This window comes from Petromyzon marinus, chromosome 33, assembly GCF_048934315.1.
Source record: "Petromyzon marinus isolate PM22_M1 ecotype Great Lakes invasive population chromosome 33, UKy_Petmar_22M1.pri1.0, whole genome shotgun sequence".
NCBI lineage: Eukaryota > Metazoa > Chordata > Hyperoartia > Petromyzontiformes > Petromyzontidae > Petromyzon > Petromyzon marinus.
In genome coordinates, this window is record NC_133699.1 from 1,741,702 (window position 1) to 1,876,924 (window position 135,223).

Below are 135,223 nucleotides of genomic sequence, written 5' to 3' on the forward strand. Positions count from 1 at the left end.
AGAGCCATGCCACAGATATCAGACTCAGAGAGCTATGCCACAGATCTCAGACTCAGAGAGCCATGCCACAGATCTCAGACTCAGAGAGCTATGCCACAGATCTCAGACTCAGAGAGCCATGCCACAGATCTCAGACTCAGAGAGCCATGGCACAGATCTCAGACTCAGAGGACCATGCCACAGATCTCAGACTCAGAGGGCCATGCCACAGATCTCAGACTCAGAGGGCCATGCCACAGATCTCAGACTCAGAGAGCCATGTCACAGATCTCAGACTCAGAGGGCCATGCCACCGATCTCAGACTCAGAGGGCCATGCCACAGATCTCAGACTCAGAGAGCCATGCGACAGATCTCAGACTCAGAGAGGCATGCCACAGATCTCAGACTCAGAGGGCCATGGCACAGATCTCAGACTCAGAGGGCCATGCCACAGATCTCAGACTCAGAGAGCCATGCCACAGATCTCAGACTCATAGAGCCATGGCACAGATATCAGACTCAGAGGGCCATGTCACAGATCTCAGACTCAGAGGGCCATGCCACAGATATCAGACTCAGAGAGCCATGCCACAAATCTCAGACTCAGAGAGCCATGTCACAGATCTCAGACTCAGAGAGCCATGCCACAGATCTCAGACTCAGACAGCCATGCCACAGATCTCAGACTCAGAGAGCCATGGCACAGATCTCAGACTCAGAGGACCATGCCACAGATCTCAGACTCATAGAGCCATGCCACAGATCTCAGACTCAGAGAGCCATGCCACAGATGTCAGATTCAGAGAGCTATGCCACAGATCTCAGACTCAGAGAGCCATGACACAGATCTCAGACTCAGAGGGCCATGCCGGAGATCTCAGACTCAGAGGGCCATGCCACAGATCTCAGACTCAGAGAGCCATGCCACAGATCTAAGACTCAGAGAGCCATGCCACAGATCTCAGACTCAGAGAGCCCTGCCACAGATCTCAGACTCAGACAGCCATGCCACAGATCTCAGATTCAGAGGGCCCTGCCACAGATCTCAGACTCAGAGAGCCATGTCACAGATCTCAGACTCAGAGGGCCATGCCACAGATCTCAGACTCAAAGGGCCATGCCACAGATATCAGACTCAGAGAGCCATGTCACAGATCTCAGACTCAGAGGGCCATGGCACAGATCTCAGACTCAGAGGGCCATGCCAGAGATATCAGACTCAAAGAGCCATGTCACAGATCTCAGACTCAGAGGGCCATGGCACAGATCTCAGACTCAGAGGGCCATGCCACAGATCTCAGACTCAGAGGGCCATGCCACAGATCTCAGACTCAGAGAGCCATGCCACAGAACTCAGTTTCAGAGAGCCATGGCACAGATATCAGACTCAGAGGGCCATGCCACAGATCTCAGACTCAGAGGGCCATGCCAGAGATATCAGACTCAAAGAGCCATGCACAGATCTCAGACTCAGAGGGCCATGGCACAGATCTCAGACTCAGAGGGCCATGCCAGAGATCTCAGACTCAGAGGGCCATGCCACAGATCTCAGACTCAGAGAGCCATGCCACAGAACTCAGTTTCAGAGAGCCATGGCACAGATATCAGACTCAGAGGGCCATGTCACAGATCTCGACTCAGAGGGCCATGCCACAGATATCAGAATCAGAGAGCCATGACACAGATCTCAGACTCAGAGAGCCATGTCACAGATCTCAGACTCAGAGAGCCATGCCACAGATCTCAGACTCAGAGAGCCATGCCACAGATCTCAGACTCAGAGAGCCATGCCACAGATCTCAGACTCAGAGAGCCATGCCACAGATCTCAGACTCAGAGGGCCATGCAACCGATCTCAGACTCATAGGGCCATGTCACAGATCTCAGACTCAGAGGGCCATGGCACAGATATCAGACTCAGAGAGCCATGTCACAGATCTCAGACTCAGAGGGCCATGGCACAGATCTCAGACTCAGAGGGCCATGCCACAGATCTCAGACTCAGAGGGCCATGCCACAGATCTCAGACTCAGAGAGCAATGCGACAGATCTCAGACTCAGAGAGCCATTCCACAGATCTCAGACTCAGAGGGCCATGCCACAGATCTCAGACTCAGAGGGCCATGCCACAGATCTCAGACTCAGAGTGCCATGCCACAGATCTCAGACTCAGAGAGCCATGCCACAGATCTCAGACTCAGAGAGCCATGCCACAGATGTCAGATTCAGAGAGCTATGCCACAGATCTCAGACTCAGAGAGCCATGACACAGATCTCAGACTCAGAGGGCCATGCCACAGATATCAGACTCAGAGAGCCATGCCACAGATCTCAGACTCAGAAAGCCATGCCACATATCTCAGACTCAGAGGGCCATGCCGGAGATCTCAGACTCAGAGGGCCATGCCACAGATCTCAGACTCAGAGAGCCATGCCACAGATCTAAGACTCAGAGAGCCATGCCACAGATCTCAGACTCAGAGAGCCATGCCACAGATCTCAGACTCAGACAGCCATGCCACAGATCTCAGACTCAGAGAGCCATGGCACAGATCTCAGACTCAGAGGACCATGCCACAGATCTCAGACAGAGAGGGCCATGCCACAGATCTCAGATTCAGAGAGCCCTGCCACAGATCTCAGACTCAGAGAGGCATGCCACAGATCTCAGACTCAGAGGGCCATGGCACAGATCTCAGACTCAGAGGGCCATGCCACAGATCTCAGACTCAGAGAGCCATGCCACAGATCTCAGACTCATAGAGCCATGGCACAGATATCAGACTCAGAGGGCCATGTCACAGATCTCAGACTCAGAGGGCCATGCCACAGATATCAGACTCAGAGAGCCATGCCACAAATCTCAGACTCAGAGAGCCATGTCACAGATCTCAGACTCAGAGAGCCATGCCACAGATCTCAGACTCAGACAGCCATGCCACAGATCTCAGACTCAGAGAGCCATGGCACAGATCTCAGACTCAGAGGACCATGCCACAGATCTCAGGCTCATAGAGCCATGCCACAGATCTCAGACTCAGAGAGCCATGCCACAGATGTCAGATTCAGAGAGCTATGCCACAGATCTCAGACTCAGAGAGCCATGACACAGATCTCAGACTCAGAGGGCCATGCCGGAGATCTCAGACTCAGAGGGCCATGCCACAGATCTCAGACTCAGAGAGCCATGCCACAGATCTAAGACTCAGAGAGCCATGCCACAGATCTCAGACTCAGAGAGCCCTGCCACAGATCTCAGACTCAGACAGCCATGCCACAGATCTCAGATTCAGAGGGCCCTGCCACAGATCTCAGACTCAGAGAGCCATGTCACAGATCTCAGACTCAGAGGGCCATGCCACAGATCTCAGACTCAAAGGGCCATGCCACAGATATCAGACTCAGAGAGCCATGTCACAGATCTCAGACTCAGAGGGCCATGGCACAGATCTCAGACTCAGAGGGCCATGCCAGAGATATCAGACTCAAAGAGCCATGTCACAGATCTCAGACTCAGAGGGCCATGGCACAGATCTCAGACTCAGAGGGCCATGCCACAGATCTCAGACTCAGAGGGCCATGCCACAGATCTCAGACTCAGAGAGCCATGCCACAGAACTCAGTTTCAGAGAGCCATGGCACAGATATCAGACTCAGAGGGCCATGCCACAGATCTCAGACTCAGAGGGCCATGCCAGAGATATCAGACTCAAAGAGCCATGCACAGATCTCAGACTCAGAGGGCCATGCCACAGATCTCAGACTCAGAGAGCCATGCCACAGAACTCAGTTTCAGAGAGCCATGGCACAGATATCAGACTCAGAGGGCCATGTCACAGATCTCGACTCAGAGGGCCATGCCACAGATATCAGAATCAGAGAGCCATGACACAGATCTCAGACTCAGAGAGCCATGTCACAGATCTCAGACTCAGAGAGCCATGCCACAGATCTCAGACTCAGAGAGCCATGCCACAGATCTCAGACTCAGAGAGCCATGCCACAGATCTCAGACTCAGAGAGCCATGCCACAGATCTCAGACTCAGAGGGCCATGCAACCGATCTCAGACTCATAGGGCCATGTCACAGATCTCAGACTCAGAGGGCCATGCCACAGATATCAGACTCAGAGAGCCATGCCACAGATCTCAGACTCAGAAAGCCATGCCACATATCTCAGACTCAGAGGGCCATGCCGGAGATCTCAGACTCAGAGGGCCATGCCACAGATCTCAGACTCAGAGAGCCATGCCACAGATCTAAGACTCAGAGAGCCATGCCACAGATCTCAGACTCAGAGAGCCATGCCACAGATCTCAGACTCAGACAGCCATGCCACAGATCTCAGACTCAGAGAGCCATGGCACAGATCTCAGACTCAGAGGACCATGCCACAGATCTCAGACAGAGAGGGCCATGCCACAGATCTCAGATTCAGAGAGCCCTGCCACAGATCTCAGACTCAGAGAGCCAAGTCACAGATCTCAGACTCAGAGGGCCATGCCACAGATCTCAGACTCAGAGGGCCATGCCACAGATATCAGACTCAGAGGGCCATGCCACAGATCTCAGACTCAGAGGGCCATGCCAGAGATATCAGACTCAAAGAGCCATGTCACAGATCTCAGACTCAGAGGGCCATGGCACAGATCTCAGACTCAGAGGGCCATGCCACAGATCTCAGACACAGAGGGCCATGCCACAGATCTCAGACTCAGAGAGCCATGCCACAGAACTCAGTTTCAGAGAGCCATGGCACAGATATCAGACTCAGAGGGCAATGTCACAGATCTCAGACTCAGAGGGCCATGCCACAGATATCAGACTCAGAGAGCCATGACACAGATCTCAGACTCAGAGAGCCATGTCACAGATCTCAGACTCAGAGAGCCATGCCACAGATCTCAGACTCAGAGAGCCATGCCACAGATCTCAGACTCAGAGAGCCATGCCACAGATCTCAGACTCAGAGAGCCATGCCACAGATCTCAGACTCAGAGGGCCATGCCACCGATCTCAGACTCATAGGGCCATGTCACAGATCTCAGACTCAGAGGGCCATGGCATAGATATCAGACTCAGAGAGCCATGTCACAGATCTCAGACTCAGAGGGCCATGCCACAGATCTCAGACTCAGAGGGCCATGCCATAGATCTCAGACTCAGAGAGCCATGCCACAGAACTCAGTTTCAGAGAGCCATGGCACAGATATCAGACTCAGAGGGCCATGCCACAGATATCAGACTCAGAGGGCCATGTCACAGATCTCAGACTCAGAGGGCCATGCCACAGATCTCAGACTCAGAGAGCCATGCCACAGATCTAAGAATCAGAGAGCCATGCCACAGATCTCAGACTCAGAGATCCATGCTACAGATCTCAGATTCAGAGAGCTATGGCACAGATCTCAGACTCAGACGACCATGCCACAGATCTCAGACTCAGAGGGCCATGCCACAGATCTCAGACTCAGAGGGCCATGCCACAGATCTCAGACTCAGAGAGCCATGTCACAGATCTCAGACTCTAAGGGCCATGCCACAGATCTCAGACTCAGAGGGCCATGCCACAGACATCAGACTAAGAGAGCCATGCCACAGAACTCAGTTTCAGAGAGCCATGGCACAGATATCAGACTCAGAGGGCCATGTCACAGATCTCAGACTCAGAGGGCAATGCCACAGATATCAGACTCAGAGAGCCATGCCACAGATCTCAGACTCAGAGAGCCATGTCACAGATCTCAGACTCAGAGAGCCATGCCACAGATCTCAGACTCAGAGAGCCATGCCACAGATCTCAGACTCAGAGAGCCATGCCACAGATCTCAGACTCAGAGGGCCATGCCACCGATCTCAGACTCAGAGGGCCATGTCACAGATCTCAGACTCAGAGGGCCATGGCACAGATATCAGACTGAGAGAGCCATGTCACAGATCTCAGACTCAGAGAGCCATGCCACAGATCTCAGACTCAGAGGGCCATGCCGGAGATCTCAGACTCAGAGGGCCATGCCACAGATCTCAGACTCAGAGAGCCATGCCACAGATCTAAGACTCAGAGAGCCATGCCACAGATCTCAGACTCAGAGAGCCATGCCATAGATCTCAGACTCAGACAGCCATGCCACAGATCTCAGACTCAGAGAGCCATGGCACAGATCTCAGACTCAGAGGACCATGCCACAGATCTCAGACTCAGAGGGCCATGCCACAGATCTCAGATTCAGAGGGCCATGCCACAGATCTCAGACTCAGAGAGCCATGTCACAGATCTCAGACTCAGAGAGCCATGTCACAGATCTCAGACTCAGAGAGCCATGCCACAGATCTCAGACTCAGAGAGCCATGCCACAGATGTCAGATTCAGAGAGCTATGCCACAGATCTCAGACTCAGAGAGCCATGACACAGATCTCAGACTCAGAGGGCCATGCCACAGATATCAGACTCAGAGAGCCATGCCACAGATCTCAGACTCAGAAAGCCATGCCACAGATCTCAGACTCAGAGGGCCATGCCGGAGACCTCAGACTCAGAGGGCCATGCCACAGATCTCAGACTCAGAGAGCCATGCCACAGATCTAAGACTCAGAGAGCCATGCCACAGATCTCAGAATCAGAGAGCCATGCCACAGATCTCAGACTCAGACAGCCATGCCACAGATCTCAGACTCAGAGAGCCATGGCACAGATCTCAGACTCAGAGGACCATGCCACAGATCTCAGACACAGAGGGCCATGCCACAGATATCAGACTCAGAGAGCCATGTCACAGATCTCAGACTCAGAGGGCCATGGCACAGATCTTAGACTCAGAGGGCCATGCCACAGATCTCAGACTCAGAGGGCCATGACACAGATCTCAGACTCAGAGGGCCATGCCACAGATATCAGACTCAGAGAGCCATGCCACAGATCTCAGACTCAGAAAGCCATGCCACATATCTCAGACTCAGAGGGCCATGCCGGAGATCTCAGACTCAGAGGGCCATGCCACAGATCTCAGACTCAGAGAGCCATGCCACAGATCTAAGACTCAGAGAGCCATGCCACAGATCTCAGACTCAGAGAGCCATGCCACAGATCTCAGACTCAGACAGCCATGCCACAGATCTCAGACTCAGAGAGCCATGGCACAGATCTCAGACTCAGAGGACCATGCCACAGATCTCAGACAGAGAGGGCCATGCCACAGATCTCAGATTCAGAGAGCCCTGCCACAGATCTCAGACTCAGAGAGCCAAGTCACAGATCTCAGACTCAGAGGGCCATGCCACAGATCTCAGACTCAGAGGGCCATGCCACAGATATCAGACTCAGAGGGCCATGCCACAGATCTCAGACTCAGAGGGCCATGCCAGAGATATCAGACTCAAAGAGCCATGTCACAGATCTCAGACTCAGAGGGCCATGGCACAGATCTCAGACTCAGAGGGCCATGCCACAGATCTCAGACTCAGAGGGCCATGCCACAGATCTCAGACTCAGAGAGCCATGCCACAGAACTCAGTTTCAGAGAGCCATGGCACAGATATCAGACTCAGAGGGCAATGTCACAGATCTCAGACTCAGAGGGCCATGCCACAGATATCAGACTCAGAGAGCCATGACACAGATCTCAGACTCAGAGAGCCATGTCACAGATCTCAGACTCAGAGAGCCATGCCACAGATCTCAGACTCAGAGAGCCATGCCACAGATCTCAGACTCAGAGAGCCATGCCACAGATCTCAGACTCAGAGAGCCATGCCACAGATCTCAGACTCAGAGGGCCATGCCACCGATCTCAGACTCATAGGGCCATGTCACAGATCTCAGACTCAGAGGGCCATGGCATAGATATCAGACTCAGAGAGCCATGTCACAGATCTCAGACTCAGAGGGCCATGCCACAGATCTCAGACTCAGAGGGCCATGCCATAGATCTCAGACTCAGAGAGCCATGCCACAGAACTCAGTTTCAGAGAGCCATGGCACAGATATCAGACTCAGAGGGCCATGCCACAGATATCAGACTCAGAGGGCCATGTCACAGATCTCAGACTCAGAGGGCCATGCCACAGATCTCAGACTCAGAGAGCCATGCCACAGATCTAAGAATCAGAGAGCCATGCCACAGATCTCAGACTCAGAGATCCATGCTACAGATCTCAGATTCAGAGAGCCATGGCACAGATCTCAGACTCAGACGACCATGCCACAGATCTCAGACTCAGAGGGCCATGCCACAGATCTCAGACTCAGAGGGCCATGCCACAGATCTCAGACTCAGAGAGCCATGTCACAGATCTCAGACTCTAAGGGCCATGCCACAGATCTCAGACTCAGAGGGCCATGCCACAGATATCAGACTAAGAGAGCCATGCCACAGAACTCAGTTTCAGAGAGCCATGGCACAGATATCAGACTCAGAGGGCCATGTCACAGATCTCAGACTCAGAGGGCAATGCCACAGATATCAGACTCAGAGAGCCATGCCACAGATCTCAGACTCAGAGAGCCATGTCACAGATCTCAGACTCAGAGAGCCATGCCACAGATCTCAGACTCAGAGAGCCATGCCACAGATCTCAGACTCAGAGAGCCATGCCACAGATCTCAGACTCAGAGGGCCATGCCACCGATCTCAGACTCAGAGGGCCATGTCACAGATCTCAGACTCAGAGGGCCATGGCACAGATATCAGACTGAGAGAGCCATGTCACAGATCTCAGACTCAGAGAGCCATGCCACAGATCTCAGACTCAGAGGGCCATGCCGGAGATCTCAGACTCAGAGGGCCATGCCACAGATCTCAGACTCAGAGAGCCATGCACAGATCTCAGACTCAGAGGGCCATGGCACAGATCTCAGACTCAGAGGGCCATGCCACAGATCTCAGACTCAGAGGGCCATGCCACAGATCTCAGACTCAGAGAGCCATGCCACAGAACTCAGTTTCAGAGAGCCATGGCACAGATATCAGACTCAGAGGGCCATGTCACAGATCTCGACTCAGAGGGCCATGCCACAGATATCAGAATCAGAGAGCCATGACACAGATCTCAGACTCAGAGAGCCATGTCACAGATCTCAGACTCAGAGAGCCATGCCACAGATCTCAGACTCAGAGAGCCATGCCACAGATCTCAGACTCAGAGAGCCATGCCACAGATCTCAGACTCAGAGAGCCATGCCACAGATCTCAGACTCAGAGGGCCATGCAACCGATCTCAGACTCATAGGGCCATGTCACAGATCTCAGACTCAGAGGGCCATGGCACAGATATCAGACTCAGAGAGCCATGTCACAGATCTCAGACTCAGAGGGCCATGGCACAGATCTCAGACTCAGAGGGCCATGCCACAGATCTCAGACTCAGAGGGCCATGCCACAGATCTCAGACTCAGAGAGCAATGCGACAGATCTCAGACTCAGAGAGCCATTCCACAGATCTCAGACTCAGAGGGCCATGCCACAGATCTCAGACTCAGAGGGCCATGCCACAGATCTCAGACTCAGAGTGCCATGCCACAGATCTCAGACTCAGAGAGCCATGCCACAGATCTCAGACTCAGAGAGCCATGCCACAGATGTCAGATTCAGAGAGCTATGCCACAGATCTCAGACTCAGAGAGCCATGACACAGATCTCAGACTCAGAGGGCCATGCCACAGATATCAGACTCAGAGAGCCATGCCACAGATCTCAGACTCAGAAAGCCATGCCACATATCTCAGACTCAGAGGGCCATGCCGGAGATCTCAGACTCAGAGGGCCATGCCACAGATCTCAGACTCAGAGAGCCATGCCACAGATCTAAGACTCAGAGAGCCATGCCACAGATCTCAGACTCAGAGAGCCATGCCACAGATCTCAGACTCAGACAGCCATGCCACAGATCTCAGACTCAGAGAGCCATGGCACAGATCTCAGACTCAGAGGACCATGCCACAGATCTCAGACAGAGAGGGCCATGCCACAGATCTCAGATTCAGAGAGCCCTGCCACAGATCTCAGACTCAGAGAGGCATGCCACAGATCTCAGACTCAGAGGGCCATGGCACAGATCTCAGACTCAGAGGGCCATGCCACAGATCTCAGACTCAGAGAGCCATGCCACAGATCTCAGACTCATAGAGCCATGGCACAGATATCAGACTCAGAGGGCCATGTCACAGATCTCAGACTCAGAGGGCCATGCCACAGATATCAGACTCAGAGAGCCATGCCACAAATCTCAGACTCAGAGAGCCATGTCACAGATCTCAGACTCAGAGAGCCATGCCACAGATCTCAGACTCAGACAGCCATGCCACAGATCTCAGACTCAGAGAGCCATGGCACAGATCTCAGACTCAGAGGACCATGCCACAGATCTCAGACTCATAGAGCCATGCCACAGATCTCAGACTCAGAGAGCCATGCCACAGATGTCAGATTCAGAGAGCTATGCCACAGATCTCAGACTCAGAGAGCCATGACACAGATCTCAGACTCAGAGGGCCATGCCGGAGATCTCAGACTCAGAGGGCCATGCCACAGATCTCAGACTCAGAGAGCCATGCCACAGATCTAAGACTCAGAGAGCCATGCCACAGATCTCAGACTCAGAGAGCCCTGCCACAGATCTCAGACTCAGACAGCCATGCCACAGATCTCAGATTCAGAGGGCCCTGCCACAGATCTCAGACTCAGAGAGCCATGTCACAGATCTCAGACTCAGAGGGCCATGCCACAGATCTCAGACTCAAAGGGCCATGCCACAGATATCAGACTCAGAGAGCCATGTCACAGATCTCAGACTCAGAGGGCCATGGCACAGATCTCAGACTCAGAGGGCCATGCCAGAGATATCAGACTCAAAGAGCCATGTCACAGATCTCAGACTCAGAGGGCCATGGCACAGATCTCAGACTCAGAGGGCCATGCCACAGATCTCAGACTCAGAGGGCATGCCACAGATCTCAGACTCAGAGAGCCATGCCACAGAACTCAGTTTCAGAGAGCCATGGCACAGATATCAGACTCAGAGGGCCATGCCACAGATCTCAGACTCAGAGGGCCATGCCAGAGATATCAGACTCAAAGAGCCATGCACAGATCTCAGACTCAGAGGGCCATGCCACAGATCTCAGACTCAGAGAGCCATGCCACAGAACTCAGTTTCAGAGAGCCATGGCACAGATATCAGACTCAGAGGGCCATGTCACAGATCTCGACTCAGAGGGCCATGCCACAGATATCAGAATCAGAGAGCCATGACACAGATCTCAGACTCAGAGAGCCATGTCACAGATCTCAGACTCAGAGAGCCATGCCACAGATCTCAGACTCAGAGAGCCATGCCACAGATCTCAGACTCAGAGAGCCATGCCACAGATCTCAGACTCAGAGAGCCATGCCACAGATCTCAGACTCAGAGGGCCATGCAACCGATCTCAGACTCATAGGGCCATGTCACAGATCTCAGACTCAGAGGGCCATGCCACAGATATCAGACTCAGAGAGCCATGCCACAGATCTCAGACTCAGAAAGCCATGCCACATATCTCAGACTCAGAGGGCCATGCCGGAGATCTCAGACTCAGAGGGCCATGCCACAGATCTCAGACTCAGAGAGCCATGCCACAGATCTAAGACTCAGAGAGCCATGCCACAGATCTCAGACTCAGAGAGCCATGCCACAGATCTCAGACTCAGACAGCCATGCCACAGATCTCAGACTCAGAGAGCCATGGCACAGATCTCAGACTCAGAGGACCATGCCACAGATCTCAGACAGAGAGGGCCATGCCACAGATCTCAGATTCAGAGAGCCCTGCCACAGATCTCAGACTCAGAGAGCCAAGTCACAGATCTCAGACTCAGAGGGCCATGCCACAGATCTCAGACTCAGAGGGCCATGCCACAGATATCAGACTCAGAGGGCCATGCCACAGATCTCAGACTCAGAGGGCCATGCCAGAGATATCAGACTCAAAGAGCCATGTCACAGATCTCAGACTCAGAGGGCCATGGCACAGATCTCAGACTCAGAGGGCCATGCCACAGATCTCAGACACAGAGGGCCATGCCACAGATCTCAGACTCAGAGAGCCATGCCACAGAACTCAGTTTCAGAGAGCCATGGCACAGATATCAGACTCAGAGGGCAATGTCACAGATCTCAGACTCAGAGGGCCATGCCACAGATATCAGACTCAGAGAGCCATGACACAGATCTCAGACTCAGAGAGCCATGTCACAGATCTCAGACTCAGAGAGCCATGCCACAGATCTCAGACTCAGAGAGCCATGCCACAGATCTCAGACTCAGAGAGCCATGCCACAGATCTCAGACTCAGAGAGCCATGCCACAGATCTCAGACTCAGAGGGCCATGCCACCGATCTCAGACTCATAGGGCCATGTCACAGATCTCAGACTCAGAGGGCCATGGCATAGATATCAGACTCAGAGAGCCATGTCACAGATCTCAGACTCAGAGGGCCATGCCACAGATCTCAGACTCAGAGGGCCATGCCATAGATCTCAGACTCAGAGAGCCATGCCACAGAACTCAGTTTCAGAGAGCCATGGCACAGATATCAGACTCAGAGGGCCATGCCACAGATATCAGACTCAGAGGGCCATGTCACAGATCTCAGACTCAGAGGGCCATGCCACAGATCTCAGACTCAGAGAGCCATGCCACAGATCTAAGAATCAGAGAGCCATGCCACAGATCTCAGACTCAGAGATCCATGCTACAGATCTCAGATTCAGAGAGCTATGGCACAGATCTCAGACTCAGACGACCATGCCACAGATCTCAGACTCAGAGGGCCATGCCACAGATCTCAGACTCAGAGGGCCATGCCACAGATCTCAGACTCAGAGAGCCATGTCACAGATCTCAGACTCTAAGGGCCATGCCACAGATCTCAGACTCAGAGGGCCATGCCACAGATATCAGACTAAGAGAGCCATGCCACAGAACTCAGTTTCAGAGAGCCATGGCACAGATATCAGACTCAGAGGGCCATGTCACAGATCTCAGACTCAGAGGGCAATGCCACAGATATCAGACTCAGAGAGCCATGCCACAGATCTCAGACTCAGAGAGCCATGTCACAGATCTCAGACTCAGAGAGCCATGCCACAGATCTCAGACTCAGAGAGCCATGCCACAGATCTCAGACTCAGAGAGCCATGCCACAGATCTCAGACTCAGAGGGCCATGCCACCGATCTCAGACTCAGAGGGCCATGTCACAGATCTCAGACTCAGAGGGCCATGGCACAGATATCAGACTGAGAGAGCCATGTCACAGATCTCAGACTCAGAGAGCCATGCCACAGATCTCAGACTCAGAGGGCCATGCCGGAGATCTCAGACTCAGAGGGCCATGCCACAGATCTCAGACTCAGAGAGCCATGCCACAGATCTAAGACTCAGAGAGCCATGCCACAGATCTCAGACTCAGAGAGCCATGCCATAGATCTCAGACTCAGACAGCCATGCCACAGATCTCAGACTCAGAGAGCCATGGCACAGATCTCAGACTCAGAGGACCATGCCACAGATCTCAGACTCAGAGGGCCATGCCACAGATCTCAGATTCAGAGGGCCATGCCACAGATCTCAGACTCAGAGAGCCATGTCACAGATCTCAGACTCAGAGAGCCATGTCACAGATCTCAGACTCAGAGAGCCATGCCACAGATCTCAGACTCAGAGAGCCATGCCACAGATGTCAGATTCAGAGAGCTATGCCACAGATCTCAGACTCAGAGAGCCATGACACAGATCTCAGACTCAGAGGGCCATGCCACAGATATCAGACTCAGAGAGCCATGCCACAGATCTCAGACTCAGAAAGCCATGCCACAGATCTCAGACTCAGAGGGCCATGCCGGAGACCTCAGACTCAGAGGGCCATGCCACAGATCTCAGACTCAGAGAGCCATGCCACAGATCTAAGACTCAGAGAGCCATGCCACAGATCTCAGAATCAGAGAGCCATGCCACAGATCTCAGACTCAGACAGCCATGCCACAGATCTCAGACTCAGAGAGCCATGGCACAGATCTCAGACTCAGAGGACCATGCCACAGATCTCAGACACAGAGGGCCATGCCACAGATATCAGACTCAGAGAGCCATGTCACAGATCTCAGACTCAGAGGGCCATGGCACAGATCTTAGACTCAGAGGGCCATGCCACAGATCTCAGACTCAGAGGGCCATGACACAGATCTCAGACTCAGAGGGCCATGCCACAGATATCAGACTCAGAGAGCCATGCCACAGATCTCAGACTCAGAAAGCCATGCCACATATCTCAGACTCAGAGGGCCATGCCGGAGATCTCAGACTCAGAGGGCCATGCCACAGATCTCAGACTCAGAGAGCCATGCCACAGATCTAAGACTCAGAGAGCCATGCCACAGATCTCAGACTCAGAGAGCCATGCCACAGATCTCAGACTCAGACAGCCATGCCACAGATCTCAGACTCAGAGAGCCATGGCACAGATCTCAGACTCAGAGGACCATGCCACAGATCTCAGACAGAGAGGGCCATGCCACAGATCTCAGATTCAGAGAGCCCTGCCACAGATCTCAGACTCAGAGAGCCAAGTCACAGATCTCAGACTCAGAGGGCCATGCCACAGATCTCAGACTCAGAGGGCCATGCCACAGATATCAGACTCAGAGGGCCATGCCACAGATCTCAGACTCAGAGGGCCATGCCAGAGATATCAGACTCAAAGAGCCATGTCACAGATCTCAGACTCAGAGGGCAATGCCACAGATATCAGACTCAGAGAGCCATGCCACAGATCTCAGACTCAGAGAGCCATGTCACAGATCTCAGACTCAGAGAGCCATGCCACAGATCTCAGACTCAGAGAGCCATGCCACAGATCTCAGACTCAGAGAGCCATGCCACAGATCTCAGACTCAGAGGGCCATGCCACCGATCTCAGACTCAGAGGGCCATGTCACAGATCTCAGACTCAGAGGGCCATGGCACAGATATCAGACTGAGAGAGCCATGTCACAGATCTCAGACTCAGAGAGCCATGCCACAGATCTCAGACTCAGAGGGCCATGCCGGAGATCTCAGACTCAGAGGGCCATGCCACAGATCTCAGACTCAGAGAGCCATGCCACAGATCTAAGACTCAGAGAGCCATGCCACAGATCTCAGACTCAGAGAGCCATGCCATAGATCTCAGACTCAGACAGCCATGCCACAGATCTCAGACTCAGAGAGCCATGGCACAGATCTCAGACTCAGAGGACCATGCCACAGATCTCAGACTCAGAGGGCCATGCCACAGATCTCAGATTCAGAGGGCCATGCCACAGATCTCAGACTCAGAGAGCCATGTCACAGATCTCAGACTCAGAGAGCCATGTCACAGATCTCAGACTCAGAGAGCCATGCCACAGATCTCAGACTCAGAGAGCCATGCCACAGATGTCAGATTCAGAGAGCTATGCCACAGATCTCAGACTCAGAGAGCCATGACACAGATCTCAGACTCAGAGGGCCATGCCACAGATATCAGACTCAGAGAGCCATGCCACAGATCTCAGACTCAGAAAGCCATGCCACAGATCTCAGACTCAGAGGGCCATGCCGGAGACCTCAGACTCAGAGGGCCATGCCACAGATCTCAGACTCAGAGAGCCATGCCACAGATCTAAGACTCAGAGAGCCATGCCACAGATCTCAGAATCAGAGAGCCATGCCACAGATCTCAGACTCAGACAGCCATGCCACAGATCTCAGACTCAGAGAGCCATGGCACAGATCTCAGACTCAGAGGACCATGCCACAGATCTCAGACACAGAGGGCCATGCCACAGATATCAGACTCAGAGAGCCATGTCACAGATCTCAGACTCAGAGGGCCATGGCACAGATCTTAGACTCAGAGGGCCATGCCACAGATCTCAGACTCAGAGGGCCATGACACAGATCTCAGACTCAGAGGGCCATGCCACAGATATCAGACTCAGAGAGCCATGCCACAGATCTCAGACTCAGAAAGCCATGCCACATATCTCAGACTCAGAGGGCCATGCCGGAGATCTCAGACTCAGAGGGCCATGCCACAGATCTCAGACTCAGAGAGCCATGCCACAGATCTAAGACTCAGAGAGCCATGCCACAGATCTCAGACTCAGAGAGCCATGCCACAGATCTCAGACTCAGACAGCCATGCCACAGATCTCAGACTCAGAGAGCCATGGCACAGATCTCAGACTCAGAGGACCATGCCACAGATCTCAGACAGAGAGGGCCATGCCACAGATCTCAGATTCAGAGAGCCCTGCCACAGATCTCAGACTCAGAGAGCCAAGTCACAGATCTCAGACTCAGAGGGCCATGCCACAGATCTCAGACTCAGAGGGCCATGCCACAGATATCAGACTCAGAGGGCCATGCCACAGATCTCAGACTCAGAGGGCCATGCCAGAGATATCAGACTCAAAGAGCCATGTCACAGATCTCAGACTCAGAGGGCCATGGCACAGATCTCAGACTCAGAGGGCCATGCCACAGATCTCAGACTCAGAGGGCCATGCCACAGATCTCAGACTCAGAGAGCCATGCCACAGAACTCAGTTTCAGAGAGCCATGGCACAGATATCAGACTCAGAGGGCAATGTCACAGATCTCAGACTCAGAGGGCCATGCCACAGATATCAGACTCAGAGAGCCATGACACAGATCTCAGACTCAGAGAGCCATGTCACAGATCTCAGACTCAGAGAGCCATGCCACAGATCTCAGACTCAGAGAGCCATGCCACAGATCTCAGACTCAGAGAGCCATGCCACAGATCTCAGACTCAGAGAGCCATGCCACAGATCTCAGACTCAGAGGGCCATGCCACCGATCTCAGACTCATAGGGCCATGTCACAGATCTCAGACTCAGAGGGCCATGGCATAGATATCAGACTCAGAGAGCCATGTCACAGATCTCAGACTCAGAGGGCCATGCCACAGATCTCAGACTCAGAGGGCCATGCCATAGATCTCAGACTCAGAGAGCCATGCCACAGAACTCAGTTTCAGAGAGCCATGGCACAGATATCAGACTCAGAGGGCCATGCCACAGATATCAGACTCAGAGGGCCATGTCACAGATCTCAGACTCAGAGGGCCATGCCACAGATCTCAGACTCAGAGAGCCATGCCACAGATCTAAGAATCAGAGAGCCATGCCACAGATCTCAGACTCAGAGATCCATGCTACAGATCTCAGATTCAGAGAGCCATGGCACAGATCTCAGACTCAGACGACCATGCCACAGATCTCAGACTCAGAGGGCCATGCCACAGATCTCAGACTCAGAGGGCCATGCCACAGATCTCAGACTCAGAGAGCCATGTCACAGATCTCAGACTCTAAGGGCCATGCCACAGATCTCAGACTCAGAGGGCCATGCCACAGATATCAGACTAAGAGAGCCATGCCACAGAACTCAGTTTCAGAGAGCCATGGCACAGATATCAGACTCAGAGGGCCATGTCACAGATCTCAGACTCAGAGGGCAATGCCACAGATATCAGACTCAGAGAGCCATGCCACAGATCTCAGACTCAGAGAGCCATGTCACAGATCTCAGACTCAGAGAGCCATGCCACAGATCTCAGACTCAGAGAGCCATGCCACAGATCTCAGACTCAGAGAGCCATGCCACAGATCTCAGACTCAGAGGGCCATGCCACCGATCTCAGACTCAGAGGGCCATGTCACAGATCTCAGACTCAGAGGGCCATGGCACAGATATCAGACTGAGAGAGCCATGTCACAGATCTCAGACTCAGAGAGCCATGCCACAGATCTCAGACTCAGAGGGCCATGCCGGAGATCTCAGACTCAGAGGGCCATGCCACAGATCTCAGACTCAGAGAGCCATGCCACAGATCTAAGACTCAGAGAGCCATGCCACAGATCTCAGACTCAGAGAGCCATGCCATAGATCTCAGACTCAGACAGCCATGCCACAGATCTCAGACTCAGAGAGCCATGGCACAGATCTCAGACTCAGAGGACCATGCCACAGATCTCAGACTCAGAGGGCCATGCCACAGATCTCAGATTCAGAGGGCCATGCCACAGATCTCAGACTCAGAGAGCCATGTCACAGATCTCAGACTCAGAGAGCCATGTCACAGATCTCAGACTCAGAGAGCCATGCCACAGATCTCAGACTCAGAGAGCCATGCCACAGATGTCAGATTCAGAGAGCTATGCCACAGATCTCAGACTCAGAGAGCCATGACACAGATCTCAGACTCAGAGGGCCATGCCACAGATATCAGACTCAGAGAGCCATGCCACAGATCTCAGACTCAGAAAGCCATGCCACAGATCTCAGACTCAGAGGGCCATGCCGGAGACCTCAGACTCAGAGGGCCATGCCACAGATCTCAGACTCAGAGAGCCATGCCACAGATCTAAGACTCAGAGAGCCATGCCACAGATCTCAGAATCAGAGAGCCATGCCACAGATCTCAGACTCAGACAGCCATGCCACAGATCTCAGACTCAGAGAGCCATGGCACAGATCTCAGACTCAGAGGACCATGCCACAGATCTCAGACACAGAGGGCCATGCCACAGATCTCAGATTCAGAGGGCCCTGCCACAGATCTCAGACTCAGAGAGCCATGTCACAGATCTCAGACTCAGAGGGCCATGCCACAGATCTCAGACTCAGAGGGCCATGCCACAGATATCAGACTCAGAGAGCCATGTCACAGATCTCAGACTCAGAGGGCCATGGCACAGATCTTAGACTCAGAGGGCCATGCCACAGATCTCAGACTCAGAGGGCCATGCCAGAGATATCAGACTCAAAGAGCCATGTCACAGATCTCAGACTCAGAGGGCCATGGCACAGATCTCAGACTCAGAGGGCCATGCCACAGATATCAGACTCAGAGGGCCATTCCACAGATCTCAGACTCAGAGAGCCATGCCACAGAACTCAGTTTCAGAGAGCCATGGCACAGATATCAGACTCAGAGGGCCATGTCACAGATCTCAGACTCAGAGGGCCATGCCACAGATATCAGACTCAGAGAGCCATGACACAGATCTCAGACTCAGAGAGCCATGTCACAGATCTCAGACTCAGAGAGCCATGCCACAGATCTCAGACTCAGAGAGCCATGCCACAGATCTCAGACTCAGAGAGCCATGCCACAGATCTCAGACTCAGAGAGCCATGCCACAGATCTCAGACTCAGAGGGCCATGCCAGCGATCTCAGACTCATAGGGCCATGTCACAGATCTCAGACTCAGAGGGCCATGGCACAGATATCAGACTCAGAGAGCCATGGCACAGATATCAGACTCAGAGGGCCATGTCACAGATCTCAGACTCAGAGGGCCATGCCACAGATATCAGACTCAGAGAGCCATGCCACAAATCTCAGACTCAGAGAGCCATGTCACAGATCTCAGACTCAGAGAGCCATGCCACAGATCTCAGACTCAGAGAGCTATGCCACAGATATCAGATTCAGAGAGCTATGCCACAGATCTCAGACTCAGAGAGCCATGACACAGATCTCAGACTCAGAGGGCCATGCCACAGATATCAGACTCAGAGGGCCATGTCACGGATCTCAGACTCAGAGGGCCATGCCACAGATCTCAGACTCAGAGAGCCATGCCACAGATCTAAGAATCAGAGAGCCATGCCACAGATCTCAGACTCAGAGATCCATGCTACAGATCTCAGATTCAGAGAGCCATGGCACAGATCTCAGACTCAGAGGACCATGCCACAGATCTCAGACTCACAGGGCCATGCCACAGATCTCAGACTCAGAGGGCCATGCCACAGATCTCAGACTCAGAGAGCCATGTCACAGATCTCAGACTCAGAGGGCCATGCCACAGATCTCAGACTCAGAGGGCCATGCCACAGATATCAGACTCAGAGAGCCATGCCACAGAACTCAGTTTCAGAGAGCCATGGCACAGATATCAGACTCAGAGGGCCATGTCACAGATCTCAGACTCAGAGGGCCATGCCACAGATATCAGACTCAGAGAGCCATGCCGCAGATCTCAGACTCAGAGAGCCATGTCACAGATCTCAGACTCAGAGAGCCATGCCACAGATCTCAGACTCAGAGAGCCATGCCACAGATCTCAGACTCAGAGAGCCATGCCACAGATCTCAGACTCAGAGAGCCATGCCACAGATCTCAGACTCAGAGGGCCATGCCACCGATCTCAGACTCAGAGGGCCATGTCACAGATCTCAGACTCAGAGGGCCATGGCACAGATATCAGACTGAGAGAGCCATGTCACAGATCTCAGACTCAGAGGGCCATGGCACAGATCTCAGACTCAGAGGGCCATGCCACAGATCTCAGACTCAGAGGGCCATGCCACAGATCTCAGACTCAGAGAGCCATGCCACAGATCTCAGACTCAGAGAGCCATGGCACAGATCTCAGACTCAGAGAGCCATGGCACAGATATCAGACTCAGAGGGCCATGTCACAGATCTCAGACTCAGAGGGCCATGCCACAGATATCAGACTCAGAGAGCCATGCCACAAATCTCAGACTCAGAGAGCCATGTCACAGATCTCAGACTCAGAGAGCCATGCCACAGATCTCAGACTCAGAGAGCTATGCCACAGATGTCAGATTCAGAGAGCTATGCCACAGATCTCAGACTCAGAGAGCCATGACACAGATCTCAGACTCAGATGGCCATGCCGGAGATCTCAGACTCAGAGGGCCATGCCACAAATCTCAGACTCAGAGAGCCATGCCACAGATCTCAGACTCAGAGGGCCATGCCAGCGATCTCAGACTCATAGGGCCATGTCACAGATCTCAGACTCAGAGGGCCATGGCACAGATATCAGACTCAGAGAGCCATGGCACAGATATCAGACTCAGAGGGCCATGTCACAGATCTCAGACTCAGAGGGCCATGCCACAGATATCAGACTCAGAGAGCCATGCCACAAATCTCAGACTCAGAGAGCCATGTCACAGATCTCAGACTCAGAGAGCCATGCCACAGATCTCAGACTCAGAGAGCTATGCCACAGATATCAGATTCAGAGAGCTATGCCACAGATCTCAGACTCAGAGAGCCATGACACAGATCTCAGACTCAGAGGGCCATGCCACAGATATCAGACTCAGAGGGCCATGTCACGGATCTCAGACTCAGAGGGCCATGCCACAGATCTCAGACTCAGAGAGCCATGCCACAGATCTAAGAATCAGAGAGCCATGCCACAGATCTCAGACTCAGAGATCCATGCTACAGATCTCAGATTCAGAGAGCCATGGCACAGATCTCAGACTCAGAGGACCATGCCACAGATCTCAGACTCACAGGGCCATGCCACAGATCTCAGACTCAGAGGGCCATGCCACAGATCTCAGACTCAGAGAGCCATGTCACAGATCTCAGACTCAGAGGGCCATGCCACAGATCTCAGACTCAGAGGGCCATGCCACAGATATCAGACTCAGAGAGCCATGCCACAGAACTCAGTTTCAGAGAGCCATGGCACAGATATCAGACTCAGAGGGCCATGTCACAGATCTCAGACTCAGAGGGCCATGCCACAGATATCAGACTCAGAGAGCCATGCCGCAGATCTCAGACTCAGAGAGCCATGTCACAGATCTCAGACTCAGAGAGCCATGCCACAGATCTCAGACTCAGAGAGCCATGCCACAGATCTCAGACTCAGAGAGCCATGCCACAGATCTCAGACTCAGAGAGCCATGCCACAGATCTCAGACTCAGAGGGCCATGCCACCGATCTCAGACTCAGAGGGCCATGTCACAGATCTCAGACTCAGAGGGCCATGGCACAGATATCAGACTGAGAGAGCCATGTCACAGATCTCAGACTCAGAGGGCCATGGCACAGATCTCAGACTCAGAGGGCCATGCCACAGATCTCAGACTCAGAGGGCCATGCCACAGATCTCAGACTCAGAGAGCCATGCCACAGATCTCAGACTCAGAGAGCCATGGCACAGATCTCAGACTCAGAGAGCCATGGCACAGATATCAGACTCAGAGGGCCATGTCACAGATCTCAGACTCAGAGGGCCATGCCACAGATATCAGACTCAGAGAGCCATGCCACAAATCTCAGACTCAGAGAGCCATGTCACAGATCTCAGACTCAGAGAGCCATGCCACAGATCTCAGACTCAGAGAGCTATGCCACAGATGTCAGATTCAGAGAGCTATGCCACAGATCTCAGACTCAGAGAGCCATGACACAGATCTCAGACTCAGATGGCCATGCCGGAGATCTCAGACTCAGAGGGCCATGCCACAAATCTCAGACTCAGAGAGCCATGCCACAGATCTAAGAATCAGAGAGCCATGCCACAGATCTCAGACTCAGAGATCCATGCTACAGATCTCAGATTCAGAGAGCCATGGCACAGATCTCAGACTCAGAGGACCATGCCACAGATCTCAGACTCACAGGGCCATGCCACAGATCTCAGACTCAGAGGGCCATGCCACAGATCTCAGACTCAGAGAGCCATGTCACAGATCTCAGACTCAGAGGGCCATGCCACAGATCTCAGACTCAGAGGGCCATGCCACAGATATCAGACTCAGAGAGCCATGCCACAGAACTCAGTTTCAGAGAGCCATGGCACAGATATCAGACTCAGAGGGCCATGTCACAGATCTCAGACTCAGAGGGCCATGCCACAGATATCAGACTCAGAGAGCCATGCCACAGATCTCAGACTCAGAGAGCCATGTCACAGATCTCAGACTCAGAGAGCCATGCCACAGATCTCAGACTCAGAGAGCCATGCCACAGATCTCAGACTCAGAGAGCCATGCCACAGATCTCAGACTCAGAGAGCCATGGCACAGATATCAGACTCAGAGGGCCATGTCACAGATCTCAGACTCAGAGGGCCATGCCACAGATATCAGACTCAGAGAGCCATGCCACAAATCTCAGACTCAGAGAGCCATGTCACAGATCTCAGACTCAGAGAGCCATGCCACAGATCTCAGACTCAGAGAGCTATGCCACAGATGTCAGATTCAGAGAGCTATGCCACAGATCTCAGACTCAGAGAGCCATGACACAGATCTCAGACTCAGATGGCCATGCCGGAGATCTCAGACTCAGAGGGCCATGCCACAAATCTCAGACTCAGAGAGCCATGCCACAGATCTAAGAATCAGAGAGCCATGCCACAGATCTCAGACTCAGAGATCCATGCTACAGATCTCAGATTCAGAGAGCCATGGCACAGATCTCAGACTCAGAGGACCATGCCACAGATCTCAGACTCACAGGGCCATGCCACAGATCTCAGACTCAGAGGGCCATGCCACAGATCTCAGACTCAGAGAGCCATGTCACAGATCTCAGACTCAGAGGGCCATGCCACAGATCTCAGACTCAGAGGGCCATGCCACAGATATCAGACTCAGAGAGCCATGCCACAGAACTCAGTTTCAGAGAGCCATGGCACAGATATCAGACTCAGAGGGCCATGTCACAGATCTCAGACTCAGAGGGCCATGCCACAGATATCAGACTCAGAGAGCCATGCCACAGATCTCAGACTCAGAGAGCCATGTCACAGATCTCAGACTCAGAGAGCCATGCCACAGATCTCAGACTCAGAGAGCCATGCCACAGATCTCAGACTCAGAGAGCCATGCCACAGATCTCAGACTCAGAGAGCCATGCCACAGATCTCAGACTCAGAGGGCCATGCCACCGATCTCAGACTCAGAGGGCCATGTCACAGATCTCAGACTCAGAGGGCCATGGCACAGATATCAGACTGAGAGAGCCATGTCACAGATCTCAGACTCAGAGAGCCATGCCACAGATCTCAGACTCAGAGAGCTATGCCACAGATGTCAGATTCAGAGAGCTATGCCACAGATCTCAGACTCAGAGAGCTATGACACAGATCTCAGACTCAGATGGCCATGCCGGAGATCTCAGACTCAGAGGGCCATGCCACAAATCTCAGACTCAGAGAGCCATGCCACAGATCTAAGAATCAGAGAACCATGCCACAGATCTCAGACTCAGAGATCCATGCTACAGATCTCAGATTCAGAGAGCCATGGCACAGATCTCAGACTCAGAGGACCATGCCACAGATCTCAGACTCACAGGGCCATGCCACAGATCTCAGACTCAGAGGGCCATGCCACAGATCTCAGACTCAGAGAGCCATGTCACAGATCTCAGACTCAGAGGGCCATGCCACAGATCTCAGACTCAGAGGGCCGTGCCACAGATATCAGACTCAGAGAGCCATGCCACAGAACTCAGTTTCAGAGAGCCATGGCACAGATATCAGACTCAGAGGGCCACGTCACAGATCTCAGACTCAGAGGGCCATGCCACAGATATCAGACTCAGAGAGCCATGCCACAGATCTCAGACTCAGAGAGCCATGTCACAGATCTCAGACTCAGAGAGCCATGCCACAGATCTCAGACTCAGAGAGCCATGCCACAGATCTCAGACTCAGAGAGCCATGCCACAGATCTCAGACTCAGAGAGCCATGCCACAGATCTCAGACTCAGAGGGCCATGCCACCGATCTCAGACTCAGAGGGCCATGTCACAGATCTCAGACTCAGAGGGCCATGGCACAGATATCAGACTGAGAGAGCCATGTCACAGATCTCAGACTCAGAGGGCCATGGCACAGATCTCAGACTCAGAGGGCCATGCCACAGATCTCAGACTCAGAGGGCCATGCCACAGATCTCAGACTCAGAGAGCCATGCCACAGATCTCAGGCTCAGAGAGCCATGGCACAGATATCAGACTCAGAGGGCCATGTCACAGATCTCAGACTCAGAGGGCCATGCCACAGATATCAGACTCAGAGAGCCATGCCACAAATCTCAGACTCAGAGAGCCATGTCACAGATCTCAGACTCAGAGAGCCATGCCACAGATCTCAGACTCAGAGAGCTATGCCACAGATGTCAGATTCAGAGAGCTATGCCACAGATCTCAGACTCAGAGAGCCATGACACAGATCTCAGACTCAGATGGCCATGCTGGAGATCTCAGACTCAGAGGGCCATGCCACAAATCTCAGACTCAGAGAGCCATGCCACAGATCTAAGAATCAGAGAGCCATGCCACAGATCTCAGACTCAGAGATCCATGCCACAGATCTCAGACTCAGAGAGCCTTGCCACAGATCTCAGACTCAGAGAGCCATGCCACAGATATCAGACTCAGAGAGCCATGTCACAGACCTCAGACTCAGAGAGCCATGGCACAGATCTCAGACTCAGAGAGCCATGCCACAGACCTCAGACTCAGAGGGCCATGCCACAGATCTCAGACTCAGAGGGCCATGCCACAGATCTCAGACTCAGAGGGCCATGCCACAGATCTCAGACTCAGAGGGCCATGCAACAGATCTCAGACTCAGAGAGCCATGGCACAGATCTCAGACTCAGAGGGCCATGCCACAGACCTCAGACTCAGAGGGCCATGCCACAGATCTCAGACTCAGAGGGCCATGCCACAGATTTCAGACTCAGAGGGTCCCGCTTGGGTTTAGGCGTGACCGGGTGAGTCTCACTCTGTCGAGAGAAAGATGGCTCTCTGGCAACAAGAAAGCTCTTCATGCCATTGTACATTTTGTGTTACAATTGTAAAAGGTAAAGGTGCAGCCTTGCATTTGTTTTTTCATGCCACTGTTCGCGAAAGGGCCTCTATTAGGGGGGCAAGCTCTAGAGAGGGTTTTGGCCTACTTCATTGGACCTCCTTTGCCAGTACCAAAATATAATAATAGAGTTTTTCATCTTTTTTCTAGCAACAAAACTGAAACTTTTTTTTACAAGGATGCATGTCTGCATTAACCACAATACTTGGAGTCAAAATGCAAACAAAAAACACACTCTGATAATATATGCATTGTCCTTGAAACTGATTGGTCTACACCAGAGACAGCTTTTGGCGTCATCTGATCTAGCACCAATTGAGACTAGGCTCTAAAGAAAGCTGTCTCTGGTGTGGACCAATCAGTCTCAAGGACAATGCATATATTATCAGTGTGTTTTTTGTATTTTGACTGCAAGTATTGTGGTTAATTCAGACATGAATCCTTGTAAAAAAAAGGTTTCAATTCTGTTGCCAGAAAAAAGGGAAAAAAACCCTATTATTACATTTTGGCCTACTCTTCCACGCTGGCTAAACAGCTTGGAAGAGTTGGGAATATTTACACTTTACGTCACCACATAAGACCTGCTGATTGATTAACTGTGGTTGTACCCATTTCTACTGCTGAGTGGGCAATTGCAAAGGAGGTTTGAGAAGCCTGCAAACTTTGTTTCAGCTTGCCTCGCCGGGAGATAGAAGCGGCGACCACTGGATTGCAAGGCCTGCGTGCTGCCAACCATTAGACCACGGCAGCATATATTGCAATTGTAAACGTCATCGAATAATTTACAGTGCATTTATATAACGAAGCTAAGTTACGAATGCACTTGTTAGTAATGTTTAGCGAGCTGCGGTGGCACGCGCTCTTGTAAACCAGCCACTTGGCCATGGGTCTGATTGTGCGTTCGTTTTTAAAGGGGCCGCGCTACATCCAAATCCGTGCAACTGCACGCCATCGCCCGAGGTCACGATTTACCACGACGCGGACCTGGAGGTGCTCCCCAACCGAGATGGAACCAGTGAGTCATGGCAACCCCCTCCCCACCCCCCAGAAAAAAAAGAGATCAGGCGCAAATAGCGAAAAACACGCATGTGATGCAGGTCACAAGACAAGGCAAGAGCACACGGATCATGCCAGCGGCCAACCATACCACAACAAATATCATGCGGTCTGGCCATGTGGCTGCATAAACTGGGGCGACAGAACGAATGAAGCGGCGTGGACTAATTTGAGGCTTTAAAAGGCAGGGCCTGGTTGACGCATTGACACCTCTCGCAGTCCGAGCGTCGGCACCGTTCCAACGATTCCTCGTGTCGCCATCGTTTAGTCGCCCATGCAGACAAAGGCAGCCTTCCGTGCCCCCCCCCCCCCCCCATTTAGCCATATCTACTGTTGGTGCTTTTGCATAAATCATCCTGATTGCTCGCGGTACCACCCGTTAAACCTCCAGGGGCTTTGCAGGGCCGAGCGTGTGCAGTTCTTGAATGGGATATTACCAGTGCGTAAAACGGGTGTAGTCGGGCTTGTGAGCAGCAGAGGGCAGTGCAGAAAAAATACATCGTCGTTCTATTCTCCCGGCACATTCACGAAAGACAAAGATCCCCCGTATAGCCTTAATATACTTTTTGGGCAAGTGGGGTGGGTGTCCAGCACCACGCCCACTCGGCTTTGTCTCCCTTGTGGCCATTTTTTAGAAGCCACACCAGCTACTCAGTTGAGGCTGAGTCGACCTAGAGGAGGCCGAGGACCTGTTCAAATGATCGTCACTGGTGTTGGCCGTGAGCGGGAATCGAACACGGGTCGCTGGATTAGTAGCGTAGTGCAGTGCGCTCCCGCTCCCTTGAGCGGCGTGGTGAAGTTTTAGAGAATTAGCCTCATTGCCTGCACGGCGTGGTGAATTGTGAATTAGCCTCATTGCCTGCACGGCGTGGTGAGGTTTAGAGAATTAGCCTCATTGCCTGCACGGCGTGGTGAAGTTTAGAGAATTAGCCTCATTGCCTGCACGGCGTGGTGAAGTTTAGAGAATTAGCCTCATTGCCTGCACGGCGTGGTGAAGTTTAGAGAATTAGCCTCATTGCCTGCACGGCGTGGTGAAGTTTAGAGAATTAGCCTCATTGCCTGCACGGCGTGGTGAAGTTTAGAGAATTAGCCTCATTACCTGCACGGCGTGGTGAAGTTTAGAGAATTAGCCTCATTGCCTGCAGGGCGTGGTGAAGTTTAGAGAATTAGCCTCATTGCCTGCAGGGCGTGGTGAAGTTTAGAGAATTAGCCTCATTGCCTGCACGGCGTGGTGAAGTTTAGAGAATTAGCCTCATTGCCTGCACGATGTGGTGAAGTTTTAGAGAATTAGCCTCATTGCCTGCACGGCGTGGTGAATTGTGAATTAGCCTCATTGCCTGCACGGCGTGGTGAAGTTTAGAGAATTTGCCTCATTGCCTGCACGGCGTGGTGAAGTTTAGAGAATTAGCCTCATTGCCTGCACGGCGTGGTGAAGTTTAGAGAATTAGCCTCATTGCCTGCACGGCGTGGTGAAGCTTTAGAGAATTAGCCTCATTGCCTGCACGGCGTGGTGAAGTTTAGAGAATTAGCCTCATTGCCTGCACGGCGTGGTGAAGTTTTAGAGAATTAGCCTCATTGCCTGCATGGCGAGGAAAAAATGCGTTGAGAATATTTGGCTGCTATAAATGTCCACTTGATAAGCCACTTCGTTGAGCTGTCATTTGAGGCCACGTCGCTTCGGAAAAAAGAGCTACATAGGGCAGTGGGGCTTACCTGGTAAAATAAATAAACAAAAATGGCTTAGTTTGGTTTTGTCATTCATACAGCAGTGGACAGACATGCGGGCTGTACACGTGCATGCATACTGTTGGTGCAAGCGCTCTTAGCAAGCGCCTAGTAAGGTACAATAAATGGTGGTGAACCCAACATCACGCCTCTCCGCATTTGTCTCTCCAATGGCGATGTTCGCAAGAAGGCAGCGCAGTGCTGATGTTCACGCAACGCGTCAGGTATTCGTGTTCCAAGTCCCATCGTCTGCTGTTGAGCTTCATGGCCAGGAATTGAACCCGGGTTGATGGAATCACGTACAGCCTAGTGCGCCAGGCACATTGACGAGGCCCCCGTGTACATGGAGATCACGCGCGTGATGCGCGTGTGATCACCTGTTGGCAAACGGCAATTGCTCATCGCTAATTTATATTGAGATTATGGCAAAATGCAATTAAATGAGCACATGAAGAAACTTGCCTCGCTGTCACGTGTAATGCCTCGTGGACAAATGGTTGTTATTTAAAGCAGGTCCGTAACCCTCCGAGTCTCTGGGTGGGTATAGTGCCAAATGCGACGTCGTTTTGTACACGTGTCTACGCGCCGGGGAGCTGTAGTGTAGTAGTCAGCGCACCGCACTTCAAACGCAGCCACCCGAGTTCGCTTCCTGCTCATGGCCAACATCAGTGACCGGGCCTGGGCTTCCCTCATGTTGGCTCGGCCTTAAACGAGTGCATGTCTCGGTGTGCTGTTGACGACACTACCCATTGGTGCGCCGTACAGGCTTAAACAGCTGCTCGCTAACCGCACTTGTCCCAACAGTCTCTTTCGACTATGACGGTGTCTGTGTATCCGTCTGTTTGTCTGTCTCTATATCTGTGTCAATGTAGGCTATACGGCAGGGGATCTTTGTCTTGTGTCGCAAGAGTGTAACCGGTTTAAGTGAATGTGTGCATGGGGGAGAGTGGGAGAGAGAGAGAGGGGGGCGGATGAGTAATATATCATACTCTCTGTTTACTTTGGCCAGCACGTGGTGCTGAGCTGACGGAATGGGTGTGGTCCTTTGTGTAACTCCACATCCTCAGATATTGCAGTGTGGGGGGGGGGGAAGGGTAAGCAGTGGATGCACATGGCTATGTCCAGTGACCGTGTCCACATGTGGACACAATATTACAAATAATAGCCAAATATTATTTTTAAAAACCCATAAACGATCGCGTGAAGCAATAAACTGCAAACCAACCATTACCGAAGGCACATACTTGAGGTCCAATCAACAGGCTCCCTTCTCTGCAGGCGACATTTAATGCTGACATCAGAGGAAAGAAAATCAATGAAGTATGTATGTTCAACATCTTTCGCAACATACGTAGCCAACCGTGCTAATCGGGGAAGGACAACAAACTAAACACACAAAAAGCAGTTCACATATACCCACTGTGTCATCACTTCGCTCAGTGAATATATGCTACGATATAAAAAAAAAATATCTGGCATGTAATTCACACAGTAGATGCGTAAAAACCCCATGAGAGACATTTAGGTTAGGTCCAACTCTGTGACCTTTACTCCACCCCAAACCCAAACTCACCTCCAAGACTCGAAATCGAAGTGGGGTTTCTTGGCCAAGCGAACATCAAAGCATTGGTGCTCCTCTCCAGCTTACAGCCCTGGGCCAGTGGTGCAAATTCCTCATTCTTATGGCGGTGGCGAGTATCTCCGTAGGCCAACCACTGTTAACTCCCCCCACATAGCAGTAACCAATGTTATCGACCCCGGAGGGATGATGGGTTGAGTCTACTCCCACCCGGGATTTGAGCTCGCGGCCTTTCATTGCGAGCCCCAAATGGTGCACGCCACAATGGGTTTCTGATTGTAACTCCAGCAAATCAGCCTGTAAATCGCCACAAAGTATGATTCATTCGCTGTGTATTCTTGCCGGTTACTGTGTGCATGTTCATGTTGTGTGTATTTGTCTATGTACGTGTCTGTCTTTGCTATAGTTTGTGGGGTTGTACAGCGGGTAGCGTGGTGCACGACCAATCCAGAAAACTCCGTTCAATTCCCGCTCACGGTCAACACCGGTGACTATTATCTAAACTGGTTCTGGTCCTCCTTCTAGGTTGACTCAGCCTTAAAAGAGTAACTGGTGCGATGTGTGAACATCGGCGCTTGGGGAGACAAAGGCGGCCGGGCGTGGTGTTGCCCCCTCCTCCCCCACCATTTTTGTGCATCGTGACGACTTTCATAGGTGCTCGCTAACAGCACTTGTCCCAAGAGTCTGCGAAAGGCTACACGGGGGATCTTTGTTGGTGTGTTTTTGCTCCGTTGGCCCCTCTCTTGCCCCCTTTTCACACCCAGCAATTCCCTCCAGCCCACCCCCGTCCTTCCGCCCGCGGGCTGAGAGCCGTTTGGCGCGAGAGGGCCCTTTGCGGTTGAACTGCCCATGCCTGCCACTTGCCCTAACCAGGCACTGTAGCATCCGTGGTGTGTATCTCTCGACACAACGCTACAAATCTCGTGGAATTAGCACAGTGCACAAAGCCCTCACTTCCGGCTCACTAAACGTTTCCAATCGGCACACGCACACACACGTGTACTTTTTTTTGGGTTTATGGACCCAACAAATGCTCTTTTTGACTTTTGACCACCCACTCGCCGTCACCAAATACAGTAAAGGCGTTTTGAGATCAACAGCCCAGAACAACGGGTGCATATACGACTGAGTTCATAATCATAACGTGCTTAATAATATGCAGCATCACGTCGCATATACGACTGTCACATAACCGCCCTGACCAATGAACTGCAGTGCCGGATTATCCCAGTAGCAAAAGTAGCTACACATGCTACGGGCCCCGCAACTTTCAAGGGCCCCCGTGCTAAATTATTTCAAGCTATCAATTACAGTTCAATGATTATGCACTTGCTCTATTACTATAGTACTAGACCGCCTTCAACTTTTATGAACGACTGGGTGTTTAAGGTTAGCGATTCGTCGTATTATTTGGCTGTATAGCAAATGAAAAAATACAATTACTTTACTATGCAAGTAAAAAAAAATTGTGTTTCAATATTTATGTGTGTTTTTTTTATTTAGAGCCCCTTTATAACAACATATGCTACAGGCCCCGCATGGACCAGCTTCATCCGGCACTGATTAACTTCCGACCCTCGAGTCAGTGCGGTCTAACCGATGTTCTATAGATGTTTACATATCTGACCTTTATAATTATGCGCCTCTACCTCAGTCCCCACAAAGTCGGATGAGTGGCGTTGTAACTGAATATACAAGAGAATGGCCCATACCTACAAGGAGGGAAAAAAGTATTTTATCCCCTGCTGATTTTGTACGTTTGCCCACTGACAAAGAAATGATCAGTCTATAATTTTAATGGTAGGTTTATTTGAACAGTGAGAGACAGAATAACAACAACAAAATCCAGAAAAAACGCATGTCAAAAATGTTATTAATTGATTTGTATTTTAATGAGGGAAATAAGTATTTGACCCCTCTGTAAAACATGGTGGCAAAACCCTTGTTGGCAATCACAGAGGTCAGACGTTTCTTGTAGTTGGCCACCAGGTTTGCACACATCTCAGGAGGGATTTTGTCCCACTCCTCTTTGCAGATCTTCTCCAAGTCATTAAGGTTTCGAGGCTGACGTTTGGCAACTCGAACCTTCAGCTCCCTCCACAGATTTTCTATGGGATTAAGGTCTGGAGACTGGCTAGGCCACTCCAGGACCTTAATGTGCTTCTTCTTGAGCCACTCCTTTGTTGCCTTGGCCGTGTGTTTTGGGTCATTGTCATGCTGGAATACCCATCCACGACCCATTTTCAATGCCCTGGCTGAGGGAAGGAGGTTCTCACCCAAGATTTGACGGTACATGGCCCCGTCCATCGTCCCTTTGATGCGGTGAAGTTGTCCTGTTGCCTTAGCAGAAAAACACCCCCAAAGCATAATGTTTCCACCTCCATGTTTGACGGTGGGGATGGTGTTCTTGGGGTCATAGGCAGAATTCCTCCTCCTCCAAACACGGCGAGTTGAGTTGATGCCAAAGAGCTCCATTTTATTCTTATCTGACCACAACACTTTCACCCAGTTGTCCTCTGAATCGTTCAGATGCTCATTGGCAAACTTCAGACGGGCATGTATATGTGCTTTCTTGAGTAGGGGGACCTTTGCGGGCGCTGCAGGATTTCAGTCCTTCACGGCCTAGTGTGTTACCAATTGTTTTTGGTTATATTCGGTAAAGTCATGTGGGTAAAAAATAAAACAACAAAAATCACGACGTTTCGGCCACAAAACAAGCGGCCTTGCAGTCACGAAATCTTCAAATCTAGAACCAATTGTTTTCTTGGTGACTATGGTCCCAGCTGCCTTGAGATCATTGACAAGATCCTCCCGTGTAGTTCTGGGCTGATTCCTTAACGTTATCATGATCATTGCAACTCCACGAGGTGAGATCTTGCATGGAGCCCCAGGCCGAGGGAGATTGACAGTTCTTTTGTGTTTCTTCCATTTGCGAATAATCGCACCAACTGTTGTCACCTTCTCACCAAGCTGCTTGGCAATGGTCTTGTAGCCCATTCCAGCCTTATGTAGGTCTACAATCTTGTCCCTGACATCGTTGGAGAGCTCTCTACAATCTTGTCCCTGACATCGTTGGAGAGCTCTTTGGTCTTGGCCATGGTGGAGAGTTTGGAATCTGATTGATTGATTGCTTCTGTGGACATGTGCCTTTTATACAGGTAACAAGCTGAGATTAGGAGCACTCTCTTTAAGAGTGCGCTCCTAATCTCAGCTCGTTACCTGTGTAGACGAGTAGTGGAGGACGTCATTGTCACTCAGGGGGGTGAGAATGGATGACGTCAGAGGTTACGGGGGATATATAAGGGGGAACCCGTGACGTAGAGGGGGTCGTCGCGAAGAGCCAGGAACGAAGAGAGTTAGGGAGTCGGGATCCAGGGTAGGGGGAATCAGCGCCAGGCGAGAGTGATGCTTCACCCGGCCGACCGAGTTGGATGATCCCTCGGTCGGTGCTGGGGGAAGATCACGTATAGCCTGGGTGGAGCTAGGGAACTCCCAGTACCCTTTCCACTGGGGAGATATTAGCGTTGTCACCTGTTAGGCGTAAGCCTTTAATAAGTTACCGGCAGTAGCCCTTAAAAAACCTTGGCATCCGCCCCTACTCAAGAACCGTGTCTGCGTCGTCAGTTGCACCTCAACACCTGTATAAAAGACACCTGGGAGCCAGATATCTTTCTGATTGAGAGGGGGTCAAATACTTATTGCCCTCATTAAAATGCAAATCAATTTATAACATTTTGACATGCGTTTTTCTGGATTTTTTTGTTGTTATTCTATTTCTCACTGTTCAAATGAACCTACCATTAAAATTATAGACTGATCATTTCTTTGTCAGTGGGCAAACGTACAAAACCAGCAGGGGATCAAATACTTTTTTCCCTCATTGTATGTGTGGAGTGCCCCACTTAAATTGTGGCATTTGCAGGTCCAAATCTGAAGTGATAGCCCTGACTATTGTAACACGATACAAATGATTATATTTTCGTTATGCTTTATATAATTAAGTATCGAAATAAGACCCATATCTTAAAGAGAGGCTCATTGCCTATATCTGGCAATTCTCGGCCATTGCTTCAGGTACTCTTTGGTTCTATTCGGTAAAGTCACGTAGGTAAATAATAAAACAACAATAATCACGACGTTTCGGCCACAACACAAGCGGCCTTCATCAGGTGAAAGGACGAGCCTGTCTGTCCTCCAGACGAGCCTGTCTGTCCTCCAGACAGGCTCGTCCCTTCACCTGATGAAGGCCGCTTGTGTTGTGGCCGAAACGTCGTGATTATTGTTGTTTTATTATTTACCTACGTGACTTTACCGAATAGAACCAAAGAGTATGGATCCTTGCAGTCACGAAAGCTTTAAATCTAGAATTGCTTCAGGTAACCCAGTAAATATACCAACGTTGGGCCCATGGTTCTGACCACGTGCTGACTTTGGTCCAACGTTGCATGTTTACTGGGAGGCCCAACTCTGCTGATGAGACACTGTGCCAAATCAGCTCTTGAGTTTGGTTGTATTGAATCAATGCTTGGCTATAACATCTGGAAGTCCACCAGCATTGATTCAAGCAAGCATGACTCGAATAATTCTGCCACAAATATACACTCCAAGAAGGTCGTGACGCTTCTGGTTGTGTAAGAGGCACTTGTATTTGTTTTACTGTTGTGTTTTACGTAGAGAGAAAGATATACGATCGGAGACACTGTCGGCTTATCTAAATTGTTATTTTAAAAGAGGCTTATGAAGACGGATTACACACTTTTTCAATGCAGAGTTTTTTTCTCGTGATCAATAATTAATTTTTTTATTAAAACTTTCGTGACTGCAGGAATTAATATTCTTTGGTTCTTTCGGTAAAGTCACGTAGATAGAAAAATAAAGTGACTAAAAATGAAAAAAATCATAAAAAAGCATTAAATGTAGACTGTAGCCTGGTTCTATATCGGAGTGAGTGTACTGACAGTATATAATATAGACTGTAGCCTGGTTATTAAGTTTGATGAGTGTACTGGGAGTCTATAGTGTGTACTGGCAGTCTATAGTGTAGACTGCCAGTACACTAACTCCGATTAAGAACCAGGCTATAGTCTCCATGAATGGTTTTTGGTTTTTTATTTTTATTATTTGTATTCACTTTATTTTTATTATAATTTTCATATCCACGTAACTTTACCTACAGAACCAAAGAATTTTAATAATTCAAATTAAATTAATTGTAATGGATTAATAGCAGAAACACGAATTTGTGTAATTTATATATATTATATTTAACATCATCATCACCATATATTCTCTATGTTCTGATGTGGTGTAATGGTTAGGGCACTCGATTTTCAATCCGCAGGTTGTCTTTTCATTCTCCCGGCGTGGCAGTTCGAAAGTCCACCTGCCACTGTCCACCCAGTAAAATAACGGGGTATCACCACCATTAGTTGATTGGCAGGTCGCGCACGGTGGGGTCAAGTGTGGTTACTCACAACTCTTCCAAGACGTCTGACCCGTGTGGAAGAGTAGGCCAACATTATCCCTAGGGGGGGCTCTCTATAGCTCCGTCTAGCAGAAGCCCTGCCAGCCAGCAGTGGGGCAAGCAAGCACATGCAGGACTGCACCTTTAACCCTTTTTGTTCAACCTTATATACTTTCTTTTTTGAACACAGGTCCGCTGGAGCTGGGTTGAATTAGACAGCAAGATGGCAAAGTAAACACAGCTTGTGGAAGCTTGATCTAAGTTCCTGGAGTAGCAGAAAAGAAGTGGTCATGAGAACGTTTTCTTTATCGGAGGGAGCTTGGGTCAGTGGTGGTGGTTTGGGGGGGGGACGTCAGGTGCAGCGTGAGGTGAGATCGTTGAGATTAGAAGGAACGAGGGGGCTTTTACGATGGCTTCGCGCTTGCTCACAATGAGCGGCTTTCCGGTGTAAATTCAGGCGGAGAGCTGCGCAGATGCGTTCCTCTCCGGTAATTACGCCAAAAAATTAAGTCAGCGTACATTATAGCGCGACTGCCTCGCCCCGTGTACTTGTATCCTGGCTTTGACTGCGAGCCAAAAGAAAAATGCACAGCTTTTGTTCGTACTTGTTTGTAAAGCAGAGACCTTACCAGTCGGTCCAGCTTGGGGAGCTGATCAAACGCGGTCACGCCGAATGTTCTTACACGCCTCGCTTTACACGGCAAACTTTTGTCGCCCCATTCCCTTGCCAAATGCTGTAGAATCCGAGGAGCAGAGGCGACGACTTACCTTTGTTTTTTCACCAACGTATTAAGAGGGTTGCTCTTTTAATAGACCCACATTGAAATGTGAACCATGAAAGCTGATATATACATCATTACTGGGTCATTGCATGCCATTCTGTGTAGACATTGGATTAGGGTTAACTAGCGCGTATATAACTTAATGTTAATATGTTCAGTTTATCATCATGCGCGGAGATTTGTTTATGGATCTGGCTTTAAAGAATGACTGCAAACGAGCGTCTTATGAGCAAATCAACCAGAATGTTCCCGATCCCATCAGCTATCTGAAGCTAAGCAGGTTGTGATCCTGGATAGCACTTGGGATGGGCGACCATCGTGCATAACGCGGGGTGCTCTGTGGCTACGTGGTGAGCATTGTAGCAAAATCAATTATTATACTGTACTATAATCAAACGTCTATGCTCCCCGCCTATAAAAAAAAAACTTGCACTGACCCGGCGTGGTGAAGCATGGTCATATAAACCCCCCACGACTGGTACGACGCGCAGAGGCCCTCTTCCAGCAGTGGATTGACAAAATAACTCACAACCTTCTTTCGGTCTCTTGGGACTTCACAACATATGTCCACTTCATAAGATGCGTCTTGCACGCTCGCCTGCAAATGTATTATAAGGCTGTGAAATCAATGCCACGTGAGATGTCACGCCTTTGACACTGGCATATGCCTCCGTGTGCTGTTGCCATCATCTCTGCAATTGCCCCCTCCGCCACCCGAATACATCGGTGCTTGGGAACGAGCAAGAGGATAATTTGCGAGCCTTCCTCTGCTCACACCTGGCGCAACGGGAGCGCGTGACGGGGCCGTGAATCATCGTGCCAATACGACGCGCGGATAACAATGGGGATATATTTTTGGGGGCGGTTTGAAAACGCGTCCATTAGTGTTCGAGGAAGGATGCAACCGTCACTCAACAACACCGTCGTATCAAAATGGGACCTTTTTGCCAATACATATTTTGATACTGGAAAAAAAGGGTTCCATTCTGGAGCTGCTCACCCCGAGATAAAAATGCACTGATGGCGGCATTGTCCTTGCACTGTTCGCCTTTTGGCGTTGTTCTCTGGTCTGACACTGGTGAGACTAGGCCCGAAAGAAGGCTGTCTCTGGTGTAGGACAATCAGTTTCAAATACAATGCACCACAGATTAATTATCAGAGTATGTTTGTTTGCATGTTCACCGCAAGCACTGTGTGTGGTTAATGCCGTCCTTGAACCCTTGCAAAAGGTGTCTATTTGGCGTCTGAACATCTGAACACAACTGTTTTATTGCCAGAAAGGGTAAAACATATTCATATTTTTTCATACGGTTATATCAGTCCATGGTGCTATGATTTTATCTTTAAAAACACACACATTAGTATTCATGGTCCAGAGTGGATTTGCTGCTCAAAATAACATTGAGGCGTTACTCATCTTCTGTTAACGGCCCTAAGCCACTTGAGGAAAATACACATTGCTACGGTGGGGGTTAGTCTATCCAAAGGACAAAGCCACTGTTGACTACCCCACAAAGTGGTATTCATTTCAGCAGCCCGAGACGGATGATGGGCTGAGTCAACCCCTAACTCGGAACTTGCAATCTTCGCATTGCGAGTTGCTCGCTTTACCGCCGTTAAACTGGCCAGTTGGCTCAGTGAGCAACGGTGGCAAATAGCGGTGGTGCAGTGGTTCGAGCTCTGTAACATGAATCCGATGACGTGAGTTCTATTCCCAGCCACGGCAAGTGATATCTGAGTCGGTCTGTCCTGGCTCCCTCCAGCCATTCTTTTAAGTACCCTGCACTCACCAGCTTGGTGAAGTATGGTTAAACAATTCCTATGACTGACACGGCATGGAGAGGCCTTCATCCAGCCGTAGATTACCCATAAATCAGTATTTTTTTTATTTCTCCTAACAATAACAGTGTAAGAATAGGGTTTTTTCCCCTTTTTTCTGGAAACAAAACTGAAACCTTTTTACAAGGATTCATGTCTGTATTAACCACAATACCTGCAGTCAAAATGCAAACAAAAAACATACTATGATAATATATGCATTGTCCTTGAAACTAATTGGTGCTCATTACTTTGATAGTGCATTGTCTTTGAGCTGTACGCCTTTTGGAGTCATCTGCACCACCTCTCCACCTGATGATGGATATATCATCGCAATTTCTGAACAAGTGAGCAACACTTGTTAACGGCTGTACCACGTGGTCAGAGGGCTTCATTTGTCACTCGATATTTTCCAGAACGCTGCCACGCTTTGCATAGGGACTAATGTCGTCTGGCACTACCACTAGAATACAACGTACGCCTTTCCATAACAATCCTATATATTATTGTACTCTATATTCAAGCACTGTCATTTAAAGACATCTGGCAACCCTAAAAACTATTCATGCAGAACCATGGGGACAACATTCGGCAAGATGGACGTTCAGTGCCAAAAAAAACCAGCGTTCCGGAGTGTTCCGACTGATCTGAAGCACTGCGTGTGCAAAAGTTCAGTGTGGTTTGTCTTGAGAGAGAGAGCGCCTCGTTTCTCACCACGAGAAAGTGTCATTTATAAGTGCTAGCTCTAGAACTTGCCAAACCAACACGTCCTCGAAGCCAATACTCATTTAAATGTTGGGGGGTGTGGGGCGGTGGGGGGCACATGCTCAGGGCACTGAACATTTGTGACTGCGTGTTCACAACTTCAGAGAGGACACACACAGCACACACAAAGGACAGCACACAGCAAAGCACTGCAGGGTGTGGCGTTCCTCGCATTGGCAGCTGTTGACCGATCAAGTGGAACCCACAAAAACGGCTCCTGGCCCCATCAGCAGGGTGGGGCGGGGCGCGGGGGGGGGGCTTACCACACGGGACGATGACGATGGTTGATGATGGTGGGGGAAGGGAGGGCGGGAGAGAGAAGAGGAAGGTTCTGAGGGTGGGGCGTTAGGGGTGTAGGGTGGGGCGTTAGGGGTGTAGGGTGGGGCGTTAGGGGTGTAGGGTGGGGCGTTAGGGGTGTAGGGTGTAGCGTTAGGGGTGTAGGGTGGGGCGTTAGGGTGTAGGGTGGGGCGTTAGGGTGTATGGTGGGGCGTTAGGGGTGTAGGGTGGGGCGTTAGGGTGTATGGTGGGGCGTTAGGGTGTAGGGTGGGGCGTTAGGGGTGTAGGGTGGGGCGTTAGGGTGTATGGTGGGGCGTTAGGGTGTAGGGTGGGGCGTTAGGGTGTAGGGTGGGGCGTTAGGAGTGTAGGGTGGGGCGTTAGGGGTGTAGGGTGTAGCGTTAGGGGTGTAGGGTGTAGCGTTAGGGGTGTAGGGTGGGGCGTTAGGGGTGTAGGGTGTGGCGTTAGGGGTGTAGGGTGGGGCGTTAGGGGTGTAGGGTGTAGCGTTAGGGGTGTAGGGTGGGGCGTTAGGGTGTAGGGTGGGGCGTTAGGGTGTATGGTGGGGCGTTAGGGGTGTAGGGTGGGGCGTTAGGGTGTATGGTGGGGCGTTAGGGTGTAGGGTGGGGCGTTAGGGGTGTAGGGTGGGGCGTTAGGGTGTATGGTGGGGCGTTAGGGTGTAGGGTGGGGCGTTAGGGTGTAGGGTGGGGCGTTAGGAGTGTAGGGTGGGGCGTTAGGGTGTATGGTGGGGCGTTAGGGTGTAGGGTGGGGCGTTAGGGGTGTAAGAGGATTGGAGGAGGGCAATGCCCTCAGTTGTGGCGGTGGTGGAGGAGGGGAGGGAGCTGTTGTTGTGGTTCCGGTGAGGAAGTGGGGAGGCGGCTGAATTCCCCACGTCCGCTGAGTGTTCAGTGTACGTGGGGAATTCACGAGTACAAGACGGGGCAGGCATGGAGACGGGCGATATCTCGATCAACACATTTTAGTGAGGTGGGGGGGGACATTTGACAACAGAGCGGCACTGTTTTCTACCTGCGTTCTGAAAACTCGCCTGACCAGTTTAAGTGACCAGCAGTCACGTTCCCTCTCTTCCTGCCGGTAGATTGAACTCTAAATTACCCTCTCCGTGTCCACCACAACCCTGCACCGTGCACACTCTGATCAACAAACTTTTGCCGGGTTCCACATCACATCACAAAATTTCTCCCCTTACAATCTTGATGTGGTTAAAGGTCGGGTTGAAAAACAGACTACTTGTCAAAATACCAGAAGGGATAACTTCATGTACATCACTTAGGGTCTTGGAGTGGTGTATTATTACTCAATTCACAATACACTGAGATTTTTAAGGTCCCGTGCAAGACTCGCAAATTTCCTCCAGAACGACCAGCGACGTCAAAGTCGGTCGTACTGAGAAAAGCTGGACAGGTGACAACCCTGGCGGGAGGTCACGGTGATATGTGTGGAGCGGATATTTACATTCAAGGGTTGACCCTCACCACTGCATTCCCCTCTCCAGAATTCCAGTTCGTGTTTTTTTGAGAGAGCGCACGACCTGAGCTGGAAAACTGGCAAAAACGTCTTATGGAGAGAACAGTTTCGAGTTTATATATATTTTAACCAGGTGATAAGACACGAGGATGGTCATATTTGTAAAAGTGATCTTGGGCATTATCCTGCCAGTAGTGGTCGATGATTGCCGCTATGTACACAATAACCCCAAATGAATAATTGTGCAGGTGATTTTCGAATTCGGCAAAACGTGGCCCCTGACTCTTTGCAAATGATGTCTGGAATTCTCGAACGTCCACTGCGTGGCAGGACGGCGGCGTATTATTTCCACTTGTTATTGTGGCGATAACCAGTGCCGCCCGCTGGATCCCAACCACGAACCCTTGACAAGAAGCGGCCAACTCGCTGCCGGCCTGGGGCGCGTCACCGCGGCAAGCGGCGAGAGCTCGACATGGCTGGGCCTAGTGCCGGATTATCCTAGTTGCACATGCTTTCAAACTATCAATTCCGAGTCAGTGATTCTGCACTTGCACTATTACTGTAGTACTATACCGCCTTCAACTTTAATGAACGACTGGGTGTTTAAGTTTATCGATTTGTCGTATTATCTGGCTGTACAGCAAACGAAAAAATATAATTACTTTACTACGCAAGTTGAAAATGTGTGTTTTAATATGTATGTGTGTTTTTAATTTAGGGCGCCTTCATAACAACATGCTACAGGGCCCGCACAAGCTTCATCCAGCAATGTCGGGGCCTGCACCTTCCCCACCACCGATAGAGATCCGCACTTGGTGTCTCCGTCACACATAATTGTTCGTCAAAGGGTAGACGAATTATTCACTGGGAAATTAATGTAAAGGGTACGCTCGTATAAACTTGACGCGGTGTGTTGCGCCTACACCGCTGTGATAATTAGGCTGTTTAAGACCATGCGTTAATTGTGTTTTGACCGAGCCTCTGTGCTTCATTATATTGTTTCCAAATTGTACTAAATCTTGTTCGATTTGATGTGCTTCTCCATCTGTCTCTGTCTCCCCTACATGCTAAGGCCTCGACACAGAGACCCTATCTCTCTGTGTTCCATACGTTGTCTCTCTTTGTGTCTTTGTGTTAACTCCCTCCACTTAGGTGTCTGTATATATATCTGCGGTTCTGTTTCCTCTCTTAAATTTAGCTCTTCTATGCCTGATGATGATTGCTTGCGTTGCAATCGAAACGTCGTATGCTATTATGTAATTTTATTATTATTTCTTATTTCTACGTGACTTTACCGAAAAAAACAAAGAGTAATTCCTGCAGTCACAGTAGCGCCATATCAAGTTTGTTTAAGAAATTAGTGTTTATTTCTTAGCTGTTCCAATACGTCTTTCCCTGTTTGTTTCCATAACCGAGTAAGATAAATCAGATTATTCCGATGAAGCCAGCCTGTTCTCCATCACTAGGTACTGTTCGTAAGAACCACAGTGAGGATATATTTTGACGTGATATCTTTTTTCAGAGAACAGTAAGTGGTTTTACTGATGAAAATTTAGAAAGGCGTCACCTGAAATTATATCCAATGTTCATCTTATTAAATAGAAGCTGCTAGTCCTCCACACAACATCCCCATTCCTCATGGTCTTTGGCTGCTACGATCCTAATATCGGAAGGAAGAGTGTTCCAGACGGCCGCGCATCTGAATGTGCGTGATGATGCAGTGAGCGTCTTTGTTCGATGGTTAGCCAATCTTACTCCAGCATATTAACTGATCTCATGGCTCCATCTCCACAATGTTCATCCAGTAAGATGCGTTTTCCCCTCCGCAAACGAAATTAAAATTGAAAACATATACATACATGCTGTAATACTTAAAATGACGGGTGCAAATGCACTTATTCAATTACGTTTTCATTATGAATTCGTACATTTTTTCCAATTTGTACTTTTTTCCCTCATTGTACGAAAATCAGTAAGAGTACCCACATAACAGAGTGGGGTAATTCTCAAACTCAAGATGGAAAGGCCAGAAGCCTACTTTCTTTAAAAAGGGGTAAAAGTGCAGCCTTGCAATGTCTTGCTCACTCTACTGCTGGTGGCAGGGCCTCCACGAGAGGAACCTGCAGAGAGGTGCTCGAGTGGGCATTTGGCCTACTCTTCCACATTGGCCAGACACCTTGGAAGATGTGGGAATGCCCACACTCTACCCTACCACATGCAACCTGCTGATCCACGAACTCTGCTGTGCCCACTTAGACTGCTGTACGGTCAAAGGGCATTTATAAAAAAAAATGCACAGGGTGGTGCAGATGTCTTGTGACCTCCAATTAATCGTGCTCCTAACTTTCCCCCCCCCCCCTTTTTGCACGTTCATTTCTGTTTTAAATAAAAATTACTTACAAAAAAATATATAAAGTATTGCAGAAATAAATTAGGGTCACAAGACACCTGGACGACCCTGTTCATTGTCAACTGTTGCGCCAGGAGACCGCACGGTTTATCTGTGGATTGTGACGCCAGTGTGCTAACCATTACACCGACTCCCACATCGCCAGCGATTCATTACCTGCAGGTGGGTGGCTCGCTCCCTTGAAGAATGCATGTGGAGGAGATTCATCAACTCGCTCCTTGCTCAGCTAATGCATTCGAGATGTGAGCCACATCACCGTGGCCTCAATGGAGTGCCGTGTATGTCCGCTTCTATCCCCTCTCAATTGAGTGTTGTACGATAATAGGGTTTTCCCCTTTTTTCTGGCAAAACATCAAACTGAAACCTTTTACAAGAAATCATGTCTGCATTAACCACAATACTTGTGGTCAAAATGCAAACAAAAACACATACTCTGATAATATAAGCATTGTCCTTGCAACTTATTGGTCCACACCAGAAACAGTTTTCTTTTGAGCCTCGTCTCAAACGGTGTTAGATAGACGTCCTCTGGTCTAACACCGTTTGAGACGAGGCTCTAACACCGTTTGAGACGAGGCTGTTTCTGGTGTGGACCAATAAGTTTCAAGGACAATGCATATATTTTCAGAGTATGTTTTTTGTTTGCATTTTGACCACAAGTATTGTGGTGAATGCAGACATGATTTCTTGTAAAAGGTTTCAGTTTGGTGTTTTAACAACCTCACACCTGTTTTGTTGCCAGATAAAAGGGGGAAAAACCTATTATCATATTTTGGTACTGGCAAAGGAGGTCCCATGATGAGTGTAGTACCTTTATGAAAATTCTCACACTTTGGTGAAATGCTGCGGGTTGTTTTGCAACGCCTTGTCCGTGTGCCCCCCCCCCGGGTGGATTCAGAATGCCTCTTGTGGCTTTTGCCGTTCGCCAATAAGTGGCAATCATTGGGTAAAAACAAGCGGAGTGGGTGAGTGAGTGGATGCGGGCTTAGGTGGCGGTGGTCGGAGGGGCTTTGCGGCGATGCCCTTGTTTGTACCTCATTGTCAGCAAATAGCGGCTTTGTGTACAGGATCACGGTCTGACGGTGGGACTGTTGCTGATTTGTCATATTTACAAACGCACGCAGACAAAAACACGGCAGGTTTCCCTGGCAGCAGACGCGCGTGAGCCACGGCGCGCGCGCGCGCGCGCGCGCGTCTCACTGCCACTGTCCGCGACCTGCTCGTTGTTGTCGCAGCCTGTGCGTTTGCGCAATGTCCATACGCAATTTTTCCACCGCAGTTTCAAATGTGGGCATATTTTTCCCTACAGTTGTGTGTTTCCCTGAAAGTTATATGTGATTACACATCGTACCCACATTATTGTTATTAGTATGATGATGATGAAACTGCCATCGTTGTAATGGTTAGCACACTTGTACTGGCAATCCAGGGGTCGCCGGTTCGATGCGGCAGTTGATGCAATGATTGGACGTTTCTCAAACCCCACCACCCTCCATCCACCCAGCTCCGTCCACCACAAGTGACCAGTTTGGCTGGTCACTTGTGGTGGACAACGTGCGGGTTCACCCATCTCTTTCAAGATGCCTCGCCAGAGTGTAAGAGAAGGCCAAAATAAACTCTATTTCCCTCGAGTGGAGATCCTTCTGTCAGCAGTGGAATGAGCAAGCGATAGCAGGACTCCATCTTTACCTTTTACCGACAAGTCATGTGATTATAATAGTTTATCAGACTACGAAAACATATAAGATGTCTAGATTTGTGTCTATGATTGCTACACGTGGTCTGGTCAATGCTTTATTGAATGCAGTGATTCGATACCTTGTTGTCTCTGTTAGATGAAAGCTAAGCCTGGTTTGACAATACAGTAATACATCAAACTTGATTTATTATAGAACCCTTAACAATAATATAAATAAGACATAAGATTAAATGTAATCATAACAATTGGTATTCTAGACAAGTATTGCAGTTTTATTATAAAATAATAAGAGTGTATATGAGAGGTTATTCTTTTTTTATTACGCTTGTTTATCCAGGTAGACCTCACTGAGTCTAAAGAATATTTTTTTTCAGGAGGGTCCTGAAAAGTGTTTGCAGTGGGGGCGATGCCGCTGTATGCAATCCCAATTGAGTCATTGTCAGGGAATCTTTCAGCAATGTCAATGTTTGGCCAATGCCCGTTACATTATGCGAGGAAATGGGAGAATCCGGAGGAATTCCATCCAGAACAAGGGGGAGAATACACACTCCGCACAGAGAGGCAACCGAGTCGGAAATTGAACCCAGGCCCCCTCTTGCTTTGAGACCCGAGTGTTACTACGGCACATTTGAGATCCAGGAATTAAATCCAGAATTCAGCTGCCCATGATTGAAACCAGATTCTCAAGTGCAGTGAATTGATGGTCTCAGCCCGACCAACAATGACTGAACGGCGCATCCATCAAAGTTGTCTTCTTCACTCGAATTTGGGAAAAGGAAAGTGTATCTAAGAAATAAAAATTCACGTTTTAATTTCATTGTAATGTCACAAATGTCCCTATAGTAGCGCGTGTGGCCACTCGCAAGTTTCTCAGGAGTAGTTTTGTGACATCATCTTTCAGAGACTGACTGATACCAGTCGATGCGCCACTCTCTTGAGAGTTCAGACTGCTTACTCTATTGTCTCATGAGATGATGCTAAGAGCACAACTGAAATGAACAATAGAGTGAACGATGTGCATGGTTCCAGATTTAAAGCTTTCGTGATTGCTAGGATCCATACTCTTTGGTTCTATTGGTGTCTCAATAGAACCAAAGAGGATGTGCATGGTCTGTGAATCAGTCAACAATACAGAATACAGTATTTTATATGGGGTGGTCCATTAATATATATCCTACTGATTTCTGATGAACCTCTTTTCTTCTCAACAGGTAATTGAATATTGTGAACGTGATGGCTCCATATAGTACAGAGCGACCGAGAAGGAAGGTGGTAGCATCTGTTTGTGACTCACACACAACGTCTATTCCAAACTACTACTACTATTTTATTTGCCAGGTAAAGCCCACTGAGCTTACAGCTCTTTTTCAGAGGTGACGTGGCCACACGTGAGAGCTCATTAAAGTGGCTTCTCATCGTCATGTGGGAAGGTATAGTAGCAGGCAAATAATCTAAATGCATGTTTCTAAATGTGGAGGGCGAAACCTGAGGACCTGGAGAAAAATCCACACGACCATGGGGAGAGTGAGATCACACGAACTCCGAAAATACAACAGGCATTGTCGGGGTCTGGGATCGAACCCACGAACTCCTGCTTAGCAGGCGAGGGTGCGGACGCCCAGGATATGTTTGTGCATGCAACACCGCAAAGGAAAACAATGTACACATTGCAATGGAAATTCGGACACAGGTTCTTTTAAAATGTACAGAAAATAAACAGAGCGGAAACCAAAAGAGCGGAGGCGGGTGTTGTCACATGTACATGATGCCACTTTTCGCAGCCCTCCATCAAAATCGATAATTGTGTAATGTCTCCGTATTCTCTAAGTGAGGTGTCTGTAAATGTATAACGCTGCAGACGTCCTATACTGCACACAGAGCAGACACAGATGACGTTTATAACGAGCCAGGCGGCGGTGACTGCTGCACGTGGCCTGTAACCCAGACCTGTGGAGGCAGCGAGGGTTGGTAGGTAACACAAACCAGCTTGTTTTCCCGTCCAAGGACGGGTGTACATTGCAGTAAATCTGAAATATTCAATAGAAAAATTATTCAGCTCATGATTATTAATGAGGGGGGTTGCACCATGTGGAGTGACGTCACCCGCTAATGGTTATTGGGGAGTGGTGCGCATGTGGAGTGACGTCACCCACACATGGTTATTGTGGAGGGGTGCGGCATGTGGTGTGACGTCACCCGCTCATGATTATTAAAGAAGGGAGGGGTGTGACGTGTGGAGTGCGCGACCTTATGGTGCGTTCGTGTAAATTTCCACGCGGACATGAATATTAATAAAGGGGAGGGAGCTCTTTTGTAGTGACGTCACGCACGGATGTAGCACTGTGCTGCGTAGATTTATTTTAAGCGACTTTGCGTAATAAATTATTTAATTCAGCTCGATCTTCCTCTGCGTTCGTGTAAAAATCCACCCACTCATGAATATTAATGGTGGGGGGGGCTCATGTGGAGTGACGTCACGCGGGGGGTGGGCCTCATGTGGAGTGACGTCACGCGGGGGTGGGCCTCATGTGGAGTGACGTCACGAGCGGGACGGACAGACATTTCTGGGTGATTATAGTCGGTGATTTTGCGAAACTCCCTGTTGCATGTCAATGTGCCCACACCGTGTCTCTCCAGAAGGCAGTACAGCAAGTGGGCTAATCACCATGGTTTCCATACGTACGGGAACAGAGTGCTGCCCATTCACACGCGGCTCAGGTATTCTCCGGGTTCCCCGGTTTCCTCCCACACGTATAAACATCATCAACGGGCTGAATACTTTTACAATAAAAAATAAACCAATGCGCAGACCCACCTGGAAAAGGAGTCGTATGACTCAGCCTGGCTTTGCTGGATGAATAAGTAAATTAATATAATTTTGAATCTAACTAGGCCAGAGTGCATTCAAATTAGACCTCTTGTTAAATCCTGGTTTATATGAGCACATAACCACAGCAAACATTCCAACGTATGAACAAGCAATAGGTATGAGCATCGGCTTGGTGGTTAGTACATTGTGCTTGCTCTATAAGCCCGGTGACTGGAATTTCCCTTCTCCAACCTGCACCGGCTAGCATGGTGAAGTATGGTCAAACAACCCTCCGTGATCGACGCAGCGTGGGGAGGGGGCCTCCATCCAGCAGTGGACTGACAAAGGCCTGCCAATGATTGTGCAACTGATTTTCGTCTGTACGGTGACAAGTTTAGGCCGCTGCCATTATAAAGTATTCATTTACAAAGTGATTTCAACTCAATTTATTTATTTTTCATAACAAAAACTAATCGTGGCGAACACAGACGGAAATTAGCTTCGCTGAGGTTTACAACCATATCAGTGAAAACACTCGGCGTGCGGTGGTGGGGGAAACGGTGCGGTATGATCATGCGACCTTGAATAGGAAACCACAGAGAGAGGTCAAATCCGCCAATCCAAATGTGACCCAAACGAACACCTCTCAGTACCGCATTGCAGTGTTGGTATTCATCGGTTATTATTGAGGTCGGAGCCACACGAGCAACATCGTCAGCAAGATCGAGAGTGCCGCTGCTGGTACTGACCCCTTTTCTCTATTTATAACCAGGTGAGAACGCGCTGTGGAGCGGCGGTTAACGCACCGCGCTATTAATCCGGGGACTCGTGTTCAGTTAGGGACCATTGGTCGACAATCGTGGAAGGCGATGTCGAAACCGGTCCTGGTTGTCACCGCCTTCACCAATCCACTAGCCAGTGTGGTGAAGTATGGCAAAACGGTCCCCATGACCGATGTGCCATTTGGGGACCTTCATTCATCAGTGGATTGGCAAAAGGGCTGTTTATTATGTTATTGCAAGAACCATTGAGAGCGGAGGTGTCTTCCAACGGAGATCTGGATTGTATATACTCGTACAATAAGGTACCGAATCTACACGTACAGTACGTAATAATCATCGAGTGCATTTGTGACTCGCGCCATTCTTATGCTGGAAGTCTATTACGAGGCTGCTGCTACGTTTCTCACAGTCCACAGTTGTTTCACAGTCGGGAACATTGTCGTTGCATGCAATCCCATTTGACCAATTTACAGGTGATTCGTCAAATTTGGTCGGGCCCACCTGCCTGCCTGGAGCAGCAAACTTCTGCAACAAGCAGTGAACGCGCTACTGCTGGGCCCCAAGTCACCGTCAAAACTGGCATTGGAATTCGATATTTACAGGTATGCGAGATTTACAGGTATCACCCAACACTACAAGGTGACCAATGGATGGCAGGACAGCAATTGATCCTTGACTCCTTTCGTGCTGTTACCCTTTCGTATGAGTGAGTTTTCATTCAGGATTCTCCTACACGCCGAACATTCACTCGTAGATTTGCTCTTCAATGAGTTTTGGGAATGTACCACATGTTGCTTGGCGTGACGTCAGACAATTTGCTCAGAGCCATTTCAGAAACGGAGTTGTAAAGAGGTCGGACATCATGCCCAACGACACACGCATGTTTGTTGAACTTCTTTTGCACCGTACGTAGCCAACCACGCTAATCAGGAGTGCGTTTTTGGGTCTTACATGGTCTTAGATGTAAGACCCAAAAACACGTTGGAGAGTCATACAGCATGAATGGAATTGTCCAAACTTCTCAAGACTCAGTGAGGCTTTGCTGAACATATACTTGAAGTTAAGTTCAAAGTTTCTCCATATCAAATGAGCACGAAGGCCCTTTATGCGAATATGTAAAATATTCGCATAAAGGAAGGAAAGGCTGAGTTGATATCCAATCTTCGACCAGGAGTTGAACTCTTTTTGGCTTCCGATTATGAGTCAAGGACTTTAATCACAGCCCCGCCCGTTCGGGTGAATGTACGGTGTGTTTTTTTCTCTCTCAAACATTCCAGAAGTCAGCGGTGGTAACGTGACTCAGGGATCAGAGGACCTTGCCTGTGCCATAAGTGTGCAGGTGGTGCAACTGCATCGGAGCCATGGGTTCAGAAGGACTCAGATGCTGCCTGGCTACAGAGGTGGATGGAAATTGAATAAGGGAGCTGATTTCATTCCTTGGATCAGGGCTCATTCGAACCATGCAATGCCACTGCGTACCACTGAGATCCTGCGTTTAAAAATCTGGTTTCAGCCACATGCAATTAAACTGCTTCCCAGGCATAGTGAGTTGATGGACTTAACCCGGGCATTAATGACAGCACAAGTCTAAATGACTTTAATTTGCTCTGGCTAAATGCTAGCATTGGGAATTCAGATAGATTGTTGCAACTGCCCTGTGACAACATTGCTGTGCTGCAGGGTGAGTGGAAATGTGTGTCCCCTTGTTCGTGTATAAAACAAAAACGAATACTATCACTTGAATATGATATCGGAATCAGGTCTGTAAAAAAACCTGCGTCTGCAGGCCATTCTTCAACACGGGGCGATGCACCTCGTGGCCACTTCGCCGCACCTCCGATTAGCACGGTTGGCTACGTAAGGTGCGACAGAATTTCAACATACATGGCCTGACACCAACAGCACAATGGGAATGTGAATACAAGAAATACAATCTTACGTAAAATCCGCTTCGTTCTACTTTTCTGTCGCTGCTACGATGGTTGCTGTTCACACGAACGTCACTCATTGATCCCCCACCCACCCGTGTTCAAGTCTACCAGGCTGACTGCATCATCATCCCATCCACAGTGTCCATCCATCACACTGCAGCTCACGATGCTTCCCTTTCTGTCTCCTCCCTGACACGGCTCCACTTTGGAATTCCCTCGCAACGTCTATTTTCCAAAGTCCTCATCAACATTACTAAAGTCAAGAAAACGTGTTACGCTCCCATCTGTGACACCTTCAACAGTACTGTTTGTTGCTGCCCACGTGGCGTTTTGGGACCTTTGGGCCCTGTGCACGGCAACCCGTGATTGAATCAAAATACTTCGTCTGAGTCATCCAAAACAGGACTCCTCAGCCTGAGGTCTCGCAGCATGCCCAGCCCTGAATCTCTCATCACAACCACAACCACCACTACCACCACCACCACGCCTCGCCAACTCTCTCCACCCCCAACATCCTTCCCCCACCCCACCCCAACCACCACCACCACCAACACAACCCTGCTCCCCCAACTCACCCATCCCCACAACCCCATTCATCCACTCCCTGCACCAAGTGAAAAATAGAAAAAAAAAGACTCAGAGCCACACCCAGCCCCGCTCCGAAGCGAGGAAGTGGCGTGGGTGTTGGGTGAGTGTGGGACATCGTCGTCTGTCTTGCGCTCGGCGCTCTCTTAAAGCCATACAGAAGCGACGGTCCACTCTTCTCGCGCGAAGTTTCGCTGTGCCTCGAGTAAGCGGAGCTCCTCAAGTTTGTTGCCTGCTCGCTCCTTCCCTCTTCCCTTCTCGTTCCCCTCCCCACCACGCTCTCAACTTCACTTTCTGCTGCTTACCCCGTTATGCGCTCTATATCCCTGCTGATGCTGCTGCTCACGGCGCTATAAATAAGTAAAAGCAAGTGGCGACTGCGCTGTTCTATTATTCTATACCGTACGTGCGTTCTTATTCTGTTAAAAATCTAAAAAAAAAAAGTGTGTGTATGTTTGTTGAAACCCACGCTACGCGAGCAGTCCGTGGGTATGTACGTGCTTGGTCAGTCGTAGCCACAAGACCCCTCTTAACGCTTCGTAACAATTATATCGCAAATAACACAGCGCAGACACTTCTCGCCACTTCGCCAGAGGTGGTGCTGGGGGGAGGCCCCCATCAGCCCGCGACGTTCGTGCCCCAAGTCCACGCTGCGGCAATTTCTCTCCACCATCGCGAGAGAGCGAGGTATCTTCACCACTCGGACGCGGGACACTTCACATTTGGACATCTTCTGGCGTGCTGTCTCGTGCTTATAAGCCGAAAGACATCTCCCTATCAGATGCAACATGTTGTTGTTGTTGTTTAGAAGTTGCTTGAGATAAGTTGTCTCGCTTGGTATATTTGTTGGGATGTGCGCGCCAGGGCAGCTGCCAAAAGTCAATCGGAAATGCAGTTGCTGTTCTGTTTACGAGTAATACCTTAGGCTAACTCGTAGTTAGCGTAAATGTCCTTTCGGTTACCTCGGCGAGCCTCGCTGAGTGTCACGACTCGTGTTCACGAAAGGGGCTTTTGTACCCACCGATGTGTGGCCGCAGCTGTTCAGGATGAGTGTTGTCGGGCTGATTGTTTCGTCGCAACTGGCAACCGGAGAGATCCCGGAGAGATCCCGGAGAAAACCCGCGCGCACAACGGGGTAACGCCCAAAGCGGCCAGCAGACGGATTAAAGAATCCGTTTCTCTCAAGGCAAGTCGATTAGGCGTTTATCACACTCGGTCAGTGATGTGAATTCCACATTATCATGACGGGGGAAGTCTTTCCATAGGACACTCGAGTTGATTATTCCTGGAAGGAAGTGGCCAAATGTCTCCCTTCCCCACTCAATCCAATGCAGGGACCTCTTTAAATAAAAACTTGTGAGACCTAACGGCGATTCTTTCTGTGGATACTTTGGATTATTAGTCTTAGTCTGGCACGCATGGAGGGGTGTAGAGAAGGGACGGTACACCGGTGGCATGGCAAGTGTCGGGGGAGTCCTGTGAGGCGTGTTGGATGAACAGGTGTGCGCCTCTCTTCTCACCTGTATAGCGTTACCTGCCCCGAGGCGACCTGCTTAGAGCACCACGTGCCAATGTGCTGCTTATCTGTGTTATTCTATCCTGCCCGGTAAATGTCCCCGTACAGCAAATGTTTGTGTTTGCGTGAATGCAATGCGTAAATATTGCCTTCTTGTGCAGGCTATAGAGGCCACTCATTCCGAGTATAGGCCAAAGCACAGGTAAGTTGTTTAGTTGGGTAGAAATGAATGTTTTTAAATGCAATTGAAAGGCACGTAATTGCCGAAAGTAGTTTTAAGCCTTAAAATATTAATATCAAGTAACTTGATAAGTTAATTTCCCATGCATACAGCTATAGAGTGGGGGCTATAGAATTCGCCGTACAGTAATTACATCACAGGCGTATTTCTGTATCAGCTACATTTATTGTTGGCTAAACATCGCATAGGGGATCATAGGCGTGGTCCAACGGGGTTATCATAGGCCGCGTGTATTGTGCTCGTTTAATTATTCCATGGCTGGATCGTGCGAAGTGCTGATAACTTGAGGAGGCCTTCATCTTGCAGTGGATTGATCATGGCTGATGATGAGTTAATAAAGACCACGTTAAGTTTACTTTTGTTGAACTTGTGAGAACTCGGAGATCGGTATAGTCTCATTGGCAGGAGTGGTTTGGGCCACCAAATTACTAATCGCAAAACGAATGAAATAAAGTTGTTATTGCAATGAAGCAAATAGAAATGGGAGTGAAACGACGGTGTATATATTCCGTAACAAAAATCTAGAATTGCTCAAATTCAGCAGGGTGATTCAGACTCCCAGACCATTACACAGGAGTCTCTCCGGCCACTCCCTGGACGTGGGTCTTCATGTTTGTGCAAGACCATTCAGAAACGCAACATATTTGTGGTCAGGCTTATCGATGGAGGGGGGTAGGATAAACAAGTTACAGTTTTATTCGGGATGTGAGCGAGTTTATTAACAACAAAAAGACGACGCTTCCGTAGCCTTGCATTGCTGGGGCGTGGACATTTTTTGTTTGTTACACGTGGTTTCCATCTTAAAAAAAAAACACAAGTTGTACGTTCGACCGTGAGTCCTGACACGTACCGATTTACTCCCTCCTCCCCCTCGCAGCTCGCGGCCGCTGCCTCCTTCCTCCGTTTGTTTGCCAGACGCTCCGATCCGCCTCCCCCCCAGAGCTCTGCCTGCAGCAAGCGAGAGAAGGGGAGGGGGAGAGAAAAGCCCCTAGCACGGTAAGCTGCACGCATACTTGCCACATGTGCTCAGGTCGCAGTGCGTTAGGGGGTGGGCGTGTGGGAGTGAAGAGAGTTTAGTTGTATGCTTTGGATGGGGGTGTGGAGAGAGGTGTTCAGTGGCTTCGGAGGCGGTGGAGAGTATAGAAGTGGTGATTGTAGGTGTGGTGTAAGGTGGGTGCTGGTTTAATGTGGAGCCCAGGGACATTAACTGGGCGTTGGCTCATCACTATATGGCAGCATTCACAAATGGAACATTTAAAGCGCTCCAGTAGCAGTTTGCGACTGGTGGTCATCCAGAACAGACCTAACAACGTTTGACGACGCAACACCCCGATCCACAAATACGGAGGAGACATCACAGCGATGTGACACTCCGCTGCTCCTGACGCGGCTATCAGGGCTTCAGTGTGAAACTGCGGATGTTGCCCTGCGCCTACATCAGCAGCCATACGAAAGAAGAAGCATTTAAGTCGGCTAATGAAGAGGTGTGGTGCATGCACCATCCACCTTCCAGGCACTTTTGATTCATTCTTTCTGCAGAGATTTTCCCCCCCCCCACCATTTTTAATAAAAGTATTACCATAAATACATTTTGCAATATAGGCAAGTTTAGAGATGTTTTTTTTATTCCCACAGCTGGTAAAAACAATCCCGATGCCTTGGGGCGAGGGTTAGGCGGGTGTGTGGGGGTTGCCCTACTTCGCCACGCTGGTCAGTGTGACGCTGCATGTTGAAGGCTGCAACCAGTGGGCTGTTGAGATTTCACTCGGCGCTGATGTTCGCGATCGCTGAGAATCTTTCTTGGACCAACTGGTTTATCGCGCAGCGAAGGATCTCACTGATCCTCCATGGAGGTGTAAGTTACTTTAAGCAGAATAATTCTGTGGGTTCGGTGTACTCGCTGCTGCTGGTTTATGCTGCTGGAGCTGACTTGCAGATGCACAACTCCGCTCAGAAGCAGCAGCAAAAAATGTAAACATTTCTGCAAAGTCGGCTGCGGAATGGCAACAGATAAAGTGCGGTTGCGAAGTAAAAACAAGGGAATTAATTTGGCGAATAAGGTTGCATTTCAGTGTTTTGTTTAGAATGGAACTCGACAGTGACCTCTTGTGTGGGGCCCAGAACGATCGCTGTACAGTAACAATGTCACATCTCCGATTTAGCCGGGGTCTCTGATGTCGGCGGATGTGTGAGACATCGGTCAGATTCGTGAACGTCTGTAGACGATGACATTTGCACCGCGTGCAAATAGGTTACGAGACAAAAATAAAGCGCAAACTGCTTTAAATTTGAGAAACTGCTCCGAAGTGATTAAGAACACTGTGACGTGCATCGCTATGCAGTTTGCATGATACGACCAGAAATATTCCCCAAACAACATTTTTGTTTAAAGCAAAGGGCATTAAATTGAGAGTAACATTTCAGGACCTCTGCTGTGCGAGCCACGATAGCCAGCGATGGGGACGACCCTTGGTCGCGGTTCGCCTGCTCGCGGGCTGCCGCTTTCGGTAACCGTCGTGGTGGACACCGCAGACACGGGCACGGACACAATTTCCTCGGCACTCGGTTAATTTGCCTGTTAATTGGTCTGTTAATTTGTCGGGGTGGCTACGTGGCGGTCGGATATGCGACCTTTTTTATATACCCTGCCCTCGGTGAAATGGGTTTGCCTCGTGGCACGGTGGTCACGTATAGCAGCAAAGCGACGCCTCTACAGTAGCGGCGTTGAGTCGTTGCAGTGCATCTGCTACGAGGTCAGGGCGTGGCATGAGTGGTGGGGGACAGACGACTTTTTGAGAAAGTCCAGGCGAGGGAGCAATGCAGGGTGGATTGGGTGGCATTAAAATCGAACCTGCTTGCCAAAACGAGGCCCAAGCATGCAGAACGTTTAGAAGATAAAAACACATTTTCAAAGGGAAATAAATATAAAAATCTGGAAAAGTAAGTAGGCGGACAGGCCGATTTGATGGACAGACAAGAGGTAAAAAAAGAATTTCGGGGCAAGAATGAGTGAACCCATTTCCCATGAACGGCGTGATTCATGGGCTACTGAATTCTGAGTTTAAAGTTGCATCTGCAATAGCGGCCGTTATGACTGTGTCCTGAAAATGTCTTGAGGTTGTGACTCGTGCTTGTGGCTTGTGTCGTAAGCGAGAGACCGAACAAGAGCACATTCTGCAGTGGCGGATGTCCACAAAGTGCGCTCAGAATGGCAGTTGAATGCCTGCAAAAGGGCATGTGAAGAACGCGGGGGGCCCCCTTTTCGCCAAAATGCCACCACGATGTTCTTTTTTTTCCATTTTGTATGATGGAAACGGGCGACTTGCTGCTTGGAATTCTCTGAGAGTTCGTGTTTGCACAGTGGAGAGGCGCTTCGCATGTCCGCTTTAAGGATCGTGTAAACACGCCGTCAGTTTTGGCTGCGATGATTCCCCCCCCCCCTGCTGCGTGGTACACGGCGTGGTGGTGTGGTGGTGTGGTGGTGTGGTGGTGTGGTGGTGTGGTGGTGGAGGTGGTGGAGGTGGTGGTGGTGGTGTGGTGGTGGTGGTGACAGACTGTGGCGAGCCTCCTCGCTCGTCCCCCGCGTACAGTCCTGGCCTCTCACAATGAGCTCGTGTTGTGCTCAAATTTTCTCAATTATGTAACGTGGACAAAAATGTAAACTGCACATAGTGTATGCGGCACCACGGCTCTGCAAAAGCCCTTTCTGGAATGAACTAAACCTATTGCGAACTATTTATTTCGTGAGTTTGGTCAAGTCATGTCCTGACTGCATAGCTACACATGTGTTTACACGTGTATATCGGAGCATCAATAATCCCCCCTTAGCTACGTAAATAGTTATGCTTCAGAGTTTGAAATCGTTAGACAGTGAACAGATTTTTGTGCGGTTAAAAAGGTGGCTGTACGTAACATTGTTATTTTGTGTGGGGTCTTTGAAATGAAGTAGTGTTTAAGTGCCATTTTCAAATCTTATGCATGAGTCTTTTAAAATTGATGATTATAATGCCAGATTATAATGCCAAATTATAATGCCATATTATAATTCCAGACGTGAAAGCAAATATATTTTGGTAATCGGTTGAACCACGGCAGAACGAGAACAATGAAATGCAGGAAAATAGAAAAAATATATCCCTGATTAAAAATAAGTTGTTGAATTTATGAAAATCATTGGCTTTAATTAAACACGATTCATCCGGCATTGCAGGATGCAGATGGGGATGGGATTGAGAGAAATGTCTTGAAGGGCCAATTAGTTGGCCCTTCAAGATGATTAATTGTATTCCTTTGCTGGCGAGATGTGTGCAGCATTGCAAGACCAAGGAGCGATAAGTTTGACTTGACAAAAAATACGTCCGTGAGACAAATGAATAATTAACAGAGACTTCTTTAGATTAAACGTTCAGAAAAAGATACCCTGTAAATACCCTGCTAGTGTACCGTACACCGCACGAAGGAGTAAGATATGTTCTTCAGGTATGCCATGCATTTGGCATATTCATCTTACTTGCTATGATGCGGGCAGCCAATTTGTCTTGTACTTTTGTATACTTGAACATTATTGTAAACACCACCGCGGCGGATAAGATATATCTATGGCAAGGCCACAGGATGAGCTGGCGTGTAAGGTTGTCATGACCCAAATCATTCCGTTCGCTTGAAGCATCCCGCGTTCCTGACGCTCTTGCACAAGAACAACACCACGGTCACCAGACCCGTGTCGTCGATGCCCATTGACGAGTCTCCCGCACGTTCCAACTTGGGCATTGCGTGAGCGGTTGGCCCCCAACGGGCACATCCTCAGTGTCCCGGCTGACAAAGCCGTGCACAAGTGATAGATTAATGGAGACCCCCCCCCACCCCAGCACGCAAGCCCTGCCCCCCAAACCCCCACCCAAGGGAATTGTGTTTTCCAGCTTTAGATTTACACGGGAAATGGAATTCGTCAGCTGTCCCCGCATTGGCGTCAAGTGTTTGTAATCACTTTCCATGGCTAACGTGCGTTGTAAAATATCGGCGGTGGAGGAAAAAATCAACTGCAGGTGCAGAGCCACATTTGCGGTAAAGTCTGCGAGTATCTCGTGCGGCCCTACAATTTCTTGCTCACGCCCACTGATGGTGAGAGGCCCCTCTCAAAGGTGTCGCTCACTCTTCCACAATGGCCAAGACGTCTTGGGCGTATGTACTGTATGTGTGTACCTCTTTCGCGCCGTACGTCGCCACCCGTGCCGATCGGGGGGTGCGGGAAAAGGTGGGAGTGTCCACACTTTACCTCACCGCAACCCACATACCAATCGACTTATTCCTATGCATATGTACAGACAGTACAGTAGAGCATTTGAAATGTAAAATAAATCCAGTATCCACATGGAATGCCATTTTATGCATCCCAAACCTGCCAGCATAAAAAAAATGGGACTTACATCTCGCAGTGAATACATTTTCACACATTAGTGCATTCCAGAATGTATAATGAGTACTGAAGAGTAATTTATTATAATGCAATCCGTCTTTGCTTCTTCGTGGATTGGGTTGGGGTGCTGGTTCCAGAGATAGATGTAGAGACACTAAGAGTAGGAGGCACTCTTGTTTATTAACACGGCATGATGGTTACACTTAGTAACCACGGTTCCCAGTGAGGAGAGCTGGTAGACTGTCTGACTGGCGACGCCGAGACGGTGAAGACTCTGGCAGCAGTACGACGGGGACCCCACTCCAAACGACAGCCCCGAGGTCCCCTCCCAGAGCCCCTCTTATACTGTCAGCGTGGCCTGGCTCCGCCCCCGGCCACGCCCCCTTCGAGAACCGTCTAGCCGGTTCTCGATGTGACCCTTCCGTACATAACCTTTCCCCAAGATCCCTCTCGGGTCTATCACGTGGCCTGCTGTCCGTTAGGGCTGCTGTGAGCTGCCGCTCCTCTTCCCTGCCAGCAGCCAGCGCTATGCTGCTACGTGACCGATTCTATGTCACTGCATATGTATGTATGTAGAACTTCTTTCACACAGTATGTAGCCAACCATGCTTAACCGGAGGTTCAAGCTTTCTGCCGACATTGGTGTGAGGTGCCCATTTGCCTGTCTCTGTGGTAAGTGAAGTTAGCTTGGCAAGGGAGCAAGGAGCACTGTATTCACATACTATGGGGAGGAGGAGGGAGGGATACTGGCGTGGTATAATGGTTATCACATTGGATTTGTAATCTCAAAGTTGCCGGTTTGATCTCGCGGCGTGGCGGATGAGTACAGCGGTGCAAGTGTTGTTCAATTCCCCTGCCTCTGTCCACCCAGAAGATTAATTGGGGCAACACCGCGGGTAGTTGGTTGGCAAGTTGCGCGGTGTGGGGGAAAGCGTGGATAGCTCTTCCAGGATGTCTGACCAGCGTGGAAGAGGGAGGCCAAACTTCCCCTCTAGAGGGACGCTCGAGAGCCCCCTCCAGTGGAGGCCCTTCCGCCAGCAATGGTGTGACCAAGCAATTTCAGAGTTACACCTCAACCTCTACAAAGTGAGTTTTTGATATAGAGTAAATAAATAAATAACATTGGTTCTCTACATAAAAAAAAAACTTCAGGAAGCCCTCCCACAGGTCTCAGACATGGGTCACGTAAACATTCAGAATTTTAAATTCCATAGCTATCGGCTTCCTTGCCTGACATTTGGAAAAGTGCAGCAATCAGTTGTTTCTTCCCCCCCCCCGCACCCCCTGCAATCCCATTTAAAAATAAGAGCAGACTTGCAGTAAATATACTCCGCATTTGTGAGTGTGTTGGTGCATGGATGTCTCTTACATCTTTGCAAACTTGTTTTCCACACAAAGGCTTGTGTGCACTCGCTTTACACACGCCTAAAGAAGAACACTCCACGTTGTTGTTAGTCGTTCAGGAGCCAGGTTCCTTTTTAACCATAGGGTGCATGCGTGGCAATACCAAGACGATGATCATGCCCACCAAAAAATGATCAAATTCAATAGCTGTCCGTCACTTGGCATGGCGTGCTATATTTATTATCTGATGTACAAGCCAGGAAATTGAAATCCAACCACACAAAAGGAATTAAAGTTTTTGCCCTGCCGCCCAGATATAGTTTCTCCCAGCAACTTCATGCGTAGAAACTTGACCCAAACATTAATACTTGTAAAAATATATATTCATGCTAGAAACGAGCAGGTTTAGCCAAATACAAATAAAAGGCCAAACATGGTCAAGTTTTTAACAAACCACAAATTGGACTTGGAAACACAAATTTAAAGCCAGCAAAGTTCTAGCATACCATGTGCTGCTGCGTAGTTCTGCCTCTTATCAAAGTTTGCATTCATTTGTACACTTTATGCTTAATTTGCATATGTGAGTGAATTGAGTTGTTTTTGTTATATAAGGGTGTCCCAGAGGACTGTGTATTGGATCTCCCAGAATGCCTTGATTTGTGCTGCTTCGGCATTGGGATAACACTTCGAAGCCAGTGGCAGATAGCACATTCCAGCATGTCCACATTCCACACTGAGTCTCAACCACCCATTTTGGCTGTAGCCTCTGTTGGTTGAATGGTACACGTTTTCAAGAAACATAATTTTACACAAGTTGGTGGTAACACTGCGGCCTTAAAGAAACAGATATAATAGGTGACATTTCTCGCATGTGTGCTATGAAGCAGGGCCATTGCCCGAATCCTTGCCGATTATATATTTGTTTTCTTTGAGAGCACGGTAGATCACCCGTTTCCTGCCGTTCTCAATCCACAAATGGACGAAGGTGTCCCACATGTCATATCGGCCATTGGGTTCATTGACTGTACTTTGTCGTGCTGGCCAGCACGGGTTGGTCAAGCGAACCAAGGATCATTCCAAACATCAATTGCCATCGATGTTTGTCGTGGCCAGGAGTGGAACTTGTGTGGCCGGGTTAATAGCGCAGCGTGCCATCACCGCGCTACAACCAAGGTCGGTATCGCTGCGGTGTCTGCATTTAACTTGCGCGTACAGACACGCAGATTTGTAAACGGAACACTCCCAGACACTCCCGCAAATGTCTGTGTGCTTGACCCACCACTGGTACAGTAGTTAATCCTCCCTTGGTATGGCGCAGACAACACCACACCTTGTCGGTGTGGTGTGACAGAACTGGTCTCTACTGTCCAGCCCTAACCTGCCGCTGGTTGGGCTGTAGAAATTTGTGTCAAGCAGCTCAATTGCATTACATTTACTTAACTTGCACGCTTCATGACATCACGTTGCCATCGAACAAGACACGGTAATGTCATGTCTTGTACAATTTTGCTCCACTGCGCTGAACAGGCCTCACGGTATCAAAGGGAGGGCCCCTTACTGTACGTGACATCAGGCAACCGAGCAGCATTTTTTTTTGACAGGGCGTACCTTCCTGATGAGACCCTGAAAGTCAAAACTGGGCCAGGAATTTGCCGATGAAATAGATTCTGCCCAATCGTCGCATTGGATGGACTTAATGTAAATATTATTTCAGCAGCACCTGCTGAAACACACTGTCTGTAACCAGGACTTGTATCTGTAACACAATGCAGTTGCAATTCGGTGTGGATAATAGTCGTTTTCACAGAAACGCTCCTATTTGTGGTTCGCGGATAACATAAGTTTTACTGTCGTATATATTTTTTTTGCGTTACAATGCACTTTGGTAATGTTCCACAGCTTTACCGGGTGGCCATGGGAATGAAATCATTGAACCAAAGTGGCCCAATGGAGAACCTGTGAGCAGCGGACACAGCTGCCTCATTTGGCCCCAATCGCCCTCGTGGACACATTTTTAATTCCTCGTGCGCAGTGCGGGAATATATTCGCTGCAGATAGAATTTCTGCTCATGACTGTTCACATTTTCACACAGCTTTTCTGTTGCCTAAAAACGCTTGCCATTAGGAGTGCGGGTCAATTGGCAACAACAGAGCATTCTCAGCATAGCCAGGTTGTGTTTTGAAATGAGCTTTAGAAAATAAAGAATACAAAAACTTCTCCAATGCCAAGCAGGTCTGGAAACTGTCTAAAGCTAACTTGCAGGATGTACTTGATTGATACCGATGTGGATTTATAGTGTTACGTCTTGGTGCTCTTTCTGTAAATTGTCCCCGTGGATTTTTCTTTATGAAATGATGTCACGAACGTTCGGTTGGTTCTGTCACATAGCCTGCCGCTGAAGTGCCCGCACTTGTTCTGCAATGTTGCAACATGCAGCAAACCTCGATGTGCCTCACAATATAATTGTTTATATATACATCAAATAAAGACACAGTCTCATAACGAGACTTTAGCCCTGGGCTGACCTGTCTTCAAATATGAATTTTATTGAAGGTTGTTTGTGCAAGGCTGTAGATTATGAAAAATAGAAAAACGCCAAATTTGAAACATCAATCTACACCATTTACAGCGCTGGAAAAGTAATACGTTAATGTTATTAGTAAGATTTGTAAGGGGAAAAAAAACCTCCCCAAATCATTGCCAGAATCCTGTCAATGGTGTGAGAACTAAGATACTTGCCCAAATGCCTTTGAGAAGACCATGGCTGGTTACTAAGCAGATGCAAGTGGTTAGTTTTCATTCTATTTGTTTCCCTGAAAGCGTAAATATGGCCACAAATATCTAGAAGATGCTGCGTCGTTCGCTTTTCAATTTCCTTTTGGAATTGCAGTTTGCCTAAAATATTTGGGTGCATTAAATATGACCGTGTGATGTGTCTTTTAAATATATATTAAGCTCCCATCTCGTAACACTATTAACTCGGCACACTTAGAAATGCAATAATATCTTGCATAACCTAAGTCTCTTCACTAACAAAAGCCATTTGGGCTTAGCATATGGCAGAGCTTTGTCAGTCAGATGCTGATTGAAGGCCTCATCATGCTGTGCGAGTCAAATATTGCAAGTAATGATTTCGGAAGCGGTATTCTTAATGGATACATGAACTATTTGTTTTATTTACCAGCTAAAGCCCACTGAGCTATATTTTCAGAGGTGACCTGGCCACACATGATAGGTCATCGAGGAAATGACTGATATCATTGCCGGGATCAAACACCCCCCCACCCCTAAAACCTGCTGCATACCAGGCGAGGGAGATAACATCTAAACGACTTGCGGGGTCTATAACGGCTTGCAGGATAGTTTAAGCGTCCTAAAATAAGTTACCAGGGTGAATATTAACTTTTTAGAAGAGTGGTATATTTTTTACAAAAAGTAATGCATGTGAATATACCTTCGACAAACTAAATACAATTTCACAAAAAAACGAATTAGTACAATGCAGTGCAGAACAGCACAATGTAACATCCAACTTGCTCCGTGACGGTCCCAGTGTGCAACACGACCAGCTTACTGGATGCCACTGAAGCGCAATCCGAATTTAAGTGTCAACTTTAGAAGTGCGATTGAGGTTTCATTTTAGCAGCAGCGCGGTACAAACGTTCGCACCGGCGACGTTTCTGCAAACGTTGCGCGCGCAAACACAAAGGCACAGAAAGTGTACGTTTGGAAGAGAATGTTTGAAATATTCACTACTTTTTAAAGTTTCTACCATTATTGTTGTTCTGGTGAGAACTTTAAAAAAAAACACAGTCAGCCAAAGGGCCTGGGGCGTGGCAGTGCGAAAACAGCGCGCAGCAGCGCTGCCGCACGAAAGCCAACTCCGCCACTGCCGCACGGATCTGTAAAGTCGAGCTTCTTCCACGTGGAACAAAATGGGGCCGTCCAGACGAATGTCCACGATTGGTGCCGATGGCCCCACTCGTGCGCTCGGGGGTGACGCGTGTTTCCACATTCTCCTCCCAGGAATAAGCAAGGGGAGGGAGGGAAGAGAGGAGTGGAGTCGGACAAATATTAGCGAAGGGACGTGAGGGGGCTTGGTGGTTGAGGTGCTTGCTGCTGTTGAGTTGAAGAGCAAATTCCGAGAGATGTGGATGTTCAGCTTTGCCAACTTATTGGGCAATCACGAAGGTTACATTAGCAGGGCGAAGTGCTTCGGCTGTGTGAATGTGACATGCTATAAATAAGACATTGAGTGTATACAAGGTATCGGGTTCAGTGGTGCAACAGTGATCACACTCCACCAGGAACCACTGCGACCTGAGTTGGCTGCCTGGCCATGGATCACATCAGTCTCAAGTGATAACTGAAGCAGTCCCCCTCCCCTCCCCCGCTAACCAACACCGACCATCATGGTGAAGTATGGCCATACGGTGTGAGAAGGCCTTTGTCCAGCAGTGGATTGCATGTATGTTGAACTTCTTTCGCACCGCACGTAGCCAAACGCGCGAATCGGGGGTGCGGGAATGACAGGGACGTGTACATTGTTTACATTTTAAAAAGGACGCTGCATTGATTGTCATCGTGAAGTATAATCAACCAGCATCGTGACGAATGTCCAAACAACCCCCATGACTGAAAGGCATTGGCAGGCGTTCATCCACCAGTGGATTTATAAAGGCCTTCAAATTGTGTTATCACTTCATTGCTTGCATACAAGACTATCTACGCTGGTTGGAGCGATCAGAGCATTTGAGTGCGTCTGCAATTTATCTCCCGTCACTGTGAGACTGCTTCGTCTCTCCGCTGTGCTGGCTCCGCCACGTGTGTGTGTACTTGAAGGTATCTATGGCTCCGACGTGGAGATGGGAGGTGGAGCATTGACGTGCCTTTCCCAGGCTTATTATAACAACCATGTAAAGTTTTGATACACACTTGTAAACATTCCGAGTTGTCCTGAAATGTATATACGCTGTGTGTGTGTGTATATATACTGTGGGGACTTTGTAGAGAAGGCAAATTACGTTTCCATAAATCTACCACGGTACTCCCCATGCACGTACAGACTTGGTTCTCTCTCCTCCGCCCTCTCTCCCGGACCAACCCACAGCACCTCCCCCCCACCTCACCGCACCCCTCCACCACAACGAAGTGGCCGCGGGGGTGAGGAATCAATCTGGTGCCCCATAAACGCCATACATGGAACTGTACAATAATATCTAATTTTCCCATTTACCTTAACGAAACGCAAACGATTAAATGAAACGTTATGCATGTCAGCTGCAGCTGGGGCCATCTGTGCGCAAACGGATTTGGGAGCTGGGTTTCGGAATGTGTTTATTTTGGCTTTGTTTTCGTGTTGCATGCTGCCTTGGATATCTCCTTTTGAGGGGGTGGGGGGGGGGTGTGGGACTTTGAGTTGAGTCCAATTGGAAAATATCAATCTATGCATCCAAAACTGCACAAACACAAACCCAGTAGGGCGAATGTACGTTTGTGTACAACCGGTGTGTTTCCAGGCGCCTTTGTTGCACTCCAAAAGCACACGCTTTTTCACGGCGGTAACACCGATGTACAAAAGGGATATTGTTTTCACCGTTTCGGAGCGAAGTGATGAGATGTGCCTACGAAGACTACCACTGAAATGGGCAGTGGTACATTCGTTTGCATGGTGAGCGTGTCCCGTGCCAGTGTTTACGCGTTTGGAACGCAGCCCACCAGCACCGGTGCATTTGGTTTGGTTGAAGCCCATGTGTGCGGCTGGCCATTTTGACACGAAACATCGTCTCCAGCTATAGTCACCGTTGACACGGCATCGTACGGCCAGCAGAACCTTTGTAAAAACAACCGCACACAACCCACGGGCTCTCCTTTTTTTCCACGGAGTATTTGACAGTTGAAGCTCGTAAAACCACAATTGTGCATTGCTCTCATGCCAATTTTAAGCAATTTCATGGCGTAATTTGCGTCCAGCCGGTAATGCGGTGTGATGATAGTGCGTGGAGCCTTTCCGAGGTCTAAATGGGCATCTAATTGTCCTTGGAAATAAGGGCGGTGAAATGTCGCTACCCATTGAGAAAAGCCACGGCTTTGGCAATTGCACGTTGCGGAGAGGGTGAGCGGAAAAGAGCGTTGGTGGGAATGGGTTTGGTTGTCGTGAGAGCGTAGATTAGGGGGCAGCGTTTGGAAACGTCGTGGAATGGATGTGATCTAAACGTGCCACGGGTTGAGATTAAGCGAGCAAGTGATGTGCCAACTTTCCTCATCGCCGTAACGTACTGTCGTGCCAATCGCCCAGATTTGCAATCGAGGGTCATCCGATTGAGACACTGCAAAAGGAAATTGTATCACGATTCGTAATGGGGCAGCGGTGGTGGCAGTTTATTTGGCCACGAGCCGAAGTGTTCGGAGTGGGTGGGGTGTCTGGGGAGTCGGGGGGGGGGGGGACCCACGTGATGGGGGGTGGGGGGCAGGGGGACCGATGTGCTGGGGTGGTTAACCACAGAAGTATGAAAGGCCCCCCTCGGGTAACCCTTTGGATGCGGCATGAAAGAATTACAAGTTGAAACTGGTTGGGGCAGGGGGACAGAATTTCTGGCATCGGATGATAGCGAATGCCACCGAGAAAGAAGCCCAGCGGGAATGCACAGCAGCGAGTCTTACACGCACACTGGCCCTTGACTGTGCAGAGGAACGGCGAGCGCGGCTGCTTGTGCATGTGTACGGTTGTGTGCTTGCGTGCATGGGAAGAAGTTGTTTGGGACGTGATCGGGGCACGGGTGGTACAATGCCACCACTTTTATCGTCCACGCGACACCAACGTATTCCACGTGTCGCCCTCATTCGTCGTACGAACAAGAGGGGGGGTAACAAAACACATTTATTTATCCATCCCAAGTGTTGGATTAGAGATTGGTACACTCATCTCGCTGTAAGATAACCTGGGCTGTGTTCCAGCTTTTACAAAATCCTGAGGTCTGCCCAGGCACCTTGACTTGCAATTAATTCTAGACCTCTTGTGGTTTTTTTTGTCTTCGTTCAATGCATCCCATTGTTATCAAGTGGCAAAATTACCGGGTAATGAGTGCCCACTGGTGCAGGCAGCACCACCGCGGGGGCGGACCCACTCGAATCACACCGGCGGCTGCGTGTGTGGTGAACGTTTCAAGTTCCCATTTCGGCGAACAGAGAGGGCCCTGTTGGAGCGCACGGCAGCTTCCTTCCCGTGGGTCGCACTCGGCGAGAAAATCGGATGAAGCTCTTTCTCTTGCCCAGGTCCCCTTTGCCGTCAGTCGACTGCTGGATGGAGGCCACCCCACGCCTGTAAGCAATGGGAATTGTCTGACCATACTTTACCACATTTGTAACGGTGAGGGTTGGTGAAGGTTTTGCAGGTGGTCGGGGGCATCCAGTACTGATCAAGCTGTCACTCGCTAAGGAATGTTAGCTGTGGCCGGTAATCGAACTCGGGTTAGCAGGGTTCACGAGTGCGCTGTGCTGACCACTGCTCCACCACTCTTCCCCCCTTCCCACCTCTTTAGCTTTAAATGGGGAAAATTAGGTCCTAGCAACCCATTCAAAAATCCCTTTCCTGTGTTTAGGGGATAGCTGGGGGGGATTTGCGTAGAGCTGAAATGGTGGCTGCGGCTTGGGACGCAGGGGACGCCTGATCGTACGGGACCTTCTCCCGGGTTAGGCCGCAAGTCTCGGGCACGGTGGTGTGCGAGCGAGGGGCGTGTGTGCGGCATTACGCACACACGCCCCGGTGGTTTTACGGCTCTGTTGGATTTGTAACCTCGGTCTGCAATAGAAAATGGAAATGGGGAAACAAAAACCCACTTGCCCTTTTTATAGCAAGAACCATTCGAGTATAAGCAAACAATGGACTTATAGTTTTGCGCTCAGTCTGACGGGATGGAAAATTGTTGGAGGTTTGAAAGGGAAAAAAAACCCAGAGCTTCCACGCTTTACACAAACGTAACAGCAGCAACAACAAAAACAACTGCTAACCCCTCCCTGAACTTGGCTAAACACCCGAAAGTTAACGGTGCATCCCTGCAGTGTCTCGCTTAAATCATGGCTGGTGGAATGGCCTGCACTAAGACGGCGGGGGGCTGTAGAAGATGCGGGAGTAGCCACGCCTGTCCCCACCACGCGCCACCTGCCGATCGACCGACTTTGCCGTTACCCATTTCAATTGCCGCTCCCGGGAGGTTAAATCGACGCCGGCGACCTCTGGATCGTGAACCCCGTCGTGCGAAACCACTTGCGCACCGCGTCTCAGGCGAGGGCGCTCTCCATTTTAGCACTCGCATGTGAGATTTGTAGAAATGAAATGAAAATTATAGCGCGCCAAAGTTGTAACATTCCATTCTGCCCTCCGCAGAGGGTATGGGATCACCTGGCGGGGCCCGGGGGTGGCGTGGCGGAGTGCGCGTGGGCGGCTGTGGAAAAGAGCCGGGGCTTTTGACTTGAGCGGAGCGGCGCACATCTCACGCTTGTTCCCTACTCGGCGGAGGAGGGTCGGCGAGATGGCGAGTGCCCGGGGAGTTAGGGTCCCGCAACTCCCCGGGCTTGTAACGTCACTCTGTGAACACGCCGCCTTCTGGTTGTGGATCTGGACGCTGACAGAGGAGGGCGCGGGGTCAGGATTGGAAAGTGGGAAGTTCCCACTCAGACAACAAAAGTAACGGGGTATGGAGTTCTGTCTTGTGCAACGCCTTTGTCTATCCACTGCTGGATGAAGGTCACCCTATGCCTGTTGGCCCTGGGGATTGTGACCATACTTCACCACACTGGTCAATTGACTGTCATTTGGAGCTGATCTTGGTTGTCCTGTCCACATGCCATAGCTGTATTTATATATAACTTGTAGCAGCATACCTTGGATTGTTTATGGGAACGGGCGACCTTCTGTATCGCATCCATCAGCAACATGCGCAATCTACCACAATGCCCACATCTTCCTGTGTTAAATCTTCATTATCTTTGCATTCTAATAGAATACAACAAACATTAGCCAACTGTGATGCAAAGCCACGGGGTGGAGCTGTGGCGCAGTCATTAGCACACTGCGCTATGAACACAGTGACCCAAGTTAGATTCCCTGCCACAGCTATAACGTCAGTGGCGAGTGATATCTGGACAGGACCTGGACCTCCCGCCTCCAATTGACCAACTTGCACAGAGGAGCGTGGTGAGGTATGGTCCAACAATCGCCGTGAACAACCCAGCATGGGCAGGTGTTGAGCCAACAGTGGTTTTGCAACTCAATGTAAATGCGAAAAACGTGCTTTATTTCGTGGAGTTGCGCATTCATTATGTTTGTGTAAAGTGGGCATTGTGGTCAGCTGTTTACGCTGACCACATGGGGTGAGGTAGGTCTTGTAAGTGAGAAAGAAGTTGTGGACCACTTGCCCAGAAGCATTACTTGAATGAAAGTTGACCCAAGCCAACTTTTCATTTGACATTTTTTACACATGCCGATGTTTTTAAAAACGTATCTCTTGACTCGGCCAGTGTACTGCCACAACAATGGGCTTCGCCTTCCGACAAAAGTGCAGTTGGATTTTGTTATGCAAAGGAAGCAAAGGAGATTTCGAGATTAGCCTCTCCCGCCTCTTGAAGACTGCGAGCATGTATCGTTACCTGCAGAGCGATATTATCGTTGCGGCTGATATGGGGGATCTCAAAGACGCCGACATTACAAACATTACACCCACGTGTGAGAGTCTCCAGGTAAAAGTCCCCCGTACACACCGTTTCCTTATGAAGCGTAGCTTGAACTCTCGCTTGTTGCGAGTGCCAGTGTGGGCCCTTGGTAAATGCGATCGTGAAGTTCGTAGCGGCAGTCGCCATGGTTTCAGTCCGGAGGATTGGAGCAGTGGACTTGGTGAAGTGCCCAACTTGAGAATCAGTACAGCAAGTAAGGTTTCTGATAGGATACCTGTGGTGGCGTGTCGTGTGCATTCTCTTTAAGATGGCATAATTTGAGTAAAGAGCCTGATAATATTGTCGCTGTTTTGAAGTTTTGCCCATTGATCTTTGTATAATTTGTTGTTTAAAGCTCTTAAACCAAAACCCGTATGCAACTCTTACCAACTACAACTTTTAGTTTGTGCCGTCGATCGCTGGCCGTTTGAAGTTGTGGGCCCTCTGGGCCAGTGTTGGCCGACTTTGTTTTAAAAAAGAAAAGTGGTGGTGGTGGTGGTGGCGGCGGTGGCTTCCCCCCACCCCCTGCAATATACAAACATTGACTTTGGTAAGCGCACCTGCTTGGCGTAGTTGAAATTCCATTTTTTCCGTAGTTCGGGGAGGATTCCAAAAAGCGACTGGCTCTTTCAACAGAAAGCATCTGGCTGTAATTTTTCCGGCCGAAAGCAGTGCGAGAAATGCGCACGAGAAGATAGCAGACGCACGTCCACGACGGGCCTTTGCAAAGGTCTCGACTCTCCCTTGGCATTGACGCTCTGAAAGTGCTTCGCAGCGGCTCGTAAAAAAAAAACGGTTTTATTTAATGCCGTTCACTGGATTGGTTCCCACTTTGGCTCCTCCTGAAGGCCGTATTGTTCTGCACATGCTCCAGTTAGACCCTCAGAGGTTCCCCCTCACACTGCGCATTCTAGAGGAGCATATATCTGTTGGTGTTAACAGTGAACACAAACCGGTTGGCACGGATGAATGAAATGTTGGTTTCTCTGAAAAGTGGGCGCGGAAGCTGCCACGGTGTGATGCTCAGCGCACTGAACTCGCAACTCAAGAGGTCGGCGGTTGGATTCGATCTCCCGGCGCGGCAGTTGAAACAACGGTCCAGGTCTCTTAAATCCACCCCCAACCACCACGCCACCGCCCGTCCCTGTCCACCCAACAGTATAAATGGAGACACCACAGTTGGTTGATGGGCTGGTCACGTGTGGTGGGTTAATGTGTGGATACGTCTGACCAGCATAGAAGAGTAGGCCAAATAACCTCACGTGTAGGCCCATCAACCAGCAGTGGCATGAGCAAGGTGTGTTATAGGACCGCACCTTTACCTTTCTGCAATAAAGTCCATAAACATGCACAGGTCAATGTTATTTAAGCTTACAGTAATTTCAGCTGATTATATTGCTGCAATGACACTACGTCACTAAGGCTGCGTCAGCAAATGCGCACCATGTCTCTATATTCACCTTGTGCTGAGAGAAAATAAAGGTGAGAAAATCAATCCACTCCATAATGGGGACCCGGCACGTCTGGTAAGAACAATATTCCTCGTACCAAGCAAATCCCCTGCTCGCTCTCGAGACGGTTCCAGGAGGGGTTCAACTTTTAGCATGTGGGCCAATTCCTTTTGAGTAATATATTTTTTGTGTGCTAAGAAATCCGGTTGTCGAACTAAAACCAACGCGCATGCATTGATAACAATGTACACAGGTCAGTCGGCCTACTTTGGTGTGCGTTCAGCAAAGTAAAGCTTGTTGATCAAAACCAGTACAGAGTTTGCCTGCTTAAACAAATTCTGCTTGATAATATTGGTTTTGCGAAGCCAAAAATAATTATGATAATAATATATTTTAAGTTGTATTTGGAGACTTGGGATGGCACAATGAGATTGTGCGCAGACTTGCTGTTATGCTCTTTTACTGGCCACCACCTCTTTGGCCTGTACGCAGGCCGTCAAATGGACACAAACTCACGAGCAATCCGTTTCGCATCAGCGGTTGGATTTGCCCTCTCCTCTACCTTGCATTTCACCTTCCATCACCCCGACCCCTAGTGGATATCATGATACCCCAATAACACGCAGCACCCCCCCCCATTACAAGCATTGCTCCGACAACCAGCCAGTGGGTGACTGCATGTATGCATGCGAGCGATTGATTACATATAAGTGGACTGTTTTCAAATCGGGGTTTAAGCACTGATTCAAGTGTTGTCCGACTGCCACCGTCCTACGCTGGTAAACTTTACATTTTTGCAAGGATAAAAAGGGTGGGGGGGGGGCGGGCTAAATATGCAAGTAATTGTGAACGCACCTGGGTGCGTGCATGACGTGAAATACTGTACTCGTGAGCACTGCCCACGGCACTAAAATGCTTTTGATCGCCAAAAAATCCGGGCCCATCGAGTGCAAAAGCCAGCTTTAATGAATCGTTGGCAAATTTTAAGTTCACCTATCCATCATGCGTTGCCTTTTAGAATAGTTGCGGTGGATAATGAATGTTATGCCAATTGAAATAAAGCAATGCAAGTCCCATTCACGATTCGGATGCCTTTTTTTTTAATTGACATTTTTGCGCTCGCCACAACCCAGCAGCAGCGCAGGGGAAACGCAAAATGAAACGCCGTCGTAAATTTTAAAGAAACCCGCGATGAAAAAAAATCGCCCATTGTTCGGGGGGAAAAATTCCATCCAAATTATTTTAATGTGGAAAAGGAAACGGAGGGTACGTTGTTTGGCGCTTCCTGCGGCGTGCGTGTGATGTAGTGCCGCGTGTGGGGGCTGTCGACGTTCATTGTTAGGGGCGCTTTATTTCCCGTCCGTCGGCGGTGGGAAGGCCCCGGTTGGACGCGCCAGCTTCTTCCCGAGTTCAGCAACGCACCACCGGGGGGCAGCCGCCACGCTCGCGGCTCACTTCCCCAAGGGGCTGCCGGTGCAGGGGAAGCCGTGAAGGTGGCGGGGGGGGGGGGGGTCCCCCCTCTCACCGGGGGCTCGCGAGCGTGTGCCGTGCATCGTGGGGTGGGGGCCCGCTGCTGTAGCGTCTCGCGCGACGCACCACGAAACCGGTGACCCGAGTTCCATTTCCAACCACGTTGGACAACGGTGGTGGTTATCTTCACTGTTTTCTGGCGCTCTCTTAGGTACACTCGGACTTAAACGTGTACGTGGTTAGGCGTGCAATAGCAAAGAAGAGGCGGCCGGGCGTGGTGAAGCCCGCACCAACCGTGCTTCTTCGCAGCTGCTCGCTCGCAGCAACTGTCCCCATTTGTCGGTCGAGGCTATACCGGGGTTGGGGCTTTGCAGGGGCACGCACGAGTGTGGATCGCTGCGAGTGCACGACACGGGGGGGGGGGGGGTGTGGGCGTGCGTCCGTGCCACGTGTCCGTGGCCTGTGCGGCGGCTTGGTGGGTGCGTGCGCGGTCCGTCAGGGAGTCTCGCTGAGTGAAGGCGTGCGCGCGAGTGTGCACGCGTGTGGGTGAGTGTGTAACTTGGGTTGTCAATGTCATGATGTATGAGCGCACGGCTGCACATGACCTCGTAGGTCTCTTTTATTTTTAAATTAAACGTGTATGTGGAATAAAATGCAGGGGTGGGGGGAGGGAGGGTGAGCAGCATTGGTCATGTAGCTGCCTCGAGAATAGGTTAAACATTTCCAGTCAATGCAGTTAATCTCCACGTTTGGCTTTTGCTGTAGATGCAACGAGTGGGGCGGTACAAAAGCGAAGCCCGACTTTGTGCACGGTGTGTCGGGGAAAAAGTTTCACAAACTCGACCCAAAGTACCACGCCGCAATCCACTGTGGCTCATGCTGCAAGTTGCAAGCTGCGAAAGAGAGAGAGAGAGTTATACACAGCTTCTGTGGCTATTACAGATTTTTACATTCCCTGCTAAGTAAGAGAAGCTAAGCCAATCTTGTCAAGAAGCGCCTAGCCCTTATCTCCGCGTGGTGAGTCGGGATGTGTCGTGCTCCCGCTTGCTTACGCCCGCTCCGAGCTCACACGGAACACGCCGCTCGCTTCTGTGTGCCGGCTTTGTGCGCACTAAAGTGTCTGCGTGTGCTCATCACTTCGACGCCTCTGCGCCCGCGTGCACGGGTGCTTGGCATGCCAACACTGCAATCGCCTTGTCATAATACGTCTCGCGCGCGGGTGTGCACGCGCGCAAGGAAATATTTTATTTTTTATTATTTGTCTTATATTCTTTGGGTCTTTCGGTAAAGCCACGTAGATAGAACAAATAATTATTATTTGTCGTTGATGCCCGCGTACGGGCATTCGCAGCGGTGCGTGCGCATGCATGCGTAGTACACACTTCGGAACGGGTCCCGTCAACGCAGGCACACGAGGCATCTGGGAGGCTGCGTTATAAGAGCGCGATGAGGTCACGCTCGAGAGATGCCGGTGAGTGGGGGTAACGTGTCGAGTAGGTGCTGCCGCCGCACGACTTTCTGAAGTGTATCTGGCTGGAACGGGGGGGGGGGGGGGGGGGGTGGGGGTTTAGTGGCGCCCGCTCGTGAAGTTGGGAGATACCATCGCTGGCAGGAGCCACCAAGGAATCCTTGATGCGTAGTCCCACCACGTGCCCTGCCGCAGACATATTTCTTGAGAAAAACCCGCGGCGACCTTTTTGGAATGCCGCGCTCCCCAACGAGGGGGTGGGGGTGAATCCCAAACACGAGGCACGAATCGTGGGCGTGGAGCCAGCAATTACCGTGTTTACGAAAGATTTTCTTCTAATTGTTTGTGTATTGTCCGGGGTGGATGTTTTCGCTATGCGATGTGAATCAGTATTAACAAGGCGAGGTTGGAGTCCGGGTGGTTCTCTTCCCTTTTCTACAGCCACTCCTCTAAAGTGCCTTCAAACTGTGATCGGAGGAAAACTTCATTAGGCACGGCTGACCTGCATTGTTGAAGGCCGCGGCCACCTCGTTCCGTCTGCGCATCGCCCCCAATTCGGTTGGGAGCTCTGCGTGCCAACGCCGCTACAACAAATCACCCCACGGTGTGTGGGGGGCAGGGTGGGGGTTGTTTCTTCGCAACGCGTTTGTTGGATTTCCATTGAACGTAGCAACTTGGCAGGCCAAGGGAGAGGAGGATGCGGGGAGATGGTAGTGGAAAGTAAGCAGGAGGGGGGGCACAAGAGAAAAAGAGCTGAAAGTAGGCCAGATCAGGGTCCACACGTGCTTCTGTGGTGATTATTATATAGGAGGTGCCTATTGCACAGAGCCCCTTTAAACCTGTTTATATGGGGCTTAAAGTATGCACATCTGCTCCCCAAATGGGATCCACGTGGACACAAAGCATTTTCCAGAAGTAGAGTTTTTTTTTAAAATATATGTTGCTTATTTTTGGTGGCCAAGGCATTACATTTCGTTGCAGTTTGTTAGCTCGCTTCGACGAGGCGTGCACAGGCCTCGGGCCAGGGTCCGGTGGTTGGGGCCTTTCGGGTCTTGTAGCAACGATCTGCTTGGCTCTTGCAAGAGTTTGTTAACTGCGCATATTTGTGAGGCTTTAGCCCCGAAGCCTCCTCTGTGATTAGCTGAAATGTGCCCAGCGTTGGGTTTTTTTAAAGGCTTTGCTCCGGTTTTCGGGTGTGGCCGATGAGTGAGCTGTATGACTCGTGTAAAATAAACCCCATCTCTCACTCATCCGCTTGGTGTTTGCACACATGCAGTGAAGGAAATAGACAAAGCCTTAGGCCGGTCATCATCATTAGCCACGGTTAATCCACTGCTGGATGAAGGCCTCCTAAAGCTGCTGCTATCACTCACGTTGCACTTTGCAAACAAACCCACCTCATCACTCAATCACCTCTGTAGATGTGCTAAGGTTCGCGTTCCATTTCTTGGTAGCCACTGCGTCATAAATTCTTGACGATTGGGGTTGGCTTCTTCTAACGATGTGGCCTGCACAAGCCCGCTTTGTTTTATAAACATTTTGAATGGTGCCTTTAACCTCTGTGTATCTTCTAATCCAAGTGTCCCTCTCGACGTCTCTCAGTGTAACGTTCCAAACTCGCATCTCTCCACACTTCTTGGCAGCAGAGAGCAGTTGAGCAGAATCCATTCTCCCCCTGCCTTCACCAACACGCACTGACCAGCTCGCTGATGTATGGTCAAATAATCCCAACCACCCACTGCATCGCGTGTAGAGGAGGCTCTCATCCAGCAGTGGATCGACAAAAGGGCTTTACGTGTACATACCTATGCTAATGGTTATGTGAATTGCAATGGGGAGCTCTCCACGTTAAAGTGCATCCATTTATGTATCAATGACAGGGTCGTGTGAATCAACAGCATTCTGTTTTTGGTTGACATTATGGAGAAAACGTGAGCCGTTTCGTTTTCCCGGTCTGTTTGAGAGTCGGCAACGATAGGCGACGCTAGAATCCGTCACGTGCACTGCATGGCGAATACACTTGTTATTTGACCTGTGTTGCCTGTTATCGCGCCATTAAGACAATTTGATAAAACCTTAATTCTGCCAAACCCTTTAATAAGAACATGGAATCCGTATGTATCTGTGAAGCGAAATGCTTTCCACGTGGCACCTGCTTTGTGTCGATTTTATTTAGCATGTCTATGAAATATAAGGATCTTTGCACGTGTAAAGCAAGCAGCGAAAAACATTTCCCCGTGTTTCCCTTTGACGGCGACCGGTTCACCTTACCGCGTGCGGCCGTTATCCAGTTGTGGAATGTGGCAGGCGGGCGGGCGAGCGAGCGAGCGGTAGTGAACGTCGAGGCACAGCGAGTAACAAAATCATTGCTCTGCTTGCAAGGCAATATTTATTATTTTCTACCATCGAATCAGCCACGTGGGTGCATACTCATAAGCCTTGCACCGTAGAAAAGTACGCCTTTAAGAAAGTGGACTTCGTGAAAACAGTTGAGAATATCCAAACCATATGCCGCATCGCCGTTTGTTCTTGGCTCCTAATGCGATGCACATGGCCACGGGAAAGGGATTCGTTTGACGAAAAATTTAGCTGAAATTCCGCGTGAAGAGTTTCAACCGTTGACGGAACGAGGTTTGTGGTTTTAGAATCGTGCCCCCATGGCAGGGGATGTGGGTGGTTGGTGTTGATCGATGAATCTCTGATGTCCGAAGAAATGTGGAGAAATTGTGACGATTGCAATGAGTCGTTTGCTGCTTCCCTTTCCCCACCACGAGTCTGTCTGAAGTGAATATTTATCTCATGAATATGTGCAGGCCATTAAAATAGAAAAACAAAACACTGCTTGTTGAGTGAGCGGCTCGTGATGCTGAAGGTCGCGAGTTCCAATCCAGGTTGGGGTTTGACTCGGCCCATCAATTCCTCCAAGGGTTCATGAAGTGAGTTCCACTTTTTGGCAGAACTCAACAGTGGTTGTCATGGACAGACTCGTCCCCGCCATAGGAATGATAAGTACCCGCCACTTGCTCAGGGCTATCGGCAGGAGATCAGCACGTATGCCTGAAAGCCCATTTGAGCCGGAAATCGGTTCGACCATGTGACTGCGAACACGCACAAATTACTACGGATAAAAACGTGTCTCCCGCATATGCAACCAAGATAAAATTCAGTGCGCACAATATCCAAAGTTCCGATCACTGTGGGATGTTGCCAAGTAGCATTTTCATTTTCAATGGGGCCTGGTTTTAGGCATGGCTGGTAACCAACTTTGCCGCCGGTGAAAGGTCTTTGCTGAGTGGCGTGAATTGCAGGCGTGACAATTGAACTGACCCATCACGTCCAAACACAAAGAACCGATGGGCACATTTCTGCGTTTGGGAACACCCAGCAGCCAAAATCACCGCACAAAAGCAACAACAACCTCGTTGGCACATTTCATTTTTTCTCTCAACACTCCACCGTATGGGCCACTCGTTTAAATCACGGGCGGTGTCGTGTTCACCATTTCTTCAAACGTTGCTTTGATGGCAATGGCCTTGAGCCAATGTTGAGGGTGAACAAGAGTACTGTACTGCTAATTGGCCGAATGCAATTAATTTATGTAATAATCAGTTTGAATGAAAAAGTTTTCACCGCCGATGACTCATTCTAACGCGGCTCTTTGGCGTGGTTCAGGGTTGTGCCGCGTGTCGTTCCGCGCAATTTTTTTTATGTTTCGGTCCACCGCGCTCGGGAGCTTCTTTGTACAGATGTATTGAGCGGCTCACATTCTCCCTTGCTCGGGCAGAAATCGGACACGGGCGCAGCGGTGGGCGATGCTGCACGATCGCTGGAGCCGCTGTCATCACATCGTCACGATCTTGTCCATTCAGTTCCCGAAAGTGTTCGTTGCGAACGAACTCCGTGGCACGCAAATTTCCGCTTGGGTGTGTGCGAACGTTTGTCCCACGCGCTCATTCGGTGGGCAGGTACGTGAGGAAAGTTGGTGCCTTTATTCGGCTGTCATTCGGCCCGCAGTCACGCATTTTGAATTATGTCTACCTGTTGACTGTCATTCCAAATAAGTTTTGTTAATTATTGTGGCAGGGAAGTTTTAAGGTCTTTTTGGTTCATGCAATCGGGACAAATTGTTTGGGTGCTTGTTTTAATGTAAGGTCGTAATAAAACTCACACAGCTGAATGTGTTTACTCAAAGGCGCCAGGGGGAGGGGTTGAGGTTAAACAGGAGTTGCTGGCGGAGCGAGGGAGGAGGTTGACCTCAGTCTGAGAGCTTCCACAGAGACCTTGGAAAGCGCTTTGTGTGCACAGCAGGAGGGGAAACTCACCTCGTGAAACAATTGGGAAATCTGGCCTGCAAACATCGTAAAACCAACAAATTCCATTTAAATGCCCTCCCGTTATCTGAAGGTCGCAGCAATAACGCGATTGACTCTGGATGGTGATAGTGATCACGATGGTCACCGTGTGTCATATGTGCAATAGAAATGTGAGACTTTCGTCAACAGCATGTATTCAGTTTCCACCATGTATTCAGTTTCCACCGTACAGTGACGATTGTGCTTAATGTTAATATTCCTTTACATTATGAGACCTCCTTTGCCAGTAGCAAGATATAGTAATAGGTTTCTACCCTTTTATCTGGCACCAAAACTGACACCTTTATACAAGGGATCATCTTTGCAATAACCACAACACAAGCAGTCAAAATGCAAACAAAAAGAGACAACTCTGATAATGATATGCACTGTCCTTGAAATTGATTGGTCCACACCCGAGACGGCTTTTCTTAGAGCCTAGTCTCCACTGGTGTTGGACCAGATGACGCCAAAAGGCGTACAACTCAAAAACAGCGCACTATCAGAGTATTGAGAGCTCGGGGTAAGCATTTACATTATGAGACCTCCTTTGCCAGTAACATTTTTTTTGGGGGTGGCGGGAGGGTGGCGGGGTAGGGGGGTTTATAGGGTGCAGTGTCTGACCCAAGTGAAATGGGGTTAAATTTCCCACCCAGTGTAACCTGAGGTTTGAATTCTACGTACGGAATGCAAAGCATTTTTATTTATGGGAACGTTTTCGTCAGTGACCCCGGGATCCCGCCAGGGCAGACTTTCGTAGTCGGTCAGGAGATTCGTGCCACCTTCTCCTCCTCCTGTATTCTCCCTGGCAGTGTCCCACCTCCTCTTGACCCTCTGCCACTCCACGAATCTCCTGCTCTCTGCCTCCCACTCCCTCCCGGCTTCTATCGCTCTGCTCTCGCGCGTGCCTCCTCTTGGACCCCCTCATCAGCGCCACGCACTTTCAAGCAAAATCGAACCTCGGCAGCAGAAAGCCAAATTGTCCTTAAATACCTTTTTGCCTCTGAAACATTGTGCTGCTTGTTCCCGTCAATTTATTTATTTAAAAAAACTCCACACGCGCCGTGGCTGTTGGCTCCGTGTTGTACAATGATCACGTGCCTGTCAACAGGTGGTGCTTTCCTATGGTCCCAACGCGTCTCGAGTCTTTACGGTGATTAATGGGGGGCGGACCTACGGTTGCGCAACGGCCCAGGCCTCGCGTAACCTTCTTACCGACTCGCTCCTCTCTGTCTGCCTCTGGCCAATATTTATTCATGCAATTTGTTAGTTGTTGTTTCCTTTCGACTCAAACCCGTTGCGTTTAATACGGAGGCAGAATCGCGCCTCTCTCTACCTTGCCACCACAATGCCTCATGGATGTACCTCATATGCCCAAATACTTAACACGCTTTACAAGCAGAGTGCCACAGTGCTCGGCAGCTCTGCAAGGGAAGACGCTCAGGCCAACTGCTTCCTCTTCACACACTTGGTGTGCCTTTTTAAAAAAATGTGGATCACAATGCAAGATTCAATGTCTCTTTCGATTTAAAGCTTTCGTGACTGCAATGATTCATCTCCTTTGGTTCTTTCGGTAAAGTCACGTAGAATGAGAATAAAATAATAAATTGATAAAATAAAATAATTATTCTCATTCTACGTGACTTTACCGAAATAACCAAAGAAGATTCAATGTCTCGTTATATATTGAAATGAACAACTTTTTAAAAAACGAGTGTGGGTTTTGTTTTTTCTCGTTTTGCATGACTTTTGGAGAAATTCAATCGCAGTGTGAGCGCTCCGATGTGTTTCTGCTGTCGTACCGCGTGCTTGTTCAGCAAGATGCCTGACGTTTCCCTACACATCCACATGCTGGGAGCTTCTTGAGGAACTTGGAGGTCCCGAGTTCCTCAAGAAGCTGCCAGCACGTCGGCTGAAACGTCGGACATTTTGCCGAACAACACGCGGCAAAACCCCCCCAAAACACAAACGAGGGCTGCGCAGCACAATCACAGGAAACCGATGGCGTAGCAAGCGGCAGTGGATATTATTACATCGCCGTTTTAAAGAGCATATAAGGGCCTGTGTCACACAGAGGTGGCCACAATGCCTGGTGATCCAGTGACTTGAATATGGGATTGTGAGATCACAAATCGATGGGGAGGGGGGTGGTCATTGTGTGTGCCACCATCCTGCTGCATGTAAGGCAAAGTCGGTGCCTGTAAGGGGGCAGCGATCCCAGCAGGTGAACTCTGCTCTGGAGGTTTTCTCCAGGAAGTTAGTTTTTTGGTTGCCCTCGCTCTCAAAAAAAAAATCGAAAAATTATAATTCAACGTTCTTGACCAAAATATAAAAAAAACCTCAATCGGGGACCCTGGTGACAAAATAGCCTCGAGAACTATTGCGTCGTCTCCCAGTTCGACGAGGAATTATTTCGGCGATCTTCCAGCCTTGAGTCCGCCGCTGTTTTTGTGTTGTATGATCGTAGGAACACACGCCTGGGTGTCACGAGGACTTGATGAGCGTGGCATGTTTGCATGTATGTCTATACGTGTGCTCAGTGCTATTCTTGCGGTCTGGCCACACTGTCTCAGTGGCTACAGTGTGGCCAGCAACGCCCAACCAGACAGGCTAAGCAAGCCATTCACCCCAGGGGACAATCTGTCACCAGTCCTCCCGACGCGAGCGTGCGGCCCAGCCTTCTGGCCATGCCGCGCAGTTGCTAGTGGTTGCTAATTGATTTTGCTAAATTTTCTCATGAGCCCTGTTTTAAAGTGCAGTTGAAGAGAATCTAGTTTACCGTCTTAGTCAAAAATGCACCAATGCCCAACTTAGTTTAGACGTGGTTGTCACCCATTAGTGGATAAGGAACTGGTGAAAAATATTCCGCGTTCATTTGTGCATACTGGCTTACAAGAACAACAGCAGCGGCCATGCAAAACTAAGTGATGGTAAAGTCATTACGGCACCTGTGCCAGGTTAGCTGCACTTTGAGGGCACGTGAAGTGTTCAGGGTTCGCTGCTGGCAGGTGCCGGGACAGATTCGGGTGTTAGGGGTAGACTGGATTATATACACGTGCAATCACACACACGCACACCCATGCACACGTGCAATCACACACACTCGCACCCATGTACACACACACGCGACATGTCGTATTCTGCCCCTATACCACCCCCGCCTATTACTTGGGTCCCTTTAAAACTGATAGCCACCTTCGAAAGCGAGATTCGTCTGATGACGATGTCGTGAAGAACGTCATCATCTACATCAAGCGCCACACATTACCTCCTGTCCAGCAACACATGTGGGAATGGAAGTGAAACTCTCTCTCTCCGTGTTCTCCGATCAGTCGAGTATTGGACCATTGTAATCGGTTGCTTAAATAATCGGTGGCTCATTGTGTCACGTGCCTAACGCCACAATTCACCTTCTCGGGCCACGTGGTGGGGCGCAGTGGCTCATCTCGATGAGAAAGAAGCAAAGGCTCCACTTTGCCTTAAGAGATCAACGTTTCTCTTTTCCTGGTACATATCGTCACGTAGCACGTGCCATAAATCAAGTCTAATCTCACTTGGGTGTCTCTCATCTGAGTTCGGAACCACCCAGCGAATTCCTTAGGATGCGATTCGTTTTTTTTCCCTTCTAATCGCTCCTTGTCACTCAAATGTGACTTGCACGACCCCACATGGGTGACTATATTTGTCTTGCCATTGTTTTATTTAGTTGTTTATTTTATTTATTCAAGCAAAGCGCAGCGAGAGACTCGGCAATGTTCCACGGGAGCTGATGCATAACAGTGGTGAAGGACACACCCAGTCCCACAGCAATCGCGTGGGCATGACAGGTCTGCCTCGGAATGCGATTCGTCTGGAGTTAGACTGCTGTATGCTTTAAAGCCTGAGCATCGTTGCAAAACATTATAAGAGTGCACTAAGGCACATCAAATCTGTGTACGAATGCTTCGTTTCCTCTCAAGCGGTTTCTGTCGTTGCTTTGTGATCTCATGTCCCGTACACAGGGTCTCTCGCTGCAGTGGGAGAGGCCCTTCTGCCAACACTGGTGTAAACAGATAATTGCAGGGCTGCACCTCTACCTGCATAATTTAATCATGCATTTATTTACAATATAGCTGTTTAGTTTTGTCGCATTATTCTTCGTTCAAAGCGGCGATGGTGCATTTTACATCTTTCACCCAAGACCTGGAAGGGTAACTTTGCAAACATGTTTAGATTTTTTAAATGTTTTTGTGCAACGTGTTTTATGAATACTGAACTGCACCCGCACCGCCAAGATTGGAGACTGTTTTCCACGTTGGCGGTACTTCTATCGCCGCGTGCAGATCGGTTCCGTAGTAGTGTTGTTGTTGTTGCTGCTGCTGCTGCGCGCTTGTTTGCCTGCAAGGCGAGCTGGGTGGGCACGGTGTCTTTCGCACGAGATTGAAACAGCGTCTTGTGTTCCTATCGCTTATAACGGTGGTAAATTGTCTCGTGTAAACTGACTGTGCTGTACTTTGCATTTAAGGGAGATGTAACTTGTCGGGTATAAGCTCATTTGGTGCAGATTGTATAGGTGCACTACTGTTGTGCCCGATCGTAAAATGAGCTCGCGGTAGGGAAGTGGTTCGTGCTCTTCGCTCAGAGTCGGCTTTGCCTGCCGCGGCTAACGTCAGCGGCTAACATCACGGCTAACATCAGCGGCGAGCGTTGATGTCTGACCTGCTCCTGGGCTTTCCCCTGCTCTCGCCAACCCGCAGTGGACCTGCGTGGAGAAATACGGTCAAAGAAAAACCCCCTCATGTTCGACACGGGTTGGGGAGGCTTTCATCTATAACGCGACTCGCAGAGGGCTATAAAAAAGTGTTATGATAAGGTCAGCTGTCAGTCGACAACAGAGCTTGATAAACAGTAAGCTGGCAAAGGTTGAAATGTGAAAAACTGTGTGGTCTGGAGTTTTGTGTTTATTTTTTGCTCCGGGTAACTTGGTGGGGCTTCGTCACTTGGGCTCATGCGGCTTGCACTTAACAATTTTAGTCCTGTGTTTGTGTAAAAAAAAAATAGCACTGTTGATGTTGAATGCAAATGATATGCAGTGCTATATTTTACGTGAAGCCAAAGTAACAAAAAATGCAAGTTGGTCTCCCTGTTCCTAATGGACACTTGTGTGCAGTTGGTAATCATGAGCCGATGGTGGAAATTCCACATTACTGTGACTATGGGCAGTCTGTCCATAAATATACTGTTTCTTTACTTTCCACAGAGTGATACTCATTTTACCGTTCATAGTTGGTTGACAGGCCGAGTCCATCCCCATGTAGGATTTGAACTTGCAACCTTCTGATTGGTAGTCGAAGGCTTTAACAACAGCACCACCTGTCCGTATGTGGAGCTTGTAATTATAACGATTACTAATGTTCAGCCCTTTGTCTCTACTATAAACTAAACATTTTTTTGCTTTACCAGGTAAGGCCCACTGAGCTATACAGCTCTTTTTTTATAAGCGACCTGGCCACGAATGATAGCTCAACGATGTGGCTTATCACGTGGCAATGTATAGCAGCCAAATACTCTCAATGCATGTTTCTAAATGTGGAGGGGAAAGCCGGAGGACACGGAGAAACATCCACACGACCAGGGAAATAGAGACACGCAGATTCCAAATAAACAGCAGGCGTCAGGGTCCGGATCGAACCCACAACCTCCTGTGCACCAGGCGAGGTAGTTAACATATCGGGACCGTGGCACCCGTGTCAAATCCACTGCTGGATGAAGGCCTCGCACGCTGTGTCAGTCTAGGCTCTGCGTTACCACGCTGGTCCGTGTGAGTTGGTGAAGGGGGTACCAGAACCGGTTCAGATGTCACTCCACACTGATATTAGCCATGGGCGACAATCAAACTCCGGTTCGTTGCACGCACTACGCCGATCACTGCACCACCACTCCGCCCCGCCCATGTTGTTATACATCCATGTAAATGCAGTATCCCATCGCCTTGTGGATAGTCTTCCGTATGGATTACAGATTACATGTTTCTTCATCAATGGTCCAATAATTAGGTTGATAAACTATAAAATATCTATCTTTTTACTTTTAGATCGTATTTTGAACCGCCATCGCAAGCGCAGACCGTATTGCATAATTGAATGCCGTATTCATAGGAGTGTCTGACCAATCAGAATTACACAAATAACTGCAAATATTTTAGTTCGAGCGCCTCTCATCGTCAACCCTATTTTCTGCGACCCCTATTATCCGCGAGAGCCGTATGGCCACGCTAGAACTCCCATGACCCACAAACATGTTCTTCCTCTCACCTGCACATTGAATGCAATGTGCAACTGCTTACTTTCTGGCCCACCCCGACTGGACACGTGTGACAAAGAGCTTCATAGCTCGTCGGATTTCTCCAAAATAAATGAAGATTCTGGTTCTGACTTTTACCTATGGATGAGTAATGAATAATTACCCCACGGATAATGGGATCCGTGGCATCGCCCCCCCCCCACATCATCACGGATGAGAGGGCGTTTTCCTCTGTCCAGTCATCGCGCGGAGTCCAAAACGACTGCCCGCTCCCCAACCGTGCATCTGCGTGTTTATTGCACGTCTGGTCTGAGTGTCTTGCTGCATGAACCAATTGTAACTTGAACCAGTAGGGCTGACAATGCTCTGGTGCAGCCTTACAAACCGAATGCCCTATACCTCCCCCCCCACACACACCATGCAATAATGATTGTGAGCACACACACACACTGGGTGTGGCCGCCACGGCTGCTTAGAAGTTCCACACCCTGTGTGCCTACTGCTATTGTGACTCGCTCCTCGGGGCATCTGTGACAGCCAGCTACATGTGTCGAGACTCGAGTGATGAATAGTCACCCACACATGCAAGTAACGTCTTGCATACGATGGCATTTAGGCGCCTCCGATTAGCACGGTTTGGCTAGCGTACGGTGCGAAAGAAGTTCAACATTCATACTTGCATACGTACATTTTGACTCGATTGGAACTTTGGTCGTCACGAGTTTTCTTTTTGTAAGGCTCGCATTTCGTGCCCATTGTTCATCGTGATTGCAAAATTACCAATCGTAACAGCTCTCCCCCCCCCCAACACCTCTGTGGTTGTTTAGAAGTATCTCTCTCACACACACACACGCGTGTACACACACACGCGTGTACACACACACGCGTGTACACACACACGCGTGTGTACACACACACACGCGTGTGTACGCACACACACGCGTGTGTACGCACACACACGCGTGTGTACGCACACACACGCGTGTGTACGCACACACACGCGTGTGTACGCACACACACGCGTGTGTACGCACACACACGCGTGTGTACGCACACACACGCGTGTGTACGCACACACACGCGTGTGTGCGCACACACACGCGTGTGTGCGCACACACACGCGTGTGCACACACACGCGTGTACACACACACGCGTGTACACACACACGCGTGTACACACACACGCGTGTACACACACACGCGTGTACACACACACGCGTGTACACACACACACGTGCTTTCCACGACGTGAAGGAAATGCCACGCGAGTGCGTAACGAGCTCTCACTCCGTGACGTGTGTACGCCGTCGCGGCGCGCAGCGCTTAGCACGCTACGGACTTCCAGAGGGGTCCGCCCGTTCGATCTCGAAACGGTTGGGTCAAGTTTCTTAAATCCCTCATCTCCCCCCCTCTTGCCTCTGTCCGCCCAGCAGCATAAATGGGGCATAACCACAATGAATCTATCGACATTGGCATGCGCGGTGGTGGAGTAAAGTGTGAGTACTTCCATCTCTCCCGAGACCATCAGGCCAAGGGTTGTAAGAGTCGAGGCCAGAACTGGCCCTCAGTGGACACTCCGCCTGGCGCAAATCCCTTCTGGCCAGCAGTGGCGTGGGCGAGCAAGCGCAGGGCTGCGCCTCGACTGTTTTTACTGCGTCCCTTTAACACTCACTCGGTTCTTCGTGTGGCCCAGCTGGGTATTTGGCCCACTGACAAAAAAACAAGATGTCACATGACCAATCATTCATCCCTCTTCAAACGCTTCTCAGCTTGGCACACAGAGCCGTGATTATTTGACTTATTATCAAGTCCTGTTTCAAGTAAAAGGCGTGCACAACAAAACTGTAACACGAAAGAATGCCGAAAAACATCACGCTGTGGATCAACCTTAGCGGCCACATGCGCACTCGCTCCTGAGATTTCTCGCTCGGGAGGCCCATTTGACAAAATGCCGCAAAGTTGGCCCTGCCGCACCTGTCCAGCTTCTGAGATTGCTACTGCGTACACAGGTGATGTACACAGGTGATGTACACAGGTGATGTACGCAGGTGATGGACGCAGGTGATGGACGCAGGTGATGTACACAGGTGATGGACGCAGGTGATCCCAATCCCTGATTAGAACTCGTGGCGGGCAGCTGCCTGGCTTCAGGCAGAGCTGTTGATGCTTTATGAGCAGGTGCCTCCAATCATTGTTTTTTTTTTGTCGCTTTCTGTGCTCTTGCTTGAAAGTCGAGTGAAACCGTCGGTCATAATAGCACCTGTTTGAGTGAGTGTGGAATTTGTAAGTTCTCCCCCTGCATTGCACGGGTTTCCTCCCATATTTGAATAAAAAAACAACCGTGGATTGCAACTGGTCATCGGCCAAACATCCCCCCAAACAGTGACAAATGACTCACTTGGGATTGTGCACAGCAGCATTGCCCCCTGCCGCGAAAAGTCGAGAGGGACGTCCTCCATCCAGAGGGTGTTCTGCCTCGTACCACGTGATTCTTTGCACCTCCTCCGTCACCTACTTGGCCCATGCCGCGACTTGTGGATTGCCTTAATCTTAGTTGGTCGGGCGTTGGGGCAATTTGACCATACTTCCCCAAGCTGGTTAGTGCTGGCTGGTGTGGAGATGCCCAGCCTACGAGGGAATGCGCCGCGGTCACCCAAATAATTACAGTGCAGTTAAAGGTCAAGGTGCAGCCCTGCAATTGCTGCTCGAACTACTGCTGTCGGAAGTGCCTCCGGGTGACCTGATATAGCCCCTGTGAGAGGGCAATTTGGGCGTCTCTCTTGCGCGCTTGTGGGACAATCTTGGGGGGGGGGGGGGGAGAGGTTGGAGTGCCCAATTGGGGAATCGGTTTCACGAGATGGCGACCGACGGCTTCAACCACGACTACCGCTCGCAGCTGCGTGTTGTTGTCACGTGCGTGTTGTTGTCACGTGCGTGTTGTTGTATCGTGCGTGTTGTTGTCACGCGCGTGTTGTTGTCACGCGCGTGTTGTTGTCACGCGCGTGTTGTTGTCACGCGCGTGTTGTTGTCACGCGCGTGTTGTTGTCACGCGCGTGTTGTTGTCACGCGCGTGTTGTTGTCACGCGCGTGTTGTTGTCACGCGCGTGTTGTTGTCACGCGCGTGTTGTTGTCACGCGCGCGGTGTTGTCACGCGCGCGGTGTTGTCACGCGCGCGGTGTTGTCACGTGCGTGTTGTTGTCACGTGCGCGTTGTTGTCACGTGCGCGTTGTTGTCACGTGCGTGTTGTTGTCTCGTGCGTGTTGTTGTCACGTGCGCGTTGTTGTCACGCGCGCGTTGTTGTCACGCGCGCGTTGTTGTCACGCGCGCGTTGTTGTCACGCGCGCGTTGTTGTCACGCGCGCGTTGTTGTCACGCGCGCGTTGTTGTCACGTGCGTGTTGTTGTCACGTGCGTGTTGTTGTCACGTGCGTGTTGTTGTCACGTGCGTGTTGTTGTCACGTGCGTGTTGTTGTCACGCGCGTGTTGTTGTCACGCGCGCGTTGTTGTCACGCGCGCGTTGTTGTCACGCGCGCGGTGTTGTCACGCGCGCGTTGTTGTCACGCGCGCGTTGTTGTCACGTGCGTGAAGTTGTCACGCGCGCGTTGTTGTCACGCGCGCGGTGTTGTCACGCGCGCGGTGTTGTCACGCGCGTGAAGTTGTCACGCGCGCGTTGTTGTCACGCGCGCGTTGTTGTCACGCGCGCGTTGTTGTCACGCGCGCGGTGTTGTCACGCGCGCGTTGTTGTCACGCGCGCGGTGTTGTCACGCGCGCGGTGTTGTCACGCGCGCGGTGTTGTCACGCGCGCGGTGTTGTCACGCGCGCGTTGTTGTCACGCGCGCGGTGTTGTCACGCGCGCGGTGTTGTCACGCGCGCGGTGTTGTCACGCGCGCGTTGTTGTCACGCGCGCGGTGTTGTCACGCGCGCGGTGTTGTCACGCGCGCGGTGTTGTCACGCGCGCGGTGTTGTCACGCGCGCGGTGTTGTCACGCGCGCGGTGTTGTCACGCGCGCGGTGTTGTCACGCGCGTTTTGCGCAAGGCTGCACTGCAGTCGGCACACGCCAGGGGACTTCGTGACTGAGGCTAGCTGCTGCGTGCGTTTACGGCCGAAGAACTTCGATTGTAAAGCATCGTGGAATGCGAACAGGATGTTTTGCCCGACCTAAGCGCCATGCTGCCACACGGCACAGTTGACGCATACACACGCTCCTTAAAAACACAAAACTTGCAGCAGGCTTAAAACAACATTGTTATAGCGCCTGCTATTAAAACTTTTGTTTTAGAATCTACGAGCAAAAAAAAAAGAGAAACTACGTTTATGAGCAATCGTTTGGTGTTGTGCTATTTTGGAAGGAGTCCAGAAAGGTCCGCATGGTTCGTTGGCCGTAGGTTGGCTATTGCAAGTGTGTTGTGTGCTTTGTAAGGGCTCTAGAGCTTCCCCGTGGAGTCGCCGTCGTTGGAGCCCTGGACTTGCGCGGCAGACGAAATGTTGGGCGATACACTTCACTATCCGTGCGTGGTGAGCTAAAGTGTAGGGTATACTCCCATCTCTTCCACCTCCGATGAGCATGGTTGGCTACGCACGGCACGGAAGAAGTTCAGCGTGCGTACGAGATGTCCGGCAATCGCTCAAGAGTGGGCCGACACGCTCCCTCTAGTGGAGTCCCTACCACCAGCAGTGGCGTTAACAAGCAGTTGCAGAGATACACATTTCCCTTTTTCATTTGATTGTGCTTGCAATCTGGTTATTCGCAGACAGGTTTGGTGGGTCAAGTACTAATGCAGCCATTAGGCACCCAACACCTCCGATTAGCACGGTTGGCTGCGTATGGTGCAAAAGAAGTTCGACGCACATATGGCGAGTAGGTTTTCCGACCTGTCCACCGTACCTTTTAGATTATCTCCTCATGTGTGTGGGCTTTCCCCAGCACTCCGCATGTAAAATACACATGCAGTTGACTGTGGTTTTAATAGTTGACATGAGAGAACGTCAACGGGTTAATCACGCATGCTTACTTTGCTTGGCGGCTCATCTTAGGACGTGATGCAATTGCGCTTTACACTTTTTAAACTCGCAAACATATGGATGCAAATTAGGCTGTTTGATTTCCGCCCACGATCGTATCAACCTGGAATGCGACCGATATCGTTGCATCTCGCAAGCCAAGCAGAGCGGAGCCTGGATAGTGCCAAGATGCATGGAGCGGGGTGCTGTGGGATTCTGCGGTGCTACGTTGTGGGCATCCTTGAGCACGCTCGACACGCAGAGGTCGGCGGTTCAATTCCATCTCATTGGTGCCCAGTGGTATAATAAATTGGCTATGACCAGCAGTTGATAGTCACGTCGCAATCTGCTGCTGGGGCAAAGTGTGGTGAAGCGTGGTTAGAAATAACCACAACGATCCTGCACGGCATGGGGATGCCCCAGATACAGCAGTGAGGGATTGACGTCGTTCACGTTCGTGGCCACCACTCGGCTTACTGTCTCAAGTGAGAGCGGCGTGGAGGAATCGCGGTGTGACGATTCTCTCCCTTTCAACAAGGCCGGAGGAACTGGTTTGAGCTTTGAAATAACACGATGATGTAACACGATTTTTGGCCCTGGGTAGTAAGTGTTATTTTTTAATTGCTTATGCCTCAAAAGTATATAAAATGGCTATTATTCCCCACAAACTTTGCTTTTGTGACCAGGACTTTACGTGAAGGAATGACACAAATGCACACCATGTTTTCTCATTGAAAATACGTTATTTTCTAAATATCGCTGTCCTGGTCACAAAAGCAAAGTTTGTGGGGAATAATAGCCCATTTTCTGTACTTTTGAGGCATAAGCAATTAGAAAATAACACTTGGTACCCAGGAACAAATTTTATTTTTGTTACACAGTGATATCGAACCATTTTTTTTGTGCGTGTGCTTTCTCCGCTGGTTTTATTCCCCCCCCCCCCCGTTGCGGGAGTCTTAAATGCGTTGTGCATTGGCGGTGGAGGCTGGAGGGGGGAGTGGACCGTGTTGAGCTTGGGGTGCGACTGTGGGTGGTGAGAGAGCTCGCAGGGAGCGGGGTTGGGAGAGATCAGAAGTTTTGTGAGGAGAGTAAGAAGTGTGTGGTGGTGGTGGGGGTGAGTGGTGAGGGTTGTGGGGTGAGTGGTGAGTGGTGGTGGTGAGTGGTGGTGGTGAGTGGTGGTGGTGAGGGTTGTGGAGTGAGTGGTGAGGGTTGTGGGGTGAGTGGTGAGTGGTGGTGGTGAGTGGTGAGGGTTGTGGGGGGGTGAGTGGTGAGTGGTGGTGGTGAGGGGTGAGGGTTGTGGGGTGAGTGGTGGTGGTGAGTGGTGAGGGTTGTGGGGGGGGTGAGTGGTGAGTGGTGGTGGTGAGTGGTGAGGGTTGTGGAGTGAGTGGTGAGGGTTGTGGGGTGAGTGGTGGTGGTGAGTGGTGAGGGTTGTGGGGTGAGTGGTGAGTGGTGGTGGTGAGTGGTGAGGGTTGTGGGGTGAGTGGTGGTGGTGAGTGGTGAGGGTTGTGGGGGGGGTGAGTGGTGAGTGGTGGTGGTGAGTGGTGAGGGTTGTGGGGGGGTGAGTGGTGAGTGGTGGTTGTGAGTGGTGAGGGTTGTGGTGGTCGTTGGAGACTGACTCGTGCTTGAGCCACGCCCGCTGTTTATAAAATCCCAGAGATCCTGACATTCATCGGAAAATGTCCCAGAGGCATCCGCGCACATGTGATGTTTGTCTTTTTTTTATAAGATTTCTGCTGTATGCATGCATACCAGTCGCCATTTCACACCGCACTCCACAGCGTGCCTTGTCTCACAAAATGGCGTTGCAACCATACGCAGATGTGCGGCTTTTTTTTAAAAACTCCTTTCCTTGCCGTTCATCCCACAAACCGTGAGGTTCTTCTTCCCATTAAGCGCGGTTCATCGGGCAAACGTTGGTCGAACAGTTCCAACCACGTGCCAACTTAGGCAGTTTTTTTTTGTTACTGGGTTCTCCCTCAGGCGTTTGCGTGAGCCGAATTTCAGCTCGGCCGACTTGCAATTAAGAATGAACCCCTGACCCCCCCCCCCTCAACTCAGCGTGAAAGATTCGTGCCAAATCACGTTCCGAGCGGCACTGTGCAAGTTTTAACGAGCGCCAGCAGAAGTGAACGCTGGTGTGGCCCAGCGTGACACGATGCCCGCAGAGCCAGCGAGTAAGGGGGTTGGCAGGATACATGCCCACGACCAGTTATGCAATACCCCAGAGATGGGACGAGGAGGCAGAGTGAGCGGCCAATGGAAGGATCCAGAAAGGAAAAGGCAAAAGGTGCAGGTCTGAAATTGCTTCCTCATGCCGCCGCTGTTAGAAGGAACTCCACTCTGGGGCATTCGGCCTTCTCTTCCATACATCCTGGAAGAAGAGTTGGGTTACCCCCCTTGTTACCCCGGGAGACGCGACGTGCCGTGCCTATCAACTGTTAGTAGTAAACCATGTATTATGCGACCGCACGCCAAGGAGATGGAATTGAACCGGCGACCCGTGCACTGATTGCGTGTCTCGTGTGCTCACCGTTATGCCACGGCACCATCACAAGGACACAAGAACACAGCGGTGTATAATAATAATATCAAAATCGGCTGCGTACGACCGTAATGGGTGTTCTTCGTGGTGGCGAAAAAAATAAAATAAGGAAAGCACCGCAGGAAAGTTCTCAGGGCTGGTATTGTTGTTGAACGTTGAATGAAAAGAAACGACTGCATTGTTCACAGATTGCAGGCACGGCTACCTCACCCTGTTCACACGGCGTGGTATCAACAAGGACAGGTTTTTTTTTGCCTCCTCTACCGCCTCCGTTGTGTGGACCTCGACACATGAATACACCGTCTCCGTGTTTATGAACATTATTTTCACGAAATACATATATCAAAATCTGCGGCCCAGAAAGCTACCTTGGCTTGGTGGCCCATGTTTGCCGCGTGCCGGACGTTTGTGTGGTTGTTGCGCCCACCTCTGTGACACGGCAGCGCCTCGGAGGCAACAAGGCCTGGGGTGGGTCGCGTGGACTTGTGAAACTCCCGAACTTGCTCGTCTGCAAGATGGAAGGGAGATGGCAGAACAGCAAGTCGGTTCTTCATTTCGATTGCCCCAATATTACACTTGCGTGGGTTTTCATTTGGGTACTTGAGTTTCCCCACACGTGAAGCCAAAAACATTCGTTGATTGAATTAGACCAAACATCCCAAACTGTTGTAGGACCCACCTGGAAAAATGAGTCTCGACATCCGGTGAGGCTTTCATGGGTAAATAAAAGGCATTAGTAATACAAGTGCTGCATCTTTTGACCAATGTTTTGAAAATGTAATATCCATTTGGATGGACATGCTTTAATCACAAACGTAAGGGGGACCATCTCTTTACTATAAATGACGTGGCTTTTATTACTTTCTTACACAACTGTTGGCAGAAGGGCTGCCACTCGATTACCTCTGGGGAGGGTACTTTGGCCTCGTTTTCCATGGATGGGCAGATGCGTTGGAAGATGCAGGAGTAGCCACACTTTACCCTACCACACGCAACCTGCAGATCGACCGAGGGACTACATCACTGCTCATGCAGCCCGTGTTTTATTTGATTGTGTTTGCGTGTGCACTTTTTAAATTTGTGTTTTTGCAAGGAACCTTTTTTTGCCCAACACTGCCAAAAAACAAATACTGGGCAGATTTCAAAGTTGGCGCAAGAATTTGGGCACTGTTTGTCTATCCCAGGACTGATTGTGTAAATGTCGAGACTTAAGTGGCAGTTTGTAAGGTAGTTTAAACATCAACAGGTAATGGCTTGGCACCAATTTTTTTTTATATCATCGAAGAGACTCAGAAAACAAACCGGTATTTTTTAAAGGACTTTGCGCTACACTGGACAGTGCCGACACTATAAATATCACCTCAATTTACACTGCAAATTATACTGCGGGGGCCATGTTAGGGCGCCGTGCAGCGACAGTGCTTAGGGAGGTTTGTAGCCGGCAGTTGAAGTAACAACATCGTCTGGGATCCAGTGTGTCGAATGTCAATCATACTCGTGCCCCAAATGAATCGTCGCAATCCGGTGTCGCGATTCAGTTTGGGAATCTGTTCCCTCTTGTTTGGATTCTGCTGCCTTTGCTACTCGATTTTTTTGCACCCTTCTGCTAGCCCATTTAGCTTGAATGTAATATTCACATATCGTCTTCTTCTATATAGTGTGGAAAGATTGATTTGAAGCTTTCGTGACTGCAGGAATCCATACTCTTTGGTTCTTTCGGTAAAGTCACGTAGGTAGAAATAAAATAAAAATATTTCTACCTACGTGACTTTACCGAAAGAACTAAAGAGTAGAGTGTGGAAAGATTGTTATTTCTTGAGTCTCACAGGCAATTCCCTGTGTGTATTGTGAACATAATTGATTAATTTCTCTGTGATTACACGTATGTAAAAGGTAAAGGTGCTGCCCTTTAATTACTCTTGCACACTACAGGCGGTGGAAGGGCCTCCTCCATACAGGCAGCTCTGTAGGGTATTCTGCCTACTCTTCCACACTACTGTACACGTAAACACCATTCCTCAAATGCTTGCCATTTATGCACACACATTATCACACTACTCAAGAATGCGATCGCTGGTTTGTAGGAAGAAATTATAACATTTCTGGAGGGTATTGGACCCTGGCAGAAGTTGAAATTATTCACGTGAGAGAGTATAGTGGCGCTTTGAGTTTTTTTTGCAAATGCAGGGTGCCACTTTAGATGAATGTGCCATGTGGGTTATGAAAAGGTGGGGCTAGCAAGCCACTCTTGTCAACTGTTGGGCGGATCTCGTCCCGACCCAGCGGTCGGCAATTCACCCAGGCTTCGAGAGTTGCAGCTGCCGAGTGATTACACAGCACCCTCTGCTGGGTGCAGTCGTCATCCTCCCTGAAAATTCTCACATTGTAATTCGTGGCTCGTAAAAGTGGGATAACCCCGATTGACGTCTTTCCCTTTAACGTTGTTTCGCAAATACGTCGCCACTTTATTATTATTCGCACTGCGAGCCGATTTGCGTAGCTTCGACACACGCTCACGTCGCTGACAGCATCGTCCGTCCATTCTCGTTGTCCGTCGCCTCTCAGCCTTCGCCACCACCGCGACCCACTAACTATTACCCGTACATCTCCAAAGGTATTTCCATCGACTGTTGTCGATTGTATAAAATGCCGGTAATAAGTGAGCTCTATCTAATGCAATGTTTCCAATACATTTGAGACCGTGTCAACCTTGGGGAGACCCAGGTCAGGTTGATACTATATTTGTTCCTGATGATATATGTTGTGCACGCACACACTTAACCGCAGAAAATGTCATCTTCTTCTTGAGCAATAAGACGTCAGCTTTAGCGGGCAGTTGTTACATGTAGTTTTAACAGGCTTCGCTCTGCTGATAATTAATGGAAAGAGTTGGGTTGCCAGATGCAAAAGACTTATTTGGAGATGGACAATTTACACCGATGCCGAGAGTTGTTTTGTTTTTGTACGTAACGAAAAATGTTTTAACGCCGTCAATTACCGGTGTTTTTTAAAGTGCAAAATGTTTTACTGCTTCATGGGTCTCTCGCGTGCATTCGTGCACACGTGAATATGTGTGTACGTAAAGAAACACGCATTCCACAAAAGAGTTATCAGCCTCGTGTGATCGCAAACACCTTGAACATTAACAACGCACGAAAGGCTTTCGTTGCGTGTGCAAAAGCTCTCGGCCTGCACATGCAATGCATTCATGTATGCGTTGTTGTTTCCAGCCGGTTTTCATTTTTTCCATTGCGACGTGGGTTTGGTCATAATTTACGGAATTGGAATCATCCATAACCAACCGTAGCACATAACAAGGAGTTAAATATAACTATACGCCCTTTAACGATTTAATTGGATTATGTTTCCGGCGGCAAACTGCGATGTAACGCGGCGTCTGTGTTGACCTTATAAATACATCGGAGAATTGGACGTGAAGCAGATGTATATCGAGCTGACGCGGATCGCGCATTTTGCATGGGGACTCGGCAACAAAGAGCGTCGGTGTCTCCACAACGATATGTCACGCGCACGGACCACATAAAGTTAATAAGGCACGGAAGGAACGCAGATGGCGGCGGGTCAACATGCGTCGCTGGCGTGACTTCACAGTGCGTGACGGAGCCCGGGTTCAGAGGATATGCCACCCCCGTCGCGCTGTGTGCGCGAAGGGGGTTCGGTTTTTTGTTGTTGTTTGTAACAAGGTCCCACGGTTGTAGCGAATGGATTTTGTGCCCCCAGAAACATCACGCGCCCGTGCTCTTGGCTGCAAAAACGAGCAAACATCCCAGCCAACGGTGGTCGGTCGCTGTCTGTGCAGCACCCTGACACACCGAGACGCCAAAGAGAGGCAGAAAAATGTCACTCGGCCAGTTGTGGTTCTCGATCGCCAGCGATAGGGAGACGCGATTGCTCAAAGACGTCTTCGGCGGGTTGCGCCCCGAGCGATGCCGCTATTAAAAAGTTCCAATTTGCACCGACTCCAAGTCCACGCCCGTGATGGCAGGTTTGATGGTGACGTGAGCGATCAGTGCTGCTGTGTGTGCGTGCATGGAGTTCTGGTGTCGCCGGTGCCAAGGTGAATGTGTTCTGTGTCTGCCTCACAGATAACTCAAGCGGATGCTGGGGACGAGCTATGAGGACTTCTGAATCCTAGGCTGCTTCACTGTCAAAGTTCTTTAAGGTAATAAATACGTTTTTATTAAGTTATCTCTGCTGCTGCTGCTGCTGCTGCCGTATGCATGCAAAGCTGCAGTAATTGTACCGCACTGTTGTGTATTACGTGTGTGTGTACTGTGGTTGAGGGTCATGCCAGTTGGTGACCTGGAGATGTGGATGCGCAGAAGTGTACAGTAATCCATTTCCCTTCCATGCAAATGGCAGCAGAAGGATTTTTGAGAACAGGATTTGTAAAAGTAAAAACAAGGATTTGAAAATCCAGTTTAAATTTACTAATTGGATATAGTAAGGGCTCTTCGCATTGTCATCAGCCATGATCTATCCACTGGTGGGTGAAGGTCTCGTCAGAGTCTCCCCTGAGCTGCCAATGCCTCCTGGGTCTCGACCACCGGAACACCGTCCCTTCCCACGATGTGTGTCCGGCCTCATTCCATTCCCTTGCATTATCAGTTAGTATAACGTATTTAGCATGCGACTTTTGGCTAACCATTGGACAAAGACGGTCACTGCATCACGCGCTTTCACGTGCGCTTCTGCGGCCATCTAGAACGCTCTTCCTGCCAATATTAGCAAGCCACTGGAGCTATGTACTTTTAAATTATCTAGGTTGAGCACTCATTTCTTTAGAACTGCTTTTTGTGTTTAGTTTGTCATTCCCCTACACCTCCGATTAGCACGGTTGGCTATGTACGGTGCGAACATGAATAGGACATGTCCTGCTAATTCCTGTATTTGTGTAATGCCAAGCATGCACCTATCCTTGCTTCTTCATGCACTGTTTAGCTTTTATTCTCTCTTTTTGTTGTCGATGTCCATGCTTTCTGATTCTTGTGTCACACCAGGTAATGTACGCTGATTAAACACCCTCTTTTTTAATTGCCGTTTTCATTGTTAAGTTTAGTTTTTCAGATGTACTCCTACCTGCCCTCATATCCCTCTGCGTGGACTCGTTTGGGTTTTCCCATTTGTCCCTTCGGTCGAACTCTTTGGCAAACTCTTGTTGCACATGACTCGTATTTATCTTGAGCCCCGCTCGCATATATACGCAAGCAATGTTACGTGGACATCCACGCATAGCACGCCACTGAGCGATCTCCCGCTTGATGCGTTGAAGATTTTGTCCGTGGTGCACACATAGACAGGCACACATTGCTGCTGCATCTATACGCGTGTAAGTGCTAATCGCTCAAACGCACGCAGTATTTACAGACGGACCTTGGCTTACCTACAACATGTCTATAAATTGTGTACAAGGATGGTAAGATACGATTCTGGGCTGACACCATCACAAGGCAATACTCGGTGCTGGTCACAGGGGCTGTTTAACCATACTTCACCACGCTGGTCAGTACAGGATGGTGAATTTGCAGAGGGTGGGAGGAGGACGTGGTGGTTTGTGGTCATTTGTAGAGTATTTGGCTGCTATAAATTTTAACACGATAAGCCACTTCGTTGAGCTTTTGATGAAGGGATGTATAGCTCTGTGGGCTTTACCTGGTAAAATAAAAACAGTTGATAGTTTTAATAGCTTGGTCCAGATCTTGCCGTGGCTGGAAATCAAACTTGGTTTGCCGGCTTCGTAGCCTTGATCCTGGAGAGGTTTTCCCTTCATCCGTAACCTCTGATTAGCACGGTTGGCTATGTAGGGTGCGGAAGAAGTTCAACATACATAAATCCTTCTCACCCGTGCGTGCGTGCATGGATAGGAATCTACAGGAGCCCTGCGGGGCCCTCGTGGACGGCGAGCGGCGCGATGGCGGAGGGAGGGGATGGCTCGGAGAGCGTGGTGGAGATCCTCCTGGAGGGGGATGAGGGCGTGTCGTCGCGCGACTTCAGCATCGACGGCGGCGGGAAGCGCGGCATCTACATAAAGGAGCTGGACAAGGAGTCTCCGCTCGCCAAGAAAGTTCGCCTCGCCGAAGGTGATGACGACGACGACCCGGCCGTATTGAACTCTTGCCGTGCGCAAACTCCCATCGTGCCTGATGAGCCACTTTGTTGAGCTATCATTTGTGGCCCAGGCGGCTTCTGAAAAAGAGCTACATATAACTCGGTGGAGCTTGGCTGGTAAAATATTTTAAAAAGTTAAGAATTTTTAATAGCTCGGTCCGTATCGCTCGTCACCGGTGTTCGTTGTTAGCCGTGGCTGGGAATGGAACTTGAGTCGTCGGCTTCGTAGCCTTGATCCTGGAGGTTCTCCCTCCATCCAGCAAACCTTATAACCCGTGTGCGAGCCATGTCGATCCGCGTACAAGTAAAATAGGCGTTAGCCGTTTGGCTCATTTGCTTTCCATAATATTATTTAAGGAAGAAAGCTTTGGACCGGTTTTATCACTAGGCCTATTAAACTGGATATTGTTGATGTGTAAATTCCACAGGCCGATGACTAAAACATTAAATGTTTTATGCAGCGTCACAAAACATGACCTTAATGACAATTGAAAACAACGTTGATGATAATGGAAATGGCAAGAGATGATTCACGATCGGTAATGGTCGGCATTGTTGGATATTCATTTATTTACATTATTCCTCTCCAATGTAACCGCCGCTTTTAATCGCTTCCCCGTGTATCAGCAAAAATTGACGCCCTCTTTTTCTTACTCTCTTAACCCTGCAGGGGACCAAATAATCTCGGCGACGGTCTACTTCAAGGACATGAAGTACGAGGATGCGGTGCGCTTCCTGTCGCTCTCCGAGCACTACACGACGGGCCTGCGCCTGCGCCGCACCTCCGGCACCACCTCGCCCGCCGGTTCTCCCACTGGCACGCTGGAGCACCCGTCCCGCAAAGCGGCGGGCGGCTTCTCGCTGGAGGGCGGCTCGCTCGGGGGCGTCGGCATTGGCGGCGGCACGGCGACCACCGTGGAGTACAGCCTGCACGGAGCCAGCCACCCGCGTCACCTGGAGTTTGGCGGCGCCGAGTCCACGTCCCCGACGGCGCGCGACTTCAACTTTGGCTCAATGAGCCCGACGGGAGGGGTGGGTGCACTGGCGTCGCGTCGCCGTGGCTGTGCACGTCGCCGATGATGGGGCGTCCTCGCGAAACTATGAGACGTGTGTGCGGTTTGTTGTCCTTCCCCCGCACCTCCTGATTAGCATGGCTGGCTACGTACGGTGCGGAGGAAGTTCAACACGAATACGTACATGATACCTGTGATGTGGCGATAATAATTATTATTTTGAGCACTGTTCTATTCGTGCCATTCTTTAGCACAAGGATATCACGAAATTGCTCACTTTCACAAATGAGTCTGCCAGTAGGGGGCTACGTTGCTACTTGGTCAAATTTAACACATTTGGTTTTATACTGTAATTTGAAAAAACAAATGGCCGACTATTTAATAATATCATGTGATCTGTAACATTCGCTGTTGGCATAGACAACCGCATGGCCTGGTGGAGGTTTTGTAAGTTCACGTTGCACATGTCCGGCCCGGCAGGGTTCTTTTCCCCATCGTAATGACAATAGTATATTCAAGCACATGCACATGCACTCCTGTGTGGGACGCCCCCGTTCACGATAAAAATAAAAATGGCCACACATGCGTGCAATAATAAATCGGTGAAGCAGCCTCACACACTCGCAGATGTACCATAGTGCCTAGGCCAGTGGATTAATGGGTCAGTGGGTCCCCAAACCTGTGGTGCGCCTATCCCCAGGGTACGTGCAAGTCTCCGGAGGAGCGGCGGGGGGAAGGGGAATGTGCGAGATGATTTTCACAATAGTGGTGGTCGCATAGGGGTCCACGGTTCAATTGTAGATATTCATGTAAACTACTTGCCTTGGGTGTCAACTACATTTTGTATGTAATAAAAATGTAGTTCTTTTACAATTGTGTGGCGCATGCACGGCTTCACCATTACCTTTTTGTGTTTTAGTTTTCCATTCCGCCACACCTCTGATTAGCACGGTAGGCTACGTACGGTGCGAAAGAAGTTCTACATACACACCTGTGCTTGCACTGTTTGTGCGGCTCCGTGTGAACACTATCGTCGTTTTTTTGTTCCATTTACCCCACCCTCCGCAGAGCGCCAACAATGACCAGTACACTAAGATTTTCGAGAAGAAGATCAAACCTCGTCTGTCCTTCGAGGATCTGGATGCGAGTGGCGGTCCGACAGGCGGATCGGCGTTCGAGCACGGGGTATGATCTCATGAGACTCGCCGCTTCGTCGTCGCGGCCAGTACAAGCGAGCGCACAAATGGCAAACGCAGCGGCGCTGTCACCTAGTGGCATAGAAGGCAGAATAACAATTAATACGTTTATTTGCAATTACTAAATTTAACTCCGCAAGTTTGTTATCGCTCGGTAAATTTTTTTACCATCTCGATAAGGGCCCATGTGTAGGCGTACAAGTCGATGGCATTTCGAGTGCTCACTAAGTAGCGTAGAATTGTGGATGATAAAGAAAACCCGATGAGAGAGATGTTGATGACTGAAAATGATCCCAGGAGTAATCGGGACTGCAGAGACTGAGCTGTCACAGTATACGAACATGACTGAGGGACAGTCTAGGAAAGAAGTCTGCATCGGTTCGAACACATGAGAATGAGCCCAGACAGGACACAGAGGAAGTATGAGTAGGGGAGGACAGGAATCCATGTCAATAGATGCAGAGGTAAGAGAACTAGAAGATAAATGATTGACACCGAATAGAGCAGCGTCACTGGATAAAGAGGGATGACCATGGTAGAATTAGTTCAACCCCTAATGGGCTGACAGAACAATTGATGATGAATATTACACTACCTTTTACATGCCAATATTTCAATTGTGGGGTTTTCCTCCCTGTATTTATAGTACAATGCTTGTTACATTCTCAACAATTACTCCACAATTACATACTTACACTCAAGGTCCTTGAATTCATGTACTTGCTAACAGTAGCTTAGTTAAATGTGGCAGCATGTTAAAATAGTACGTTTGTGTTTTCATTACAGATTTCTACATCTCATAAAGGAGCATCCACTCATGCAACCACTGTACTCTTCAAGGGCCAAAGAGGCTCAAGGACCTCAGGAGAGTTTGACCCAAACATGGAACACGCATTCCAGAGTGGAATTAGCTCATCCAGCTACTCGTTCAGCAGCGACGGTGGAAGAGTTTATCCAGACTTTAAAATAAAACAGGAAGCAGAGAACGGCGATCGCAGCATTAAGCTCAGCGGACCAACGATTAAAGGACCAGATGCTGGCTTTTCATTTACATCCAAGACATTGAACATTTCTGGCCCAAGTGTTCAAACCGATGCATCTGGTCTACGTGAGACTGATGCACACGGCAAGGGTGTTGACTTCTCTCTACCCGGTTTTGATACACGATCACTGGGAGGGAAAGTCTCTGGAACAAAGATAACGACGACGGAAGTGAGAGATTCGAGTTTCCAAATATCTGGCGCAGATTTGAACCTGAATGTGAAGAAGCCGAAAGTAACTGGCGGTATAGAGATAGCCGATTCAAAATTAGATGCCAAGACCAAGTCGGCACAAGTGGATGTGAATGCTCCAGGTGTGGAAATTCCTGGAAACCTGAACATAACCAAAATAAAAATACCAAAGTATGAAGTAAGCTTTCAGAAAATGAAAGGATCGGGAGCTGATGCAGGAACATCTGCAGCCTTTGAAGGCACTGTCAAGGGTACGTAAAGTTTTTGTTAATTCGTGCAACTCAAAAAGGAAACTTGAACATGCAGCAGTTCATGTAACGTGTCCAAACTAAACACGCCGTTATCACTTCACAGATCCGAAAATACACGGACAAGATGGAGACTTCAGCATCAATCTTCCTAAAGGAGGAGGCATTGATGTATCTGCACCAACACTGGACTTTGATGCAAATGGACTGAAAATGCACAGAGATGTCAAGGCACCAAATGTGCAAATGAAGGGAACAGAAGGCAGCATCAAGGGTCCAACAATTACGATGCCACACATAACAGGACCTGATGCATCTGCTAAAGGTTTAGATGTCAAGCTGCCAAAGGTAAAAGGTAGTATTGATGTGTCTGGATGTAAACAGGAAGGAAATATTCAATTTCCTACCATTGATGCAGGTTTGAAAGGGGCTGATGTCAACATTGAAGGTTCTGATGGAAGATTTCAAATGCCAAAATTCAAGCTACCAAAGTTTGGCATTTCTGGTCCTCAAATTCATGGATCAGATGCGAATTTGGATATTGATATCCCTAAAGGTGATGTTAATATTTCAGCTCCTAAAATGGACATGAATGTTAAAGGCCCAAACTTGCAAGGGGATATTTCTGTACCTGATGTAGACGTGGAGGGACCAGATTGGAATATCAAAGGCCCAACAATAAACATGCCAAATATTTCAGGGCCCAAAATATCTGGATCAGATGTTAATCTCGAATTTAAGAAACCAAGCGGGAAAGGAGCATTGGGTGTATCTGGACCAAAATTTAAAGATAATGTTAAAGTGCCAGGTGTCGATTTAGATGTTGAAGCACCTGATGTAAATCTTCAGGGTCCAGAAGGTAAATTCAAATTGCCCAAAGTAACAATGCCATCATTTGGTTTTTCAGGTCCTAATGTCCATGGATCTGATGTAGATGTCAGTCTTCCTAAAGGTGGCCTGAATGTATCTGTTCCTAAAGTCAACGTTGATGTTAAAGGCCCAAAAGTGCAAGGAGACATGTCTGTTCCTGATGTGGACATTGAGGGACCAGATTGGAAAATTAAAGGTCCCAACATAAAAATGCCACATATTTCAGGACCCAAAATATCGGCTCCGGACCTTAACTTGGACGTTAAAATGCCAAAGTTTAAAGGAGGGGTTGATGTGTCAGGACCGAAAGTAGAAGGTGATGTGAAAGTTCCAGATGTTGATTTGGATGTTGAAGCGCCTGATGTAGATCTCCAGGGACCAGATGGTAAATTTAAATTTCCTAAAATGAAAATGCCAAAGTTTGGTTTCTCAGGCCCAAAACTTCATGGACCTGATGTAGATTTTGATGTCAATCTTCCCAAAGGTGATGTCAACGTTTCTGCTCCTAAAGTGGACATTGATGTTAAGGGCCCAAAATTGCAGGGAGATATCAAAGGGCCAAAACTGGAAGGAGATATGTCTCTACCTGATGTAGACATGCAAGGACCAGATTGGAAAATTAAAGGGCCCAACATAAAAATGCCACATATTTCAGGACCCAAAATATCGGCTCCGGACCTTAACTTGGATGTTAAAATGCCAAAGTTTAAAGGAGGGGTTGAAGTGTCAGGACCGAAAGTAGAAGGTGATGTGAAAGTTCCAGATGTTGATTTGGATGTTGAAGCGCCTGATGTAGATCTCCAGGGACCAGATGGTAAATTTAAATTTCCGAAAATGAAAATGCCAAAGTTTGGTTTCTCAGGCCCAAAACTTCATGGACCTGATGTAGATTTTGATGTCAATCTTCCCAAAGGTGATGTCAACGTTTCTGCTCCTAAAGTGGACATTGATGTTAAGGGCCCAAAATTGCAGGGAGATATCAAAGGGCCAAAACTGGAAGGAGATATGTCTCTACCTGATGTAGACATGCAAGGACCAGATTGGAAAATTAAAGGGCCCAACATAAAAATGCCACATATTTCAGGACCCAAAATATCGGCTCCGGACCTTAACTTGGATGTTAAAATGCCAAAGTTTAAAGGAGGGGTTGAAGTGTCAGGACCGAAAGTAGAAGGTGATGTGAAAGTTCCAGATGTTGATTTGGATGTTGAAGCGCCTGATGTAGATCTCCAGGGACCAGATGGTAAATTTAAATTTCCGAAAATGAAAATGCCAAAGTTTGGTTTCTCAGGCCCAAAACTTCATGGACCTGATGTAGATTTTGATGTCAATCTTCCCAAAGGTGATGTTAATGTTTCTGCTCCTAAAGTGGACATTGATGTTAAGGGCCCAAAATTGCAGGGAGATATCAAAGGGCCAAAACTGGAAGGAGATATGTCTCTACCTGATGTAGACATGCAAGGACCAGATTGGAAAATTAAAGGGCCCAACATAAAAATGCCACATATTTCGGGACCTAAAATATCGGCTCCGGACCTGAACTTGGACGTTAAAATGCCAAAGTTTAAAGGAGGGGTTGATGTGTCAGGTCCGAAAGTAGAAGGTGATGTGAAAGTTCCAGATGTTGATTTGGATGTTGAAGCGCCTGATGTAGATCTCCAGGGACCAGATGGTAAATTTAAATTTCCTAAAATGAAAATGCCAAAGTTTGGTTTCTCAGGACCTAAGCTTCATGGACCTGATGTAGATTTTGATGTCAATCTTCCCAAAGGTGATGTTAACGTTTCTGCTCCTAAAGTGGACATTGATGTTAAGGGCCCAAAATTGCAGGGAGATATCAAAGGGCCAAAACTGGAAGGAGATATGTCTCTACCTGATGTAGACATGCAAGGACCAGATTGGAAAATTAAAGGGCCCAACATAAAAATGCCACATATTTCAGGACCCAAAATATCGGCTCCAGACCTTAACTTGGATGTTAAAATGCCAAAGTTTAAAGGAGGGGTTGAAGTGTCAGGACCGAAAGTAGAAGGTGATGTGAAAGTTCCAGATGTTGATTTGGATGTTGAAGCGCCTGATGTAGATCTCCAGGGACCAGATGGTAAATTTAAATTTCCGAAAATGAAAATGCCAAAGTTTGGTTTCTCAGGCCCAAAACTTCATGGACCTGATGTAGATTTTGATGTCAATCTTCCCAAAGGTGATGTTAATGTTTCTGCTCCTAAAGTGGACATTGATGTTAAGGGCCCAAAATTGCAGGGAGATATCAAAGGGCCAAAACTGGAAGGAGATATGTCTCTACCTGATGTGGACATGCAAGGACCAGATTGGAAAATTAAAGGGCCCAACATAAAAGTGCCACATATTTCGGGACCTAAAATATCGGCTCCGGACCTGAACTTGGATGTTAAAATGCCAAAGTTTAAAGGAGGGGTTGATGTATCAGGACCGAAAGTAGAAGGTGATGTGAAAGTTCCAGATGTTGATTTGGATGTTGAAGCGCCTGATGTAGATCTCCAGGGACCAGATGGTAAATTTAAATTTCCTAAAATGAAAATGCCAAAGTTTGGTTTCTCAGGACCTAAGCTTCATGGACCTGATGTAGATTTTGATGTCAATCTTCCCAAAGGTGATGTTAACGTTTCTGCTCCTAAAGTGGACATTGATGTTAAGGGCCCAAAATTGCAGGGAGATATCAAAGGGCCAAAACTGGAAGGAGATATGTCTCTACCTGATGTAGACATGCAAGGACCAGATTGGAAAATTAAAGGGCCCAACATAAAAATGCCACATATTTCTGGACCTAAAATATCGGCTCCGGACCTGAACTTGGACGTTAAAATGCCAAAGTTTAAAGGAGGGGTTGATGTGTCAGGACCGAAAGTAGAAGGTGATGTGAAAGTTCCAGATGTTGATTTGGATGTTGAAGCGCCTGATGTAGATCTCCAGGGACCAGATGGTAAATTTAAATTTCCTAAAATGAAAATGCCAAAGTTTGGTTTCTCAGGCCCAAAACTTCATGGACCTGATGTAGATTTTGATGTCAATCTTCCCAAAGGTGATGTTAATGTTTCTGCTCCTAAAGTGGACATTGATGTTAAGGGCCCAAAATTGCAGGGAGATATCAAAGGGCCAAAACTGGAAGGAGATATGTCTCTACCTGATGTAGACATGCAAGGACCAGATTGGAAAATTAAAGGGCCCAACATAAAAATGCCACATATTTCGGGACCTAAAATATCGGCTCCGGACCTGAACTTGGACGTTAAAATGCCAAAGTTTAAAGGAGGGGTTGATGTGTCAGGACCGAAAGTAGAAGGTGATGTGAAAGTTCCAGATGTTGATGTGGATGTTGAAGCGCCTGATGTAGATCTCCAGGGACCAGATGGTAAATTTAAATTTCCTAAAATGAAAATGCCAAAGTTTGGTTTCTCAGGCCCAAAACTTCATGGACCTGATGTAGATTTTGATGTCAATCTTCCCAAAGGTGATGTTAATGTTTCTGCTCCTAAAGTGGACATTGATGTTAAGGGCCCAAAATTGCAGGGAGATATCAAAGGGCCAAAACTGGAAGGAGATATGTCTCTACCTGATGTAGACATGCAAGGACCAGATTGGAAAATTAAAGGGCCCAACATAAAAATGCCACATATTTCTGGACCTAAAATATCGGCTCCGGACCTGAACTTGGACGTTAAAATGCCAAAGTTTAAAGGAGGGGTTGATGTGTCAGGACCGAAAGTAGAAGGTGATGTGAAAGTTCCAGATGTTGATTTGGATGTTGAAGCGCCTGATGTAGATCTCCAGGGACCAGATGGTAAATTTAAATTTCCTAAAATGAAAATGCCAAAGTTTGGTTTCTCAGGCCCAAAACTTCATGGACCTGATGTAGATTTTGATGTCAATCTTCCCAAAGGTGATGTTAATGTTTCTGCTCCTAAAGTGGACATTGATGTTAAGGGCCCAAAATTGCAGGGAGATATCAAAGGACCAAAACTGGAAGGAGATATGTCTCTACCTGATGTAGACATGCAAGGACCAGATTGGAAAATTAAAGGGCCCAACATAAAAATGCCACATATTTCGGGACCTAAGATATCGGCTCCGGACCTGAACTTGGACGTTAAAATGCCAAAGTTTAAAGGAGGGGTTGATGTGTCAGGACCGAAAGTAGAAGGTGATGTGAAAGTTCCAGATGTTGATTTGGATGTTGAAGCGCCTGATGTAGATCTCCAGGGACCAGATGGTAAATTTAAATTTCCTAAAATGAAAATGCCAAAGTTTGGTTTCTCAGGCCCAAAACTTCATGGACCTGATGTAGATTTTGATGTCAATCTTCCCAAAGGTGATGTTAATGTTTCTGCTCCTAAAGTGGACATTGATGTTAAGGGCCCAAAATTGCAGGGAGATATCAAAGGGCCAAAACTGGAAGGAGATATGTCTCTACCTGATGTAGACATGCAAGGACCAGATTGGAAAATAAAAGGGCCCAACATAAAAATGCCACATATTTCAGGACCCAAAATATCGGCTCCGGACCTTAACTTGGATGTTAAAATGCCAAAGTTTAAAGGAGGGGTTGAAGTGTCAGGACCGAAAGTAGAAGGCGATGTGAAAGTTCCAGATGTTGATTTGGATGTTGAAACGCCTGATGTAGATCTCCAGGGACCAGATGGTAAATTTAAATTTCCGAAAATGAAAATGCCAAAGTTTGGTTTCTCAGGCCCAAAACTTCATGGACCTGATGTAGATTTTGATGTCAATCTTCCCAAAGGTGATGTTAATGTTTCTGCTCCTAAAGTGGACATTGATGTTAAGGGCCCAAAATTGCAGGGAGATATCAAAGGGCCAAAACTGGAAGGAGATATGTCTCTACCTGATGTAGACATGCAAGGACCAGATTGGAAAATTAAAGGGCCCAACATAAAAATGCCACATATTTCGGGACCTAAAATATCGGCTCCGGACCTGAACTTGGACGTTAAAATGCCAAAGTTTAAAGGAGGGGTTGATGTGTCAGGACCGAAAGTAGAAGGTGATGTGAAAGTTCCAGATGTTGATTTGGATGTTGAAGCGCCTGATGTAGATCTCCAGGGACCAGATGGTAAATTTAAATTTCCTAAAATGAAAATGCCAAAGTTTGGTTTCTCAGGCCCAAAACTTCATGGACCTGATGTAGATTTTGATGTCAATCTTCCCAAAGGTGATGTTAATGTTTCTGCTCCTAAAGTGGACATTGATGTTAAGGGCCCAAAATTGCAGGGAGATATCAAAGGGCCAAAACTGGAAGGAGATATGTCTCTACCTGATGTAGACATGCAAGGACCAGATTGGAAATTTAAAGGGCCCAACATTAAAATGCCACATATTTCGGGACCTAAAATATCGGCTCCGGACCTTAACTTGGACGTTAAAATGCCAAAGATTAAAGGAGGGGTTGATGTCTCAGGACCGAAAGTAGAAGGTGATGTGAAAGTTCCAGATGTTGATTTGGATGTTGAAGCACCTGATGTAGATCTCCAAGGACCAGATGGTAAATTTAAATTTCCTAAAATGAAAATGCCAAAGTTTGGTTTCTCAGGACCTAAGCTTCATGGACCTGATGTAGATTTTGATGTCAATCTTCCCAAAGGTGATGTTAACGTTTCTGCTCCTAAAGTGGACATTGATGTTAAGGGCCCAAAATTGCAGGGAGATATAAAAGGGCCAAAACTGGAAGGAGATATGTCTCTACCTGATGTAGACATGCAAGGACCAGATTGGAAAATTAAAGGGCCCAACATAAAAATGCCACATATTTCGGGACCTAAAATATCGGCTCCGGACCTGAACTTGGACGTTAAAATGCCAAAGTTTAAAGGAGGAGTTGATGTGTCAGGACCGAAAGTAGAAGGTGATGTGAAAGTTCCAGATGTTGATTTGGATGTTGAAGCACCTGATGTAGATCTCCAGGGACCAGATGGTAAATTCAAATTTCCTAAAATGAAAATGCCAAAGTTTGGTTTCTCAGGACCAAAACTTCATGGACCTGATGTAGATTTTGATGTCAATCTTCCCAAAGGTGATGTTAATGTTTCTGCTCCTAAAGTGGACATTGATGTTAAGGGCCCAAAATTGCAGGGAGATATCAAAGGGCCAAAACTGGAAGGAGATATGTCTCTACCTGATGTAGACATGCAAGGACCAGATTGGAAAATTAAAGGGCCCAACATAAAAATGCCACATATTTCGGGACCTAAAATATCGGCTCCGGACCTGAACTTGGACGTTAAAATGCCAAAGTTTAAAGGAGGGGTTGATGTGTCAGGACCGAAAGTAGAAGGTGATGTGAAAGTTCCAGATGTTGATTTGGATGTTGAAGCACCTGATGTAGATCTCCAAGGACCAGATGGTAAATTTAAATTTCCTAAAATGAAAATGCCAAAGTTTGGTTTCTCAGGCCCAAAACTTCATGGACCTGATGTAGATTTTGATGTCAATCTTCCCAAAGGTGATGTTAACGTTTCTGCTCCTAAAGTGGACATTGATGTTAAGGGCCCAAAATTGCAGGGAGATATCAAAGGGCCAAAACTGGAAGGAGATATGTCTCTACCTGATGTAGACATGCAAGGACCAGATTGGAAAATTAAAGGGCCCAACATAAAAATGCCACATATTTCGGGACCTAAAATATCGGCTCCGGACCTTAACTTGGACGTTAAAATGCCAAAGTTTAAAGGAGGGGTTGATGTATCAGGACCGAAAGTAGAGGGTGATGTGAAAGTTCCAGATGTTGATATGGATGTTGAAGCTCCTGATGTAGACCTCCACGGACCAGATGCTAAATTAAAATTTCCGAAAATGAAAATGCCAAAGTTTGGCTTTTCAGGACCTAAGCTTCACGGACCCGATGTAGATGTAGATCTTCCTAAAGGTGATATCGACATTTCTGTACCAAAAGTAGATGTTGATATCAAAGCTCCAAATCTTCATGGGGGTGTTGATGTGCCACATGTAGATATTCATGGTCCTGAAGGGAAAATTACAGGCCCAAAAGTGAGTGTGCCATCAATTGACGTGCAATTGCCAAAGGTATCTGGCCCAGATTTTGACCTAGATGTTAAGCTGCCTAAGGTAAAGGGTAGCATTGATATGACTGGTCCAAAATTAGAGGGTGACATTAAAGGACCCCAAGTTGATATTGATGCTAAAGCTCCAAATTTGAACATTGAGGGGTCTGATTCTAAATTTAAATTCCCCAAATTTAAAATGCCTAAGTTTGGTTTTTCATCCCCAAAATTCCATGGACCAGATGTGGATTTTGACGTAAGTCTTCCAAAAGGTGACATCGAAGTTAAAAGTCCAAAGGTAAAGGGTGGTATTGATGTATCTGGGCCAAAAGTAGAAGGGGAAATGAATGTCCCTGATGTTGATTTGAGTTTTAATTCACCTGATGTGGACATTGAGGGAAAGGATGCTAAATTTAAGCTCCCCAAAATGAAAATGCCTAGCTTTGGAATATCAGGACCTAAATTTCATGGACCAGATGTAGATTTGGATCTTAGTCTTCCAAAAGGTGACTTAGATGTTTCTGCACCAAAAGTAGACATTGATGTAAAAGGCCCCAAGTTTGAAGGAGACATTCATGCACCAGATATAGATGTTGAAGGTCCACATGGCAAACTAAAAATGCCGAAATTCAAGATCCCATCAATGTCAGGACCACATATTTCTGGTCCTGATTTTGGCCTGGATTTAAAGATGCCCAAGTTAAAAGGAGATGTTGATGCATCTTTGCCAAAAGTAGAGGGTGATGTTAAGGTTTCAGATGTTGATGTAAATATAAAAGGTCCCGATATGAATATAGAAGGAGCTGATGCTAAATTTAAACTGCCTAAAATGAAAATGCCTGACCTCAGTTTTTCAGGCCCCAAAATCCATGCACCAGATGTTGATATGGATCTCAGTCTTACAAAAGGTGAAGTTTCTTTCAAAGGGCCAAAGGGGCATGGTGATGTGTCTCTTCCAGACATAGACGTTGAGGGACCGGAGGGGAAAGTAAAGGGTCCAAAGATCAAGTTGCCTTCAATATCAGGACCAAATATATCTGCACCAGACCTCAATTTAGATTTGAAAATGCCAAAATTTAAGGGTGGAATTGATGTATCTGGACCAAAAGTAGAGGGTGATATCAATGTTCCAGATTTTGATGTGGACATTGAGGCACCTGATGTCAACATTGAAGGCCCAGAGGGGAAAATTAAATTGCCAAAAATGAAAAAGCCAAAGATTGGATTTGCAAGTCCTAATATAGATGTAGATCTAAATATCCCAAAAGCTGATGTTAGCATTGCTTCCCCTAAACTAGATACGGACATAAAAGGGCCAAAATTAGAAGCTGATCTATCTGGACCTGATGTAGATATTGATGGATCCGACTCAAAATTCAAATTGCCTAGATTTAAACTCCCAAAATTTGGATTTTCAGGTCCTAAAGTTCATGGTCCCACTGTAGATATTGATGCTAATATCCCAAAACCTGACGTTGATTTACCTTCTCCAAAAATAAAAGGAGAAGTTAAAGGACCACGTGCAGGAATTGATGTGAGTGCACCTGATGTTAATATTGAAGGGCCAGAAATGAAAATAAAAAAGCCTAAATTCAAAATGCCAAAGTTTGGATTTTCTGGACCTAAGATTCAGAGTCCTGATATAGATGCAAATGTTGATGTTAATCCACCAACAGCTGATGTTGATATATCTTCTCCAAAATTTAAAGGCGATATCAAGGGATCTGCTGGTGGACTGGATATTCAGACACCAGATGTCAACATTGAAGGTCCAGATGCTAAGCTGAAAATGCCCAAAATGAAAATGCCAAAGATTGGATTTTCAGGTCCTAAGCTTCACGGACCTGATGTAGACTTAGATCTCAGTCTCCCAAAGGGTGAAATTAGTGCATCTGCACCGAATTTAGAGATAGATGTTAAAGCACCAAAAATTCATGGTGACATGGATGTTCCAGGAGTGGATATTGAAGGACCAGAAGGGAAAATCAAAGGGCCAAAAATTTCCATGCCTTCAATTTCATTGCCCAAAATATCTGGCCCAGACCTTGATTTTGATGTGAAAATGCCAAAATTGAAAGGAGGAATTGATGTATCAGGACCAAAAATTGAAGGAGGTGTGAAAGTACCAAATGTGGATGTGAATGTTGATAGTCCTGACATTAATCTTGAGGGACCAGAGAGTAAACTCAAATTTCCAAAAATGCCCAAATTTGGGTTTTCAGGACCAAATATTCATGGGCCTGATGTAGATTTTGATATTGCTGCACCAAAATTAGATATTAATGTGAAAGGGCTAAAAATGGAAGGAGATGTAGATATACCTCATTTGGATATTGAAGGACCTGAAGGGAAAATAAAAGGCCCAAACATGAAACTACCTTCAATTTCGGGACCCAAAGTATCAGCTCCAGACCTTGACATGAACATAAAGATGCCAAAGTTTAAAGGAGGGGTTGATGTGTCAGGACCAAAATTAGAGGGAGATGTGCATGTGCCAGATGTTGATTTGGATGTGGAAGCACCTGATGTAGATCTCCATGGACCAGATGCTAAATTAAAATTTCCTAAAATGAAAATGCCAAAGTTCGGTTTCTCCGGACCAAAGCTTCATGGGCCTGATGTAGATTTTGACCTCAGTCTTCCAAAAGCTGACGTTGACATTGCTGGACCAAAAGTAGATCTTGATGTTAAAGGGCCAAAAATAGCAGGAGATATTGAAGCACCAAATATAAATATTGAGGGTTCAGGAGGAAAAATTAAAAGCCCCAAATTCAAAATGCCTTCATTTTCAGGGCCAAAAATATCAGGTCCAGACCTTAACGTAGACATAAAATCACCAAAGTTAAAGGGTGGAGTTGATATGTCAGGACCAAAGGTTGAAGGTGACATCAATATTCCCAATCTTGATTTGGATGTTGAAGCGCCTGATGTAGATCTCCATGGACCAGATGCTAAATTCAAATTTCCTAAAATGAAAATGCCAAAGTTCGGATTCTCAGGACCTAAGCTCCATGGACCTGATGTCGACTTGGATCTTAGTCTTCCGAAAGCTGACTTTGATATTGCTGCACCAAAAGTGGACATTGATGTTAAAGGACCCAAGTTGCAAGGAGATATGTCTCTACCTGATGTAGACATTGATGGACCAGAAGGAAAAATTAAAGGTCCAACAATCAAAATGCCAGATATTACAGGCCCCCAAATCTCTGCTCCAGACCTTAACTTGGACATAAAGATGCCAAAGTTTAAAGGAGGGGTTGATGTGTCAGGACCAAAACTAGAGGGAGATGTGCATGTGCCAGATGTTGATTTGGATGTGGAAGCACCTGATTTAGATCTCCATGGACCAGATGCTAAATTTAAATTTCCTAAAATGAAAATGCCAAAGTTTGGATTCTCAGGACCTAAGCTGCATGGGCCTGATGTAGATTTAGACCTCAGTCTACCAAAAGGTGACATTGATATTGCTGCACCTAAAGTAGATGTTGATGTTAAAGGGCCCAAAATAGAGGGAGATATTGAAGCACCACATATAAATGTTGAAGGTTCAGGGGGAAAAATAAAAAGCCCCAAATTCAAAATGCCCTCATTTTCAGGGCCTAAAATATCAGGTCCAGACCTAAATTTAGATGTAAAAATGCCAAAGTTAAAGGGTGGAGTTGATGTATCTGGACCAAAGGTTGAAGGGGACATCAATGTTCCTGACGTTGATTTGGATGTTGAAGTGCCTGATGTAGATCTCCATGGGCCAGATGCTAAATTTAAATTTCCTAAAATGAAAATGCCAAAGTTTGGTTTCTCAGGACCAAAGCTTCACGGCCCTGATCTAGATTTAGATGTCAATCTTCCCAAAGGTGATCTGAATGTTTCCGCTCCTAAGGTGGACATCGATGTTAAAGGCCCAAAATTGCAAGGAGATGCATCTCTTCCTGATGTGGACATTGAAGGACCAGATTGGAAAATTAAAGGTCCCAACATAAAAATGCCACATATTTCAGGACCCAAAATATCAGCTCCAGACCTTAACTTGGATGTCAAGATGCCAAAGTTTAAAGGAGGGGTTGATGTGTCAGGCCCAAAACTAGAGGGAGATGTGCATTTGCCAGATGTTGATTTTGATGCTGAAGCTCCTGATGTAGATCTTCATGGGCCAGATGCTAAATTTAAAATGCCTAAAATGAAAATGCCAAAGTTTGGTTTCTCAGGACCAAAGCTTCATGGACCTGATCTAGATTTAGATGTCAATCTTCCCAAAGGTGATCTTAATGTTTCTGCTCCTAAGATGGACATTGATGTTAAAGGCCCAAAATTGCAAGGAGATGCATCTCCTCCTGATGTAGACATTGAAGGACCAGATTGGAAAATTAAAGGTCCCAACATAAAAATGCCACATATTTCAGGACCCAAAATATCAGCTCCAGACCTTAACTTAGATGTAAAGATGCCAAAGTTTAAAGGAGGGGTTGATGTGTCAGGCCCAAAACTAGAGGGAGATGTGCATGTGCCAGATGTTGATTTTGATGCTGAAGCTCCTGATGTAGATCTTCATGGGCCAGATGCTAAATTTAAATTTCCTAAAATGAAAATGCCAAAGTTTGGTTTCTCAGGACCAAAGCTTCACGGACCTGATCTAGATGTAGATGTCAATCTTCCCAAAGGTGATCTTAATGTGTCTGCTCCTAAGATGGACATTGATGTTAAAGGCCCAAAATTGCAAGGAGATGCATCTCCTCCTGATGTAGACATTGAAGGACCAGATTGGAAAATTAAAGGTCCCAACATAAAAATGCCACATATTTCAGGACCCAAAATATCAGCTCCAGACCTTAACTTAGATGTAAAGATGCCAAAGTTTAAAGGAGGGGTTGATGTGTCAGGCCCAAAACTAGAGGGAGATGTGCATGTGCCAGATGTTGATTTTGATGCTGAAGCTCCTGATGTAGATCTTCATGGGCCAGATGCTAAATTTAAATTTCCTAAAATGAAAATGCCAAAGTTTGGTTTCTCAGGACCAAAGCTTCACGGACCTGATCTAGATTTAGATGTCAATCTTCCCAAAGGTGATCTTAATGTTTCTGCTCCTAAGGTGGACATCGATGTTAAAGGCCCAAAATTGCAAGGAGATGTAAAAGGCCCAAAACTGGAAGGAGATATGTCTCTACCTGATGTAGACATGCATGGACCAGACTGGAATATTAAAGGCCCAAAAATTAAAATGCCACATATTTCAGGACCCAAAATATCAGCTCCAGACCTGAACATGGACATAAAGATGCCGAAGATTAAAGGAGGGGTTGATGTATCAGGACCCAAACTCGAGGGAGATGTGCATGTGCCAGATGTTGATTTGGATGTTGAAGTGCCCGATGTAGATCTTCATGGGCCAGATGCTAAATTTAAATTTCCTAAAATGAAAATGCCAAAGTTTGGTTTCTCAGGACCAAAGCTTCATGGACCTGATCTAGATTTAGATGTCAATCTTCCCAAAGGTGATCTTAATGTTTCCGCTCCTAAGGTGGACATCGATGTTAAAGGCCCAAAATTGCAAGGAGATGTAAAAGGCCCAAAACTGGAAGGAGATATGTCTCTACCTGATGTAGACATGCAAGGACCAGACTGGAATATTAAAGGCCCAAAAATTAAAATGCCACATATTTCAGGACCCAAAATATCAGCTCCAGACCTGAACATGGACATAAAGATGCCGAAGATTAAAGGAGGGGTTGATGTATCAGGACCCAAACTCGAGGGAGATGTGCATGTGCCAGATGTTGATTTGGATGTTGAAGTGCCCGATGTAGATCTTCATGGACCAGATGCTAAATTTAAAATGCCTAAAATGAAAATGCCAAAGTTTGGTTTCTCAGGACCAAAGGTTCACGGACCTGATTTAGATTTAGATGTCAATCTTCCCAAAGGTGACCTCAATGTTTCTGTTCCTAAAGTGGACATTGATGTTAAAGGCCCAAAATTGCAGGGAGATGCATCTCTTCCTGATGTAGACATGGAAGGTCCAGCCTGGAAAATTAAAGGTCCCAACATAAAAATGCCACATATTTCAGGACCCAAAATATCGGCTCCAGACCTTAACTTAGACGTAAAGATGCCAAAGTTTAAAGGAGGGGTTGATGTGTCAGGCCCAAAACTAGAGGGAGATGTGCATGTGCCAGATGTTGATTTGGCTGTTGAAGCGCCTGATGTAGATCTCCATGGACCAGATGCTAAATTTAAATTTCCTAAAATGAAAATGCCAAAGTTTGGATTCTCAGGACCTAAGGTTCATGGGCCTGATGTAGATTTTGACCTCAGTCTCCCTAAAGGGGACATTGATATTGATTCACCTAAGATAGATATTGATCTCAAAGGGCCAAAATTAGGAGACTTTGATGCGCCACATGTGGATATAGAAGGACCTGAAGGGAAAATCAAAGGCCCTAAGATAAAACTACCTTCAATTTCTGGAGGAGTAGATGTATCTGAGCCAAAATTGCAGGGTGATGTTGATATTAATGCTCCTTCAGTCGATGTTGAAGGTCCTGAAGGCCACCTTAAAATGCCCAAAGTAAAATTACCAAAGTTTGAGGTAAATCTTCCAAAAATTAAAGGCCCAGATATAAACCTTGATGTAGGTTCTCCAAAAGCTGACATTGATATATCTGGACCAAAAATTAAAGGTGACATGAAAGCTCCTGACATCAATATTGATGCACCAGATATATCATTAAAAGGACTGGATGTGAAAGCTAAAGGTTCTAAGTTCAAACTTCCAAAGTTTGGTCTCACTGGTAAAAAACCTTCCTTAACTGATATTGACATGGATCTAAAATCTCCTGATTTTGATGCAGATGTAAGTCTCCCAGAAATGAATGTGTCTGGCACAGCAGGGGGACATTTTGATGCAGAGTCCCCAAATTTATCAGCTGAAGGGCCTGATTTTAAGTTAAAAAAATCTAAGTTCAAGATGCCAAAAGTTGGATTTTCTGGCCCCAAAGTCAAAGGATCAACCTTAGATGTAGATATGAGCTTGCCAAAAGGGGATGTTGACATTGCATTTCCAACAATTGAAGGAGACATTAAAATCCCAAAAGCTGATTTATCTTGTCCAAAAATTAAAGGGGAATTTGAAGGTCCAGATATTGCAGTGGACACCTCGTTATCAGACGTTAATGTTGAAGGTCCTGATTATAAATTGAAAAAGCCCAAGTTTAAAATGCCGAAGTTTGGATTTTCAGGCCCCAAAGTTCAAGGCCCAGACATCGACGTTGATCTTAGTCCTCCAAAAGTTGATCTCAATGCACCCAAATTAGACATTGATCTTCGAGGGCCAGAATTTGAAGGGGATATTTCAGGACTCAATGTAGACATAGAGGGCCCAGAAGGAAAAGTTAAGGGTCCAAAGTTAAAGAAGCCTACCTTGGGATTCTCAGGACCAAAAATATCTGGCCCTAACCTTGACATGGATGTCAAAATGCCAAAGATAGAAGGAGGTGTTAATGTGTCAGGACCAGCATTAGGTGACATTAATGTTCCCGGTGTTGATTTGGATGTTGGTGCTGCTAATATTGATGGGGAAGGACTGGATGCTAAGTTTAAACTTCCTACTGTTAAACTTCCCAAATTTGGGTTTTCAGGGCCCAAATTGGATGCTCCAGATGTAGACATTAGTCTTCCAAAAGGTGAGATTGATGCATCTCTACCTAAAGTAGATGTTGAATTTAAAGGGTCAGGCTTTCATGGGGACATTGCAGGTCCACATATGGATATTGGGGGACCAGAAGGAAAAATCAAAGGTCCCAAGATATCTGGACCAGATGTTGATTTGAGTCTAAAAATGCCAAAGATGAAGGGGGGCATGGACATATCTGTACCTAAAATAGAAGGTGACATTAAGGCTCCTAATATGGACATTGATATCAATGCACCTGACATGAACATTCAAGGCACAGATTCCAAATTCCATCTACCCAAAATGAAAATGCCCAAGTTTGGCTTTTCAGGACCTCAAATACATGGACCAGATGTAGGTGTTGACCTAAACTTACCAGAAGGTGGCATGGATGTTTCTGCACCATCGTTAGACCTTAATGTTAAAGGAGCAAAAGTTAAAGGTGACATTGATGCACCCAGTGTAGACATTGAGGGACTGGAAGGAAAAATAAAAGGTCCTAAAGTTAAAATGCCTACAATAGATATATCAGGACCCAAGATCTCTGGACCAGATATTGATATGGGTCTTAAAATGCCAAAGATAAAGGGGGGTATGGACATATCTGGACCAAAAGTAGAAGGTGATCTTAAGTCTCCAAATATGGGTATTGATGTCCATGCACCTGACATAAGCATTGAAGGACCAGATTCAAAATTCCATCTACCCAAAATGAAAATGCCCAAGTTTGGCTTCTCAGGTCCAAAATTAGAAGGACCAGATGTGGATGTTAACATTCCAAAAACTGACATTGATATTTCCTCACCAAAACTGGATGTTGATATTAAAGGGCCAAAACTAGAAGGGGATGTTTCCATACCTGGTGTTGATATTGAAGGACCAGATGCATCATTTAAAATGCCCAAAATTAAAAAGCCTAAATTTGGTTTTTCAGGTCCTAAAGTTCATGGTCCAAATGTAGATATGGACCTCAGTCTTCCAAAAGGCGACATAGACATTGACGTTAAAGGTCCAAAAGTGAAGGGTGATGTTGGTGCACCGCATTTGGATATAGAAGGCCCTGGAGGAAAAATCAAAGGCCCAAAGTTTCAAATGCCATCGTTCAATCTTTCAGGACCAAATATATCAGGCCCAGATCTTGATGTGGATGTTAAATTGCCAAAGGCGAAAGGTGGTGCCGATGTGCCTGGTCTGGAAATAAAAGGAGATGTCAGAGCACCAGACATAGGTGTGAATGCCCATTTGCCAGATTTAACTATTGAAGGACCTGAAGTTAAATCCAAAAAGTCAAAATTTAAAATGCCAAAACTTGGGTTTTCAGGCTCCAAAGTTCAGGGCCCAACTGTGGATTTAGACTTCAGCCCTCCAAAAGGAGAATTTGACATATCTATACCAGGAGCAGATTATGATGTTAAAAGTCCAAAACTTCATGGGGATACACCCAAAGTGAACATTGAAGGAGGAGGAGGAAAATTCAAAGGTCCAAAAGTAAGCATGCCTTCTGTAGCAATTTCAGGGCCCAAAATATCTGGTGAAAACCTTGATGTAAATCTTAAGATGCCAAAAGTTAAGGGAGGTGTTGATATATCCGGTTCAAATATTGAAGGTGACTGGAATACAGGAACAAATATTAAATTTGATGCAAATGCCCCTGATGTTGATATTGAAGGTCCTGAAGGGAAGTTGAAAATGCCAAAAATTAAAATACCAAAGTTTGAAATAAACCTTCCACAAGTGAAACAACCAGAAGCAGGGGTAGGAGTTGGCTCACATGATATAGATGTATCTGGTCAAGTGAAAGGAGAAATGAAAACCCCAGAAGGTGGAATACATTTACATGGGCCTGATGTGAATATTGAAGGGCCAGATGCGAAGCTTAAAATGCCAAGAATTAAAATTCCCAAATTTGATGTTAATCTACCCAAAGTAAAAGGTCCTGAAGTTGATGTTGACCTCCAAAGTTCGGACTTTTCTGGACCATCATTTAAAGGTGATGTGGATATGCCAGATGTAAATGTCAGTGTGGATTCCCCAGATGTTAGCATTGAGGGTGCAGAAGGAAAGGTGAAAAAGGGCAAAATGAAAATGCCTAAGTTTGGATTTCATGGAAAAACAAGCAAGCCAAAATCAGATGTAGATCTTGACTTGCCAGAAGCTAAAGGAGAAGTAGAATTTTCATCCTCCAGAGTAAAATTCAAAGGACCTAAAGTGAAGGGTGGAGGTGACGCGTCATTGAGTAGTTTTGATGATGCACATTTATCGGTAAAATCGCCCACTTCAAAAAGTCCAGGTATAGGGATTTCCTCTAAGGGTTCATATACCATCGGTGGATATGCATCTGGTGGTGCCGAGTGTGACCCTACACTACTAGGCGTACATTCCGGTAGCTCAGACCTCGCCGCAAGATCGAGCAATGGCCAAGATGATGCCGAAGGGAAAGGCAAAGGTAAAATAAAACTGCCAGGATTTTCGTTTGGAACTAAGAAAAAGGGCTCCGCAAACATCTCTGGAAGCAGTGAATTTGACGGATCGGCAGAGGGCGGTTCCTTCCATTTTGGCGCACCGGAAGTCCGAATATCCTCGTCAAACTCCGAGCACGACTCAGATTCGGGTGCGGCAGGTTCAGCAAAGCTGCACCTTCCAAAGATTGGCTTCAAGAAGCCAAAGGAATGAGCAGTGATTCCCCTGAAAATGTAGTCACAGCATAGGGTTACTTGTCCTCATCTGGTCCTGGTTTGTCTGCATTTGGAGAAACCGATAACCTAGTGAATCACTTTGTACATACAGAAAAATCTATAAGTATCGGCATACCTGTTAAGTTATCGTAGTTATTTTTTCCTCTTAAACACCAATTCACGTACTCACAAATCTATAAATAAAATGTCATTGTATTGTCCAAGCTATGAATTTGTTTTGTAATTGAATAATAAAAAATACTGCTAGGGTGATTAGTTCCAAGAATAAAATGTGGGAGCCTCAGTTATCCGAAAACAAAACCCCTGTACAAATGGTCCACTTATTATTGGCTGTAGTTGGTAATGTCGTGTAGTTTTTAGAAAAGTAAGTTTGTACATTTATTACATGCTAAGATTCTTCGTGGATGATTCGTATTCGACTTGCTACATTTTATTATTCGCAAAACACATTAACATCACCTACTCGTACCATATATTGTAATAATGTTGTCTTAACCAATTTCTGCTACGAATAACTTTTAATACAGCTGTTTTGCAGGTGTGTTTTGGCAGTTCTGTTGGATGAAAATAAAAACCCTTTATAAAGCAGCTTTCAACTTGGGTCTCAGCAGATGCTAAATAAAATGTATTTTAACGCAAAGGGTTATTTTTTTACAAGGCCTTGACTACTGTTTCCCTCAATCCCAAGGGTATCTGCTTTTTTAGTTCTGCCTTTTAAGAGACGAATGAGAACTCTCCACCTGTTGCAACATTACTCCCATGCAAAGCAGGCGGGGAAAGCAAGGGTGTATATAACATGTGAAACGTTGAGTGGATCCACCCGATAATACGAGGACTTTTTCAATGTAGTGGGTCACGCTGATGATAGATTTGCCAAGTGCTTATTCCAAAAATGTCTTCATACTGTGATCTTCATTTTTTAAAGCAACATTGTGTTTTTTCCTGGAAAAACCTACATTGGCATACATTCTTAGCTTGAGAATAATAAATATCGGTCCAAACAAATCCTTGCAATTTAAGGCTGTACACTTCACGATGTTAAGAGATTAGTTTGTTGGTGTCCATGGATGTTGTGAAGGTGTCTGTAGACAGGATACGTCTATTCTTGGTCCTTTCGGTAAAGTCACGTTGATAGAAAACTAAAAGTCAAAATTAAAAACCCACGACGTTTCGATCGCAACACAAGCGGTCTTCTTCACAACACAAGCGGTCTTCTTCACAACACAAGCGGTCTTCTCTTGCGATCGAAACGTCGTGGGGTTTTTTTTGCTTTTAATTTACATTTTTAGTTTTCTATCACGTGACTTTACCGAAAGAACCAAGAATATGAATTTCTGCAGTCACGAAAGTTTTAAGTCTAAGGATAAGTCGAGTGGCACGTTTTATCGGTTTTTATTTCTAAATGTGATCGACAGAACAATGTTTTTTTTCACTTTTAATATCGATTAAAAAAAATGCTTATTACGTAAGCTCTTCACTGTTTGTGTAATGGGGATGCTTATTTGTTATTATTTTTTTGTTTATATATATTTGCACTTTGTTTATTAAATTACTGCTTCTTGAGCTGCTTCGATGGTTGGACGTATATTTTTTTAAAGTTCTTTCATATTCGCTTCATGGAACATTTTTAGTAACCAAATCACAATATAAGACATTGGGGTGTATGGTGTTTTGTAATAGAAACAAGTACTTTGCCTTGTTATATTTTTCTTAACTGAATAATGTAGTTTTAATCGACTTTTTAAATGTGACGTCCAATATTCCACCCATTTAAAGCAGTTTCAGTCGGTAAGGGGGTGTCTTTTATGAATGTCCAACGTGGCCTTAATGCTGGTATTCAATGGTGGCTCTGTAATTAATTTTCTGTAAATATTCCTGCATCACTCATGTATTGGGGTCTTTACCATTAAAGAGAAGCATAATTACATTGCTGTAGCGTCTGTTTGTTGACACTTGTTCACACATCTCGCGATAGTTTAATTGAGAAATCCCTTTTATAGTTTATGGGCCAGAGCAGACATTGCTACAACCTATATATTTTTTTGACCAAAAAAAACACTTATTGGTACCACCTGAGGTGGCAAAGTCTAGTAATGATTTTTGTAATCCTCCATTTGTCTGGGACATATTCTGATATGATAACCTTTGCGGAGTGGCAGCTTAGTTGTAGTTACCGTGACTTTTATACCCATAACCCTATGACAGGCGTCCGGAACGATGAAATGGGCATTATTACTGAAAAACTACCTAGACCAAAGCCAGTTAGATCACAAACTGGTCTTTATTGGTTTAAATACACAATGAAAACACAAGACAATAAGGAATACCATAGTGAGGTAAAGAACTACTTGAATATTATAAACTTTGTTTACTTGACGAAGTTTGTATAAAATCGCAACAACGAACTATTTATAAAATATAAATAAATAGTTCGTATATAAAATATGAAGTTCGTTTTTATGATTATAATCAATTACCAATAATAAAGTTATTGGTAATAATCGTGTGCATGTTATGAAAGTTTACAATTTATAGAAGCTAAATATAAAAAAATATGAAAATTGACAAACTGAACAAAAAAATATATTTTTTCCTGTAGTTCCTGGCCTTAACTAATAATCTTAACAGGTACATTAACAATGCATTGAGGGTAAAGTTTGCACTTTAGATATCTTTACTGAACAGAAATAATACAGAACCACCAGTACTTGCCTCACCTGCCAGTAAATGGTCATGAACAAACAAGCTGCTAGAAATGAGGAAAACAGAGAGCACCAATCTATTCCAGACTTAACTAAGTCACTGACATTGAAGAACAAACACGAATAAATGCAAAAATATGTATGAAATACATGCCTTGGGGACAAATCCATTTTGTAAATTATTTATTGTGTTAATTAGCAGCAGAGGTGTTGGAATGTTTTATTTGTAACGTCCGGGCAAATAGGTGTGATTGCGATAGGTGCAAAAACAGGTTTGTCTGCGAGAAAAAATTAAACAGCTTCTCATTTGGAAAGGTTATGTATTATTTTACTTCTGTTGGTGTAACCAAGTCCATAATTATAACATATAATTATTATATACATTGGGGGGGGGGGACACACATCCCCCCCAATATTCGAATTTGATCAAAATGTCCCCCCTAATATATTGCTATAAAATAGAGTTCTGTTCATATGATTGTGGTTATGGTTGTACTTTATTAATCCCTAATCTCTGCCACTACATACAATGAAACAAGAAAATGTAAAAAAAGAAAAAACAGAAATGTAATACAATACAAAATTAGACATTGTAAAAAAACAAAGAAAAAGTCCATCCTATGTGTTAGTGAATTTTTAAATAATTTTAGGCAGGAAATTATTTTTCAAATTTGTGATTTTTTTTCTGGGGGGGGGGGACCCCACATCCCCTGGAAGATTTGGTCCCCCCCAATGTTGACTCCATGGCTACGGCCTTGGTGTAACAAATAAAATGGCACCATTGACGTGTTGCCACCTCGGGTGGTACCGATATCTGGTCTGGCCCAAGGACTACTAAGGGTAGTACTCAATTATATGTGGCTTATGAGTAAATTATCTGATAACTCACTCCTGATAACCCACTTCTTATCACGTAATTCATTATCGTTGGCCACACAATGTTGGAACCACGAAAGTTATGCCACCTCGGGTGGCGCCGGCAAGTGTTAATGTCTGGTCTGAGATCTTGGACTATTAATGAGCATAGCTTGCCACGTGTGTTGTGACCTCAGCTTGTTCTGGCCTCTGTGACGTCACCGCGCTGTGCTGTGAACACCCGTGAGCTTTGTGCACCGTGACATCACAGCATCCTCTGTGCTCCTGAAAGCATCTTTTCTGCATTTCTACATCAAAGCTTGCCCTCCGCTCTGTGCAATTGCAGGGCTCGTTCTGTGCAACTGGGACACGAACCCTACGCACTGTGACGTCACAGCCTGCTCTGTGATCCATCATGTCAACAATGCATGCTCTGACATTCCAGCACAGCTTGCTTTGTGGACTGATATAATAACGTGCCCTGAAATAATCGCTTACGCTGCAATGACATCGACGCATGCTCTGCATTGATATCGCCGCACGTACGGTGCGAAAGAGGTTCAGCCTGCCCTCTGATGACATCCCAGTGTGCGGAACTGACATCAGTGCTTTGTGACGTCAAAGCTTACACGACTGTACTGACATCACGAGTTGTGCTGTGGCATCGGATTGCATCATACTAACTTTACCGCAAGGAAAATGTATTTACCTTGCATTTTCCTGCACGAACAAATTGCATTTAAAAAACCACAACAAAATATATCGCTGCATACGCTTTCTAATATGCTGTATAAAGTAGTGTTAATGAGACATGTTTGTTGTTATTGTCTTTAAGCGTTACTGCAAATAAAATCCTGATAAACTTTAATTATACACTGAATGCAATACAATGCTTTAGCACTGAAATCTGGCTATTTGGATATTACACCACTTAATATGGGTCTTAAAAATCAACTGCTTAAGCTGAAGTTATTTATATTCTTAGCTCTTTCGGTAAAGTCACGTTGAAGGGAAACAATAAAATAATAAATATTTGTTCTTTTTATATCGCGCCCTCTTGTACGTCGCAGTATCTCAACCACATTGGAAAGGGCACCCCGAGTGTCAGCTGTCCCTGTGAGCACAAGGTGACACAGCGCCTGGCTGGAATGAGTACATTCATCTGCCATTAGGGTGGGGGCGATGATTGCTGCGTGTAATCCAAAGTCATTTGAAGATCATTTTCGAATTTGGACTCGGGATGACAGCACACAATGGCCCACTCGTAAATGACGCCAGGGGGTCTATTACATCGAGTCTGGAGCAGACGGTGCGTGCGATTCTTATCCCTGTGGTTAACACACCCGAGAGCAAGGACCAGGGTGGCTGCTGGATTTGAGCGAGGGCTGCACCCAGAACCTCAGCCTCCGGCTCCGATCTCCAGAGCAGGACACCAAAAATTGCCAAACTGCTCTTGCTCTGGGGCCCTGGCCGGTGCGACTCTTTCCATTCAACGTATGCCAAAGGTGTCACAACGTGCGAATCCGCTTGCTAACTGCGCATTAACGTAGCTGTACATAGCACAACAGCATTTTGATGAAAATGCCATACGCCCAACTCGTATTCAATGGGAGAAATGGCACACTGAACTGCTTGCTTGTCATGTTCAAACTTTTAGCTCAGGATTACAATCGCATAAAGCTATACGATTTATTTCCCAAATAATACTACTTGGATTACATTACAGGAATAAATGTATCAATACATCACCATTTTCAGCTCTGTGTTCATCAACTCCAGGGTGAAGTACTCGCCATGCCACAAGGTATGTAACTATATTGAACCATACAGGTTGTAAATAAAAATGATGAGGTTCATGTGGGGCTGAGAATTGAATGGTCGCCAGATTTATACAAAAAAAACCCTCGATAGGTGTAGAGCATCTACATCCTCCTTGCAAGACAATGGATCACAACATTCTTAAGACGGTTTGAATCGATAACATTACGTGGCCAGTGTTTGCCATGTGGATAATCATACACGTTCCCATTTACAATCAGTGCTGGTTGGCAAGGAGATTCAGATACTTCTTGGAACTGATGGTAGCCGTAGCAAGGATTGAAATTAGGTAAATGCGTTTCTATTGCACAAACCACTGCACCACCATTCCCTCCATCAATAGACCAGGTTACAATTTCTGAATTAATCTATTTAAAGTTACGTTCATGCTTCATTAACAGAATTAGTGAAAATGAGTTGAAACTCACAGAATGCAAAGTAGTATTATTGTGAAATATACTTTATTCAAACGACCAGTCCACAACAGGACTAAATTTTTATTTATCCACAACAGTGCCTTGAGTTTTATCTCCATCTAACATAATGCACATAAAAAAATAGCTTTTATTCAATGCCGATATTTACAAGTAGCATTTAATACAGAGTCCCGACGCATAATCCTGTGAATTTTACGTCACTTTTAATAAAACAAGTTAATTTTAACATTTAGCCTTTGTCAGAACCCGCTATTGCATTCCTTTTAGGAATAAAGTATACGGCTGCCTAAGTCAGAAGACGTAATATAGGCGACTATCAAAAGTTCCTCCAATATGGATTTTCATAATTGTATCATGTCGTCTCTTCTACTGCCGGCAGTCGAAGCAGAAAACATCGCAGTGGTTGTTATAGCTAGACACACACACACACACAAAAAACACATGTCAGACAATCAGAAACATTGCTTGCATGACTACATTCAGTCACAGACACACATGTACAGCCCTTTGTCAATCCACTGCTCGATCTCGGCCACACCCAAGGAATATTTTACCATTCATCACCACACCGGTTCATGTGGGTTGGTGATGGTGGGGGGCAGGGGGAGTACAGTACAACAATGGCTTATGCTGCACTGCCCTCTACTGCCCACCTTGTGGCCCTGTAGCAGGGCGACAAAGTGGGCAGTAGAGCAAAGCTTGAGAGCTTGTGGGATCTATCACATTCGGGGTGATTTGGTCATAAGTATTGACATTACTTGCTTAATGGCAGTTGTTTACCGTTACATGTATACACACACACAAACGAGCAGGTAGGTGAGAACGATTATAGCTGGGTGGAATGGTGTCCATCCCTATAATCCAGCAGTTTAGAGGCAATGGTTGGGTGGATCATGTACGTTTGTGAAACTTAGCAGCATTGCATCTGGGTACATGAACTCGTGAGTATGAAGCGTTCAATGTTAACCCCTCGTATATTCAGGTTGTCGCTGAGTAATGCAGCTTCTTCCCACATTAAAAACACTTCTCCAAAATATTGGTAAAACATCCCAATGCAGGATCCTTCTTAAAAATATATATTCGTATTTGGTTAAAGCTTTACTAGACATCCACGGTGGGGGTGGGGAGGGTCAAAGGGAGGCCCTTAAACACTTATTTGAGAAGGCACTGCATACGACTTGCCTCGTCTGTCAAACAGTTGAAAAAAGGGTAAACAGCCTGGCCCTCCTGTTTCCACGCCAAAACACGGGAACTGTCATGCCCAGTTACACCTATGAAGCATGTGCCGCTATTAACCTGCTCCTAATGCCAGCAAAGCGCACAAGAGGACGGTAGGGTCAAGAAGCCGCACACAAACCAGTGCGGGCCACACTATGGGCACCTCCGTGAAACCCGCTTCCATCGCCCATTTGTGCTGCCATGGAGAGTTGCAACGCTGCGGTGACAGTTCTGAATGAATGCTACATCTTATGACACGAGAGGAGCACAGTCGGGATAAAATTGATGGGAAAGACGCGGCAACGAAGAAAGTGTTAGGAGGCAACTGACTCGGCGGTGGAGCACACTGTGCAGAAGGTCGAGGCGCAGCCGATGCACAGTTGAGAGCAGTCCCGGCACACGCGGCGATCACATCGGCTGCACCGGCCGTGAGCCCCGTCGGTCCGCGTGCACGTGCTGCACACGAGGTGCGTGCTTGCTGTGTTCGCAAACAAGGGATCAGAGAGATGCGTGCAACATGCCAGGTGAGCATGGTACAGGTACATTTGAAAAAACACACACTTTGTAACAATGTTGTCACAATGACAAGCCACTTTTTCATCATCCTACAGTCTCTGGCACGACTAATGAATTCCAAAATATGTTTTTCTCCCCGCAACAGACATTCTTTGCATTGTGCCGACCCAAAAGCAGTCCTTCCAATTCAAACTTCTCGAGATTTCAGCTGATGGAATATGAAGGAACTCGCTTCTTTTGTGTACGAGGGCTTCGGGCTTCGGATTTGGAGTTCGGAACAGCAGTGCCTCAGGGCCACTCTGCTTGTCCAGCATCAGCAGGGGCAGCAGTCTCGGCCATTAGCCAAAACATCCCCGACATAGGGACCCTCGTAAACAAAAGCCACGCGGCTCAATGAAGCTTCTCTGCACGAAAGTTATCATCATTCGCACAATCCCAACTCAAGCAGTAGGGCCTCCCACACTCACTCATTTGGGCGTCGGCCGGCGGCTTGAGCAGAAGCTGCCCCCTGCTGCCCAGGTACATCTGGCCCCGGGTCGCGGGATCCCCGGGCGGCATCGTGGCACCACGGGGGTTCTCATCAGGCGGGGCGCACTGTCCGTTCTCCCTCGGGGACGCTGGGACGCCGGCCGATGGCAGGCGGGGATCCGCACTCGCCGCCTGTGCCCCGGCGAAGAGGAGGCTCCTGGTGCGCTCTGCAACAAAAGCGATGGGGGTGAAGGCGGCATTGCGATACGTGGCTCACTCGTCGCGTCGCTCGACGGCAAGAACCACGTGGCTCGACGGCAAGTACCACGTGACTCGCCGGCAAGAACCACGTGGCTCGACGGCAAGTACCACGTGACTCGCCGGCAAGTACCACGTCGCTCGACGGCAAGAACCACGTCGCTCGCCGGCAAGTACCACGTGGCTCGCCGGCAAGTACCACGTGGCTCGCCGGCAAGAACCACGTCGCTCGCCGGCAAGCACCACGTGGCTCGACGGCAAGCACCACGTTACAGGGAGCTATCGAGACTTAAGTCTTCCACGCCGGCCAAACGTCTCCAAACAGGTTGGAGTACCCACATTTTACCCAAGCACGCGCGACCTACCGATCGACTGTGGTGAATAACTTTCATACTGCTGGCTCGTTAAGAGACGGTGGGGGGAGATTTAAGACAATTGCCGATTATTTAAACTTCCGCTACCGGAGGTAGAACCGCCGCCCTACGGATGTGCTGGGTATTTACACCACGGCAGCATTTAACGCGGTAACTCATATTAATCAGAAAGGAGATACTTAAAGGAAGCCGCGAGAAACAATCCTAGCATCAGATTTAGCACTGCATTAGTACAGTGCGCGTACAGTGCGCGTACCATACACGGCCTGCATTCGCTGACGGGACTGCGCGCCCTCGTTCAGCTGCTTCTGCGACACGTGCGTCTTCCACTGGAGCGGCGCGCAGTCTCCGAAGGGATTGGGCCGCTTTGGCATCGCGTCGTGTCGCTGCTGAGCGCGTCAAGAGTCGCGATTGATAGTCGGTGGTGGTTGTTGTTGTAAACTTGAGTCAGGGGCGCGCGCGTGCCAGCACGGCTCCCGCGAAAAATAACGTCGTGACGTCACCGCCGGCCCGCGCGTGAACGCTTTATTTATTTATTTTCTCGAATGCCGGTGGACCACAGCGTCTGAATCACCGCTCCGAGTTTTCCCACCGCAATTCAGCGTTGTAGGAGGAGGGCGGCACCAAAGACACGGAGTCATTTTGACGACAGATGCTGAAAACAACTTGTGTCTCCGATTGGTCGTCCCGTTGCCCGGGTAACCGCTTGCGTTTGTTGTCCAACTGGTCTCCGCGTGTGTGCACGTCATCGATTGTGTTTTTTTTAAACCAAAAATTGTTACTCTGTTTTATTAACGGCCGCTGGTTTGTAAGTACGGTCCTGTGCGCGTTACATTGTTTCTGTTACGTGGCTTGTTTGTGTGTCACTGTCATTAATATTGATCGAGTTTCACAAGCTGTGTTGATTTAAAGCTTTCGTGACTGCAAGGATCCATACTCTTTGTTTCTATTCGGTAAAGTACCTACGTGACTTTACCGAATAGAACCAAAGAGTATAGCCGTCATCTATCCACTGCTGGTTAATATGATTATTGACTTAGGGGGCCGTCCATAAATGACGTCACGCACCTAGAGGGGGGGGGGGGTCAGACATTTGTGACGATGTGTGACGAGGGGGGGGGGGTGAGAAATGTGACGTCACATCAAAATGCGCAACTTTAAATAAATATAGACAACACGTTCTACTTAACTAAATAGACTTTTTAATAAATGTTTTCTCCTACAACATCAGAGTGCGGCGGCACATTAAATACGCACTACAATGGCAATAGTTTAAAACGATTTGAAGCATGTTTTATATTTTTTGGGGGGGGGGCAGAGCTTTGTGACGTCATATTTGAGTGGGGGGGGTCTGAGTTTTTGTGACGCCGTGTGACGAGGGGGGGGGGTAAAAAATCCTCCAAAATCGCGTGACGTCATTTATGGACGGCCCCTTAGGGGTAAGTTAGCCATGAGTGTTGGTAGTGTTGTGACCTGCAGTGTAGTGTGGTTGGATACTGTGGGTTAGCCGACACAGGTAGACCCAGTCCTGAACATGGTCGTTGATTCTGACTTATATTATGATTGTTATTGGAATTATATTATTCATTAACTGATGCTAATGTGCAGGTAAATCAGTGGTGTCATACTCAATGCACAGTCGTTCATCATGGGCTGCTTGCTCCATGGCACTTAGGTGGTGTTTCGAGGTCAATGCAGTACTTCATCACACAATTACAGTACTTAAAGAATTCGTCCTGCCGTCATCAGCAAAGGTTGACTTTGTGGTGTATATTAAAATTGGAATGGCTCAATATTAAAATGTATTTTAATATTGTTGCTTTCATTTGAACAGAATAAACTACCAATACATCTCACTACACGTAGGCTTTCACGACCAATATTATGTGAATGTTGTGGGCTGAAGTCACTATTTGGCGTTTTGTTTACGTGACAAATCCCTTACTAATTGGCTGTGTCGGGTGGTGGAGGGTTTCTACACATTTGTACTTATGCGATCTAACCCACAAATCTCGATTATGGACATCTCACTGCATCATGACATTGTACAGCATGGTCCAGATGTCTTGTGACCAACAATTAATTGACCCCCAACAATGTTTTTCCTTTGTATATTCATTTCTGTTTTAAATAAACAATACTTTAAGCAAATATATTACGTTTTAGATAATTAAATGGGGGCCACAGGACGTCTGGACCACCCTGTAAAGTATTTGCATACTATACAATATATTGTTATAAAAAAGTGATTTTTCGATGTCCAGTTTTACGATTTAGATTTTGTTAATGTATTAATATAGTAATGCATGCACTATTTTGCACATACGCTATACATCTGAAGTATTTATTGTACAGTATGTATAATATAGTAAGAGTTCGTAAAGAAGCAAGCAGCACATTGTAAGGGCAATGTCAGGACATAATTTGAGGGTTTCCAACGCTGTTTGAACTACAACAAATAAATGAACACATGTTCGAGTGTGTTACTGCTCAGAAATATCGTAATTATACCTTAGAATAAGCTTGCATTCTCTGCATGTCATGCTGTGATTCATGTATAGTACAAATTTTAATTCTAAATTATCCACTGCACTGCAGTATTGCATCGTGAATTACCAAGCATGCTTGTGCTTTCATTGAAACATTTTTTTCATAAATCCCAAAGATATACCACCGAAGAATAAATAAAATAGATTTGTGAAAAACAACAAGTGCTGTTAACCTCGCACCAGTGCAAAGGCCTAGCGGATACGCTTCACGTGTGAAATATTAATCTTGCAGACCTGTTGCCCTCTTGACAGGCAGAGCAGTGGAGCATGGAGCCCGGAAAGTGCATTCCGAACAAATTTGTGGCGACCCACCCCTCGTACATGCTTCCCAACCGGTACCGACATGCAATACTTCAACACCCTCGTCATTCATTCGGCACCCAAGCCATTACACTCATTTGTAATTGCTGTGGCCCTCCTGTACAACAGTGGGAATCTAAGACGTTGAATATTTCGCACATTCAACAATGAATATAAGTTGGTGCCCATGTCTGTTTGTAGTCCTCAGTCAGTGGTGTAATGTCAAATTCCCATGTTCATGGCCTGTTTATCCAAAGGACAACTAGAGCATATGGCAGCCAGCAAGTTCATGCACCTGTATATATATATTTTTGTAATTATTTAGTAGTAGGGGTAATAATGCGTAGATTCATGAATTTGTTTTTATTATTAGGTTCTTCACGATCCTTGCATAAAATTGCTCGTGTGAGAATGATGATTATGAATAATTATACCCCAAGTATTTACAATGTAATGTATCACAACACATTCTTTAAATCCCAACTATGATATTTCCCCTCGGTCGCTGACCAATAACTTGTAATGGCTTTGATTGGGAGTTAATAAACACCTGTAAGGTGTATAGGGCATGGTGTGGATAATACCCTACATCAATGGTGGCCCGTGGGCTGCATGCAGGCTCTGGGGCCCCTCGTGGTGGCCTGGTCTCAGTGTGTCTCTGGGGAGATGCGTGGGGTCACGATGAGCGCACAAGCACAGTGTCAAGCTCGCGGTCCACTGGAGTGATGGAGGGCCGCTTGTGTGGCCCACTAACCCGTCTGGGTTTCCCATATACTGCCCTACATGCATAGGCATCAATTACATCAGTGGCCAATGTTAAAATGTTTTCACAGATTGTGGCTTGCATACATGATTTATTGTTTATAGTGCATGCTAAAGAGTTTTACAAGGTTTTCAAATATATAAACATAATGTTAATAATTGAATAAATAATTGAAGGAATACAGTGGCAAAATGTGAGTTGGTGTGTATTGTGCTGTAGGTTTGCTCAGATGAATGGGGGGTTCAAAACCCCAAGCGTGTTGGGACGTGCTGAGCCACGCAGTGCCCCCCAGCCAGATGTGTACGGAATCCTGGACACCTATCGCTGGATCACCACTTACCAAGAAGCCTATATGCCACACACAGAGGTGTGGAGTTTTTTTCCAACAATGCAGGCATAATGCTGATGTTAGTTTTGCCGAATTGACCACTGCTAATGTGTGACAAATGTTTGTGATGACGTTACTCAATGTTCATACGTGTACATGTTATGAGTATGAATAGTGACATCTTGGTGACAAACGAGTTTATAATTATTGGGCAGACAACGTTGGGAAATATATTATACATATCTAAGACATGTATTGAAAGTATATAGGGGTTGAAATAGTGAAATACACGTGAATGAGAGCAGGTAGGAGTTGTTTTGTAAAACGGGAGTTTTATAATGAAAAGGAGCATACCATTGTGCCTTAAGATGTTTTAGTGCACACTGCAATCAGAGACACTTGACAAATAAAATGTAACTAAAGTAAAAAAAAAGTCTGCTTAGAAGATTAGAGATATGCAAACCGTGAAATATATTGAGACCAAAATAGGAACAAATGGATAATGGAACAAACTAATCAGAAATGTCATTGAACTCTTAAATAAATGGACTTTGGCAGAACACGTAGCGAGCAGCTGTGATGCCTTGATGAACCTGGTGACAGAATCGCGGCCAAAAGAGAGAGCTCGCCTGAGAAAATGACCACTGTGATGGTAGAGTAATTTAATGTTTCAAGCTGGATTGTGGCATCGCAAAACAATGAGGGATGATGACAGCCTATGGAGGAGGCCTTCATCTCTACACTGTCACTCAGGACATCCAGCAATGATGGACAATTACTGATGATGATGATATAACTTAATATGACTTGGTTGAAATGTCTGTGTTGTGTCGAGATATCTGCATGCTTTTTTTATGCAGTGTAATTTATATGACTTGGTTGAAATGTCTGTGTTGCGTCGAGATATCTGCATGCTTTTTTATGCAGTGTAATTTATGTAAACATTTAAAAACCTCTTTGTTTTGTTTGTTTGCAGGGACATTAAAGCCGAAGCACTTAACTTCTTGGCCCCGTCATAATAAGTTCATGGATGAGCTATTTGGCTGTCAAACCTAAATATAATTCGTAACCAATTTAGGATACAATTAAAGTGAAAGCTCTCATTGCTATACATTCACTATTCCGTTTACTTTAACTGTGGAGATATTTAGTTCATCGTGGAGCAAAATAATGAGCAACAATTTCAAATACAGATGCAATAAGAGATAAGAAAAGTCACATGCAGTGGCATTTTCTGCATTATTTTATGAAGCGGTTGGTACACCATAGAAATCTACGCAACTTGATACTTATAAAGGGGCATTTTCACTTTGAATAGCATACGATCGCCCTTCTGGATGATCATGGGCCTTCTTGATGTTTTACAGCAGCATTTTTGTGAAACTCTGAACCAGTTTCACCTTTCTGATTCTCATCAGCAGTCATACATGGTAAATAACAGTTGTTGATTTTTACACTGCAATATGTTTGAAAAAGCGCATTAAAACAATCCCTTGATATTTGTCGATCGCATTTGTATTTTTTTTTTATTATAATTGAGTTACATTGCTCATGTTTTCCTGAATATGAGTGTATACATAATTATTAAATATTACATTTACAAAGATGTTGCATGCCTAAAGACTACAACATTTTCAGTGTTTTATTTGGTGCATACACAATAGTGCTGGTGTGCTTTGTCATGCATTTCTTGATTTCTGTCAGGAGGTGGCAGTGGTGTGACACTCAAGCTCTCAACATAGTGGGGCGGTATTGATATCCGCGTATCAGTCACATTCTATCCCATTGCAGTAGAAACATTCACCTTTTTTGAGCTGCTGAAAGATGAAAACCCACCACTGTTCCATGCATGAGACATCCTAAAAGTTGATTCTGGAAGCCGGTGAGTGAGATGAAATCCCTGCTGTCTAGCCGCTGTCCCATATATCAAACCATCCTGGAGGCTGGAGCGTCTGCTGTGAGCACTGTCTCCACAATGTCACAGGTCAAATATGTGTAGCTACAGGTACAAAATGAAGAGGCACTGACAACAGAATGCTGAAGAAGAATATTTAAAATGCTAATTCTTCCATAAAAAAAAATCTTTTTAACGACAAATATAGGATTTTTTTTAATGCCACCTTAAATCAAAATTTACATGACTTTGATCATCCAAGCCAAAACACCAGAGATTAATTTGATTTTAGCACTCTAATAACAACAGCTGCCATTTGCCACGAAGTGGCGGTGACATCACCACGCTGCCTGTGCCAGGCCAGGTACACTTTAAGGCCACGTGAAGTGTCGATGGCTCTCTGACAGGAGGTCACGGGACAGACCAAAGTACCATCGGTTGACTGACTGAGATGACTGGCAGATGCACCAGCTGTGGCCCCTGTTGTGCCACCTTGCTGAATGTTAACTCTGCCCGTTGTCAGTGTCGCTACTCTGCCCTCCGTTTTTGTTGGAGGGCGACTGCCTCCAACTGCCCAGTAGCATTTTTCACGAGCCTTCTCCATAGAGGCCAATCTTGACACAGCTGGTACCAGTATTTGGCAAGTCCACTCGTTAGTGTGTGCGAGGCGCTGGTAATCCCTCGACCTGGCACTTTATCCCAAGCACCATGATGGAAACACTGAAATGAACTCATCCTAACGTGTGCAGACAAATACACAGGGCTTTGCCAATGCTAATAGGCTACTCCCTTCATGAGCAAGAAGATGGCAATGAACAGTTCTTTCAAGCACTCCTTTTTTCGGGTTCCCCATTCAATGCGTGAACAGCCATGACGAATCGCCCCATGTCATTGGGATCGTTCGGACAGCTTGGATGGACCTGCGGGCATGCCTTTATAACAATGGATCCCACACTAAAGGGCATGACCTGCAGGAGGCCCAGTCAATTTGGCAGGATGTTGGCATA

General features: G+C 47.6%; 2 protein-coding genes and 1 long non-coding RNA gene across 7 annotated transcripts; 2 read left to right on the top strand and 1 right to left on the bottom strand.

Annotated features, from left to right (window-relative positions):
* Nucleotides 1-50,919: 50,919 nt before the first annotated feature.
* LOC116948288 (neuroblast differentiation-associated protein AHNAK-like) lies at nt 50,920-121,661 on the top strand. 5 transcript variants are annotated; one of them, XM_076071433.1, is made up of 9 exons: nt 50,920-51,048; nt 51,437-51,530; nt 53,478-53,596; nt 95,744-95,820; nt 97,523-97,738; nt 98,437-98,798; nt 99,848-99,964; nt 100,762-101,458; nt 101,562-121,661. In XM_076071433.1, the coding sequence occupies exons 5-9, from the start codon at nt 97,570-97,572 to the stop codon at nt 119,711-119,713; spliced, it is 19,497 nt and encodes a 6,498-aa protein (XP_075927548.1). In that variant the 5' UTR covers nt 50,920-51,048; nt 51,437-51,530; nt 53,478-53,596; nt 95,744-95,820; nt 97,523-97,569; the 3' UTR covers nt 119,714-121,661. The 5 variants fall into 5 exon arrangements, with proteins under 5 accessions (XP_075927548.1, XP_075927551.1, XP_075927547.1 ...); XM_076071436.1 differs by having other exon boundaries at nt 50,928-50,946; XM_076071434.1 differs by having other exon boundaries at nt 50,960-51,048; nt 51,410-51,530.
* Nucleotides 121,662-125,553: 3,892 nt separating this feature from the next.
* SIVA1 (SIVA1 apoptosis inducing factor) lies at nt 125,554-128,922 on the bottom strand. The gene is made up of 4 exons (XM_032964811.2): nt 128,639-128,922; nt 127,750-127,977; nt 127,097-127,244; nt 125,554-125,960 (listed from the first exon to the last, which is right to left on the bottom strand). The coding sequence occupies exons 1-4, from the start codon at nt 128,754-128,756 to the stop codon at nt 125,915-125,917; spliced, it is 540 nt and encodes a 179-aa protein (XP_032820702.1). The 5' UTR covers nt 128,757-128,922; the 3' UTR covers nt 125,554-125,914.
* A 144-nt stretch (nt 128,923-129,066) lies between these two features.
* On the top strand, nt 129,067-133,824 carry LOC116948290 (uncharacterized). Its single transcript, XR_004403781.2, has 4 exons — nt 129,067-129,190; nt 131,184-131,266; nt 132,214-132,361; nt 133,299-133,824. It is a non-coding gene; the product is annotated as an uncharacterized LOC116948290 (long non-coding RNA).
* The last annotated feature ends 1,399 nt before the right edge of the window (nt 133,825-135,223 follow it).

Bases quoted from the DNA above. Each gene is read 5' to 3' on its own strand.
- LOC116948288 (XM_076071433.1), top strand. From the start codon at position 97,570: ATGGCGGAGGGAGGGGATGGCTCGGAGAGCGTGGTGGAGATCCTCCTG. The intron at 97,739-98,436 runs GTGATGACGACG...TTAACCCTGCAG, and splicing joins GAAAGTTCGCCTCGCCGAAG to GGGACCAAATAATCTCGGCG. The intron at 101,459-101,561 runs GTACGTAAAGTT...ATCACTTCACAG, and splicing joins CTTTGAAGGCACTGTCAAGG to ATCCGAAAATACACGGACAA.
- SIVA1 (XM_032964811.2), bottom strand. From the start codon at position 128,756: ATGCCAAAGCGGCCCAATCCCTTCGGAGACTGCGCGCCGCTCCAGTGG. The intron at 127,978-128,638 runs GTACGCGCACTG...CTTTTGTTGCAG, and splicing joins GCGAATGCAGGCCGTGTATG to AGCGCACCAGGAGCCTCCTC. The intron at 125,961-127,096 runs GTCAGTTGCCTC...GTGTGTGTCTAG, and splicing joins ACAGTGTGCTCCACCGCCGA to CTATAACAACCACTGCGATG.